Source organism: Cydia fagiglandana, chromosome 2 (assembly GCF_963556715.1).
Source record: "Cydia fagiglandana chromosome 2, ilCydFagi1.1, whole genome shotgun sequence".
NCBI lineage: Eukaryota > Metazoa > Arthropoda > Insecta > Lepidoptera > Tortricidae > Cydia > Cydia fagiglandana.
This window is the reverse complement of record NC_085933.1, coordinates 14108074-14252252: the sequence shown is the minus strand read 5'-3', so window position 1 is coordinate 14252252 and position 144179 is coordinate 14108074. Positions and strand designations below refer to the sequence as shown.

General features: G+C 36.8%; 2 protein-coding genes and 1 long non-coding RNA gene across 3 annotated transcripts in view; all 3 read right to left on the bottom strand.

Moving 5' to 3' along the window:
* LOC134679637 (uncharacterized) overlaps positions 1 to 2720 on the bottom strand; it is a 3621-nt gene extending 901 nt beyond the window's left edge. Inside the window, exons 1-3 of the mRNA XM_063538585.1 lie at positions 2664 to 2720; positions 735 to 892; positions 153 to 281 (exon numbers count right to left, since the gene is read on the bottom strand). Of these exons, the coding sequence (XP_063394655.1) occupies positions 153 to 281; positions 735 to 892; positions 2664 to 2667 (291 nt within the window). The 5' untranslated portion in view covers positions 2668 to 2720. The remainder of the gene's footprint in view (positions 1 to 152; positions 282 to 734; positions 893 to 2663) is intronic.
* Positions 2721 to 10719: 7999 nt separating this feature from the next.
* On the bottom strand, positions 10720 to 45556 carry LOC134672786 (cell adhesion molecule Dscam2-like). Its single transcript, XM_063530734.1, has 33 exons — positions 45500 to 45556; positions 45183 to 45225; positions 42834 to 42914; positions 41803 to 41888; positions 41215 to 41306; positions 40625 to 40779; positions 39209 to 39299; positions 37652 to 37948; positions 36649 to 36817; positions 33777 to 33912; positions 31589 to 31708; positions 30769 to 30945; positions 29817 to 29961; positions 29200 to 29348; positions 28473 to 28638; positions 27676 to 27815; positions 27221 to 27373; positions 26256 to 26346; positions 26073 to 26155; positions 25607 to 25735; positions 24891 to 25043; positions 24553 to 24682; positions 23761 to 23942; positions 22977 to 23156; positions 18962 to 19147; positions 18100 to 18297; positions 15199 to 15359; positions 14564 to 14741; positions 14147 to 14264; positions 12516 to 12670; positions 12256 to 12381; positions 11938 to 12018; positions 10720 to 10841 (listed from the first exon to the last, which is right to left on the bottom strand). The coding sequence occupies exons 1-33, from the start codon at positions 45554 to 45556 to the stop codon at positions 10813 to 10815; spliced, it is 4437 nt and encodes a 1478-aa protein (XP_063386804.1). The 3' UTR covers positions 10720 to 10812.
* A 6828-nt stretch (positions 45557 to 52384) lies between these two features.
* Positions 52385 to 110569, bottom strand: LOC134679636 (uncharacterized). Its single transcript, XR_010100366.1, has 3 exons — positions 110505 to 110569; positions 55390 to 55444; positions 52385 to 52463 (listed from the first exon to the last, which is right to left on the bottom strand). It is a non-coding gene; the product is annotated as an uncharacterized LOC134679636 (long non-coding RNA).
* Positions 110570 to 144179: the final 33610 nt, after the last annotated feature.

The following is a 144179-nucleotide window of genomic DNA, read 5'->3' as shown; positions in this document are numbered from 1 at the left end:
TGGACATAAAGCTTTTTCCTATCGGCTTTTGCCGAATGCGCGTCGATATATCAGGGGAGACCCTTAGTGTGAAATCTGGGTTGACGCTTGCGGTGACAACTGACGACCAACGTAAACTAACTAGTAAAAATTAGGTTTTACTTTTTACTTACAGTAAGATTCGGTTTGGATGTAATTTGCGAAGCGTGAAGTATGGACTTGTTTGGCAGTTTTGGTTTGAGTCCTGGTGAAGTATCGTGGCAGCAGTTGTATGACCCGGAACAGAAAGTGCACCCTTGAAACTGAAAAGGAAAGAAGTTTGTCATAAACTTTTAAAACGTTGCCAGCATCTAAGAGTAGTAAAATATATCATAACATACAACAAATAGGCAGTACAGCAAATATTGTACATACTATAAATAAAAATTGGCCAAGAGCATGTCGGGTCATGCTCAGTGTAGGGTTCCGTAGTTAACATTCTGTTAGAATAGGCTTACCTATATCCCGAGAATTTTGTTTATCTATCTGTTATAATCCAAACTCAAGTTATGACGGTCCAAAAAAACGACGAATCGCTCCCAGAAAAGGTACGTAGTGCCCTTGCACTTCGCAGATACCTAGTAAGTACGAGTTATATATGCCAATAAAAATTTGTAAATTTGTTCTAGCATTCCAACAAAGTTCTATCGAAATAAATACATATTATACACTCATTAATGGATAATATACGCATGGATGTAATATTGTGAATTTACCACAGGCCTTTTTCTTCTTATCATTAAAAATTTCGGCCTCCTGAATTGGCGGCCTCCTTTGCCACACTGACAGTATTTCTTCGCCCGGCGCCGGGTGGCGGCCGCGTGGAGACGCCCTTTCACGCAGCACCAGCTGTGATGCCGCGACAACAATATACCTGACAGATTGTACTCCTCATTTAAAAGTTTAATGTTTTTTTGTATTTGATGAGAAGGCCGAATGGGACCAAAAAAGTGGCGCCGTTTCGTATCGGAGACAGTCTTATTTTGGTTTGCTGCGCCATAGAAATGGCCAATTTTAAGACTAAACAGGAGCTGAGTTTTAAATATTTTAGGTAAACATACCCGTCTCGCTAACGGAAGGGCTCCTAAAACTAGTGCGATAAGGACAAGGCGAAAAATCCTGCGTAAAAATCTCAAAAATCGAGGTTTCGTACTCGACTGTTTCCTCCTCCAAAACTTAACCAATCGTAACCAAATTTGGAATTATAAAATTATCTGTGTCGGACCGTTTTGCATTTTTGGCAAATTGATATCAGTTTTGAATACTACGCCTCCCATTGCGGCATAGTCAATGAAGCCATTTTGGCCATTTTTGAAGGCGCTAGCCTTAAAAAACAAAAATATTAAAAAAAGCAAAACGGTCCGACACAGATATTGACAATATTAATCTGTGTTGAAAAACTTATTGCTCTAGCATCAAAACCCACGGAGGAAACAATCGAGTACGTTTGTATGGAGAAATTACCACTCCTGTTGGCTCTTAATAGCTCTTCTGCACGATGGACCAACGCCGGCCACTCCAAGGGACGCATTTTGCATTAGAGGGAGCAAGTGATATTGCTATCTCATTCTACCGCATGGCTGCGTCCCTTGGAGTGGCCGGCGTTGGCCCATCGTGTAGGAGCCATAACATTTGACACCGATCCCATGTCGAAAGAAGACCGTAGCATGTGTTGAAACTGTTATTATAGAATTAATTCAACTATGTCAAAGACTTGTAAACTAAATCCTATTGAGGCAAAGTTAAATAAGACTAAACCAATGCATAGTAATGCCTCGAAGTTTAAGGTACGACGCTAGCAATCCAAGTTGGAAGATTAGCAAGTTGCGGATGCGGTGTTGGGAATGCGGCCATTTTGTATGCAGTAACAACCGCCGAGGTCGGCCATTACGTGGTCACAATATTGTGACTGGCAAATACTGGCAAAATATGGTATTTGAGTAGTAGTCAAATCAGTTTCTTTTTTTGAACAGTCAAAATGATTTTGCTACTAAGGAATTTATATGAAACACTAGCCTGTGACGTCATAATTAAATTACCTACTCTTTATAGTTTAATAGTAGTCAGAGACGCGTTGGACAGAAACCGGTGGAGACAGATCGTCCGCTCCAGATGCAACCCTGATACTGATCACGATCCTCAGACATGAGGGACCGACCAAAGAGAAATAGTTTTATACGGGTTTAAAAATAGAAATTGTGTCTAAAACTAACTGCTGTCTATGTTTTTCTATTACTTAACCGTCTGGTGGTTTATTTCATGCATGGTATAAAGTAATTTATTTTAAATACATTCAAATACCCTATATTTAATTTCGATACAAGTGCGGAAAAGAGGAAATTCGAAACGAGTGGCGATAAATTAAAACACGACCGAAGAGAATGTTTTAAATCGACAAGAGTTGCGAATTACCTATTCGCACGTGTATAAAATATTCGTGATAAATAAACAAGTAAATGCCCTTACCGGGATTCGAACCCGTGACCTCCAGCTTGTAGACAAGTTCACTTGCGAGTTTAGCGACTGGGCTTAGAGACGGTTAAATATAATTATTTGATAACTGACCGATGTACACAAACGCATTTGATATTATGAAGTACGAAACATTTACATGAAGAAAATAATTAACGAAATATAATAATTACCCATAATTAATTTGGTTATGTATGTCCAATGCTTCTGTTATTGTCACGGCATGGCCATCTAAAACTCATATGACTTTTGCTTATCCACTAGTATTTCACCCCAAACGCGATTCACTAAAAACTATATACCTACCTATAGAGTGGATTCATAGGAATGTTTTCGACGCGATTGAATAAAAAAAGTAGAAATTGAAGATAGCTGCCGTTTTTTACAATTTCGACTACTGATTTAGGTTAAAGGGCCTTTCAGATCTTCAGATATCAATTTTTATTATATGTCATGCAATGAAGAAATTCAAGATGGTGACCAATTTTTGGAACTTAAACTACGAATCAATATTAAGAGCCCTTCTGGTGCTTATATATCATAATTAAAGCAAAATGAAGAAGTTCAAGATGGCATCCATTTTTTACGATTTTGACTTGGGATTCTTGAGATAAGGAGCCGTTCATATTGACATCCCTACCACTAAAAACAATGTGGATATTTATTTCAGAATTTTAAAATACATATTTACATACAAATACAACGTAGTCAAACATCACTATTTCTAGAAGATTACCTGGTATTTCTGATTCGATTGATCGAGCTATTGGAATAATCCCAGGACAAGTCCAATTGTTTCCTGACGCCCAACGCGACGCTCCGACAGAACAACCGAGAACAACCACAACTTTCAAACTACGACAATATAAAGTTGCTTATAGGGATTCAGGCTGGTTCCTACTAATGTTATTCTAAGATCACATGACTATGATTAAAACAAATCGATAGAATCGTGTATACCTATATACAGTATCTACAAAAAAGAGTAGAAATTAAAAAGTGGCAATACGTATTGTTGTCGTCCCGTTTTGTTATATAAATTGGTTTGAAAGGGACGACACGACGACTTTTTTTACTATAAGGTAAAAATGTTCATACCTTTAGGCCTGAGTTACACTTGTAAGTTTTACTTACGTAAGTAGGGACAAAGCTATTTGTTAGAATGAGATAACGATATTCATCTCTCATTCTGTAGTATAGCCGTGTCCCTACTTACGTAAGTAAAACTTACAAGTGTAACTCAGGCCTTATAAATAGAAAAGACAGAGACATTTTGCAACGGCGCTCCTATCTAACCTGTGCTGATTTACTTCAGTTACCCTATTAAATTCGAGACACGATTTTTTAAAACTCAACACCTCTTCTACAATTAAATAACATTTTGGTTATGCTGAACAACTTGTACTATGAGATCAACCAACCTCGAAATCAAAAACGTACAATGTTGTTCAGTGTGATCTAAAGACCCACCTCTTCTTGCACAAAATGGCTAACAGTTGAAAGAACTGCCTGCCATGTTTTGTATCGTCGTAATAATGACAATTTGGTTATAGGTAGGTAAGTCGATGCGAATTGTGATGCTTAGGTAGGTGGTTAAAATCTTATAATTTAAAATCATAAGCATTGCCAAGTAAATATAGGTAATACATGTCGAAGAACCGCATAGTAATTCAGAGCCGAATCTATAACACTTTCGCCGCCATTGACTTGATATAAAGTCAGTACATATCGTACCCCACACGCCACGACTTCATATCAAGTCGTGGTTTTGGTCTGGTTTGTATACGTGCAATTTTTGACGTGGCGTTGATGACACTTTATTACTTCATTGACGTGACGGCGAAAAGGTTAAAAAACGGAAACTTTATTAATATTTGAAATAAAAAAAATCTTTCATATCAAATATTTATAAAGTCTGGTACTTACTAGGTACAGTGTTTTATATTTGTAAGTATAAAATACTGTACCTAGGAAAATTATCTCAAGGAAAAGCAGTGATACCAACACTTCGCGGCACTATCTGATTTAAAGTCGAGAACTCCTAGTTACATAACACCAATCCAGCTCTCAGTTAGTTGGGCAAACAAATAATTAATCTGCGGAGGGTACAGTTTAATTGCTTGTTAAAGTTTGTCTTGTAGTTCTGTTCACAATTCTGTCGCGATGCAAACAAGGAGTTGTCAAACATTTGACAAATTTGTGCGGTACGAAAGCCAATTTGGGACCAAGTGGATAAATAATAAAGCAGTAGGTATATACTCTGGGGGCATATTCGAGAAGGCACATTTGACGTATCACGTGGATATTCAGTTGATGCGGATAAATCGCGACTTGTGGAATTGCGTACAATCGCCACCTGTCAGTGAACTCTATCCACACTAGAGGTGGGGCGTTGTACTGAAAAAAATTTTAGGACAGGTTTTTCTTAATGGACTACTTTTTGTTTGTCGAGTATTTAAAAGCAAGGACTTTAATTTTCGAAAGATAACAAATATGAAGTTGCCAACACCTTGTAACTCCATTCTTACCTTTACTTTAAGTAAAATATTTTTTGTTAACTGAGAGTCGTCTGTGTGTCTGTTGGATCAAAAAATAATGGAAATATTTTTTACATTGTTAATATGTCATTTGATTAATGGCCTTGACTCAAAACGTCACGATTACGTCAGATCCCTACTAATGAAAAGTCGATTTTTGCATAAATAACCCTTATTTTGTAAGACGCTTAAGTACGGTAAACACGTAAATTGCCTATTTGGGGTGGTACACGTAAAAGTGATATTTTCATAGAAACGTACTTTTGATACGCATTTTGGCAACGTGTCCCAGCTCTAGTTAGGATCGCAAGTTGTTGCATTTGACAACGTGCGATCGTAACTGTCTATGAACATGCGATACTAATCAACTGTTGATTTGAAGTGGATGTGAAATGTCAGATTTGCACGAGTGGAATAAGGCCCCTGGTATATAGGATTAAATAGTATTGCAGGTCATCTAAATGCTTGACTTATTAATTGATAGTAACCAAGCAAATCGCCGTGTGCCTGCTAAACTGCCACATCTCAATAAACCGTTTTTTCGAGAAATCGCGTCTCAAAGTTGTGAGAGTATAGTTCAGGGTGTTTAATAGGATCTTACTCCTTTAGTTTCAGGTCTATGAATTTAAAATTTAGCTTTTTTTACTCGGAATGATATAACCCTCCTTATGACCACGCCACTTTTTAAAAGAAATATATATTTTTTAAGACACAAGGCCCTAAAGACAGGTATTTAGAGTTGTGGCCGTATTGCAGAAACGTTTTTTAAAGATTTTGGGATGCGGCCAAATTTAAACACAAAATTATTGGACAAAGGTTACCATGCAAATATAAATAAAAACACCAAAATAGTTAAAATCCCTTTATTTTATCAATTTTGATAGGAACAAGATCACTATACGCGATAATATATGTGTAACTCAACTAATTATTATTTTCTAGGACGCAACTCAAAAGCTTCATTTAAAACGTGTGCTATATAGCCACAACTCAAAAGGGCCGTCTGAGGGCCTACCGCGAACCACGTTCGACGAGTTGCCTCTTTGTCGCACTTGTAAATTCGTAGGTAAGTGTGACAGGAAGGCAACACGTCGAACGTGGTTCGCGGTAGTCCCTCAGTTCATGTGCGAACGCCGCGGGAGCAGGCGGCAGACTGGTAAGTGGCTGTATTGCAGGGAATCGTCTGACAATTTATGGTCAAATGCATAAGGCCACTTGTGAGAAAAAGGCTCTTAAAGACCTTTTTTGCTATGGCTCTCGAAATAAGGTCGTAAATTGAACAATTTTGAATACGAATCTGCAATAATCCAGAAAATTAAAAATTTTGAATTGTGGCCGTATAGCAGGCACACGGCGAAATGGTTCGGGGAAGAAAAAGAAACGTAAGGAATCCGAACTTACATATTTCAACCATAAAGGATGACTCACGTTAGACCGGGCCGTGTCCGGGCTGGAGCTTCCGGCGCTTACTTTTCTATGACATGATAGGCGATCACGTGATGCTTTCCATAGAAAACGATGCGCCGGAAGCTCCGGCCCGGACACGGCCCGGTCTAACGTGTCATCCTTAATAGGCCTTACTTAGTTTCTTCTGTGGGTTGGGTCGTCAGAGATAGCTTAGTCAAATGTGATTTCAAAATAAAATTAGGGTTACGAGTATACTTGCGAAAATTTGAGTTTTGGAGACAACTTCATATCTGCCTCTGATATGATCACATGCCGAGCATTCTTTATTTTAAAATATTCAAGCAACCATATCCTTAAGCTGGAAAATGTAAAAACGGGTGTAATTTACATTTGAGCGGCACGAAGGCGCTAGGGCGGCAAATTGGATTCGGTCCAAACCTACGTCCTTAGAAAATAGGATTTTTAAATCCTTGTCCCTTATACGCATTACATTTAAAAACAATGAAACAAGTGATGGTACTTTAGTTTAAGTTTCAAATTTGCGTATCATTACGAAAATACATTACGAAAACGATATACCCTCCTGAGTCCCAGAGGCCCTTGTAAAGGATTTAATCCAAATCGAATTTTGAATTAAAATGGAATACAAGAAGGTTCCAAATTCAAAACTGCAATAATGACAAGGGGGACTCGGGAGGATACACATACGAGGCTTAGGATCATTATCAGCCTACTATCACACAGTACTGAGCCTCTATTCTACGTCATTCCCTCCAGCTTTGAGCCAACTCACTTCTGACCCAAGCTCTGCAAAACTGTTCAAATCCGTTAACCTTTAGACCTTTTTGCCTTCACTCTGCCTGACAAGATGTCCTAACCAACTTAATTTTAGTTTGGTACAATGACGAAAACTTTGCTAAAGCAATGCTGGTTTCCTTTGCAATTTTAAAAGCTTACAAGTCTTAAAACAAGGTATAAACAATATTTTAAGTCGCCTCCTCATCGGGCCGGGCTAAGTTTTCAGCCAATTTTCCAGATCACTGCCTACCCGAACAAATTGGTAGTTAGGAACTGTTTTATATGGAAACTTTCTGAGATTCTATGGGCGTAATAAACTTCAAACTTTGCTCGATAAAGACATTTTGTTTGGAATTGAACTACTTTTGGGCTATTGAAAATTAATCTAATTCCTAACCGCTAAAAAGCCTTGTTATGCATAAAGGGGACAATACCTCCTAGAATAAAGGGATTTTGAGCGATAAACATAATATACCAACTGAAGTCAATAAAAAAATTATGTAATGGTCATTATGATCGTCATACAGACACACGTACCTAATATAATATAATATACGTATAAAACTCGTGCTGATGATAATATTGATAATGCACTAATAATAGATATACCTTAGACCTTTTACTTATGCGAGCTATTGTTTTAACTTTCACAGACTGTTACTGCGCGATTCGGGAAATGATTTACAGATTCACTAGATATGAAATAGTAAAGATATGTGAGTTTCCACCGCAAAAGGTACCTCATGGCGGCTGGCGCTTACGCTATTATTTACGCCGCTCCAATATTCAGCCGGGGCAATGGTACCTTTTGTCGTGGAACGTCACATATCTTTACTATTTCATATCTAGTGAATCTCTAAATCATTTCCCGAATCGTGCCGTTAAGGTGATGTTCGGGTGGCAAGACTGGCAAGTCTGTATGTAGCAATGGAGCTGCAGTTGCAAACGCCACCATTACTATTACCGCTATAGCAACAAATACCATTTTTCTTGATACAAGAAAAATAATATTTTAATATTTTTTTTGCTTTTCATTTCTTTGCCATTACTTTCCTTTTCTTCAAAGTGTATTATTATGTTAAATAGATTTATTCCAGGAATAAGCATAAGTTAGTTCTGTTTGTTTGTCTTTTGTTATTTGGGTAATTACGATTAATCGAATTAAAAATAAAACTACCATGTATGAATTCTAACATTAATATTTTTATTTTCGAAATTTTATTTCTATACATTAAATATAAGAAAATAATGTTAAACAATCAGTCTTTTTGAAGATAATATTTTCATCGACTACTTAAATAAATACATCAATAGCAACGTATGATTACAATGCATCTCAGTTATATAATAATAATAATATGGCAATTACCCTTTTTCTTACTTTTCTAACAACTTCCTTTTATCCAGGGAAACAATTCATGTCATTCACTCAGTAAATCTAGAAACTACAATTTTAAATAATTGAGCACAAACGTTGATTCCATGAATACAAAAAAAAAATACTGGAATAACAGTTAAGAGTCCGTATACAGTTTAAGTGCGAAAATCGCTAAAAAGAAGAAAAAGAAAAGTATTAAGATAATTTTTAAGTACCTATATAAAAGTGTTGTTTCTTAAAATTTACATTTGAAACAAATTAATAAATGGTGTACGTACATGGTACCTACAGTATTCAGTCGCACAAAACGACATGCAAATTTTACAAAAAAAAAATACTAATAGATTACAGTAATAAATTAATATTGAAATATTAAAATTCATAATAAGTATTAAATTAATTAATAATAATAAAAGTTAAGTTAAATACATTTTTCGACCTGTAATTCTTGCAAATTATATTCTAACAGAAAACTAGTTACTTTAAAAAGTTATCGTTGGCTCATCCTTTACTAAGAAAATATATATAAAAAGTATTTCTTGTACTTCTTAATAGACAATTATTTAATAGTATTTTGAACAAAACTAAATAGAATTTGTTGTAAAATATCTATCAAAAGTTGAGCGCAATCAATAAAAGTGTATACGGACTATTATGATATTATTTTTGGTACGTATGTTACACTATTGTTTACTAACAACTAAGATTAATAGTAAAAATTTACCTAACTAATTATTTTAAATATTTACATTTGATTACCACCTCTTATAATCTTATAAATTACTTTCCAGAAAATCAGTTTGTTACATGGTAGAAACTATAAAATAGTTTTGACTAGATTGTCGCGATTGGTAAGATAAAATGCGGTACATTGTTTGTTACTTTACGCTTCTTAATATTTTTGGTAGTACTTATTACTAGTATTGCGGATTAATATTTCTACTAAACCCGAATGTGAACTCCTATAATTTTACTTTATTCTGTCGCTTGTAAATATGTACCTATATTAAAAAAGTAGTGTTTACGCAGATAGCCCAACTGAGATATTTGTTTCATTGACATTGACAGAACGTGCTGAGAAAATGAATGTTTTTAATTTGGTTGGTTTTTTTTTTGTATCTTTTGGGTTCTGTTTCTTGACGTAATCTGTCTATGAGCGAACGATAGCAAATACAAAGCACAATCTATTGATAGCCAAACTATTGCCTAACTTTTATGACCTGGTCTCCTGTTTACCCAACTATTATGACCTGATCTTAGGTCTGTCAAAGGAACATAAACTCTAATCACCCTCTGTTGTAGGTAGCAATTGGCAGTTTTTAACCGCATAAACATGATAGTACTAAATCCACGATGTTTTAAAACGATTTGAAAAAAAAATAGAAAACAAGGATACAAAAATCGTTACTTATTATACTATGACATTATAAAAAAATACATCAGTGATGTTTGTTAGTAGAAAAGTATGAGTATCTATAACTACATACTTAATTCGAAACTAAATCTTATTGAGATCATTTTTTTTAAATCGAACCTTGTACTTTAACGTAGTGGCACCAGTGACCAACAATAACTTATAAGTATAACCGACCGATCGATTATTTATTACCCAAGAAAATATGGATGGGAAGCCGATTTCATGATATGAAATAATATATGTACCTCTGTATAGAAAACAATAAAGGTGTTGGCTGCTGTCGGTTACTGGTGCCATAACGTTATTTGAAAAAGTAAATAAATTGTCAGAGCAAAGTGATCAATTTATTTACTATTTCAAAAAAACAGCAATTTTTGGGTTATTACTATAGATAGAGTCAGGAGAACTAATAATAATAATAACTTCAGCCTATATACGTCCCACTGCTGGGCACAGGCCTCCTCTCAGGAGAACTATTGATTTAAAAAAGTGTTCGTAATTTTTTGTTACTTTTGTGACGTTTTTTTAGATACCTACATTTTGTTTGGAAAACACACAGTCGGGGATACTTTTTTCTTTATTTTAATCAATAGCCCTCGTGATTCTGATTAAATATAATGCGAAAAATGACAGGTTCCTGGACTCACTGCATTTTAAAATAAAATAAATGTGGTATTTGTTTTATGAACGTACCTAATATTAAAAACTCGTCGTAAGTTTGACAACACAACCTTTGGGATACCTACTTATATATATTTTGATGACTAGTTTCATGCAGGCGTCGGCTACCTATGATGTGGAACTCTGCAGCCTTCTAGAAAAAAAAACATTAATTTAAATGATAGAATTAAAAGAAAACCAATAGAGGTGGATAATAACCTAATAATAACATAGACGACTTGACTTGCTACGTAATGGCTCCTCTACACGATGGACCAACGCCGGCCATTCCAAGGGACGCATTTATGCATCAGAGGGAGCATGTGATATTGCTACCTCATTCTACCGCATGGCTACGTCCCTTCGAGTGGCCGGCGTTGGCCCATCGTGTAGAGGAGCCATAACAGGAGATAGGGATATAGGTGTAGATCAATAGGTACTAAAATCTAGAATGTAAAATCTACGCCAAATATGTCGCAGTCTTTTTTGCTGCCAAGCCGTCTCTATCGGACTCATTCGGCTTGACCCTACGTAGGATTGCGCCCTTATGCTAAGATTGTATGCCTAAAGGCCAGCGCAAACCGGCGGAGCGCAGCGCAGATCACCGAGGAGGATTTACGCCGCGCAGCGCACACTGGCAAGGTAAAATCCCTCGCAATACCGCGAGCGCCCGCCAGCCCGAACGCTGGCGGTCGGCGCACCAGGAAGCACTTCGGCGCAGGCCGGGGGATGCCGAGGCATGCCGCCACGTGTACTCTATCACAAGGGATTAGTGACTAATGTGCACGAGTTCTCCCCCGACACGACGCGCCGTCCTGGCGCTACTCCGGCGCACTCGGGAGGCCTCGGCGCCTACCGCCGCGGTATCCTCTAACATGCTCCTCGATGCCCCGGAGTAACAATCCTCCGTGATGCTCCGAGGTTGGTCTCAAAGCATTTTAATTTATACCTGAAGGTACAACTACCTTCAGGGTTCTTCAACAAACAGGGAAGAAAATACATTGATAATTTTAAAGTGATCCGCGCTGCGCTCCGCCGGTTTGCACAGGCCTTAACGCCGTCCGCGACGGGTGACCTTGGTCCGCCACATGACAAGTGAACATCCGCGTCTGACCGTTGAGCCAGACCACGCACATACATTTTTCGTCGGTCGCAGACGGCCGCCGCCGCGGATAGCGTCTCACCAAGCAGGCCGTAGCCTTACGAATTTATTTCATTTTGTTTATAATATTTATAAAATTTAAACTCACTTCTTGGAACGCTTTTTAATGTAGTTGTCCGTGATACGCAATCACTTTCTTCAGATTCCGACCGCATTTGAAAACTTGTTTCTGTAAAATAAAACATACTTTTAAATAACTTTATGTTGTCAAAGGATGTTCCCAATTCATTGATATCTTTTTTTTAAAGCATGTCCCCCTATTTCTCGAAATCGAACGGGCTGATTTAGAATGTTATATTTATTTATTTGAAAGACGTATGCCTTTACCATCACAGTTGATCTTATTATAATCAAGTCAGGTTCTGACCTCCATCATCAGAACCTGACATGATGATGAACTACTCACCGCTATCATATCGCGATTTGCTGTTGCTCGGTAGATGCACTCTACTTGGGACTTCTTGATTGTCCACATGCCCGAAGGTTCTGAAGCCGATTGCGAACTGCGCGTACGGGCTTATTTCGTACAATTCTAGAAAAAAGTTTAATCATATTTCACCCCCGTTTTATAATTTTAACATACTAATTCAATAACAGCAATTTCATTTTCGTCTTTCCATGGAATATGTAAGTTTAGAAAAAAATATTATTGGAGATGAAACATACCATGCTTGCTATCAGCAGTCAAATGTACTGGAGTACTGTAAACCCTGTTGTTTATTTCAGTGGGGACGCTCTGTGGCGTGTTAACGGTAACGTTGCTGCGCTCAGACTTGCATTCAGCCGTCAAAGAGTTTCGGTACTCGGTCAGGCGCTGGTGGCTGCAGAATAAAATAAAACCATTAAGTATAACAAAAAGAAAACAACATCTATTGTACTGTAGGGATGAATGTATAGTTTATTATAAATCCCAAATATATTTAATCACTCGCGGATACAGCGACCGATTTTATTATTAGATAATATTCAGTTGTATAGCTCTACTGTTCTGTGTAAATAATCCTAGAGCAGCTGTAAGCGCTGCGCGCCGTGCCTAACGATCCGCCCTCGGCTACAGCGCTGACAGCGATGTATTGTGCCCGCCTCCCGCAGGCGCAGTGAGCCCTTAGATACGAACGTTGTTATCGTGGCTGTCATACTAAGTTGCTTTTTCTGTTAAATTTGTATTTCTAAATAATTGTTTGGCTTTCGCTCTCACTCCTTCTATTTTATATAGATGTGTATTGTGTGCCGTTACGGACAATAAATCGGTGTGCGAAAACGAACGCTTGGTGCCTATTATTTGCTCCTGCTTCTGCATCCGCTTACCACGCCTAGCACAAACGGCCAGCTTAAAAAATTTCAACTATACGCAGTTAAGTCAGCCGCGACCACGACCAGTGAAACCTGTGTCGAAACGTCGGTAAATCAAGGTAATTGAATAAAATTCGCGTTAGACCCGTCTATAATGTGAGTTAATATGTGTTCAAAACGCGAAAGTTTAAAATATTATATAGACAGTTAGCACGTTATGTACAGTCAGCAGCAGAAGTTGCTAAGCGGGCGTGGTGTTCAAAATTACCTTGACACAAACTAACATTCTGTTAACAATAAAGTCACGTCAAAATCATTAGTAACTTCTTAGTAACTTCCGGCCGGCTTAGGAACTTCTGCTGCTGACTGTACTAGGTGCTGTAAAATGACTTTAATGTAAATTATTATTATGGAGTAACGGTAAAAGTTACTGAAGTTGTACTTAATAAAGATTTCGTAAAGGTTTTTATGCCTAGAAAGGCAATGCATAGATTGGTATTTTTCTATATTATGAAAGATGCTGCCGTATTCGAACTTCAAGATATTCATAAGAGACGACACGTACTAGATCCATACTAGATACGTTATAGTTTAGATATCAACTAGTTCTCTTTTGCAGCGCAATTCGGGCAACCAATGTCACTTTTACGTTAGATAGAGTAAGATATCTATTAGATGTGAATTGGATCTCTAAGTCATATCCTGTGGAAATCGTTCAAGAGTATCTCCAGAATCGCGCAAATGTCAAATTTGACTTGATCTTAAACATATCGTTATCGTATCTTGGTGATGTCTAAAAGATGTCTAATAGATGTCTATTTCAAAATCCGAATCGGGCCCATGATCAAGTGTGTTTCAAACTAATGTACCTGCATTGGAAGAAACCCACACACTTTAACAAATTCACTTTCACTACTAAGTACTCACTTTCTAACGTGAAATGATTTGTAATGTATTTAAAGGCAGTTATGAACGTAAAGTTTTATCCTTGTGTATCAACTTACTTGTGTCTTTTGACAAGTATGTAGATGCAGGTAAACGTACAAATTGTTAATAAAATAGAGCTACAGATGATGACCAACATATTGAGGTCTAGGAGATCCGTAGGCGGCCCTATAGATTCTGAAACAAATTAATTAATTAATTACCTACTTTATAATGTTATTTTTATGTGCATGAAATGTGTGGGAATACATTTTGTTGTGCTTTTGCTTTTTGTTATAACACTAATACATGTAATACACAATTTTTGTACATTGGTGATAAACATAATTATACATATATATATATATGTACTACTCGTAATACTCAAATAATTTTTTGTACGTACCACAACAAAGAAAGCGTGACTAGTTAAGATGATCAAGCATTGGAGCGGTTATAAGAAATAGTAAAATATAATGTATTATGCAGTGTGTTACCTCCCAATAAAGTAGTGGTAGCAAAAGAATAAACTGAGGTGGTTGCACCGGCGGAATTTTCAGCAGTGATTTTGATCTGGTACCACTGTGCTGGGCTAAGATCGGCTATCACAAAAGAGTTTGGCTGGTTCAGCATTGAAGTAGAGGCATAGTGGTTCCAAACCTGGTCCAATGATGGCTGAAACATAAGAAACATTTATAGTTCGTCCGATTTTCTAAGATCAAGTACGCCATAGTAGGTACATGTATGGCGAACTTGATCTTAGAAATCGAACAGGCTATAAACATATAACAGATATAATTATACAAACAATACATGTTTTCTTTATTTTAAACATTTAATCGGCCCAACTCATAATTCTAAATTAGACGAATAACTACATAACTGGGTGCCTAACCAAGATGCCAATCGTTTGCGCTACTATAACGAAACGCTGTCTCTCTATCAAACTAATCCGAAGAGACAGAAAACGTTTCGTTGTCGTAATGCTATTCGCATCTTGGTTAGGTCCTCTGAGTAGGCATCGGTGTGTATCAATCGGTGTGTGATCAAACAAGTGGTTTGTTCACACTATAATATGTAGATTATATTATTATGTTGCTATACATTGTTTAAAGAGAAAAATGGAACTTACGAGTCGGTTCTCGGTCTTTTTCCAAACTTTACTTGTAAATTCTCTGTATTCCACCTCCCATTTTATGATTTCACAACCATTGTCGTCCCAGCCACTTAACTGTATGAAAATGTGGGAGGAATTACTCCAAAACCATTCTGTGCTGGTTGGTGCAACAGGTACTGAAAAGTAAAAATAAAGAAATACAATACTAATCATCAAGACAAATCAATAAGGCTTGCAGACCTTGAAGTGAGATTGTTGAGAGGAGAAGTGGGGTTCTATAAAAAGGGATTAAAGGGTCAGTAACATGCAGATATGTAATTCTTGATTTTCAGGTGTGCGTGACTTATTCTTGTCTCCGTATATTTAAAAAAAATAACAAATAGTAACTACGGAGTAGGTACACTATTCACATAGACTACAGTCACTACAATGTAGTAGAGAGCCACTTTCAATGGAGGAATTTATTTATAGCCTGTACTTCAGTTGTAATTTAACTAAATTCTTAAACGCAGTATAAAAGAGAAGTTTATCTTTATCAATAATTTCGGGTGATATTGACCCCTTACAAAACATTAATACGACACGGGAATGTAGACGGGAAAGCAGATTCCGCCGCAAACCATCAACATACTCTTCCTCTCTTCTACCATTCTGTGCCTCCAGTGTAAAAGGGTTAAACTCAAAAAATAAAATTTTTCAGTATGGCCGAAAAACGTTTCAAACCGTGTTTTCTCTGCATTGTTTCTAAAAAAATTAGGTTTTTGTTTTTAGTTTAGATAGTTTAAGTCATGAATTATAACTTGTCATTTAAATTAACCTGACTTATGTGAAAGTAACGGAAATATGGGCTTTCAAAAACAACTTATATCCCTTTTCACAAAAATAATGAATGTGTGAAAAGGTTAAACTGCACTTTCTCTAGTTACTGGAGTCAGTTATGTAACGCTGCCATACATGACCCAAAAATTTTTTATTAAGCTATGAGCTTCATCACATCTGATATTTGAGTAATTCTAAGCATTTCTAGCCTGAAGTGGGGGGGAGGGTGGGGTACAAAGACGGCCGCCATCCGTCATCTTTAAAAAAAATCTACTCTGATCCTGGTGGGTACTAGGGCAAGTTTGGTATCATTTTCGTATAAACCAAAGACGTAGAATTCATTGCTGATATTTGTTTTTTCAATTTCGTAATTTTACAAGAAAAACGTAAAAAGGTGAAAAATTTGGTTGGAGATTTTTGCTACGCGGAGCCGAAACTACAAAAGATAGAAAGTTGAAATTTGCACACTAGATTACATTTATAAAGTGTACAAGAGATAAGAAGCGATTTTGAGAAATTCTACCCCTAAGGGGGTTAAAAAGGGGATGAAAGTTTGTATGGGGTTCAAGTTTTATTTTAAGCTAGGAATTTGAAACTTCGTAAAACGATATATTATTAAAATACAAGAAAACTAATTTCAGTGTTTTTGAAAATTCATCCCCTAAGGTGGTGAAAAAGGAGTTGTAAGTTTGTATGGATATCAAAAAAAATTTCGAACGCGGGACTTGAATCTTTGTATTTGGGGATATTATTAAAAGACAGGAAAAGTAATTTCAGCGTTTTGTAAAATTCATCCCCTAACAGGGTTAAAAAGGGGTTGAAAGTTTGAATCCATTACAAATCCGAGTAGACACACATTTCTTATTGGCTCCCAGGCTTGAAATGCTTAGAATTACTCAAGGAACATATGTGATGAAGCTCATAGCTTAATAAAAAATTTTTGGGTCAACTTTATAACTGACTCCGCTAAGTGTTGCTAAAATCTTTTTGAACTTTTGTATTGTGTAAAGAAACCATTTTGGGAACTAAATATTGCATTTTTTTTAGATTGATGGTAAAAAAAAAACAAACTAAAAAGAATAATATCAATGGTTTTAAAGAGTGACTTAATATATTTAATTACTCTGATAATGGTTACTGAACCATTCACAATTTCAACAGAGTAATGTTGTAGTGTAGTAGTGTTGTACTGACACCAGGGCAGTTGTACTTGTTTGTCTTACTTCCCCATCTTTGTTTTTTTTGTTATTGTTGCACAATTATTTCATAATCAGCCTTTTAGATGTCTTTTCTTCTACAGGACTTTCCTTTTGATATTTGACTTCCACCGTTTTGCACAACATTGACCAACTAAAAAATATATGGAAAGGAATCTAAGTGAACATTAACCATAATCATTAACTCAATTTAGCGAAACTAGATGGTGAAAAACGGTCAAAGTAAATTATTTATACCCCTTTACACATCATGACGTCTTAAAAAATGTTTGTGAATAATAAAAAAACTTAAGTTTTACCGTCATTCACGAACTAGACTCCGTAGTTGAAATACATCTAAGTGAATTTTAATTTCTTTACACCAAATGTTTCTTGAAATGTATTTTATTCACTAAGATTAAACTTTACTTTAACCATCGTTCGTAACACGATTCTTAAGTATAACTTTTTTTTAAACGAGATTATATAAAAATAAATCGTTTTGAACATAATGGTTATGATTTTTTGGCAAAGTTTAATCCTTTTGCACAATCGATATCTCAGCAATTAGAAGTCATAGGGCAGTGGGTATCAGCACAAAAGATGTAGTTTCATGAAGTAAACCTTTGACTGGCAAAATTTGTAATTTGGATAAACTCGAGTTTAACCCTTTTACACTGGAGGCACAGCATTAATCTCTTTAGCATAGCTATGTTGGTTTTTTTTAAAGAGTTTCTACGGAAAACCAGCGTCAAGGTATTCATAAGGAGATACTAAGTTGAGTGGAAACCTTTTCAGTGACCGTTATTGTGACATGTTTTTGTAAATTTCTTGTTGTATTAAGCGTCCTGTATAAATTTTATTTTATGACATTATACAATACACGTTTGATTTTTCTTACCTCCTCCTAGGGTAGTGGCATCGATGTAAGCCGGCTGACTGGCACCCACGCTGTTAGCTGCAGTCATCCGCAGCGAATATTTTGTGCCGCACTTCAGACCCTGCAGCGTGTACTCCTGGGCGCCCTGGATGATGGTTCCCTTCTCTGACCACGCGTCCTGCCAGGACCCGCTCGCTTCTTTCCAAGATAAGTTGTAAGCTGTGAATTAGTAAACAAGTAAAATTAAGTAGTCCCACAGTTGTTGAACTAACTGATTCATTAACTACTAAATAGGTAAATTTTAACCATTATTTATTAGGGTTCGGATCAGTATTTAAGGTAAGAAATTAAAGCAAATAAATATATTACAACTTCTTTGATTTAAATAAGTCTCATCCTATCAAGAACGTAATGCTTGAAATTGCGCAAAACAATAGATCTGATCAGCTGAATTATGAATAATAGCTTAGTAGCCAGGCGTTCAAAATTTGTTAAATGATGATAATTATTATACATCATCATCATTCTAGCCTTCAGTCGCCCACTGCTGAGCATAGGCCTCTCTTCGTATGCTCAGCAATTATTATACATAGTACTTATATTTAACTTTTTGGACGCCAATGACCGATATATCCGCACCGCAGTTTCAACGCCATTAATCGGTCACAGACCACAGAGCAACATAGACCTACCTGCATATGCATAAAGTTCAATTTCAGATTGGATACTTCGGTGACTTGAAGCTTTTGTGTTTGACACGGCGTCGAAAGGTTAAAGATAACCAGCCAAATGAACAGCAGATATTTGCTTCAGGGTATGTGAGAGCTGTATTTAAAAAAAATCATAATAGAGAAACCACTTATAGCACTTAATTTTCTCTTACTTATTTTTTGCGGTCTGCCAGCCCTTGGAGCATCCCACACCAGCCGCAGCGCGTGTTTGTGCTGCTCGGCACGTAACGCCGGCGGTTCCGGGGTCGGCAGGACTGCCACGCTGTACGACACCGAATCCGATCCGTACAGGTTCTTCGCTAGGCATGTGTAGTTGCCGCTTAGTGACTGGTCTATGTCTGATAATATAAATAATTTTTAAGAAAAAAAAACCGACTTCCATGGGGGCCGATGAAAGATTACTGTAGATGGTACACTATGTAGAAAAGGAGGTAAAACCACCCACTTTTCTACTAGCATTTCGCTTCTGTATAATGGCTCCTCTACAGGATGGGCCAACGCCGGCCACTCCAAGGGACGCAGCCATGCGGTAGAATGAGATAGCAATGTCACTTGCTCCCTCTAACGCATAAATGCGTCCCTTGGAGTGGCCGGCGTTGGCCCATCGTGAAGAGGAGCCATGAGGGTCGTAGTTCTAGCCTAACCTAACCCACTCCTCAGATAGCAGTTCGGTTCTGTGCGGATCGCAGTTCGAACCTAATCAAACCCACTTTTCAAGTAGAATTTCGTTTCTGTAAGGCTAGCAGTTCTAACCTAACCTAATCCTTGTTCGGTTCTGTGAGGATCGCAGTTCAAACCTAACCTAACCCACTTAATGGCGCATGCCGTGCGGTGTACGGGGGTTTAAGCGGGAGGGGCTAGTAAGATTGGCATCATCGTACTTTATATCTACATTAATTTTATGGTAGGTAATCATAGTTGTTTATTTAGTTAAGGTATCATAGTGGTTTTCTGGATCAAGGTCCGGGTCCGAGTCCGGGTCCGAGTCCGGGTCCGAGTCCGGGTCCGAGTCCGAGTCCGGGTCCGAGTCCGGGTCCGAGTCCGGGTCCGTGTCCGGGTCCGAGACCGGGTCCGAGTCCGGGTCCGAGTCCGGTTCCGAGTCCGAGTCCGAATCCGGGTCCGAGTCCAGGTCCGGGTCCAAACCGGATCCGGGTATGAGTCCGAGTCCGGGTCCCAGTCCAAGTCAAAATCGAAATTCGTAATCACCAAACGTGTACCATGCGTCATTGAAGAGTTCTGTTCTGGTCATCATCAGCAGTTCCACTTCATCAAATGCGACAGTTTTTAATGTAAATGCTTGATTTTATGATGAAAATACAAAAAAATCTATACGTATGCCTTTAATATTTGAGGAGTTCCCTCGATTCCTTATGGATCCCATCATCAGAACTCGAGCTTGACAAAAATGTGGCTTAAAAACTTAACTTGCTTAACGAACATAACGAAAAGGAAAAATCGCCAAACGTGAACTATGCGTCGTTTAAGAGTTCTGTTCTGATCATCATCAGCAGCAGTTCCACTTCATCAAATGCAACAGTTTTTAATGAAAATGCTTGATTTTCTGATGTAAATACAAAAATCTCTATACGCATGCCTTTAAGATTTGAGGAGTTCCCTTGATTCCTCATGGATCCCATCATCAGAACTCGAGCTTGACAAAAATGTGGCTTAAAAACTTAACTTGCTTAACAAACATAACGAAGAGGACAAATCGCCAACCGTGAACTATGCGTCGTTAAAGAGTTCCGTTCTGATCATCATCAGCAGTTCCACTTCATCAAATGTCACTTTTTTGGGTGTATATGCTTGATTTGTTGATAATAACCCAAAAATCACTATATGTATGCCTTTAAGATTTGAGGAGTTCCCTCGATTCCTCATGGATCCCATCATCAGAACTGGGTTTTGACAAAAACGGGACCAATCTGTATGCATATACATTCAATCAAAAAAATTTTCAAAATCGATTTAGTAATGACGGAGATATGGAGTAACAAACATAAAAAAAAATAAAAAAAAAATAAAAAAAATAAAAAAAAACATACAACCGAATTGATAACCTCCTTCTTTGAGATTTGGAAGTCGGTTAAAAAAACAAGAATTAACATTACTGTAAGCAAATATTAGGTTATATTTTATCGGCAAGTGTTATGAGAATTTAAATCAAAACACTATTTTTTGGCTTTGCTTAGTCATAAGGCAACCCCACGTTACAGAAGTACAAGGAAGGAAATGACAAGGAGTGTGTGGAGAGGTAAACCAGGTGATCAAATATTCATCAGAACTTTATGAATATAATCATAACCCACAACAATACCCCCATACTGATTTATGAATACGATTAAGAATCCAACTTTTAAGTCAAAATTTTGGTCTTCGCGTTTGGAGGTAGGGTAAAGGCACCAGTAGTCAGCCTTATAACGACTTTTTTAAGTGTGAACGTTCGGCATTTCTACAGGATTAGTCGGATAATTAAACAAATGACATAGTTAGATCAATTGTTTATCATAATTTTAAAACAAAATATTTAAAAAAATAACAATCCTCTTTATAATATCTCTAATTTAGTTTAAACAAAAAGTGGCACTTTTCTCCAGTAGTCAGCCTCCAAAATCCAGTAAGCAGCCTCTGTGTACCCAGTACTCAGCCTTTATAATATTCATAATAATTTGATCAAAATCACTTATATTTTCATAACCAACAATATGATTATCATTATTTTTTCTTATAAGTACATACAATTCTTATGACACGGTTAGTTAAGTACTACGTACTTAACAAAAAAGTTGTCAAGCGGACCCCAGGCTCCCATGAGCCGTGGCAAAAATGCTGGGATAACGCGAGGAAGAAGAAGGTACCTAATCGGTAAAAAATAATGAAACGATTCTATGCAGATCTAATTATCATTAATAAACAAAGTCATATACCTACCTACCAGGAATAAAAAATAAGTTCAAAAACTAAAACCCGACTACTGCAAATCGCGCTCTAAAAAGTATGAAACAAGATAGAATTCTTATCTAAAAATTATCGAACAGGGAATATTATAAATGTTACCATTTTTTCAATAAAAAAATAAAACTTTAAGGTAAAGTACTTTACCTTAAAGTTTATAATCGTGGCATACGACCACGGCGATCCTCTGAATCTCTGTAAATATATAAAAAAATAGTAAATTATATTACGTTTTTGGCATACGACCACGGCTATCCTCTGAATCTCTGTAAATACATATATAAAAAAAATAGTAAATTATATTACGTTGTATTTTTTTATTGAAAAAGGAGTATTGAGACTGAGTATTGGATCCGCGAAGTGAAGTGAAGAAGTTCCAGTGGTCAGCCGCATTATAACGTAATTTCAAATGCGGCTGACTACTGGATTTTACTTAAAATTGACTAGGGCATGCCTAACTAAATTTGAAAATGTAAATTTAACGGTCCTAACGGTCGCATTGGCTCGAAAATAATAAAATAAACGAATAACCCAAAGGTCAGCCGTGGGGGGCTGAACACTGGATTTTTTGGAAAAAAGTGTTATCCAGTGGCCAGCCCCCTCAATTTATAAGTGAAATATTGATATTTTCGTCAAAACATGATCCAATTTAATAGATAAACTAATAAACAAACCAATTATTAACAAGAATAATAACTTATAACATTAAAACATAGTTTTTCTTGCCTGTTAAGAGAACACCACGTGCAGTAAAAAATATGGCGGACATGTCACTTTTGCACTCTTCGACAAACAGCACCTGTATGAACGAGTATATTTCTTCCCCCCGTTCCCTCACCGCACCTGTCGTGTGATGTATTAACCAATAAGGAATCAAAGCTCCTATTTGAGTACTCGCGATTGGTTTAAACTAATATACCAGATATTTATGACCAATAAACGACTCAAAAGGCTGACCACTGGTCCCTGGCTGGCCACTGGTGCTGTTACCCTAGAGCTCTTTGTAAACAAACCGTATGCATCAAAGTTATGACTTCAAGTACGTACGTTAGTTACTTACCTATGGGTAGTGAAAAATTGTCAAAAACTGTTTAGGTATTGTTTAAGGCATAGTATGTATAAGTTAATCTATGGTTTACAATATATGCCAGTGCTGCACTCTGGCGGCACAACATTGCAGTAATATCCCCAATCAATTGAACAATTTCTTACTATTGATGAGCAGGCTATCGTCATGGTTCCTGGTGAAGCGCGGATGGTGCGTGATGATGTTGTGCTTGTGGTACCACACGGTGCGCGGCGGCGGCACGCCCACGCACTGGCACACCAGCAGCAGCGAACTGCCCACTCCCACTGATATTGGACCTCCGAGAGACGCCACTCCAGCAACAACTAAAAAAATAATATATTAATGAAGCAGGTATCCAAGTCAAAATATCATTCATTGTAGTAAATTTAAGTGTGGACCAGATCCAGAAACTGATGCATATCGACTAACAACTATCGGTAAGCAGAGTTGAAAGCCTTTGGGCGGCTCTTTCCAATTATAATTGAAATTATCTAGTCGCTTCAATAAAATTGCCTCTTTTTCTTTAGCTCCAAAGATCATTATAGTTGCTTTAGAGTAGGTAAGAGTCTTTAGACAGTATAATAATATAATATTATTTAGCCTATATATGTCCCACTGCTGGGCACAGGATTCTTCTCAAGCACGAGAGGGTTTAGGCTATAGTCCCTACGCTGGCCCAATGCGGGTTGGGGACTTCACATGCACCTTTGAATTTCTTCGCTGATGTATACATGTTTTCACTGAGCTAGTGGTAAATATCAAATGATATTCTGTACATAAGTTCCGAAAAACTCATTGGTACGAGCCTGGATTTGAACCCACAACCCCCGGATTGAAAGTCGGACGTCAGATCCACTCGGCCACCACCGCTTCATTTAGACAGTAGACAATCGATTTAAACATCTATTGCATTATATTACTATTTACCTTTAGATGATAATTCCGCGTGCACCCTGTTACTAGCCGCTCCTTCGCCGGCCACAGTATGGGCATTCACAAACACCTCGTACTGTTTCCCGGTGGCTAGTCCTGATATTGGGAATGTCAAGTGTCTTGACAAGTTTGACTCTTGTGTCGCTTCTACTCGATAATTTTGCGGGGAACTCGTACTGAAAACAAAACAATTAGGTTTAGGTACATACATTAGATGGCTTTTGAATGAACACTATTACCTAGTTTTTAACCTATACTATCGGCGCGATTCGGGAAATGAATTAGAGATTGACAAGATATGAAATAGTAACGATATGTGACGTCCCACAGTAAAGGTACCTTACGGCAGTTGGCGCTTGACACTATTATTAACGCCGCTCCAATATTATTTATTGCGGCGCTATGCCACGTAAGGCCAGCCGCCATAAGGTACCTTTGGCCGTGGAACAACACATATGTTTACCATTTAATATCTAGTGAATATCTAATTCATTACCCGAATCGCGCCGTATACCGGAGACGTGAAATCGTGCAGTAGGTATTTAAGGTATTGAATATGAAAGGTTACTCAACTTGTTGTTAAAATGTATTACAATTACTTCTAGATTTATTTTCTGGCTACATAGAGTCGGCCATTGTCGATTTTCATGAAAAATTGCGTTGATGTCACTGCCAGATTGCTGTCGCGATTAGATAGTCCCATTTTGTCACCATTAGATGGACCGTATGGTTGTTTGGTATGACGGCCAAAACTACTTACTTCATTTAATAAATCCGAGTACCTACCTGGAAACTGGTTTCACATGAACAGTGTAATGCGTGATCTCGCCGTTGGGATGTATCGGTCGCTTCCAGCTTACGAGAAGAGACGTCTGCGATGACACCAGTACTTTTATTTCTGGCGGAGGTCCGGGCACTGAAAAAAATCAATAAACTTATATGATACCTTTGAAATGACTCGCATTATCAATCGTATCATATCAATAACTACCTAATCAAGTAAGTATTTTTAACACTGATTGTCTAGGATTTTACGTGCACAGTTAATTATTGCTGCATAGCAGGAGTACCCTGCAATATTGTACGGCTTCACACATGGTAAGAATATTATAATGGAAACTTACCATCCTGCAAGGTGGTGCAAACGACAGGGTATGAAAATGGTCCCATGCCGTAGTTGGAGAAGCCGGCCACTTTGATAGTGTAGTTATTGTACTTCAACAGCGCCTGAAGGTAAACCTCAGTGTGAGGTGAAGTCATGTTTTGCCATGATCCATCTGAAAATTGGTTATAGCCAATTAACTGATGTCAAACGTGCGTCTGTTATAGACCGACTGTTTAAGGGCCAGTTGCACCGACCACATTTGACAGACTGATCAACGCCAGCCGGCGCGCCCCGGCGCTTTACTATGAAACTTTCCATACATAAAAATTTAGCGAACTCTTTAACGATACGAACAGTTTGGTGCAACCGACCCTAAATGAGTCCTCGCCTGCGCGGTACAGCACACACACATAGACACGCGGTACAGGCGTACGGCGCCCGCACCTTCCCCGCCACCCTTAGGGCCAGTTGCACCGACCACATTTGATAGACTGATCAACGTCAGCCGGCGCGCCCCGGAGCTTTACTATGAAACTTTCCATACATAAAAATTTAGCGAAGTCTTTAACGATGCGAACAGTTTGGTGCAACCGACCCTTAGTCGTCCTACCCCGTCGCCCCCGTACCGCGCAGGCGAGGACCCATTCAAGCGGTCGGTCTGTAATATAGCATGTGTAATCCCAAGTCAAAGATATCAAACGAAGCTTTGATGCCCCAAATTAATGTTAGATTAACCTTCAGTGGTATAATAGATGGAATAGCCCAGCAGAGAAGCGCCGTGAGTAGTGATGGGTTGCCACGACACGCGCAGCGACGTGGAAGATGCGCCGCGACACTCTACTCCGGACGGTGGTTGCTCGGGAGCTGGAATTATAGGGCGAGCACTTTACATGATGGGTAAATAGATATAGATAGATAGATAGAATACTCTTTATTGGCACACCTCAGTAAAAAGATACAAAAGAAAAGTACAATTGATATATTACAAAATTGATATATTTTGTAGATATATTAGGTATAGTCGTTTTTGTGACACTGATGTGTTAGAACATTTTTTTCTATCTTCTATTTATAGGTATGCATATTAAAATATTCACTAAAACGGGTACTAATAATACACTAGACTCCAGACAGATTAATTACAGTTAAAAATTAGATATATATTAGGTATAATGCATTAAGACATTAACTCATTACGTACCTCCTTCTCTTGTAGTTTGATAAACGGGCAACGAAAATGGTCCGTTACCGGCAGAATTGAAAGCACTCACGGAAACAGCATATCTGTAAATGATAAAATATAGCAATTATTAACACCAAACGAGATAAAAAATGGTAAGAACTAATATTTTGATGGCATGATTTTTCTTTGACAATTTCTAACCTTGTATTTTTTAACAGCCCACTCAACGTCGTTTCTTGTTTTCCTTTTCTTGACATCACTTTAAGAACTTTTGTCTGAGTATCATCCGTTCCTAAAAAAAAGACAAAACTTTTAATACTGCTTGAAATTAAAATGCTATGTTTACGTTATTTAATCTGCAATTTGACAAACAACGAGGCATTCCTAATACAAGGTGTCCAGAAAGGGTATCGGGTATTTGTTTTAGCGCCATATTCGAAACGGGGCCACGAAAGGGAGCGGGGAGGGGTTCGTGGCGTGCGCCATTTAGTGGAGTTTTAGCCACGATGGAACAGTACTCGGGGACGCATCGCCCATTTTGCTTACGAGCGTATTATCGTAACGGTGATTCAATAGTGACTGCTCAACGTCTGTATCGTGCGGAATATCATACACGCCACGCGCCAAGTGACGATAGCATTAGGAAACGGATCAGGATGTTCGAGAATACAGGTGCGACGATTAAAATTCAAAACTGTATTCTTGAACATCCTGATCCATTTCGTCACTTGGCGCGTGGCGTGTACGATATTCCGCACGATACAGACGTTGAGCAGTCACTATTGAATCACCGTTACGATAATACGCTCGTACGCAAAATGCGCGATGCGTCCCCGAGTACTGTTCCATCGTGGCTAAAACTCCACTAAATGGCGCACGCTACGAACCCCTCCCCGCTCCCTTTCGTGGCCCCGTTTCGAATATGGCGCTAAAACAAATACCCGATACCCTTTCTGGACACCTTGTATAAGAGTCGTAAAAAATATAAACTGAGGTTTACTGGAACTGTGAAAGGGTTACTAATGACGTTCATCAAATTTCACGCATACAATCAACTGCGTTAATTAATATCCAGTTACCTAATTATTAAAAACCTGTACATGCCTTGGTTAAAGTGTAAGCAAAATAGATTTTGATGGAAGCCTATTTATATTTGTTTATACTACCGATATCACCGCCGACCCTTGGCACCGCTTTGACGTGGTATCCTTGCAAGTGCCCGTTATGACTGTCCCTCGGCGGCGGCAGCCAGGACACAGTCAGCTCTCCGGGGTTATCTGTTGCCTGGACTTGGACTCCCAGTGGCGTAGATGATGGAGCTGATGACGATAAATGTAATTATTTTTGCGTATTGTGTGAAGTGTGGACGATTGTTTGGCCACCTAACTATTTTGATAAAATAACTATATGGCCAACTAAGAATTAATCAGATCGCAAATAGAAAATATTTTTGCGGTTGAGCTTATTTTGATTTCTCTATCGATGGTAGGCCGATTCCTACCTTATTTTGATAACATTCAAAACAAACTACAAATTAAATAAAATGAGTTTGAATTGTTGCAATTCTTTTTAACACTTTAAAACTTCCTTGATGATTATAGAAGGGGATGTCTCATGTCACCTTTCTGTTGCGTAGTGAAATGTGCGGGTTGCGTGAAAGGGCTGAGGTCGACCTGGTTACCCGAAGCCACTCGCACTCTGTAGTCTACGGCCGGCATCAAGTCTCGGAGCTCTATGCTCTGACGAATGTCGTTGTCTTGTCTGAAAAAAGTTACCTTATCAGTTAACATAGATACATAGATATCACAGTATTAAAAAAAAAAGTAAGTCATAATATGACTGTAATAATAAGGCACGAACAACCATGGCATTTTACGAAATGGCGCGATACTCATGAACACCCAATAACAGTATAGTTTGATGGCATGCCTTCCTGATTGTAAATTTTCAAAGCTTCAAAAGCAATAAGAACTTTCTATTATTTGTATAAGCCACAAACTAGCTGTTTGCAAATGGCGGACGAATCCTCGTGCGTTTGAAGTGGTAATCTTGCAAGTGTTCGTTATGGCTTTCCCTACGCAGAGCAGCCAGGATACTGCTACCGGGACTACCAGTTGCCTCGTATCCACTCAGACAGCCCCCCTGTTTGCCACCGTGGTAGTAAACCATAGACTAGGAATCCTCTAGATGGAGCTTAGAGCAATTATTTCATGAAACCGATGCTGCCAAAAATACAGGGGTGCGGGGGACGAGGTAAGCGAGTCCCGTGCCGTGATTGGTCCGTTCAAAGACACGGGCGTCACACAAAGACACTTGACTCGAAAATACAGTAAAACTACCGTATATTTGTAGCAGAGGGGGTAGCGCTACTATGCTCAGTCTGGAGGATGTCTTGTCTGTGTAGTAAACATTACAAACCTCGTAATGTTAATGCTCTTAGCGGTATCCCAAAGCATGAAATCGCTGGTGGCGTACTGGACGTTGTAGTACTGGACGTGGGAACTGATGGTGTCGCGCCACGACAACTTGGCCGAGTCACTCGTCACTGAATCCACTTGCAAGTCCAGTGGGGGAGTAGGTGGTTCTGGAATATGTGAAACAAATATATAAGACATATCTTAGCCAGATAGCTAGTGGAAATAAGTCTGTCTATCGCACTGTTACCTCTTCGCGTTCAACTGGCTGAACTAATTGTAGATATTTGGTTCACTTTGGAGATAGTCTGAGGCTCGAAGAAGTTTTTAGATAATTTTCTTACCAAATATCTCACATTTTGTGATTTATAGCAGGTTAACTAGATAATTCAGAAACTTGGCAAGCCTGTTCATTGTTTTATCTTATGAAGCTGGCTAATGTATAGCGCGGGTATTAATATTTTATTAAATTTTTTTTTCAAATCATTATTCCACTAAAAAGATAGACCAGGTGCCTTATAGTCATGTTTTTTTATCATATAGAAAATAAACGAGCAGATCGCCTTATGGTAAGCAACTGCCGTCGCTCATGGATGCTTACCCGCAACACCAGAGGGGGTTTGGAAGTGCGTTGCCGGCCTTTAAGATGGTCGAACGAAGTATTTTGACATTGCAAATTGTGGCAATCTCTTTCAACCAATTCATTAAATTATAATTTTAAAACAACTTACCCAGTATCCTAAGGTGTAGATTGTACGCTGCTACTCCGTAGGGGTTACTGGCTCTGCACTCGTAGGTACCACCGTCTCTGCTCTCCACAAAGTTGATACTGATGATGCTCTTGATACCGTTATGGGTTTTGGTTTCAGATACTGATATTCTGAAAAGAGTAATGAACAAAATAATGTAACACAAAGTATCCGGCTCATCTCATAAAAATATACCATTTTGCCCCAATCACACCTTATATAACCCTCCTTTTGCGTTGCCGTAGTCGAGTAAAAATAAACGCTACTTTAGATCAATATTTTTTTTACCATTTTGTTGAAAAGAGCCATCTATGTTAGTTTATCGTAACTATGATAGGGGTGGATGGAGTAGCGTAAGGTCGCAAGAGGGTTGGTTCGCCTTCGAAAGCAACTTCTTTACAAAGTTTGTTACTTGTAGGATAGATGGCGGTGGAAACGTGTTTTGCGACTATTTAAAATATCTAATTTCCAATGACAATATTTTTTGGAGCAAGAATTTTGATGCCTAAATTTAGTAACTCGTGTTTTGACTTTATTTAATAACCGGGAACGAGAGCGATATTTTATGAATTTTATAAAAAAATAATAATAATAGGTACCTGGAAGATGTGAAATCTACAGGGTTTCCGTTGAGGCTCCATTTGACCCGGATGGGGTTGTCGCCTAGCGGACGACACGTTAGGGTCACCGGCAGGCCCACCTTGGTCGTCACATTCGAACCCATTGACTCGAAGTGCACTGGTTCTGGAAGTTAAGTATTTTATGGAATTAATTATAAATACATATTGTAATGGCGTAACCTTCGCAAGATTAATGTTGTACTGCATTTCATCACAGTATAATTTAAGGTTTTTAAGGTACGTATATAGGTGTGTAAGTACCTTTTTTGGTTCCCTAGCCAAGAAGTGCTCTATTGCTTGTTTTAGGTAGGAATATACAGAATACGTAACCTAGTGTAGGTAAGTACAGTCACCTGCAATAATATGTTACACAACGAAGGCCGCACAAAATATCTGACAAGGTCTTATTTGTAGAGACAAAAGAGCGTGTCACATATTTTTGCGGCCTTCGAAGAGTAACATGTTATTGCAGGTGACTGTACCTAATGTGCCTAATCTTTGGTTTCGCATAAAATAATAAATGTATGTCAATGACTCAATACAATGCATAATTTTTTAACTATAAGTACTTACTATTAGTAAGAAGGTAATGAGAGAGAATTTGCCACTAAAAAGTCGCAGACATAAGAATTCTTTATCCAGTAACTTGCTTGATATTACTAATTGAGTTATGTAGCTGTACAGTTTAAAACAATTAAAAGTGTCATTTATACACAGTGAAGCTTTACAGACCGCTTGCATCTATTCTATGCTATTTTTCCGTGTTCTTATAACCCGGCAACCTTCAAATCAAGAGTGAACAGGCACCTTCTGGGCGAGCTTGCTCCATCGTAGGCCACGTCTACGTCTCGGCTAGTCTGTGGCCATGAGTAAGCCCATTCATAATAAAAAAAAAAACTTGTAACTTTTAAATATTTATCAAGCTACTTACTGTTAACGCTGATCCACAGGTTTTTGTTTAAGCTGTCCCCGACACCGTTTTCTACGTTGCAGGAGTATACGCCCTCGTCAGCCAGAGAGACCACCTCGATGATGAGCGTGCCGTTGGGGTAGCTCATGATGCCGCCGCCAGCCAGGTCGAGGACGGGTCTCCAAATACCAAGAGTAGCTGTAAGTTATAATATTACTAAATACGTTTACACATAATACTCGTAAATATAAATAAAATAAAAATTGTTTATTTCAGACCATGCGATAGCAAGTAGGAAAGCGGACCCTGGCAAAGGCCGGGATAATGCTAGGTAGAAGAAGATTTCAGACCATGCGATCCATATTTTTGTTAGCTAACCACAAAAATAGAGAGGAACACGGGTAAGATGGGTTGTTTAGCCCTGCACATGTGTTTTGTGAGGCGACAGTCCAGACGTTCGGACAACGTCCTCAGGAGGCTGTTTGGAGGGTCAGGAGGTTATTAAAAACATAAGCTTTGACATAACGAAAAACGACGTAACGGTTGTGGCCCGGTTGCGTTATCGGGTAGAGATTTGATTTTTCAGGTTAGTTAACCTAAACCGCCAAAAGACACCCTTTAGTCAGCAATGTGTATAAGTGTGTAAAAAATGTCTCCTAGAGGTATAGTCAACTTGTCATTATTCCGCTTGTATTAAATCGTGTGCGCACGCTGCTTTGCTGTCTTTCACTTGATATTAAAGTTTTTTAGTTCTTCTTGCACTTTGCGATAAACTGGATCGAGGATCGCGCAATGAATACAAAGAGAACGTCTTTGCTCTATTTAAGTTAAATATACTAACCATCTCTTTTCATCCAGTGTATCTGCGGAGTAGGATAGCCGTTGGCGTTGCAGTAGACCACTCCTCTTTGGCCGAGTAGAAGCGAGGTGTTGGTTGGCTCGTCTATCCACTTTGGGGCCACTGTGATGTTTGAAAAGTTAACAATATGTAGGTATATAGTAGTGTACCCTATGATGGGCGTGGAACCAGTAATGGGACAAAAAACCACAAATCCTGTAAAATAAGTGTCTAAAAGTAGTTTATAAACACTGCCTGTATATTATCATAAATAAGAGTCCTAGAGCTGTTTCAGTTTGAATTTTTATTAAATTTGGTTGTTATTTAAGAAATTGGCGTCAACCCAAAAGTTGTCGTGTCACTGAAAAAAAATACCACTACGAATTCTTAACAACTTCGCTAAGAGAGGTGAGTTAATTTATTAAATTTTAATTAATTAATACTTGATGAAAACTAAAATGTGTTTTGTTAATTGCATTTACCATGAGATAAGGTATACAACATACTATGTTGTGAGTCCACAGATGTAAAAAAATAGTGGTATTTGGCCCAATCCCATTATAGGAGCTGTAAAACTGCATACCTCCTATAATGGGAAATTTACATAATGATGCTTGCCATGCCATCATTTCATGTTTAAACAATACAGAAGTAAAATGTAGTTACGAAATATGTCAACCAGGAGGTATGCTCGGACTTCGGATAAATTAATATCGTTTTTTAGTGTGGGTCAAATCTTGGTAGCCGAGTTTGAGCCACTTTCCCGTTTTCCGATTGAGTTGAAATTTTGTATTCGTAATTAAATATGCAAATCGGATGATAATGCAATATTATGATAACATGGACCAGATCTGACGACCTATTTCAATATTTTATACTGATAGAGCAGTGTCCATTACTGGGGGGCCCATTACTGGAGCTTTGGTGTCCATGACTGGAGAAAAATAGCATAGTTTTAATTTGTTAAGTATGTGGAAACTCATTGCAGTATCTTTGATACAACACGCCTGAAACATGAAAGACGGGTAGGACTTTCATCTTTCAATACGCTAAGCGGTAGACCATTCACATGTATTAGGGAAATATCACAAATACTCCAAATTCCCTCTTAAATGTCCCATGACTGGTGCTGTTCCTATAATAGGTACCTATTAGATTAGATTATGTGCTAAAATTCAGAGTAATTATGGCTGAGCTGAGCTAAATAGTAGTTAATTAGCCTACAATGCTTAAAGCGTTAATCCTTCGTTAAGTCTTAAATGCAACGCGTACGATATAAATACCTAAGTAATTTATATAATAACAAATTGTAATCTACAATCTTAACTAAAAACAATCATTAACCTGAAATTGCTGTTCTAATTTAGTAACTTAATGTTTACAAACAAGCTTAATAATGAGCGGGGGCTGTAAGTAGACTAAAATATCTTCCAAAATATCAACGCCTCAATAAAAGCGTTCGTAGACGAGCTGCCTACGAATGTACTGTGACGTCAGAATGATATTTGAATCATGTTATTTATAGATATTTAGAGCGTCTCTATACGGACAAATACGACCGAAATCCACGCTAAACAACATGACTTAAAATTCTGCTGTCATTGTACGTTCAAATAGGGAATATTAGGCAAAGCTCTGCGTAAGTGGCACAACTAGCACATACAGTAAACAAACATCAATGACACATCATGCGTCACTACGTCAATCACATGGCCTACCGTGAAACACGACAGTCGAAAGTTCGGTTTCTGCCTCTCTATCACTCTTGCACTTGCACCTGTGGCCATCACGTATATTTACGTCGGAGGGGTGCTGACCTGCAGCGAATGTGGCCACACATTTGCTGCAGAGATTGGCTACGTCAGTCACCTGAGAGCGCACCAGTGATGCTTTCAGCTGTAGCATAGCAGTCGCTGTAGCCGAAAACGGCTAGGAGGAGATGCTGATGACTCTTGCATAATATTCGAGCGATAACTAAATTTCGATATTCGCGTTTACCGGTAGGCCCTTGTTAACAAACCGCCTTGATGCATCAATGTCATATTTGATTGTCTGTGAAAACTTGCCAAAAAACAGTTAAAGGCTCAGTATGTATAAGTTAGTCTATAAATTTACTAGAGTCGGTAGTGCTGCACTCTGGCGGCAGTACATTGCAGTAATATCCCCTATTGGCTTGGAAGTGGATGCTCACCATTTATGTAAAGGTCAGCCGTCTGATTCACTTTCCCGACGTGGTTGGTAGCGATGCAGGTGTATTTTCCACAGTGCTCCAAAGACACTCTCTTGATGATTAAAACGCTGAATAGTTCTGAGCTTCTCTCGGTTATCTGTAAAACAAAATATTGAGTCTTCAATTATACTATTGTCAAGTTTTTTTTATTAATCTCGTTGGTACCTACTTGTTGAAGAGATTCTTCGTTTATAATAATAAATAGGTACGTAGTTATAAAACTTTTGAATTATTATATTATTTTAATATTAACTAAATACAGTATATGTCTGGCCATGGGGCTTTAATTCCAGGGCTTGATTTTACTCGCTAAGCTGAGTTACTTTTACGATGGGACCAACCCTAAAATCGGGGAATTCTTTTTGGCTTTTACATAGAAAACGTCGACATCTGATCAGCCAAAATGTATGAAAAAGTTTTTTTTTTTCGGGATTTCGGGGTCGGTGCCATAATAAAACTAGCTCAGTTTAGCGAGTAGAATCGAGCCCTGAATTTAAAGCCCCATGGTCAGTAACACCCTGTATATTACCGATAAAAACCGTAATATAAACATCATAATTATATTTGTAAGATTCATACGAACCTATAGATATATTTATCCATCACAAGCTCATTGAAGAAATAGGAAATTCAACCTCGCAAATATTTTGGTTAGACGGTCAACCACAAACTAAATCAAAAACTGACGACATTTAAGTTTTAACCAAATACAATTTTGGGAATCAAATCGATGACGCCGGCTAGCAATCAAAATGCTCAAGTTACGGATATCGTTATAAAACGAATTTCGTTTGAAGTTTCGAAGAGTTGTGTACGTACACGATGTATAGTAAGTACACAATATGTATCTGCATTGTCAAAATCATCGAATTCGACAGGACGACAAACACGGGTTTACCTACTAATCAATCAGTTGTGATTAGCGAGCCGTGTCCAATTACGTATCCGATATCGCATGTCATATTCCGTCCATATCTATTAGGGGCTAGCGTGGGGACTTTGGCCCAAGCCCGCTCGCGCAAGGGAGGAGGCCTGTGCCCAGGAGTGGGACGTATATAGGCTGAAATTATTATTATTATCTATTAGGGATAAGCAGTGACAGGGCCATTTGGGAGCGGCAGCGTCACAAAAACCTGCGAAGGAAACTTTACCGTGACAAAAAGTCGTGGTGTTTCATCAACATCAAACGGCCGTTAACAATCAAGTGTAGATATATCCAACGTTTTACATAGTAATAAAAATTGACTCAAGGATTTATCTTAAAATAATGGTGGTTTCTGACCTGAGACCATTAAATACAAGAACAACGAAATTTAAAGAGTTCATTAAGTTTGGTCTGTAACTGAGAGATGAGATGAGACTGAGAGATGTATGTGAGAAGAGGCTACTAAGCTTGATTCTTATTAATTACTTACTAGTAAACTTCCGCATACCCCAAAAGCAATTACTTAACATACTGCATGGTAACGATTATAGCATGTATTCAACTTTAGTTATTATGCATTATCAGATTCGTAATCCAACTACTCGTAGTCGCGAACCCAATCGAAACAGTACAGAATGGGGCGAAAACAAGATTAGTGGAGTGACCTACATTGTTACCAATTTCATAGAGCCACAAACTAGATGTCCACAGAAAGGTTGCTTCAAAAACCGGTCAAGTGCTAGTCGGACTCGCGTTCCAAGGATTACGTACTCGTACATTACCTATATTATCCAATTTATAATAATGTATTTTTTTAACTGGAACGTGAACGATATTTTTTGTTTTTGAAATGTCTTTAAAAACCCGTAGGTAGGGGTCGGATCAAAAACTAAGTAGTAAGTATTTTTACTAGTTTATGCAACACAAAGTTTGTGTGTACATAATAAAAGGCATCAATAGACTGTAGAGTGTAGGTTTAAGAAACGAACGAAGTGAGTTTCTTAAAAGAACCACCCGAATGTTTTAATGCCTTATTATGTGCTATGCTACGGACGGAACCCTCGGTGCGAGAGTCCAATCAAACTTGATCCGTTTTTACAAATTTTCTAAACAGAATTACGATGCAAAAATGCTCTTCTTACTGTTACGGGTTATTACTATTTAAGTTGGAGTTGATTTTTTGTCTAGATATTCTATTTTAGTTCGCTATTATTTCCACGCCTACGTTCATCCTTTCTAATTTGGTACACTCATACATATCTCCCAATAGAGAATTCAGGAACTAAAGCCATACCTTAGTAACTAAGGGACAATTGTCACGCTGCAATACCAACAGTGTATGAAGAGATAACAGTGTAGAATACATCGCCGGAATTGGCTAGGTCTTAACCCACCTCATATAGGGGGAAGGGGTGGTTCGCCAAATATTGCTAATGTATGTTCCTATTGTTACTTCAGATAGAGAGGTTCTAGAGAACGATAAAATGATTAAATGTACTGACTTAATAGGTTTCAAACTTGTATAAACTCATTAATGTTAAAAAGGGACTTAGACATAATTATAATTAAAAAATATGGTTCCAACTTAAAGTCTTATCTCAATACGTTTGGCTATGATACACCATGACACAATAAGTAACTAATTTTGAAATTTAACGTAGGTAGCAGTGGCGGCGCGTCCATAAAAGCCGATTCCCATCGGCTTGACCGTTTTTGGACGTTTGAGCAGAGTTTTAAAGGAAATATGTAAGCCAAATTAGCCCCGGCTTGCCTATGGATATATTTGACGCGCCGCCACTGGTAGGTAGGTATTGATATCTAGGTGCATTGTGAGTCGACAAGAGAGAGCTCACTACGAAAATTCCGGGCGCAGCTAGAATGTAAAGAAAAAAATGATATGACGCTAACCTTAAGACTGGCTGGCATTTTCTTGCCGTCCTTCAACCACGAGAAGTAGATTGGGGGATCGCCGCTGATGATGTTGCAGGTGATCTGTACTATCTGACCTTCTTTCAGTCCCGAGCCCACTCGCAGCTCGTCTAGCTCTGGGGCTTCGACAACTTGAATTTCAAAAGACCTAAAATATTTCAAAAATCGATTTAAATATAGCTGTTTATAGTACATAAGCAGAAAAAGTGCGCTACTAAGTCGTAGACGTTGTATTTATAACCATATCATAGGGCAATATCCTTATAGAAGAAAGGGGAATTTAAGATCATACCAATTTTATTGTAGATCCTACCAAATTAGACGGACTTGAATGTTTGTGGATTGGCCAACTTAATTCTGCCGACAACTTACCTACTTGACTGTAACACACATACATATTTACAACTGACGATTTAATGAAATAAAAAAAACTAACGTAAAGTCAAACGGAAATTCAAATAAAGTGTTCTTCCCACAACAATTTTTTTTTCATTTGTATCCAAAATTGAAGCCTTACTTTATTACGTTAAAATATAAAATATAATTTTAATACAGGCTTTATTAATAGACTTGTTAACGCTTTGTTCGTGCACATTTTCATTAACTATGCACACTATTTAATAATGAAATAGTAGCTGTTCAAAAAACTATAACGTGAATCATTCTATAGACAACGTTATTATAAAAGTTTCAAAAACGAAATTTAATTTTCTTCCATTATGCACCGTAATGAAACTTAGAGCGTTCGCTCTACTAATCGTTATTTATTGGAAAGCTTTACAAGAATTAATGTACGAAGTGGAAACTAAGAATGTTTTTGACACATCACTTCTAGTTTATTTAACCACGTAAAATTGTTAGCTATAGAGTATTTTATTAACAAGAAAGTGTAATATTAGAAAAAGGTTAGGTTAGGTCAAGGTTAAATAATGTTATAAAACGCCTTAAACATACGAAGAATGCCCATCAAGTATCGACTTACCGTCTTGCCATTTCACCTGAAGGGCTGTGTACAATACATGTATAGGATTCTCCGTTGCTCTCCTTTAATACTCTTGGTATAATTAGAACTCCGTCTTCATTAGGTTCAAATAACTGCCGTTTTTTACGAAAATGTTCATTATGTGTAATTCCTGTATTATTTTGTTCTACAATTAACTTCTGTTCAGGGTGTTCCCGCAAATGCTTGGTTTGTTTTTCGCTTGATCTCTTATATCGTGGATGTTGTGATATCATTGAACTTAATATTCTTTTGCCTTTGTGTTCCCAGTCGAGTTTACTGAAATAATTAAATAATGTTGACAATAATCGAATATTGTTTCGTAACTATTATTATGAACATGAAATATATTTCATTTTAGGTTTCCGTACCCAAAAGGTAAAACCAGGACCCTATTACTAAGACTTCTCTGTCCATCTGTCTTCGTCCGTCTGTCTGTCTGTCCGTCTGTTTGTCTGTCACCAGGCTGTATCTCATGAACCGCTTTAAGTGCTGGTAGCCTAGTAGTGGCTAGTAGTAAGACGTGCTATTTTCAATAGGAAAAACTTTACTACATATTCTCCCTAAATCCCCGGTTCTCAGAATCTAAGAAAGATATCACATATTCGGAAGTATCGATTGAATTACTTTCTATTGTTTTTGTTAGAGCTCCACCTAGCGTCAGAATTTTCTTCAATGACTAATTTCCAAGCTAAAATACGGATTGTTATTTTTTAATTATCTTACCCAATTGGGAACTCGCTTGTGTTATGTGAAATTAAAATTATCTTTCTTCATTTATTTACACAAGTCCTATCCCAGATAGTTGTAGGACCAGCATAATTATTATCCGACGGTGTGTAGTGGATAGGAATATATATAGTTTTTCGGTCGAACTTTGGTGATAATTTTTGACAAATATAAGAAATCGTTCATAATTGTTTGTCCCAATCCGTACTTTTATGTCCAGCTTCACACGTCTTTATCGTTTTCATGGAATAATTAATGTTATTTTATATCTCATTTCTTCACTCAATATAACTGTTGACAGCTGACTTATTATATTATCATGCCGCGATCAGAAAGGGATTAGAAATGACAGATTTCCATACACTTACGTCTAAATCAATATGGATTGACAGCTATCTCAATCCCTTTTTAATTGCGATTCAGTAATATCTATAACCGTTTTATAACAAGAAATAACTGTCTAAATAGGCCTCAATACGTAAATGTCAGAGTATAAAGAGACTATAGGGGTAATCGAATCTAATGGCTCCTCTACACGATGGGCCAACGCCGGCCACTCCAAGGGACGCAGCCATGCGGTAGAATGAGATAGCAATATCACTTGCTCCCTCTAACGCATAAATGCGTCCCTTGGAGTGGCCGGCGATGGCCCATCGTGTAGAGGAGCCATAAAAATTCTCTAATCACCCAGTAGGAGTGTAAAAGATGGCCTAAGTTATTAAATTTGATTACATTAGCTATAATACCTTACTTCTATACAAATAAGTCAAAATTGTTTCTTTTTAATTAAGTTTAACTTATAGAACGTACCTTATTGGGAACCCATAGTAGGGGCATCGTAACTTCAAGGGCTCTCCGCTCTGAATTTTTATTGGCGGTAAAGACCTGATATACGGTGGACCTAAAACGTGAAAGTCGTTAAAGTAAAACTCCTTAATGCTTCGTATGACTTTGCTGTTACGGTACCTATTTTTTTTTTGTTGGAAAACTCATTTATTGTAAAATAAGTGTTATAAAATGAATACAAAACTAAAATTAACTACAACTAAAAACTAAAGCTAAAAATTAAAAATACCTATCAAAATTTTGCGCCCTTGGTAAGGTGCCCATCACGCAGGCAGCGTTCCCGCGCTGGATTACTATGGCCAATCTTTGCGCGAGAAAGCTGTCCGCGCGAGGGTCACCTGTGGCCTGCCTTTGAGCTCCTATTGTTTTGTTTCAGTTACTTCCAAGTAATGTCGGAACATTACTGTAGTAGTTTCAAACGCATACAGATAAATAATAGGTAACATTTAATGACGTCTGTTTTCCCTAGGGGTATACACGGATTACCATTATTTGTGTGTATTAATTTTTCATTGAAATCTTTACACAATCAGTCTTTCATATTTATTTATTTCTTATTATTATTGTTATTCTATTGTGTATAGTATAAAATATTATGTGCAATAATTGTGTATAGTATAAAATAATATAAGTAGCAAGCGCAGCGTAGGTCGTCCACCCACAAGATGGACAGACGACCTTGTTAAGGTCACCGGAAGACGCTGGAAGCGGGTCGCTTCCAACCGGCACGTATGGAGATCCAAGGGGGAGGCCTATGTTCAGCAGTGGACGTCTTATGGCTGAGATGATGATAAAATATTATATATTATAATAACCACGAAGCTTGAAATATCACATATTTTATCCATTTTATTTAACTTAAAAAGGGGACGCGTAAGGCTAGGATGGTCGGCTCTTAATCATTTGTCACCATGCCTTTCACGTTCTGACAAATATGTAAGTGCTAAGGTGACATGTGGCATGACAGGTGATAAAAATGCGATCATGATACCGCTTCTGGACATAAAGCATAATGTGGGTATAGTGTGTAGCTTTCAAATAGAGCCTGACGGCTAATCCTATTGTCTATTGCTACTTACCTGCAAAAAAGGGTCTTCATTATTCTATTTTGGCACCTGAGCGCGGGCTAGCCCAACGCTCAAAAAAACAGTGTAGGTGCGCTCTCCGTTAACGCGCCTTTGTTACGCATCTCGATGACACATTTTAGACTGGTTCTGTAGCGTTCGACTCGCCGGCACTCAGTAACCGAAGTACGTATTTTTTATGCAGGTGGTTGTGGAACGTGGCATGAGCGGTTTTACTTAACAATAGACAATAGGATTAGCCGTCGATCTCTATTTGAAAGCTACACACTATAAGAAAAACAGTCAATACTCTTACCATAAACGTCAATCCTAGCTGAATGACCGACGCTGGAGTCCCCTTCCACTGCTGTGCAGGAGTACAGTCCTCCATCCTCCACTCTAGACCGTGTTATATTCAAGTGTGACACCACGCCGACCCCGTTGGGTGACATCATCTGGCCTATAGTGTATCTGCAATGGCTCAAACGATTTATAATTTATATTTTGCAGAGGTTAATAATTGAGTGTGTAAATATAAAATAAATCCCATGGAAGCAATCAGAATCAATAAGAGACCAATTAATTAATACACACAGTTAATTAATAATACAGTAATACGACATTTAGGAACATCAATATTATATCACTTATTTGCGTTTTGTCTTTGACACTTAATTGTGTTAAAAAATATGTTTTATTATTATCTAATAAGATCGTGGTACAGTCGTCATCAGATATATCAGAGCGGCTAAGGTGTTCACAATATGTGAACACGCACTCTAACGCCCTGACAATAGAGGCTTGTTCAAATATTTGTGATAGATAGAGATAGAGATAGATGTGATATATCTGATAGCGATTGTACATGTACAATAGTTATGTAGCAAAAATTTATTTATAATTTACCTTTGTTCTGTGTTTGGTGATATAACGACTCCGTCTCTGTCCCATACGAACCGAGGAGGCCTCTCAGCCGTTGCTGTACATTGTAAACTGACCTAAAAGTAACATTTTGGAATAAGTACTAAATAAATAAAAAAACAGATTACAAACATAAGATGCCCAAATGGTTTCATACACAGTGCGTATTTCTTGCTCTTTAGTCCTTAAATATGTGCCTCTCGATAAACTCAATTATTGTGTACACATTGATTTATCATGACAAGATATTATATTACACTTACATGTTACACTTAACGATTCACGTTAGACCGGGCCGTCTCCGGGCCGGAGCTTCCGGCGCATCGTTTTCTATGGAAAGCATCACGTGATCACCTGTCATGTCATAGAAAAGTAAGCCCCGGAAGCTCCGGCCCGGACACGGCCTGGTCTAACGTGAGTCGTTCTTTAGGTACATATAAAACGGCTAGTACTAAATTATTTCAGTGTTATAAGAGGACAAATTTCAAGTACTAAAATTTAAACGTTAAACTTTGATTAAACCTGTGTGTACCAAATTACCCAGACGAAATTATTCCAAACGCAATTACTTACGTCGTCCCCGGGTGTCACGATCTTCTCGTTAAAATTGTGTGTTATAATAATATTGCTGGATACTAGATCTCGCTTGAAACGAGAAACTGAAATAAAAGAGAAATGATGTTCTTTTAAAATAGTTTATTAAATTATGATACCTACTGATATTTGGCCGACTATTTTCATAAAATAAATATTTTTGAAGTGAAAACTTCTTTAGCGGGCGCTGAGCACTTTTTGAGGTGGGGAAAAAATGATAAACTCGAGACAGTGTAACGCGTAACGCGCTGACGTCATGGGTGACGGACAATGTTATTCACCAAAAAACTTTAGTCATAACGTATCATAATCAGGTCAATTATTTAAAACTGGACTTTTATATTAAGCAATAAAGCTCAATGTTCTAATCTTGTACGGGCTGAAATACGAGGATCTCACATTACATTCTAACTTTATATCACTCGAATATAATTCAATAAAGCTACATCTTGATGAAATCGCTAATAAAAGTTAACTCTAGTACTGGTGAATAAAACTCAAAATATCATGACCAAATATATTTAGATGCGAGGTCTGCAAGGTAACTTACAATTTCTATTCGAATTTTAAACAATTAAAGCTACAAATTTAAGCTCATTGGCCAGCAATTTCGGAACTAAAGTTTTTCAATAGAAAAGAAGATGTGTCAATAAAATTATACATAGTGCTGCAGACATTTTGGACTAGTCTTTGAGTTTTCACTTCTGTCGGCACTCCCGTAGTGCAACCCGTTGTTTTTTTTTTATGAATTACAAGTCAAACCCAACAACACAAATCAATGTTAAATCATTTAAACTGCAAACCCATTGATGAATAACCAACGTTTATCTTTTAGACGTTTTCTCGGAAAATATTATCCTCCCTTCCCTTTCAGTCAGATGCAGCTTTTGACGAACGACACAGTAATAATTCAATAAATTCGTAAATAATACGGCACAAGTAATAAGTACGAGTAATATAATTTTCTTTCAATAAATATCATATTACTCATTCATGGAAAAGAAGCTTACCATTAATATTCCCTTTTCGTCTAGTTTTTCTGTGTGAAATGATTCTGAAACAAAATAATAGTTGGATAGTGGAAATAGATACTCAGGGATGTACTTATTAGAAACTAAATATTTATGTAAGTACCTATAATAATAATTATATAGGATTTCGTAACATTATTGTCATTTTATTTGGGTATTGTTTACAAATTCATCATACTCGTACTGGTAATCAATCTGGCAATCATAAATGATCAGTACATAATAAATCATAAACGCCGGTATCGTCTTGGGTCGTCCCATTCGTTTTTCGTCAAGTTCTTAAATTACTCCTATTCTGCTTTCGTCACTCATTCTACATTCGTCACAATCGTCGGTGGCTTTCAATGTAGAACGAGTGACGAAAGCAGAATAGGACTAATTTGAGAACTTGACGAAAAACGAATGGGACGGCCCAAAACGACACCTAAACGCCGTATTCAAAAAGTACCTACCATCTACTCGTATACTAATAGGCACTAAACGATACAAATTTGACCAGCTCCAGACACAAACTATCCAGTTATCCGGCCGTGCGTCATACACGTCGTCATAAATTCGCATATGGCATTAATGCCGCGGCACGAGCCCTCTGTTTCGCGGTAATATCATTAATCTATGCTAAATTTATGCGCAGTTAACTGGTGAAATGTTTGCCTGGATAATTAAATTGTTAGTTTTTTGTTTAGTCAAGGAATTTGAATAATATTGTATCAACACCATGTTTGTTTGAGTTATACAGTAGAGCGGCATTGTTTTAAAGCAAAAACAAATTATACGGTTATTTATATACATTTTTTATTTATTTTGTGAAGTTTTAGGACCGCATAAAATAGATATAGGTAATAGTAGTACATAGTAATTTTTTTTTATATTTCCTTATGGGATTTCACATATCTTGTAACAACCGCAAAACAAGTAAATTTCATATTGTCAGAGCGAATCATAAGTACTTACTGTGTTTTTATTACACTAGTATTATAAACCCAAAAAGAGATTTGTGAATAGCTTGTTTATTCTAATGTTACTGATAAAACTTGTTTTCCAGACTAGATCTCATACCCCGCCAATAACAAACAAGTAAGTTAGGATATTGTTTATAACTTTATACGATGGACAAGCATTTACTTAATTCGCCGTTCGCTGCATGCAAAATCACTGTTATTGCTTCAAGCGTGAACTAACGTTGGTCGTGCTTTACATAAGGAAATTTCATAGACGCGTGTTTCCAGCATCCGCCTTAGGGTAAATAGAGTAACATTATCGACAAAGCAGTAAAGAGGAAGTCAAAATCATGCTGCCTTCGGGTAATTCAGCGCACTAGATACTCGTAATATCAGAAGAGTTAATTGCCGAGTACACAATCGACTGAAACCTCCTTGCCATATGTTTTTATGAAATAATATGCAGGTAAGTACTTATATATAACTGTATTTCAAGTAGGTACCGAAGTATCTAAAGCTGAATTTGTAGCTGTTGTACCTTTGGCTTCTGAAGTGAAACACACAATTGACATTTTGACATCTATCCTATTTATTATGTAACAGCCCGCATATGCCCGCAATAGGTATAGGATTTGTAGCTTTATTTTCCGAATAGATAAATAAATTAGCAACATTTATTATATTATGAGTAAATTATTTTTTTGTTACGAAGTTGACATTCTCGCGTAGGTACATAATTTAGCCAATCTTGAGTCAACAGAGAATTTAGTCAACAGAGCATGCTTTTGCATATTAATTATCACAGCCTTCTTGTATACTAGAATTAAGAACTCCAAATTAAGCTAACTTCGTCATCGTTCGCAGAGGTTTATTAATTTTTTGCCTGAGATTCCCAAAGTGTAGTGGAAAAGTTTTTAAAGACTGAAAGTTTGGAGAAGTACTCTAAGTTCAGTCTCGGAGAATCTTATTAAATTTTCTTATATTATTCAATGCAAGTTGGCTTTTAGCGAGGTAAATGCTACAAATTGTTAAGAACAGTTTTCTATGCGGAACATAAGTATGTAAAAATAGAAATTATAATCAGTTTTGTTTCAGGAAAAACTTAGATTTTTTTATGGTGCATAATTCTAATAATTAAATATTATTACTCCAAATGTTTGGTGTGGTTTTAGTAAACATGACCTCAGCACTGGTGAACGAATATTTGGGTCAACGATACTTTACGGAAAAAAAAAAATGTACTTACCTAGTTAATTTGACCATTTGTTTCGTTTCCAATCAATTGTTATTTAATTACGTACTCATAGACAAATGTCAGATAACATGAACATTATTCACATGTTAAATAGTATATAATATCATGACTACATTTAAGTTTGCTACTTACCTAGTCGAATAGTTACGCCGTGCCTCACTATATACCGGTATACCTGAGAAATAAATAATTATACATTTATAACTTCACTATAAAATTTCATACTGGCGTCTCAAGGCAAGGATATAGCTCAACAATATCTAGAATAGTCTAAGTCCAGTTTACAGCAAGTTAGCAATGACAAAGTGTGGTAAAGCTCCACTATACAGGTTCAGATAGACTGTGCAAGAACTTTGTCGCTGCAAACTTAAGCTAATTATCCAATCAATGTTTGAAACTAAGTACTTCGACCCGTCCGATGTCGGAGGAATGATAAGGAAGTCACTCACACTCCTCACTGACGACTCCACGTCCACCGGTTGCATAGCGGCCGTAGCGCGGTGCATTCCTCATATCAATAATCTAAGGATTTCATTGTTTTTTGACGTTATTCTTTATTCGACGTAAAATTAAGTCCCGTCTTAGTACCTAAATAAAAATGCAATTAGGTAGATTATTCAGATGAGGAAGGTGGGCACCGCGATAAAATTTTAGGTCGTTTTTTTATCATTTCCATATATTTATGGAATGTAAACGAGCGACAATGACGACAGATAAAGCGTACGCGGTTTTCGCTCGCTGTTCTCTGATGTTATTTATTTAAGAGATTTTTGGATAAATATATAAAATAATATCCAGATTATGGTGATAAATTGCTCATTTGTTATCTATTTTACTGGATTTTGTGATCAAATTCAACATATGTTATCAACACATCATCCCTTTTACTTATCGCAAACGTTACCGTGTTGTATCAAACTCATAATCATCTAAATTAAGACACAAACAAACCAAAAAAACACTTTTTAAACTTTTTCAAAAACAGAACGCCGGGTAACTTCATTTCCACCCAGTTTAGTTCTAGAGCACCGCCAGAAACTCGACTAGAACGATGCACTCCAAACTTTCCCAACTCTGTGGTTCGCGTGGGCAAAGTTACTCGCTTCCGAACTGCTAATCTATATCGAAACCCACACACCGCTGCTATTCGAACCTACCAATCTCAACTTTACACCCTTTCAGTTAAGGACGCAAGTCACCGCATTAAGTAACGTTGCGTCCGCGAACTGCGCGGAGATTTTGAAAAAAGTTTTCAAGCGGTGGCTGAATGGCTCGAGTCTTTAATAGCAGTGAATTAAAAAAAGTTTTTTTTTTACATTTTACGTAACTGAAAGGGCGCTGTTTTATATTTTATGCTGATGGAATTTAAAGACTCTTTTCTACACATTTCTTAATAATTAACGGTTTTATATTAGGGTTGGTAACAAAGTTTACAATGGCCGATTCAATGGTTTTTTTTTGTTATTAGCACAATCGATCGAGGACTATGGTCGAAATCTCGAGAACAGTCGTATGGTATGTATGTTAAATAAAAGGTACTGAGGCCTTATCACGAAATACGCAATTCAAAATTCCTTTATCTATCTCTATGACTAGAATATTATATTATGCAAGTGACAGAGAGACAACTAACGTTTTAAATTTTTTACGACCGCAACTATTTTTATAAATATGTTTCATCCTTTAGAAATTTGCCTTTTACTCTGAATCTACGCACTTTATGAAATATACTTTTTTGTGTGGAATTTAGCTTTGGTTTCGCAACAATATAACTGTAAGCTTTCAATGAATTCTATACACTAACGAAATTGCGAGCGTAGTAAAGTATAGGTATGTGCTTTCTGAATATAACTTTTGATCATGTGCTTTCGATAAACACAGCATCAGAAACCAACAGCCGAGCCGTGTGGTTGAATTCCCACGAGCGATAAATGGTATGCTAAGCCCTCCTTAGGTCCCTAACCCGAGGACTGGCATGTCTAGAATAAGTGCACTGTGCCGGTTTGAGCATTTGAAAATTTTTATTATGTATGATCCCTTTAATATAAATATTTTCCGTATACGTTTACTTTGAATATAAATGGGAAAAAAAGTCCCGATTAGACGATATTAAGCGTCGATAGATTGAATTCATTGTAATCTGTAGTTAGTAAGTAATGCATCAAATACGGTATGCAAGCTCTTGAACAGTCTAAATGAAAAGAAATAAATTTATGTGAACACATTTATTATTATTATAAATAAATTGAGCACCTTTAGCGAACAAACGTGACAATTTGTACACTTATCAAGGGATAAGCGATATTAAAAATATGCATATACAGGGGTATATGCATATTTTTAATTAATGGCTTACGAACAAACGAATACTATGAATTCAGCAGCACAATAGAGTGCGCTGCGGCTAGATACCTGGCGGGGGCTTTTTTTGACAGAGGTGGCGTAGGTGCAGTCACACTCAAACGACACACTAGCAACCGACTAGGCTTCTTTTTTATTAATAGACAGAGTTCTAGCCCCAGAAAATGGTTCACGATTACCAGGCGTCTGGATTCAGTATAAATTTGATATTTGCTAGGTAGGGAAGTCAAGTGTAATCAACGCTTTTACATCCCCCACCACGCATAAACCGACCAGGACATTATATTTATACCTACCTACCTGCCACAAATACTAAGCAGACGCGTGAATCTGTTAACTTTACGGTACACAGCACACACATTCACCGGTATCGCATACCACAAGCAAACCCGTTGTACCAAAAGTGTGCATGTTATAAATTCGCCAAGTTTCTCCACGCCCGTGGCAAATAATTCACTCGGCTAGCTTTAACAGTGAATAATTCACGAACATATCTTATCCCGGAGATAAACCGCGTTCTTACCCTTAAAAGTATTTTCGGTAGCTTTTTCATTAAGTACCCACACTGTTTACGCATATTATTTGTCGATGGCACTGGGTAGCATAGATGTTGACATATTTATTGTTGTTCTATTTATATTTTAAAGCAGCTTCACTTCAATATTTAATTAATATAATTTGAGACTGATTTACTTCCTATCGAGATAATAACAAAACCGGCTAAGAGCATGTCGGGCCATGCTCAGTGAAGGGTTCCGTAGTTATCACCCGTCGCAATAGGCAGTCTTGAACGTGAACGTGAACGTATTAGTAAACATCATCTTCATCATCAGTCAGCAAAAGGGAGAATCTCATCAACGCTTTGTACTTCTTTGTCCATACTAAGAAGGGATTTTATTTGCTATAACTCAAAAAAATTCGCTATGGTTTTCATTGAATATCCTTACAAAGTTTTACTTTCACAATTTTTTTCATATACTTTTTGGACCGAGGGTTCAAAAGTAAGACAGGTTACCAATTTTTTTCTTTCGGAGCCATTTTTTCTAATAATATTCACGTTATCTAGAAACGATTGCTGGAGATCCGTATTCATTCTGAAAGAGCTATACAACAATATACCACACTATAGGGTTGAAGCGAAAACAAAACCCAATTTACGTGTAGGGATACCTCCCTTCTATTTACAAAAATATTTCTAGTTTGTATTTTACCATTTTGTCTACGTGATTGATGTGTCCATGCCAAATTGCAGCTTTCTAGCACTAAAACAATCAATCAAGAAAAGCCGCGGTCGGATAATTAGATAAAGAGACAGACAGACGAACATGACGAAACTTTAAGATTACTACTAGGTTACTTGACTACGGCCCCATAAAAGGAACAATAAACTACTTACACGACTTTATGAAATAAGCTTACATCATTTGTTTTCATTACGAGTACAGTCAGCAGCAGATATACCTGAGCGGGCAAGGTGTCCAAGAAAACATATACACTTCAATCGTCACAAAAATAAGGACATCTTAGTTGTCATTTTCACTTAGGCTTTCAGTTCGTCACATATACCTTAACTTCTGAGTTTTTCTTTAACACATACACCCTTATTTAATCACAATGACAATAACGGTTAGAATGTCAGTGGTAACTAAGCGCTCAAATTCAAGCTGCTGTCATTAATACCTACACGCACTGCCAATCACGTACGTCAGCAGCCAGGGTGCCACCAGTTGCTAAGCAGTTGTTATTTTAATGGTAACTAAGCATCAACATTTTATCTGTTTAACTTTAAAATAAATACTTTCGCAGCTATGAATTGACACCTCCTTTCTTAAAGAAGTATTTTATCGTTAAGTGTCAAACTTAGACAATAAATAAGTAGGTTCTACGAGAATGATCGGTTTTTTATTTTAACTGTCATATGCGGCTGTTCCTCCAAACCGTTGAGCATATTATATATGTTAATATATTTATTTAGCCCGCTTATTGTACTAAAATATACTATACAGGGTGGCCCATTTAGATCGGCCAGTATGGGAAAATCAGATACTATAAGATATACACCGATCTCTTCTTAGGAACCATGTCATCGATTTTAGTAACACTAAAAACTGCATTCATACATTTAAAATTGTGTACTCAGCTCTGGAATCGAACCCCGAACGTTTTGAAAAATAAAACTAAGACTATTTCTATTTAATATCGATTGTGTAGGTTTATTTAAGCTTAAATGTTACTATGAAATATGATATCTGAAATTAATAAAATGCATTGTTTTCATATCCTTTAATTTAATTTAGTAAGTTTTCGAAGATACCACCATTTTTAGGGTTCCGTAGCCAAATGGCAAAAAAACGGAACCCTTATAGATTCGTCACGTCTGCCTGTCTATCTGTCCGTCCGTATGTCACAGCCACTTTTTTCCGAAACTATAAGAACTATACTGTTGAAACTTGGTAAGTCGATGTATTATGTGATAGGTCTTCAAAAATGATATTGAGGTTTCTAATATATATATTTTTTCTAAACTGAATAGTTTGCGCGAGAGACACTTCCAAAGTGGTAAAATGTGTGTCCTTCCCTGTAATTTCTAAAATAAGAGAATGATAAAACTAAAAAAAATATATGATGTACATTACTATGCAAACTTCCACCGAAAATTGGTTTGAACGAGATCTAGTAATAGTAGTAGTACTAGTAGTTTTTTTTTAATACGTCATAAATCGTAAACCGCAATTTTATTGTTGCTTGCTGCTATGGAACCCTTCATGGGCGAGTCCGACTCGCACTTGGCCGCTTTTTTCCGCACAGGAGTAATCTACGTAACGCCCACTGCGAGTTCAAACCTATTACAACGTTCTGATAGAAAGTCGTACATACGCTACATGTGACATAGCTTCAAAAATTATATACATAGCATAAAACCAAAAGACACATATTATGAAATTAATAATAGATATGAAACCCAAAAAAAATAAAAATCTGTAATCTCTAGGTGCGTACGACTTAGATTTGAACCCGCGGCACCCCGCGGTCTCTGCTTTGAAAAGCAAACGCCTTAGTAACAAGACCACAACGTGCCTTGACAATTGGCTCTAAATTCCGCTTCAGTTAGCTTTCGCTATATGTCATTCGTTTTGACGATTCTGTTAAAAGAAATAGTTTGCAGTAAGTTGACCGAGAGGCTCCTGTCAAATGGTTGAAGGATAAAACGTGAGATGGATGTATGTGATGACAAGACTGTACTGCTTTCGATGATTGTCAAAACGCTTTACCTGAAATTAGCATGGCTATCTTTCATTCAATATTCGACCATACTTGTATGCTTTAAAGTCTATTTTTCCATATTGTTCAGATATATTTGACACGTTGACCGCTTAGATACCATTGGTTTTTTGACAGCTAAGGTATCAATGACTTGTTGTAAGTGTAGAAATTAATGAATAGCGACTGTTAAGATATTTGTGACACGTTAAGCGCTCACAAGTAAATACTACTATGACAGCCAACAACTTTTTGACAGTTTAAACGTTTACCTCTCTTTGAGCACCTGGAGTGTATAGCGACTTCTGCTGCTGACTGTACGTTAAAAGTAGCTCAATATTAAATGATGTTTCCCGCAAAGTCTGGAGCGACGACGAGTCGAAGTTGCGGAGGTATTTTTTGCCAAAAAGATTTGTAAGGCGCTCTTAACTTTAAACGTAGGAAACTTGTTCCTTTCGGAGTTTCACTTTATATCACGAATACATGTTGCTGCTTTAACGTGGCACACGGTGGTCGTAAAATAATACGCCATGTTATTTAATTTTCATTCAGTTCGCATGTATTAATTGAAATAATCTTCAAAGCAAAGTTGCTAAGTGTATACCTTAATCTTTTGTTATTGTAGGTAAATGCCTATTAATATGTAAAATAAACCGTAACTTCATTTAATTTTGTTAAGGTATGTTTTGAGGAAAAAAGTAAAACACACTTTGAATAACTGTGTATTTTACTCAAAGTCCCTAATATGGAGATATGCCCAATTGCCCACTTAGCGTAGCACGGCAAACTTACTTTGATAGTGATACTCATCAGAGTCATCTCGTGCATGTTGAACGTTGCAGTGACCAAACTTCTTTCAGTTTAAAACGTACTAACAACTGTTAAAATTCATTTTAAGTTTGTGATTTAATTTTACAGAAACTCACCTCAGTGTTTTATTTTATTGTCGACTGCTCAATTCAGTCAACAGTATCATATTTAGTAACAGGACAGGTCCTTTAGCAAAAATCACAGTTAAAAAGATTATGATGCAAACATCAAAAGCGGCGGTCGGGTTTCAAATTATCGTGTTATTTATTGACTTGAAATTGATAGTTATAATGTTACTCTCAGTCATTTCGCTGGAAACCATGTGTCTACGACTAATGGCTACTTTAAAAACTAGATAGCTACTTTCGAATTTTGATTTTTTTTACCTAAAGCAGTTTTTGAAAAATATCTTCTACATAAAGTTTATTATGTTTAAAAATCGGCCTCGCGATTTCTAAGAACTAAGTTTTTGATTTTCCCCATATGCATTTAGATTTGACACACATCATTAGTGTGTACTATAAAATTAAAAAAAACTTATCAACTTATCCATAATAAATATAATGTCGTTACCGTATCTACCGACGAGTATCGGTTTGAGGTAGGTATACGGACGGAGTTATAGCCGTTCAAATGTGTGTTTTTTATATTCTTAAATTTAAATATTGCAAGAGAATAGGACATGTTAAATTAAAAGTTTCAAGAATTACACCAATCAAAATAAAATTGTACATGAACGAGGTAGCGGGCAGAACTAGTTCAAATAAACATACACCTACGCATAAATTTAATAGACCAAAAGACTACGAAACTAAGTAAATAAACTAAACAGGGTAATCAGATTCTCCACCGAGTCGGTTAGAACGTTGCTATAAAAAACGGTATAAGTATGTATTATGTAAATTAACTGTCTTACCGTTATTCCGGTACACCAGGATCTTTGCCGCGTCCTTTTCGTCCCCGGGAGACGTTGCTTTAGCACTGAAAAAATATTCATATGAGTAGGGAAAATGTTATTTTATAAAATAAAAATAATAATGCACAGGGTAAAATGGGGCTTTCGAATATGATTTAAGTAATTTATTTTTTCTATCTTAGGTTTAGGTTAGGTTTTTCTAATTCATATTTATTGCTACTAAGTCTTGATCTACCTACTTATTTTTTTCATGATTATTACAAATACGATTATTTTGTAGAGTTTGTATTAAATGTCAAGATCATAAATGACATACGATGAACCTAATGATAACGTTAATGCTATTTGTGACGTTCCACGGCAAAAGGTACCTGATGGCGGCTGGCGCTTACGTCGCATAGCGCCGCAATAGTATTGGAACGGTGTTAATAATAGCGTAAGCTAGCGCCAACCGCCATAAGGTACCTTTACCCGTGGGACGTCACATTTAATGATAATGGCACGAACAGAGTATCTACCTATCGTGATTATAAATAAGTAATTAATAAACGGCTTTCTAGAGTTGGACCAAGCTAAAGCTGCAAAATGTCACCTTTGTTGTCAACAAGATGGAAACAGGACGTTAATGACACTTCCCCACTTTGTTCTGTCAAATTACATCTCACAATAATTCCCGTGACAGACAGTTAGACAACAAGGTGTCTCATAAATTCATTTCTGTACCGATGTCTGTCATAGTCAACACAGAACACTAAAATGATTTTGTGATTAATTTTTCAATAAACGTAAAACCTTTTTTACCAAATGATTATTATCAATGAAAATAAAGACGTATATTTTACGATGCCCCGATAACCGTTTGAAGCTATCAAGAAAGCTTAACGTCGGACGTTGAAATAAAAAAGCTCTTATCAGCTGTTTCAGGAATGGACGCTTTTATTGCTTTTAAACTTTTATGTCAACGATTTTACCTTTTTGGGACAGTTTCAGACTGCAAGTAATACGTAGGTACCAGTTGGAGTATTTTTATTTTGTGAACATGATGACAAAAATTAAGTCCGATTTTATTTAGATAAATGCAAAATAAATTCATACGTCTGACGGGAGCAATTTTGGTATCTATGACGTTAAATTGGACAAGAGCATATGAGGGCAATATGTCCTACCGAATTTAGATATTTAATGAACCCATTTTGTTAGAGTGACCCGAATGAATGTCAGATTATGTTGGCTGTTTATAGTTTTAATAAGATTATCTTTCAATTGCTTCATATAGGTATAGATAACAATTCAGTTGATAATTAATTAATAACTAACACGGGTGCATTTTGCCCTCGTCAAAATGGGGTATAAGAATAATACCAATGAGTTGTTTTTAACGTCGGAGAACTTTGTATTCGAGTAAACTTTTGATGACAACGAAATAAAAAGCCAGTATAATCCCAAATATTTTTGAAATATTTTGAAACAATAATATAATTATGTAATGTTGCCTTTTCAGTGCATATTCAGTAATATGCTAGTGCTGTTTTATAGTGCATAGTCAGATTGGGTTCGGATTAAGTCCAGTTTAATTAATTGTCGCTATACTTAGACCCAGAATGATTTGACACAAAGTAAGCGACATTAAATCCAGCTTTCCGCTAAACTGCGATTTAATTACGTTGCCGAGAAAGCACGCCAGTAAAATAAATTCGAATTAAGAGAGATGGGTACGCACTCTGGGTAAATTTAAAGAGGTAATAAACAACGTTGGAACATAATCGACTAAAATATGTGACACAAACACAGTTTTTTTTAATTAGATAGGTACTGTACGTATATGTACCTACTTTCAAGTAGGTACATTATGAAAATCCAGAAAAGAAACGTGACCTGATTTGGTAGGGATTAGACAAATACTAATACATATATTTGGAGGAATAATTTACATTTCATCGCGCCCTTATTAAAAACTAAGGCCCGATTATATAGGCTGCATTTGAAACAAAGGTGAGCATAATTTAAATTAAGTAGTACATAATTTAGGGCTTGGCATGGCCATACATGTACGCATCACGACTTTATATCTCTGATAGAGTCATAAGGCGGGCACGTATAAGAACAGTCTTCTATTCTTGTACAATTGTACCTACATCCAGGTATCATATAAAAGCTTTGTGTAAAACATTTCAATCTAAATTAAAAGCAAACACTGCACATGGACATCGACATTTTAAATACTTAACCAGTAATTAGGGAAACTTTTATAAATTCTTATCAAATGCCTTATTTTAGCCGTTAATGCATTTCTCTCTCGAAGCTTTGCTTGTTTAATAATCTAGCAAGGATAATCTGAAAAAACTGCAACCACCCACATGACACAAAACATAAACAAACAGGTCAATTCGAACGTGCACCAGACGTCTAACCAATATTTGAATAATATCAGTTAAGTAGCTGTCATTCCCGCGTTTTTTCAGGGACCGTTACCGGTATACTTAACTAAAAATCAAAATATCTCATAGCTTTCACATGATTTCTATAGTGTTTAGATAAAAATAGTGATTGATCAAATTAGCTAGGTACTTAAATTAAGTCCAAAAATATACATAAACAACCGAGATGCCGAAATTACGCGAGGTCAAGCAAGATCAATATTGACTAAATAATAAAAGGGGATTAATTAGAAATGCTAAATTCGTTCCATAAAAGCATGATTATGGAGTAATAAAGGTAAATTCATTTGTTTACATATTTTGCCCTTTCTATTGAATTTCTATTTAGCCTAGATATGCTTACTTATACCACTTCGAGATTGACGTAGGTAGTTAAAAAGTAGCATAATTTATGGTATTTGAAGAGTATTATTTTTCCTTCAAAAGCTAAAAGCACTATAAGAGCAAAAAACAATAAAGTTTAAAGAATTTTTACACTTAAACTTTCCCGACTAGGGACTTGTATTTGTTGGTCTCGAAAGATTTATGTGACGCGGGTAGTGGAAGTTGTTACCTTTTATGCAGTTTTACTCGACCAAGGCGCTCTGCTTTTTTCGTTATCGCAATATCTGTAACAAAGATTAGTTTTTAAAGAATTTATTGTATTCATTGGACACAAAGAAAATTATTCACGAATTTGCGCGAACACAAATAACAAAAATAAAATTGACTACAAAATATTTGACAGAAAATAAGTTTGATACTTGTAGTTTAAAATTTACGAACTAAATGTATCTACTTATGTAAACATATGAGGATATACACATAATTTTAGATTTTAGCCATTGAAACCATAGAATGCATACACATCACAAACTACACCGCAACAACCTTGTTGTATTTACCTATTTACCTAATCTCGGTCTAAATGAGTAAATCTGATAAATTGTACCTACTCTATTTTAAAACCAACATTAAATTATGTATTCCAGTTTCAACTTTCTTATAGCAACATTTAATTGCTTGAAGATAAACAAAATTCGACATTTAATACCGAAATAATGTAAGTAATTAAAGTTTACTGCGCGGAACGACCGCCGGGCGTAAAACGGGTCACCCTTATGTTTGAATGGTTTGCTTTGTAATTCAATTTTAACCAAATTACAACCACAATTTTGGGCTTGTTGCCTGAGACTCGCGTACTCGTAATGTCAAATAAAAATGCGTCTAAGTCGTACAACAATAAATAATGACTCAAATTACCTGTTATACATGTTTGTCTGGAAAAATACAACCATTTTTTATCCACGAAGTCGTTAACTTTAACGTAGGTGTATTTGTACAAATTGACGATGACAGTCACTTAGCCTAGCCTAGTCGGTACTGGCCCCGCTTACTTAACTGAAAGTCCTCGGTTCGAATCCCGGTAAGGGTACATATAGGTTATGATCATCACATATTTATAATTTCCTTCATTTAATTATTCATACATTAAATAGTTAATGTTGTTGATAAATACCTATCCAAATGGTAACGTAAAATAAACTTATATAACTGTGTTGCTTAAATTTTAATCAATTAATTTTCAAAATATTAATTAAATCAGAAAATAACAAATTTCTTAAAGAATTTACTAAGCGCGGTAGTTAAATTCCTATGCAGATAAAATAACATACAGTACCTATAATACCTATATCCAGTTGATAAGTTCAATGAAGGCGTATTACGTATCCATATAATTTATATAACAGAACTGTAACTTCGTCGAAACGATGAAATGGAACAATTTCCCAGCTCACGGCATCACAAATTCTATCACAGGAAACGTGGTTAGGTTACTGTTCCAGAAATTCTGGCATACTAAATTGGCATATCGAAATTTGATCTGGACACAGTTTTTCGAATTCGTAGATTTCGGACAGAAAACTACTAGTACGTCTCTGATTTAGAGATACTTCGCAGAATCAAGCACGAGGTTCTTTATTCGGTAAAAAGTAAATATAGAGTAATAACACGTTACTTTAGTATACAGGAGTTATAAGACCTAAAGTGATAATTACAGAGGTACAGGTCAATTCACAAAAGCTGGCACGAATGGAATGAATGAGTAAATGGAAATATCTGTTATAATGTATGTTTATCCAAGCGCTACACTACTACATGCAAGAGGACTTTACATAACTTTATATCTACACAAACTATACGGGGTGATTCAAAAGACGTGAGCAGAGTCAATCCGACGCACATAGTAAATGTTAATAAATAAATCGTTCACCATCGTATTCAAGTGAAACATTTTCCTTTATTTTTATTTTTTGTTAAGTAAAAATTTAATTCTCTATAATAATAGTCATTCTAAAACACATAGGTAATAAAAATAATAAAACCTCTTTAAATGTTATCACAGCATATTGATTATGAAGAAAGTACTTAAATTATTATACTTGAGTAAGATACGATGTTTTAAAAGTGATTTAACTTGTCACTTATAAGGATCGGTTGCATCAAACTGTTCGTCGTTGTTAAAGAGTGGTTAAGCAGTTACTAAATTTTATTTTATGGAGAATTTCATAGTAAAAAGTAAAATTCCGCGGCGCGCCGGGTGATATTGATCAGTCTGTCAAATGCGAATGGTGTAACTGGCACTAAGGGTACTTCATCGATATTTGACGGAAGGATTCTGTATTTAGAATAACCATGCATATCGTAAATAATTTACACAAAAGAAAATTACGCAAATCTCGCTATTACCGGTATGAAACAGTAGCTTACTTACAAATAATTTACTGTATCTAGAGAATTGATCCTACTCACGACTCCAGAATTACCCTGTATTCGTCTCCACTTTTTTATTGCGGAATACTACAAAAAGGTACATTAGTAAATTATCACTGATGGCTAGATTGAGCAAATGGAGTGTCATTAGCGTAATGCAAACCACACACACGGCTTGAAGCTTTGAAATAAAGCCACTTTTTAGTTCTAAGCACCCTTTGCTGACAAAATTGTAGAAAAAGCCCGGCTGTCCATCGTGGTATTTATATTAGAATGTTTGTATCTTAATTATGCAAAAATGGCTGAATTAGAATCTAAGCAGTTTGCCGCATAGATTAGGTTGTTTTAAACCTAGAATGAAACAAACTTCATGCTTCAGTAAAGGTGACATTTGGATGCCGACTGCATCAGCGTTATTGTTACAGACTTGCTGATGCACTACAACATCTGCCTTTAATCAAAACCTCGATCAGAAGAGCATAAATCCGACAGCTACAGAAAGAACGATTAGCATTCAAAGGCCCACAAAGCATTGATCACCGGATCAGCCTCTCAAAAGGAATCCTTGGAAAGATATTCGCTGTCATACATCCGCTATTCACTCCAAAACGTCGTACGTATCCAATGTTCAGCGATACTTTCCTTCCTTTCGATTACCTTCGTCGATATCAGTCCGGCTGCTACTGTTTCAAAGTGTCGTATAGAATAGAATTTTATTAGTTTTATTAAAACCCGTACAGAATACTATCATTTTTCATCAGATATTAATAAAATGTAATATGTTTCAAAAGCTCATTCTAGGCAACATAAATACGTAATCCCAATTTGGGACAAAAAAGTTTGTAATTTTCGGTTCATTTCCGAAAATACCATACGTTTTCGTGTCTAAGAGCAAGATTGTAGGACTTGCGATGATATTGCGGTTATATTGTACACAATAGGGAACTCTATCTATCCATCAACATTTATCAAAACCTAACGAAAAAATACTACATTAGGTAAATAAAAAAAATCCATAAATGGAAATCAGTATATTTTTATCCAATAAAAATTACCTATACTGGACATCCTAATGATACACACAGACAACGAGCCGTATTATAAAATGTACCAACTAGTAGTGGCATTTATATAGAAAAAAAAATAGGACGGGGCTCCAGCACGCATAGTAGCCAGCCAACAGTTTGTTGCCAACATCTAACAATGTTACTTTTCCTTTTAGAAAGCAAAACTACCAAAACATTGTACTGAAACTGTCGGCAACCAAGCCTCAACTATATTTAGCGGCCCTTAGTTAAAAATGTCGTATGTAAATACGGATTTTTGCATCGTACCCGCTGTTATTCTTCTGTTTTGCTTTTATTCAGTTAGTCACCGTTACAGGTAGTCTGAGCGCAACTTATTTAGCGAACATTGAAATTGCTTTGGCATTCCATGGTGTTGTCTCTGTGACGACGAACGAATCGTGGCGCAGCGGACGCAGCTTGGTAATCAAAAGTAGGTAATCGTCATTCATCACAATCACTCAGCACCGTGTTAAATGTCAAATTCATATTTATTTTACTTTTCTCTTACCTACCTCATTCAATTTGCCTTTCCGTAAAAAAAAAACAGAAATGGTGTTTCCGAAAATTAAGCAGAATTACGAGTACAGGATCGTTTTTTGAAAATATAATTTTAAATCATACATAAATTAGGGAACGAGAGAGCCATTATTACCTACTGTTAGTATTATTTTTCGGACATGTATAATATGAAACACTAGCATTTATTACGCATATACCGATAGTATAATTAGGCTGCCTGTTAATATTTGAGGGCTTGTTAATTTGAATAACAGTATCCTAGTCGTTCGTTAAAAAGTCTCTTTAAAATATTCTCCTATATTAAGTTTTCTAACCAACACTAATTCGGTTACTTATCTGGCCAATTAAATACGGGCCTTACTACTGTAGTTATATTAGTTATGACTTAGTGACAAGCGAAAAAATATGATTGTATTTCGACGTAAACGTTATAAAAATATAATAGTTAAAATATTATTATATACCATCTTACTTGGATAGGATTTTTGGATACAATGAAGCCTCATTTAGAGCGATGCGGTGTCAACTGGAATTTATATTCGACGCAAAAACACAGTAGCGGTAAAAACATTTACATTGACGTATTTCACGATGAAAATTAAGCTGTGTTAATAGTATCCCAAATTAAAGCATTGAGCTTCAGCGAAGTGAAATTTGCATGACCCAAATTGTTACAGTAATAACAGATTATTGACGCTGTAGGTACTTAACTCTTTTGTACGAGGGCGAAAATTTATGTACCTATTCTGAGATCGTCTGAACAATACGTTTTTATCATCATCATCATCATTTTAGCCTCCAGTCGCCCAGTGCTGAGCGTAGGCCTCTTTTCTTGTACAGTCGCCATCAGATATATCGGAGCGGCCAAGGTGTTCACAATATCTGAACGCGCACTCTAACGCCTTGACAATAGAGGCGTGTTCAGATATTTGTGAACACCTTGGCTGCTCCGATATATCTGATGGTGACTGTACCTACCTACACTAGTTATGCCGGTCCTGAGCCAATCTCATCCATACGAGTAAGTACCCCACGATCTTCCGAGTGTCGTCCTCCCAACGAGCTAACAGAGCAACGATCCTGCTGTCCACCAGGTGCTTTTTTCATCTGAACGCGGTTACCAATCCGGTCTACCTCCCATCACTCAACCTTGCCACATGTCCCGCCCAATTCCACTTGATCTTGGTAACGACGCGTCGTCGCACGACGTGATCCAAGTCTTGCGCCTTAATACGGTATCGTATCTCGATATTCTCTACATTAATTACTCGGCCTTCATGTTTAATACCGAACTCTCATGGCTCTCTTACTCCTCGTATTTTATTCAAAGCCTCCTTTCCTTAGTGAGCGTATATCGGCTCGATTCGAAGATAGGTACGTCAAATGTTACGTCTAGATACGATATGGATTAGATATGTCAAAAGTGACGTGTGTGTTTGAAGAAATAATAAATGTTCATTTATGTGGTACTTATACATAGGTAACTTTATCATGGATTAAACAACAATAAAAGAGTAACGGGCTCTAGTTAAATAAGTTTATTTCTCATCCCTAAAGTACCTACAATCTTGACGTTAGTCTAGACTTAAAGTATCAAACATTTTCATTTGAGTGAAAAAACACAAATTAAGTTGCTAAAGCCATAACAAAAATAAATCTACCGCCATCGCTATCAATTCGTCTACGATCGAAATCACCCTACAGCACTTTGGCTCTTAATTATACACTAATAACAAACGCGTCAGTTCATCAGAACTAGCTGACGTCCGCAATAAGACAAATAAACCCTCATTTCGCTAACAAACCAGCAAAATAGGAAAAGTTGGGGCCTCACTGCTAATGGCGTAGTCTTGAGCCTTTCTACATGAAGCGAAGCGACTAACATACAATTATTATTACTGGATGACTTCAAAGCAATTGAATTAATGACATTTCTTGTAAACTAGCTCCATTTGAGTAGATGTCGTTATCTCCCATACTTATCGTTATCTCGCACTCCCATACTGACTTTCTGCCCTCATTTCATCCTGGGAATTAACTATTCGCGCACAAAATTTCAACCAACGTTCAGCCGCTCTTGTGTGATTCAGCAATAAGTACACACATTTAGGTACTCTATTTTATACTTAATGTAAATTAGTAAAATATGTTTTTGTGTCATAAATGAAATTCTTATTCTATCAGGTAAGATTAACCAAGTTCACAAAGTCAATACTACTCGTATAATATCGTCGCCCCCATGCTAAACTAACATAACTGTAAAAAACACATTTTTGAGGAGAGCGATTTGAAGCTCCTAAAAATTCAATTTTGTTTTTTTTGAAGTAGTCGTTGCTGTTGTATTGATATAGTATTCACACAGTGTTTTCAAAATGCATGTATTACATGATCAATTTGTCAAATATGCATTATTTTATTGGAATTGGGAATTACAGCACATTCGCAATTTTGCATCTCCATAGATAGCAAAAAAAAGATAAGATTTTTCACCATAGTGAACTCACGAAAGTACCACTTTCGCAAATTATAAATCCATTTAAAACATTTGGACCGAGGTAAAGTTACGAAAATGACACTTTCGTGTGTTTACTCTTGTGTATGTGAATGCTTCCTATTCATTTGTATAGAAATTGGGTTGCGAATCTGTATTTATTTTTGATTTCAACAAGAATATTTTGCATAATCAAACACTTACAAGCAAAAAAGAGTAGAAATTAAAAAGTGGCAATACTGTAGTGTCGTCCTTTTCAAATCAATCTAAGAAAAACCTGACCTTACTACAGTGTTGCCACTTTTTAATTTCTACTCTTTTTTGTCAGACTTTATAACCATTACCTACTTACTTGACAAGGCCTTATAATAATTATGTCCATCCCAGTCCATCACCACCTAGAATCTGTGCAGCCGACCATCGTGTTTCTTATGGAGACGCAGATATCCTGCCCGGCAGACATTGCATACTTATTCAATATATCCCGGCTGTACACTTGAACACAAGTTCATGAGACACGCCGGGATATGTAGTGTATGTCCGGCAGGATGTCTGCTGTCACCACCTTGATGCCTATGTAGACAGCTATTGACCTGTCAGTTCTGTGGGTGTGCGTGTGCGTAGACTACAGTGGCCACACTCACGTCTACGCGTGCCTGTACAGGTCTTACGGTGATTTTGGGGGATTTCAACGCCTACTACATTGATTGGCTTGGGTCCTGGTCCACCGACCACGCAGGAAGGTCTGCTTACGAATTGTCTCTGGCCTATGAACTCTCGCCACTGGTAATTTCCCCCACGAGAAAACCAATACCATACAAGCTCTCTACTAGACCTTCTGCAGACCACACGTCCGGACGGATATTCCGTCTCAATGAATGCGCTTCTCGGTTCATCCGATTACTGCCTCTGGTTTTTTTTTATAAAATTATGTTCATCCAATCACTGTCTAGTCCGGACACTTGCACCATGCGATCCACCACGGCCAACTAGCTCACGACGCGTACGGTAGTATAAATCAGCAGTTTGGAACGGACTGCGTGAATTCTACGCGTCGTACCCGTGTAGGCAGCTCTGATTCACATCAGAATATCCTGCGCAGCCAATATCCCCGAGACGATATTGGTGGTTTTTTGGGGCATCAACAGCAATACAAAAATGGATTGTTTCATTCCCAATTCGGTAATAGGTGCGGGAGCAAAGAGACGTCCTTGGTTTAACCAGCCCTGTAAAGAAGCTACAGTTTGCAAGCAAGCCGCTTACAGGGCTTGGACAAAGGCCGTAGATAATAAGGATCCGAACGTCTCCGATGTGAAACGCAAATTAAATGCTGCCTCGAGGTCCAGTAAAAAAGCCATTATCAGAGCCAAATACGATTTCTTTGGCAGGATTACTGAAAATCTAGCGGGCTACCCAGTGGGGAGTCGCGCGTTCTAAGCACTTGCCAAAGCTGCCGAAGGAATTTTTCTGTCATTTCACATGTCAATCTTCTTTACCACCACTGCGAAAAGCTGACGGTGCTCTGGCTCACAGTGTAAAAGAGAAAACCGATCTTTGGTACTCTTTTTGCCTCGAATTCTGCCTCGAATGACAACGGTAGCTCCGTGCCGCCCACCATCCCGCGGTACTCATAGAGTCTGACCAGCGAGTCGTGTCACAAAAAAAACGTGGGAATTTCAATAAGAACTGCACCTGGCAATAAAATTACTATGAAAATAAATGACAGTTTGAAACTGACAGCTTATGTGATAGGAAAAAAAGTTGCCATATAAAGAATTAAAAAAAAAATAGCTTGTGTCACGACTCCCTGATCAGACTCTATGCTAGAAATCTCTATCACGCAGAGAGATATTCGGCGGGAGCTGCTATCTTTCAACGTTTATAAGTCGAGCGGGCCAGACAGCATACCAGAAGTTGTGCTTAACACTTCCAGTGCCAAAGCGCCCCCTTCCCAATACAAAATGAACAGTCCCAAACTCACAAGCGGTATTGAGCCTCGTTATTAAGTCTAAGGAGAGACTTTACCTCCTTGTATGTATTCTACCGCTTGTACGATGATCTATGCTCTGAATAATAGTTTGACATGATGCCAACGGCCAGCTTCTATCACCGCACCGCTCGCCGTCGGCAGGGTGTTCATCCTCACACCCTAGACTAGTAGCTAAATGGTCGCGCACTGTGCAGTTCAAGAGATATTTCCTCCCGCGGGTTCCGGCTGTGGAACGAGTCCGAGATCGAGCTTTTCCCGATTCTTAAAAAACCGGGCAAGTGCGAGTTGAACTCGCGCACGAAGGGTTCCATACCATAATAAAAAAAACGAAAAAAAAATGCAAAAAAAAAACGGTCACCCATCCAAGTACTGATCACGCCCGACGTTGCTTAACTTTGGTCAAAAATCACGTTTGTTGTATGGGAGCCCCATTTAAATCTTTATTTTATTCTGTTTTTAGTATTTGTTGTTGTTGTTGTAGCCGCTATCGGCTACAGAAATACATCATCTGCGAAAATTTCAACTGTCTAGCTATCACGGTTCGTGAAATACAGCCTGGTGACAGACGGACGGATGGACGGACGGACGGACGGACGGACGGACAGCGAAGTCTTAGTAATAGGGTCCCGTTTTACCCTTTGGGTACGGAACCCTAAAAAAAGAAGTGTACAGGCTATTAAAGGGTCTAACTCTGAAGCTAGCTACGGACGTGGTATAAAATATAGCAAAAATGCGTTTCAAGTAATCTTGTAAACAGTACAAAAATAATTTTATTATAAACTTACGAAAACGCCTGATTCGCATATTTACTTGTAAGTTACTCTAAAGGTACAAACGAATTATTTACCTTACAAACTCACGGAAATGCAAAATTCGTAAATTTTAACAGGCTAATTTATGTGATGTGGTAATAATGGCCACCGTGGCCACCATAATAAAGTAACGAATATGCCCGATTCGCAAATTTGCTATGGCTTCTTTGTGGTTATATCTATTTGCCACCATAGTAGATTAACGAATGAGCAGTTTCGCAACTATGCTAAAGGTTATGAATGTAGATAAATATTAAATGCCACCATAGTAAACTGACATATGTGCCAGATTCGCAAATTTGCTGTAGTCTACTTATGTGGTTGAGTAATAGTTGCCACCATAGTAAAATAACGAATGTGTAGATTCGCAATTATGCTATAGTTTATTAATATGAATGAGGAATAAATGCCACCATAGTAAACTACCGTATTTGCCAGATTCGCAAGTTTTCTATAGGCTAATCGTACCGGTCAATAATAATTGCCACCATAGAAAGTTAACGGAAATGGCAGATTCGTTAGTTATTTACTGGTATCGACCAAGGAAAAATACCTTATCTACACTTCGCGAGTCTACCATGGGGTAAAAGAACTATTAAGTCAGATTGGTACAATGGTAACTCTGAAAGCTTAAAAGATAGAAATCTGAAAATTGGTCACATTGTGCATTGTCATATTTGGTACAGAATTACATCAATAACTCAATTTTGACAAATTTACACTTATGTTAGTTTAGCATGGGGGCGACGATATAGACAAGAAAATGTATGGAAAAAATAGGAATCCAATAAAAAAAACCGGACAAGTGCGACGGATTCGCGCCATAATGCAAAAAAGGCAAAAAAAAAAACGGTCACCCATCCAAGTACTGACCCCGCCCGACGTTGCTTTACTTCGGTCAAAAATCACGCTTGTTGTATGGGAGCCCCACTTAAATCTTTATTTTATTCTATTTTTAGTATTTGTTGTTATAGCGGCAACAGAAATCATCTGTGAAAATTTCAACTATCAGGCTATCACGGTGCGTGAGATACAGCCTGGTGACAGACGGACGGACGGACGGACGGACGGGCAGCAGAGTCTTAGTAATAGGGTCCCGTTTTACCCTTTGGGTACGGAACCCTAAAAAGACAAACTAGAAATCAAAATAGATAATTTACTATTATTAACGTGTCTTTTTATTTATAGTTTCCGCTGTAACAAAAGCGATGCCCAAAGTCGAACTAACCGGATCCAGCGAGGTTGTGAGTAATGTCGGAGCGCGGCCGCAATCCAGACCTTGAGGTACCTACTTGACCACACTATGGCATGGCATGGATAAGGTATTGAAATAAGAATAATATTTTAAGACAGTATCGTTTCTTAGTATACCTACATTTATTGGGAACTGATATTATACCTACTTAAGTAATCAATATACACATTAAAAAAGAAAGGAAAGGTTGTCTGGAAGAGATCGCTCTTTAGCGATAAGGCCGCCTGTTGTTTACCTCTGTCTTCATGTATTATTTGTGTTCCCATGAACAATTATTCTGAGGTTCTGCAGTAACGAAGATTTGTATCGTACTGTATATTACTCAACAAAAGTAACTTAGTCAGTGACAGATAGAATGTGAAATATATCTGGTTTTACCCGTCGGGTATCCGGGTCCACCCCTCTTTCCCCTACACTTAAGTAATTTTATTTATGTGCTTCTTCATACTTTATCACAATAATAGTATGAAAGCCGCTAGGAATTCGTATTATTATTGTCATTGTGCCAAGGTGTAAAGTGGCACAGAGATCAAATTTCTTAACCGTAGACTGTACAGTCAATAGAACGTCAGCCATTTTATTTAATTTGTTTTTATTTGGGTATTTTTACGTTATTCCTACTCAGAATAGCGAACTGTTTCCATTATAATAGGAGAAAAAAATTGTCACATAATTTCCATATTCGTTCCTTCCACTTTGTTATCGTCATACAAAGTCTATGAAAAATAGTAACAGAACGGTAATTTAAAACTAAGGAATTTATTTAAGCTGTAAATAACATATTCTGAACTAAAATAACACAGGCTATACTGTCATATCCAACCTAAAGAAAATCTTGATACATCTGCTATCCCAAGGGCGGCATCCATTTGTTTTCTTGTTACATTTCAATTATCAGGCCCTACGAGTATTTCACGTGGATGACGCACATATTTTCAGGGCTATGATTTTCTTTTATTGTGAAGAAGGCTTTCACTAATATACTACGCTCCATCGCACGCTGGCAAACCTTGAGTTTAGATTTTAGAGCCTCAGTTAATGACCAAGTTTGTCTACCCCAAATGGTGGGAAAATGCCGATGACAGGGTCGAGTGGAAAAAACGAGGGGAGGCCTTTGCCCTGCAGTGGGACACCAAGTAGGCTAGAAAGAAAAAAAAAAAAAAAAAAAAAGGCTTTCACTCAATTAAACACAATCAAGTAATTGTTTCTGTATGAAAATATAAGTTTTAGCACCGTCTTAAGAAATAATAAATCGGACAAGTGCGAGTCAGACTCTCCCACCGAGGGTTCCGTATAAAGTTAACTTATTTTTTTATTTTTCAAACAAATGAATAGGTTTCAGATTTTTGCCTCAAATTTAACTTATTTTTTCATTTTTTGTTTCGCCTGTACTCGTAGTATACGACAATCACGCGTATTCGGGAAACGAGATAATCACAAGATCTAGAAACGATATAGAGATCAACTAGATTTACATTAGATATCGACTAGATGTGACTTGGATATTTAAGTCATAACTTGTCGAAATCATTCAAGAGGGCCTCCAGAATCGCGGAAACGTCAAATTTGACATATCTATCTTACAAATATCTTTAAATTATCCATATCGTAACTTGTTGAGGTCTAGTAGAGATCTAATACATTTTCAGAATCGAGTCGAATATTACTTGCCAAATTTAATACTTCTAGTTCAAAGGACAATAAATTTTGATTTCCTTGAGTGTGGAAATATACGTTTTTTGCGGCATAAACGGCCATATCCTTCTTACAATAACTTAGAAGTTAGATTTTTCACAGCTTCAAGGAACTGTATACCAAGGACAACAAAGTAATCCTATAAGGGTTCCGTATTTTCCTCTTGAGGTACGAAACCCTGAAAATAGGCATCTTGCTGACGGACAGTGTAAAATATCTGAAATTTGGGTTTGTACTTATTTCGTGATAATGATAATATATAAGCGACACCTCAAGCATAAACCTATGTCTTATTTTTGTAAGTTGTATATGAAACAAACGCCATTATTGAAAAACAAGCAAATAGCATACTAACTTTTATCTCTCCTGGGAAAGTTTTTAAACACAAAAATAACGCTTTCTTCTAACCTATTTTGTTAGGAAAAGTTATATTCCCGGCTTCCAGGTGTGGCAAAACATATTCCGAGGGCCCATTTATTATTTTTCTTTTATGGAACGACACGTTGAAAAGGTTCGTTATTTTCACGAGTTTCAAAAGAAAATAAGTAAAACGGGTAAATTTTTGTAATTAATTTAAATGCAATCAACGTGCATAATTTTCTATCACCGATATATTTAATTTGTATTACTCGTAAACAGTTTCGCATGTTTGTGTAAAAAAAACATAGTGCTTCACTGGTAGCAAACATAATCAAAAGTTCGTATTATTGTCTCTATTCCGCACGGGTAAAATAATCTCATATAAAGTTATTAGGCGTAGATATTACTTGTGCAGCTACTAATATTATATTGTTTTCCTGAAGGCACGGCTTGTAATTAGTGTGTATTGCTGGCGACCATAAGACAGGGGCAGCTAATGGACTGGAGTTACCATTAGGGAGCACAACATTTGGCCTTAGGGCTGGCGGACACTGCAATTTTGTACAAAAGGAGGGGAAAATTTGAGGCACAATAATTTGACAATACTCAAAAGTTTCTTTTGTATTTACTTTCAAACAAAAAAAATATTTCGATCGTAAAAGCGTCACTATTTACGAAAGCGACTAGCATCTATTCTGACCTACCAGCGCACTGAAAAAGTCAGACCTTGTTAGGATTAGTCCGGTTTTCTAACGAAAATTTTCTTCACAGAAGAGCTACTACCGAATCCAGGACCTCCTTTTATAGCGTTCCCGCTCCGTACCCACTCTATGCTCAGCGCCTCCTGCCCTCAAACGGTATGTTTTGAACTTGGCATATCAAAGTCTAGCATATCACGTTTTTATTGGAGTTCTATTAGCATACACCATAGTTCTAGAGTTCCTGATACTTTTTAGCAATAGTTCTGGCATTTTCACCATGAAAACCAATACTGCAGAATTTCGCAGAATGATATGCTAAGTTCACACACTAGCATATCATTTTGTTACAAATGGGATAAAAAAATATGCTATGCTCGACACATGGTAACAAAGAGTTCCTGACACAAAAAAGGCATATTTGAGAACATTTACTACAATTTTTACTAGATTTTAAATTATATGATATGCTAAGTTCACACGTACTATGCTGATGTCATTTAACAACGCACAGACTTACATTTGGCTCCAAACGAAAGCACTTGCTCTATTGTTTACAGAACTTAAGAGTTCTCGGTTCTAAATCGAGCAAGGAAGTCATAAAAATGTAACTTTTATAAACTTCAAATTAAAAAAAATACACGTGTAATATAACAAAATATTTTTTAAAGTTCTAAGCGTGTTTTAAGTCTAAAATGATAGCTGTGCGTTCTATGTATTCAGAACTAGAGACATGGCCCTGGCGTGACCTATAAAGTGTAGAAAACCATTATCTTTGAATTATTCTTTTTTTTTCAATATAGAGACAATTTATATGCTGAAACAATTTCGGGAGATTTAGGCTTCAATTTGGTCTTGTATGATGGCTTTGTATCAGTAGTGTATAAAACAACGGAGTTCCCGGCATTGATTCACTTTAAAAGAAAAATAAATATTAAGTTAGGTTTTTTTGTTTTTTTTCAATTTATAGGTGTGCTATGCTGAAACGTTTTCAGAAGACATAGGCTTGAATTTGATCTTGTATGATAGTTGTGTGTCCGTAGTATATAAAACAGCGGAGTTCCTGACAATAAATCAACTTTATCTACGCACATATCATTACTGCTCTAAAATGCATTCAGAAACCGTAGGAAATGACCAGCATTATCACAACCAATTTTACTATGAGAACTTTCTTATCTGTGGTAGTAGGTAAAAATTGTACTTTAAAGTTATAACTTTACAGATTTTTGTAAGGTTATGAGTTTTAAATTTGGAACAGCTGTCAAAACTCAAGTGGGTGTCTATTCTAGTATCCATAGATATTAAAACAATTATCGATACGAAACGTCAATTCGGTATACTTTTTTAATATAAACCGTACGACATTTGATCTCGAGTGGCATGAGAATAGGGACTTCATTCTTTTGTCTATGAATTAAAAAAAACTACGGATGCGTGACATTTGTGAAAAAAAGTTTTCATTTACCGCCATTTGACTTACAGTTTCATCTTTTAATTAGTTTTAGGTTATAAAATTGATTTGATAGTTGTTTTTAAACAAACTTTAAGCAAAAGTATCGTGTAAAATGAGTGATAAAAAGATATTTAGGAGCCGCCACCTCTCAAATCTGCGAGTTAAGTCAGACAGCAACGATGGATGTCGGTTGAAGTATGAGGTTAGTGAATATATAATAGAAAGTAATAATATGTGTGTAGATAAAGTAGTGTATGTAACTGTACATAATTAGGCATTAAAACACTCGTGTGATCCTTTTAAGAAACTCACTTCGTTCGTTTCTTAAACCCACACTCGTATTTTAATGCCTTTCATTATGTAGCAGTCACATAAACTACTATTGAAAGAGAAATAAAAATTAAGTTTGAAATTTCGATTTAGTCAACTTACAGGTGTGCTATGCTGAAACGTTCTCAGGAGATTTAGGCTTGAATTTGGTGTTGTATGATAGCTGTGTGTCCGTATTATACATATAAAACAGCGCAGTTCCCGGAAATTAATTCATCATCATCATCATAAGATGTCCACTGCTGAACATAGGCCTCCCCCTTGGACCTCCATACGTGCCGGATGGGCGGTGAATGCCATAATCGCCACGCTTGGCAGGCGGGTTGGCGATCGCAGTCGAGTACACCGAATTTGAGGGACGCTGCTGCCCGTCCACCGGTGGTTTTGGACGTAGATACCCGGGTCCAGGACATACCCGCAGTGCAATTAATTCACTTTGAAAGAAAAATAAAAATTAAGTTTGGATTTTCGATTTACCCTTGTTCGCAGTTGCTTATCGCAGTTGTTCAAATTAGATCCAAGACCAGCTATCTAGGATGTAATTTGAACAACTACAATGTGCGTCGTCCCTAAGCGCAACATTTGCCGCTAACGACAGCGCGTGTACATTAGTAATAATTATTGGCCGCACAGCCAACGCAGCCCGCCTAATTACTGACCCTTGCAAACGGTTAATTTATTCTGTATTATCTACCTACATTCTGCGATGGCTACAAGTACCCAAATAAAGGCTGTACGCGGACTTTTCTATTTCAAAGGGTAAGTCATTTATTTTCAAACCATTGCACTTTATTTGACTTGCATAACGAACTGTTAGAACTGAAAAAACTCGGAAACATTAAAATTACAGGAATATATTCCTAAGGCATAATATGCCTAATATGTAAATACATAAAAGTGCATGCATTATATAACATTAGCAATGAGGCTTTATTAATAAATTTATTCTTATTCTCACATACAAAATTAAGCTACCTACACCTATTTTGTTTTCGTTTTCTCATACCCCTATTAGATACTACCCTAGTAGATGAGAACACCCGGACCAAGGCCCCTACGCGTTCTGTTCTCTTTGACGGCGCAGCAACTAGTATAATTTCTCTCTCCTCGCTATTTTAAAAATGCCATTTGTCACAAAAGGACAACCATACTGTTGACAAGGTGAACTTCAAATCAAGTGTTGCCTTTTTTGATGCATCCACGCTGTGTATGTGTGCGTAAAAACGTGTATGTGTGCTCTTTTAGGGATGTGAAAAGTCGATTTTAATCATGTTATATATCGATAAACGATACACAGCGGAACGAAATAGCTATTAATTGAAGCTTCAATATCTTCGTTAAACATATACATGATTGAAATGCTAATGAATAATAAATATATTTGAATATAATAAAATATTTCAATTATTGCGGAACACATATCTTAGTAGGTATTTATGTATTTTAATTAAATATCTGAACTTTCCCTGGGTTCCCTGCTGGGGCGTGACGATAAAATTGTGATCTGATAACCACAATAAAGAATAAAAGCGTTTTTGTTCATTTTAGATATCGTCAAACCTTTGAAATAAAACTAAAATTGTAAGAAATGTCGATAGTTTATCGATATGACTTTATCGACATGGCTACAGCAATGTGGTGTTAAATTGTTAATCGTACACTAAACAAAAGTGGCAACAGTGACAGCTCGCTGAGACACCGTCTCTATATATTATAAGTCTATGACCCGGACATACGAGCGAATTTTATACCAAGCTTACAGCTTCAAAGCCTAGCTTTCGCTCGGTTGGTCGCTTTATTTTATACATACCTACTAATGCATGTTATACTTTCCAATGTATATACAATTGTACAATAATAATACGAGTACATTTATTACTTTTTATTATAAAATCGAACCCATGAAACCTTTTCTAACTTACTGCCGTTAAAGTCATGTTAAATTTACTACTTAGAAACAATCGAGTTAGCGACATAGTTAAGAACGACCGTAAATCAAAGTTTAAGCTCTCGTAAAAACTTATCCGCTACTATGTATGTCGGGAATAATAACGTGTCGCTACCGCATAATAGCAGAACATAGGACTAATTTGATAGTATACTGACATCAGAATGATTTTTTAATCATGTCAGTGTACGTTCGGATTTCCCTCTAACTCATTTATTAGTTCATTACATGTTTTGGTACCTATTACTCATAATTATGTAGTTTGGTTCAGGATAATATTTTCAGTGTATTTTTTTCTTACTCTAAACTAATTTTATATTTAATAGTTAAATAAAAACGGATACGTGTGTGAACATAAGCTGCTGTTAAATGTATTTTTTTTTGTAACTGACTGTTTGTAATTTATGTTTAAACAAAAAAGAAGGTTTACGTCTGGTATTCGGGTATTAGTCGCACATCTTTGGTCGAAACCCGCCCAGCCTAACTGTACTGTAGGCTTTCTCCGCATTATCAGGGAAGCATAAAATTACACGTGGCACTTACGTAAGAAAGGCGTATCCTACTGGAAACGAACTGTACGCCTGACACACTGTCGCGTCGGCTTTCATTAAAACATATTTAATGGTAAATTTTGAATAGTACCTACGGGATGAATGGGAGGGGGGGATACTTTAAGAGCCAACAGGAGTGGTCATTTCTCCATACAAACGTACTCCTCGTTTTCCTCCGTGGTTTTTTAAGCTAGAGCAATGATTTTTTCAACACAGATTAATATTGTCAATATCTGTGTCGAACCGTTTTGCTTTTTTTGGTATTTTTGTTTTTTAAGGCGCTACAGCCCTTCAAAAATGGCCAAAATGGCTTAATTGACTATGCCGCAATGAGAGGCGTGGCATTCAAAACTGATATCAATTAGCCAAAAAAGCAAAACGGTCCAACACAGATAATTTCATAATCATTTAGATTTCCAAATTTGGTTACGATTGGTTAAGTTTTGGAGGAGGAAACAGAGGAGTACGAAACCTCGATTTTTGAGATTTTTACGCAGGATTTTTCGCCTTGTCCTTATTGCACTACTTTTAGGTGCCGCTTCCGTTAGCGAGACGGGTATATTTACCTAAAATATTTAAAACTCAGCTCCTGTTTCGTCTTAAGCAGTACCTACTCGCGGTTCACAGGGTCATTTAGGTTCTCAAAAATGAGTAATGGTTGAAGTCATTCCCATGTATTTTTTTATATGTTAATAGGCTTTTAATAGATTTCATTATTTTTCTAATTCTGTGGTATTTCTTCAGCACCGCCGCATTCAGAACTTCGAAGTTTATTCACTCTCGATTTAACCGTCCAGTAGGTAGTTTAAAAAGTGTATGATAGGTTTTGAGAAACTAGGAGCTTTACCAGTAGATCATTGACTGGTCTCTGACACTTTGATTATCTTCTACATTTTGATAATTGTACTGAATATGCATTTGTTGCGGTCTAAAGCGAATACCTAACCACAATAATAAAAAGTGCGTGTGTGTGTCTGACTTCATCACTCTGTTGTTGTCCCGGATCATGACCCATGATACAGTAAAAGTATCTTGGTCCAAAATATGCCGCGTCACTACGCCTTTGTTGTTTTAACGTATGTACTTACTCCAACGGAGATTGTTCAGAACGGGAAAGGTTTATAAGGACGCGGCCGCATGGAAGAGTTAATCGAGCGTTAGCGCGCTAGATACAAGCTGGGAATTCTGCCCGGTATACGATAAAAAATCTTGTACGAATCCTAGAAACTAACTAGTCCAATCAGTAACAACAAATAATGATACACCATTTTTAGGGTTCCGTACCCAAAGGGTACCCTAAAACACGGGTAAGGGTAAAACGGGACCCTATTACTAAGACTTCGCTGTCCGTCCGTCCGTCCGTCCGTCCGTCCGTCTGTCACCAGGCTGTATCTCACGAACCGTGATAGCTAGACAGTTGAAATTTTCACTGATGATGTATTTCTGTTGCCGCTATGACAACAAATACTAAAAACACAATAAAATAAAGATTTAAATGGGGCTCCCATACAACAAACGTGATTTTTGACCAAAGTTAAGCAACGTCGGGAGTGGTCAGTACTTGGATGGGTGACCGTTTTTTTTTTGCTTTTTTTTTGTTTTTTTTTTTTTTTGCATTATGGTACGGAACCCTTCGTGCGCGAGTCCGACTCGCACTTGCCCGGTTTTTTCAAAGTTAATATGGATTAACTCCGACTCGTGAAGTGTTGAGGTGATGACTGATGAATAAAATTCTAAATATAACTGCAATGTATAAGAGCATAAACATTTATTTTTCTCAGTCTTAAATCGGGCTTAAACTGTTTTAGAAAATATTTATTTATTTCAAATATTTAGAAAACAAATTTGTCATACTGTACACTGACTTTTAAACCGTTTACACTGGCAAGAGGTCTAATTCTCAAGATATTTAAAATGTATTTTTAGTTACTTTATTAAATTAGCTCGGGCCAAAGTGATGCTCATTAAGATAAATTTCTTTTGAGAGATATTTTGGTTTTTGCAATAAAATGAAATGAAATGGGCTATAAAAAAGAAAGGTTTTTATATTTATAAAGCTTATTACAAACAGATAAAACTTGAATGATTGAAGTTTACAGAAAATAAAATATATTATTATTTTGTTTGTATGTAATCAGGCAAATTAAAAATATTTTCTTTGGATATTCATAAAGACAAGAGAAAACAGCTGGAATTTCATGAAAAAAAAATAGTTACAAATACAATTCTAAACTCATTCTAAATGATGTTAACTTGAAAAAAGTGTGCTCTATGGTGTTATAAAACGAGAGCCTTTAATATTATTGTGTTGGTACCTATATTTTAAAATAAATAAATATTTGGAGACAATCTTACACCAATCAGAGTGACCTAACCCCCCAAACTAAGCAAGGCTTGTACTATGGGTTAATTAGTTGACGAACTGACGATACACATACGTATATTTAGAGAAAAATAATTAAATATGTACATAGAAAACAGCTATGAATCAGGAACAAATATCTGTGTTCACCCCTAAAATAAATGCCCTTACCGGGATTCGAACCCGGGGCCATCGGCTTCATAGGCAGGGCTACTGCCCAGTGTCCGCCCACTAGGCCAGACCGGTCGTCAAATTATAGTAATAATTATGAAAAAGGTGAACCTGAATACAAAACATACATTTTCCTTAACCATTTAATGTAGGTATACTACTTAGTATACAACTATTGCAAGATACATTAAACCGAGTGCTAAGTTAGAGTTAGTAGTAGTAGGTAAGTCATTAGTACTAAAACTAAGACCAGCATAAGACCGCGTAATGTGCAATGGTCTCGGGCGCGGATTCGCCCAAAGTGGTCGCAATAAAAAGAACTATTAGTAGACGGTGTAATCGCTGAAAACGCTTTGTTGAAGTTGAAATAAGAATAGATAAATTAGAGACGGTTGGAGGCACTTTTATTCAGGAGGCTGGAATGCTGCCGAGTGGTGATTTTATGATACCTATTTATTTAAATGATGTTTTCTTTGTGCATTGTCATAGAGAATTAAGCTCTCATTTCAACTCGCGAAGATGAAATACTGGCTACGGATTCAGGCATAGCCGTTACTTATGAGCTTAAATAATACTTCTAAGATTTTTGTGTTTAAAAACGGTTAATACACTAATACACTTTGCAAAGCTTTGCACTTGCCTATTATACAAAGCCTAAATACAAGGATTCCAAAACATATTACCTAACAATATATATTCATGATCATATTGAGAGACTAAAATGTCGCATTTTTTTGTTGCTTATACTGTATTTATTATGAAAACAGTAATTTTGTATAGACATATTATGTGTTCGTTATAAGACCACTTCGGTACACAAGAAGTCTAATCTGAGATAAGTTTTGTAATTTGGCAGTCGTTCACAACCTAAGTTCTTATTCTAGACTAATCGATTACCTATGTACGGTCGACGTCAAAGATATGTTTACATTTTTCGCTTTATTGCAAAGGAGTAAGGTGCAAAAGTGTAAACATATTTTTGACTTCGACTGTACCTAAAACTGCTTAAAAATGAGGCATGTATCATTGATGCTGACTTCATTTCCATCTTACTTAAAAATTAGGTCATCGAATAAAACGATTTTATCCGCGTAAAATACGGTCGTAATTAAAATTATTAACAATGTTTCCATTAAGTATGACAAGGGAATAATTTAACTATCCGATACTAATTACGCTCATGTGGTTTCACGGGGCGCTATTTGCAGGCGGATCAACAGACGAAACCAAAATTAATTTCTGTGTTTAGAATAGTTGCTGAATACTGAATACGTTATTTGTTAGGGTAGTGTTCGATTAATGAAATAACGCATTTCTCTAAAATATTGTGTGGCATCCAATGGGTCACCTTTATCATGTGAAGCTTTGATTATGTAAGCTAGTTAACTGCAGAGGTATATGTTATCTAGTGTTGCTAAAACAGTTAACTTTACCATTGTTAGTAAAGGCACCTACAGGTCCTACAGACTTTAGGAGAACAAGGCTAGTTAGGCAACAACTTGCCAATCCCTAGGTTGCTACGGTTATACATATACAACTGCATCCTTGACCCCAGGAGTATAGATATAATATTCAACAATCCAGAGAAAATATCAAAAACTAAATTATCTTGCATTCACTGCAGCCGGAAAGGTGAATTAACTATCACCCAAGAGGTAACTTTAAACTTATTACACAGACTTTCCAACTAGGCATAATTTTGAGATTAAATATTTTGAAACTTGAAACTAAAAAATTACAGCTTTTTGAGTTAGCATACTCATAGATATAAACATGCGAGTTATAGCCTGCAGGTGCAGATCGACTGACTTGCTCGAAAAGACGGTTTTCTCAACTTGACCTTACATAAGATCACACAATCAATCATGAATCATGAATTTTATAAAGCAAGAAGCTTTTGTAGCAAACTTACTAAATACATTAGAACGCCGCAATTACGTTTCCACAATTAAATGGTTAGTTACCCTCAAAACATTAAAATAAGTGGTGGTGTCGTTAGTGTTGCTTTCATAGCATAATCTCTCAAAAGTGTGACCGAAACACTAAATGACACTAATAAACAAAATGAAGCCCTATCCCACCTAAATAAAGATTAGATTAAATGCAAAGCAGCTCTGACTGGGCCATCGAAATCGTCATAACAAATTTGCATTCACAAGCCGTTGGACAAAATTCATCTGTATTCTAAGTACATAAGCTGCAAACCAGGGTGTGTGTTAAATCGGGTACTGTGTTCATAATGACAGGACTTGTGACGTCATTAACGCCTTGCTTGGTGTTAAATTCCCGTTGATTTATGTGTCTGTGTGCAGCTTAAATCGTAAGCAAGCGGTTAGAGAAAAACGAACTTAGTAGCTGTAAAGCTTTAGTATAATATATTTTAGATTGTCCGGTAATTGAAATATTCTATATCATGTTATACACCGTGTTTTTATTGAATTCCGTTAACTTCGGGGTATGGTTAAGTACGTTTAAGAGAACTAAATGGCATAGTTAATTTTCAAAAAAGAATTATTCCTTTTGCGTTTTTTGAAAAAAAAAATTAAGTTTAAAAAGTAATTAAATGTAGCATATAGCGTTGTTGTAACACGGGCATTGCATTTAACTCAACCAAACAATTGAAATTTGTGACATATCAATGTCATTTCGAACATCGAGCGACCGAGATTGTATTTAAGTTTAGTAGCAAATGCATGAACTCATTCTAAACACTAATCATTATGTAAACCGGCCCTAAGGCAAGTGTACACGCTTGTAGAGGCCTTAAAGGAAAAAAATAAATTATCGATTATCTCCGAAATGGAGTTAATTAGAATATCGGTGTCTTTGAGAAAGGTACTAGATTTAAGCTCAGGAAATTTAGGAATGCACCCCTGAAATTAACGGAAATCAAAAAAAACACGGTGTATATTGTTTTGAACTAGCTCTCAACTGTGTAGGTACATAATCAACAGCAAAGAAAGATAATCAAGCTATAAGTTCTCAAATAATCTCAACAGATCTTTACGTATTTTTAAGCAAGAATACGCTTATTATCGCTTCATCTAGAGATCATTTTGAATATCTGGTCGCTATGGGCATACTTATGAAGGAATGCTGGTGCCTGGTGGTTTATAATATAGAGAAAGCTTTATGTTCTCTATAAGTACCCTAATCAATTTTTATTTCGCGATTTCTGGGTTGGTCCCATAGTAAAACTTACTCTGTTTTTAATTTTTAATTAAAATAGGTAATATATTAAGAAACATTAATTGCAAAATGAATACATTAATTATTACTTTTGCACATCCCTTTGTCATGTTCATAGTTCATTAATTTCCGTAGGTACGAGCCCAGTTTGTCAACAAACCGCAAATTGTTCAGAAACTCACTTCAAGTTTTTAATACCCACTCTGTTATTATAATACGCAACAAAGTTTAATTGCCAACTTGAACAGGCGCAGCCTTCTGAGTACAGTCACGACACAAGGGTAGAAGAAAAGCTGTCATCACATTACCATATTATCCTCCTCCTAGTAGGAGTACCAAAAGTACCCACAGTTGCCATTAAAAGGTTAAGATTTTTAAGATTAAACTAAAATTATAAATGGCAATACGTATTCAGAATTCAGATTGTACTTGTATTCATGCCATAGCAAATATTTAGTCATGCCATGATCTTATAGTAAAAAAAAGATTTTGCTTGTAGCAAGTTTATACACAGAACACGCGAAATTAAAGTTTGATCAGTGTACAAGCGATTAGCGAAAAAATGTTTATTTAATTTTATTAAATTTTGCTATATCGCTCAGATATTTTTAGTGTTCCGTACAAAACTTTGTTCACGGAACACTTATTTTATACTAAAATAAAATTTCATTGGTATGCGGGGTATCGATGTAAGTACCAAATTAAAATTAGACATGTTTGTGTGATTTTCTTCTATCAAGCTCACTTTAACCTAAAGCTGACCACTGACTAACATGCCGCCGGACGATATCGGCCTGTCAATTAGAACAAAAATTGGACCGTTCCGAACAACTGACTGGCCGATATCGTCCGGCGGACTGTTAGTCAGTGGTCGGCTTAAGGTTTTGTTTGGAGTCTGCCTTTGCAATTATAATCTCTTCACCGTGGGTTTTTATGGCATTTGCCTTTTGTAGAAACGTATGTTCATATTAGTAATACTATGTACATATATAACACGACTTATTTTTTGTCCTGCCTTATAATAGGTGACAAACACACCGTGTAGGTACAAAACATACCTCAATGTTCATAATAATCTCGTTCCGTTTCACAGAATACAATAGCTTTAATTTCGAACAGTAATTAAATTTGAATATTGAAATAGGCCGCCACACTGCATTGGAGCGACCACGTTACAATATACGTAATTTTAAACTATTTCATAATATATTTGTACATGGTTTTCATTGACCATGGAGAAGGTAATTGATTCGAATTATTTGTAAAGAAGTCGGACCGTCATTCGATTTCTTGTTACCAATTCAGGTATATTTTTTTGTTATTAGACGGTTATGCGTATATAATAGTCTGTCAACTGTCAATAGTAACATTATTATTTCTCTGAACTGTTGACAGCCGACAGATCATATCCATGACCGTTTGATAATGAGAAATTACTCTCTGATTAGGCCTCCATAAGGCACTGGTCCCACCGCGAGCTAGTAAGCTATAAGCTATCGGCTATAAACACGAACAAAAGATAAGCACTCCCGTGTAAATAAAAGAGACACGGCGATATTTATAGCTCACCGCTGGGCGAGTAACTATAAATATCGCCGTGTCTCTTTTATTTACACGGGAGTGCTTATCTTTTGTTCGTGTTTATAGCCGATAGCTCATAGCTTACTAGCTCGCGGTGGGACCAGTGCCTAACAGTGCAATAATAACGATAAATCCACCATCATGGCAAAAGGTAAGTCATATCGTAAGCTGAACATTATAATTAAAAATATTTTTCAAAATAACCCGAGAGGAAAATGGGGACTACGTTTATATGGAGAAGCCGTCCTTTTAATTAAAAGGATACTTTTAATTAAACAGCATAAATCACTGATAAAATTCCAAGACATTGTTAAAAGTCTACATCAACCACCACCTATGTAGTATTTGTGTATGAACTAATAAAGAAAGAGATTTAAATACGAATACCCTTCACATACGTAAATATTTACGTAACATAACGTCTTTCGTTTAGTCTCAAGACCATCCTCGAAAGCTTCTCCTCCAAAATCAAACATATTTTAAACGTCACGATAGCAGACGAAAATGAGTTTTTTGACGCAAATTTATGATTCCGGCTGCAGGCGACGTGCCATGGAAGCTAAGCGGTGTCATTTTTTAACATTCAGATAATATTGCAAGACGTTATTTTTAAGAAACCTTATATCTCGGTAAATAATAAATTTTGGAATAGCTGCCATGAATCTTGCTGATAAAGCTTAAAACCAGACGGCAAACGGAAAGAACGTGTGAGGTTAAACATGTTATTGTAAGACGTTTTATCTTGTTCATCGTTTATTGCGGTGATATGCCGCCGGCTATTTAGAAAAACGAGTAACATTGCTGATGGAAATTTTTGTCTTATAAGTATTGTGACTTGTATTCGTTTTTCTCTCCTCTGTAGAGAGGGACCGTGCACGTTGGAAAGCCTGTCACCTGGTGGCAATAAATGGAAACACATACTTATCAATTAAAACGTCACAAGAATAAAAATAGTGTACTATTTTTACGAGTATTATAATATTGTGACGTGTGTAATAAAAATAGTGTACTATTTATTACGAAAGCGCCTGGTATATATCGAAAAAACATATTGATATAAATATTTTATTTTTATTTTAAATATTAATTTGCGATACCTTAAGGAGTATAGTAGTTTAGTGTGGCAAGATGCCGGGAAACGTTCGTATCATATGCAAGAAAATGATCATTCCAATAACTCAAAGATGATAAATGATACTTGAAGGGGTATAGTAAAAACTTGTTCGCAAGAGTTGCATCTTTGCAAAAGTCATTAAAAACCTACCTCATCCGTTCGGTAGAGCTTCCTCGTTGGCCTCAATTATGTATAAACGCAGCCTCAGTTTTCGTTTCCAAAAATTTTAATTACTCTCGTGCGAACAAAACATTATTTATGCAACAATGCGCAGCGGTTGGCGATTGTTTAATGACGTATAATGTGCATGGTGTTTTTTGTGTTCTGGGTGCTATAAATGTTTAATTTGGATCCGATTTTGCAATTTTAGTTTACCTTTTGAAAAGAAGAACGTGTATAAACATGAATTAGTTTTATAAATTATCTCCATTAATGTAACGCTGAGTTCTAATTAAATAAACAGGTACAAGTATATATGTAACACATAGCAATGGCTTGCTTGAAATTTGAGCTCGTTTACGTTTCTGCAAAATAAAATGATTGGATTAAAAGGTAATTACGTTCCTAAACTAATCTCAATAACCTCAATTAAATAAAAACTTCTACCTAATTATTCATCAGACTATACAACTACAAGTCTTGAAAAGAGCGATTTAAAGAATTGCAGCAGTTGGTAGCGGGAAACAATTAAATTGTGCCATTTACACAGTTAATAAGCATCGTTCAAAACTCATCGGACATTTTTAATCGTCGACAACATCAGTCGGTGTGGTCATTACGCTATCGACGGAAGCGTCGGTCGTTAGAACGCCTCGCTTGTCACTTTTATCTGCACCCCACCCTACTTGTTTAAGTCTGCTTTACATTGTTACATATTATCGACTACTCAGGCGTGGGTTGTAATATTATCTAGAAAGCTTAAATAGTTGATGCCATACAAATTCATATAGTAATTAATTAATATTCGGATTTTCTTGCTACTGATTGTAACAGTATATTTATGTAAAACGTACAGATCGGCTACGCAAGCCCACGCGGGCACACGAACGTCTTCAGCAGTGGAGTTGAAACAGTCGCCGTCGTTGAAATCGGCCGGGAGAGTATATACATATATATACCCACAGACTTTATATATACATATACAACCAGCAAAAGTATTAGTTTAGCACAGATATACATTTTAGCGTACACATATGTATACCGGGGTACTACTCTAATAGTTTTTTCAAAAGTCTGTAGATATGAGAAGTTATTCGAATGTTTAACTCGTTTCTATTGGGACCTTATTAGGAATCTAAAAATCATTAAGAGCCTATCAACGTGCACACTAGCGCCACAGCTAAATAATCGTAATTATTTAAATTGAACGAAAGTTATTGAAACAAAGGGGCGACCGCTACGTAATGTATTGTGTATTTAAGTACCATTTGAGTACATCAAACTCGTTTTATGTTGCTGGTTTCGGCGATCTAGGAACTTAAAACAAAAACGGCCGTTTTAACTTGGGACGCATAGATTGATGAATCCGGCACATAAAAACTAGTTTGATGTAGGTATTCAAAAGGTACCTACTTAAATACACAATACAGTACGTAGCTGCCCCCGTTTTTCTATATCTTTCGTTAAATTTAAATTTTTACGATTATTTAGCTGTGGCGCTAGTGTGCACGTTAATCAAATGGACTCTTAACATATGAAAAAAATATTCCAAATCAAAAAAATATATACCTAGTTAGCTATATTAAGTCGCTCACCACTAGGACCATCACATGCAGGGTGCGAGGCTGAGACCATTACGATCGGGACTAAAATAACCGCCGAGGAGGTCACTAAAACGATAAAGAAAATGTCTGGAGGCAAATCCCCGGGTCACGATGGTCTCAGCATCGAACACCTGCAATGTGCGGGCCCACACCTACCTCGAGTGCTGGCAATGTTATATACATTATGTCTGGGGCATTCGTATTTACCGGCCGAACTAATGAAAACCGTTGTTGTTCCGATTGTTAAAAACAAGACTGGAGATACGTCGGACAAGACCAACTACAGGCCAATTTCACTTGCCACTGTTGTTGCAAAAATACTTGACAGTCTGCTTGATACACAACTAGATAAGTATATACAGCTGCACGACAATCAGTTCGGGTTTAGGCCCGGATTGTCGACTGAAAGTGCTATATTGTGTTTAAAGCAGACTGTTAGGTATTATACTGATAGAGACACACCTGTTTACGCATGCTTTCTCGACCTGTCGAGGGCTTTTGACCTGGTCTGTTATGATATACTATGGAGAAAGCTTGAGGAGATGGAGGTACCTCCAGATCTTATATCCATTTTCAAATTTTGGTACACAAGACAGGTCAATAGCGTTCGATGGGCGGGAGCGTTGTCGGAACCGTATAGTTTGGAGTGCGGGGTAAGGCAGGGAGGGCTAACCTCCCCGAAGCTCTTCAATCTATACGTAAATGGACTTATTGCCGAGCTCAGCAGCACACATGTCGGTTGCCATGTGCAGGGCGTTTGCATAAACAACATTAGCTACGCGGACGACATGGTGCTGTTGAGCGCGTCACCCTGTGGTCTCGCGAGGCTTATAACGGTCTGCGAGCAGTACGCTGCCGCACACGGTCTTAAATACAACTCTGTAAAGAGCGAAATGATGGTGTTTGGAGTCAGAGGTAAATGTCCATCAACAGTCCCAGTATTACAACTAAACAATAACCCGCTTAAGTTGGTAGACAATTTTAAATACCTGGGACATATGATTACCTCTGACCTCAAGGATGGTTCCGACGTCGAAAGGGAGCGCAGGGCACTGGCTGTAAGGGCGAACATGATTGCCCGCAGGTTTGCGTGTAGCTCACCGGCAGTAAAGATTACGTTGTTCCGAGCTTTTTGTACATCTTTTTACACCAGCAGTCTGTGGGTGAACTACACGCAAAAACAGTACAGTGCCCTGCGCGTACAGTATAATAATGCGTTTAGGGTGCTGATGGGGCTCCCTCGCTACTGCAGCGCGTCAACAATGTTTGCGGAGGCGCGCGTGGATAGTTTTGCTGCCATTATGCGCAAAAGAGCCACTTCATTGTTATGCAGAGTGAGGAACAGCACCAACAGCATCCTAGCCATGTATGCAGATAGGTTTGATGGGGCCTACCTGAACCACTGTGGTGCACTCCACATGTGCTTAAATTAAATTAATTAATTTATATTATTATGTAAATATATATGTAATAGATAGTCAATAAGTTGTGTGTGTATACCTACTAACATTAGTTGTAAGATTAAAATGTGTCACTAACGAAATTGATCCTTTGTTGGTCTTAAATAAATCTAATTTAATTTAATTTAATTTAAGAGGAAGAAAGGAAGAGGAGGAAGAAGGAAAAATACTTTTTTTTTTCTTGTTTAAAGCCAAGCACATCCAAAACCTTTCACTAATCTAAGTAATTGATTTGTGCTTATTTATACATACTTTATTCCTACTTATCAAAAGATACTATATCAGCATTTATTTTTTTATTTTTAAGCTTCCCAATTCCATTACTAGCTGCCCGGTTAGATACATATATTTTTAGTTGATTAGTATTTTAACAGTTAATTACAAGACCTATCTCTATGCAATAATTTAGATAACTAAGTAATAAAGCAGAGCAATGAAGCGTTTAAATTCCTAGAAAAGTGGGTTATTAAGTAAGTAAGCCGGTGAGCTGTATCAAGGAAGTTTTCAGAATGCGGGCACAATACATATTGGATATCGCTCGCTTATTGCGCATGCATTTTTTACTCGGATCCGAACCTTTTATTGGATACTGCATATTCCATTATGCTCTGTTAGTGGAATGAAATATTTTCAAGATATTTCATTTATGAAGTTATTTCTAAATCGGTTTAATAGACAATTTGTATGAAAATGAACGGAAATGTAGGTACCTACAGTTTTCAAAAATGGATTAAATTATTTATTTATCTATTTATCGAAACATTGTGATGCATAATGAATGAATGCATCACTAATCTTAATTCCCGGCAATTAAAATTGCTTAGACCCACGTGCACCATCCCACTAACCCGGGCTTAAGCGTTTTAACCGTCAACCCAGTGTCAAATTGTACTGGTAACCATGCTAACTCCAGGTTGAACCGGTTAACCCCGGGTTATTGGAATGGTGCAAGTGGGCCTAAGCAATTTTAAATGCCGGGGGTCAGTTATCGCTGCAGCTTACTGTACATATATTTCATGATTGTCTAAGGCCCACTTGCACCATTCCACTGACCCGGGGTTAACCGGTTAATCCTTGCGTTACCATGGTTACCAGTACAATTTGGCACTGGGTTGACGGTTAAACCGCTTAACCCCGGGTCAGTGGGATGGTGCAAGTGGGCATAATACAGTTAATTCATCATGTATAAAAACCGCTATACTTTTTGCTTATTGATGAAATGGCAACAAATTGTGAAGTCAATTGTGACGGAACAACGTTAAAACATTCGCCATTCATATTGAATGAAACGAAAACGACAATGTCAAAATGAGGCAGTCACAAGTTTGATAAACAAGGGTTCCATTCCAAAATTTAAACGTCGGACGTGTGAATACGTTATTTCTCTAAAGTTGTAACGCCGGTGTCAGTCAGCTATCGTCGCTAAGCCCAGGGCCTTCGGCTGGGCCTGAGATAAAGGCTGACAGGCACACAATAGGACTCTAGGGTGACCAAAATTTGGTAGAGATGTTGGTATGATTGTAACTTATTATACATTATTTCCATTTAGAACTAGTTAAAAGTAAATAAATGTCGGGTAACCCACATAACATAGGTCTCTATCTCTAAATTGAAGGTGCTTTTAAAAAAATAAGCTGGTTCATATTTATAATGAGGCAACTATTAAATATATCATATGCTGATAAAAATATAATGAACTGGATATACCTAATCAAAAGTTTAATGCAAAAATAAAAAGCTATTATATATTTGCATTAAACTTTTCGTCTTTTTGGATTTTCATTTACAAGTTCTTGAAATGTACCTTTTTAGATCCGGTCTATGTCACGGTCTCTCATTCGATCATGTGACAAAAACGCGCTAGCATTGCTCTGGCTAGTAAAAAGTCGCCGTTCATCTTGGTCACCCTACTACTGGCAAAGCGCTGTAAAATGTATGAGTCTACCCTCACTATCGACGTAATAGCGTAAATATCTGTAGGCGTCCGCTTTGTTTCACGAGCCTGCAGGGACCGGCCGCGTTTTTTATTTATCGCTAAGGACCTTTATCTTAGAGCCCAAAACGTTTATCTACTGAGAAGAAAAGAATATGTTAGTTGATGTCAATGTAAAGTATGTAATATATGAATGGTCTATAAAATATGATTACTTATATGTCCTGTCTTGAGCTCAGTGAAATGTCCTGAAGACTATCGTAATATAAATATTTCAACAAATCGAAATCCGATCACACTTTTTGGTATGATCGAGACACTAACATTCAGACATCCAAAAATTAATACATACATACATTTTTAGGGTTCCGTACCCAAAGGGTAAAACGGGACCCTATTACTAAGACTTCGCTGTCCGCCCGTCTGTCCTAGACAGTTGAAATTTTCACAGATGATGTATTTCTGTTGCCGCTATAACAACAAATACTAAAAACAGAATAAAATAAAGATTTAAATGGGGCTCCCATACAACAAACGTGATTTTTGACCAAAGTTAAGCAACGTCGGGAGTGGTCAGTACTTGGATGGGTGACCGTTTTTTTTTTTGTTTTTTTTTTTGCATTATGGTACGGAACCCTTTGTGCGCGAGTCCGACTCGCACTTGCCCGGTTTTTTTTTCATTTACCTATTATATTTTACGTTAATAATGAAACAAAATAAACAGAAAGTAACCTAATTTCGTTTCTTTACTAGGGTAGTTAAACACAGTAGTCGATAATTTCCGCCCAGTAGGTAGAGAATCGCGGGTCAGCTTCCAACAAGTCTATGTATAAGTACTGTGTTACTGGGGCAAATTGTTTTCAGAACGCCAAACACGCCCGAACTAACAATATTGCCCGGAAACAATATTTCATACCTAAATAGAACACAGTTTTTTTAGTTAACAGAATTAATATTTAATGAAATATGGGGAAAATTTTGAGGCAACAGGGTTATACAGTATAACGTATTTCGACGATTGCAGCATAATAATAAATTAAGCACGCACGCCTTGAGCATGTATCAACTTGGAAGATTATTCTGATTGGGATAAGAAGTCATGAATTGTATCTGGATATCTGTCAGTGTCAAAAGTGACGTTTCTGCGGTTGAAGAAATTCAAAGGCAGATCAAATTCATAGCCTGACCAAGCGTGGCTCACTCCGCGATTTCGTCGCTTTGCTACAGGTACATAGCTAAAAGTACAACCGTTCCATACCAATTTTGGGGGTGTGTGTGCCGCGTGTGGCGCAGTCGCCACCTAGCGGTCAAATCTGTCCTGATCATAACAGACGCGCTTTGTTAGAGAGTGAGTCTTCTGTACCTACCTAGTACTATTATTTATTCTGTGGCCTGACTATTAGATTAAGTTTCTTGCTCACCGGTACGCCGCTCGGTGAAACGCAAGACGAATACTTTTTTGTAACTGTATAGTGGTTTTAAAACCATTTCATATACGACTAAAGTAACCGAAGAAACACTGAATAAACGAGCGGGAAGCATGGAAACTACAAAGTGTGTTTACTTTATTTTTATGGGAAAAGCAACTTCATTGTGTACAACCCTTTAAAAAGCTATATAGAGTCTGTAAGGAAAGAGAAGAGTATTGAAATGTAGGGGACCCCATACATTCTACGACCCTTCTCTTTCCGCACAGACCCTAGAAGTGATCTAACGTAAGCTGCAGTTTTTATAAAAATAGTTACATTCAGGATTCAGGGCAAGTTTAGTTCTGTAACCGCTATCCCGTCTTCGTTTTAACTTTAGCTAAAACCCCAATATTAAACTGTTGCAAATAATTTAAATTGCATACAGCTCATTAATATGTATCAGTAAGTCTGCCCAGACGGTCTCGAGTGCGCGCAAACTGCTTCTCATTTCAATATTTTAAAGAAGTCTGTGGTGCCATAAATATTTTAGTTTTGTTTCATTAACGCCTTTTTGCTCTTTGTTTCGGTGTGGCAGCGTTCTTTCTTTACAATATTTCAAGTGAAGTATCTACGAAAACGTAGACACTTTACGTAGGCTAGGTATGTAGGTATCCAAGTCAATGCCAATGTCCTTAAGGAGCAATGGATTCAGCCAGCAGCGATTTTGAAAAAAAGAGTTAATGAAGAGCGTGAACTCACAACGCCTTAATGATAAATTGATAAGATAATTCATTTCATTATAGCAATAGTAATATACTTAATTACTTGTAATAAAATTTATCTGATGATCTCTTACATCACAATAACCTATACTAATAAATTCCCTTGACAGTATGAAAAGTCGGTTACAATCTTAATTGAAACCGTACAAAGTATCGTTTCGCATTATTTGCGGTTCGACGAGTCTAAAGGCAGACATGTACGCACATTATTTAATATTCTCGAATCATTAGGGGCGGGGGAGATGGTAAATGAGGCAATCCATAATCAGGATACCTATTTTTGTAGGGTAGGGTGAGGGTAGGGTTGGTCTCACTACCCTCCCGCCCTGCGATATGGCCTCTTTGCTCGCTGACCTCGGACCTACTCTACGAACCTTGGACCTCAGCAGTTGGACTCCGCCTTTGCTCCGGCGCTGCGGGAAAAGCAGCCCTTCCGCCCGCGAAGGCTGCTCTCCCTCAAAGCCTCCTGATTTGCAATAGCTCTCTAGAGGTAGGACAGACAAGACCACGTGGTTAATCACATACCGGGTGATTCAAGAGACGTGAGCAGGACTGACACTGCGCATTTCGTAAATTATAAGCAACTGTTTCGTACCAGTATTAGTGAGGTTAACGTTAATTTTCTAGTCGTGTTGAAAAAAAAAAGTTATTAATTTATTTACGACATGCATGGTCACCCTACAGTTATAATACTAAACTACCGATATTCTGTGTCAAATTGAATGTCATCACGGTCTGGTTACTTTTGAAAACTCGTATGTCACTCAAGTTTGACAATTTATTTTCTTCGTTATCAATATGCTGTCACTGCGGTTAAAGAGGTTTTATGATTATTAATTAAATCTTGTAGGGTGACCTTGATTGCAGAGAATTAAATTTGCCCTCGCCAAAAATTTAAAAAATAGGAAAAAGTGTGCAAATCAATTATCAGTTACTGAGTGTGCAGAATTAGTCCTGCTCACGTCTCATGAATCACCCTGTATACAATAATACGTGTACAACTACGATTTTTGCATATTCCATCATCGACAAAATTCTTTTTTTATCAAGTCAATGGCGGCGAAAATGATAAAAAACCGTGAAAAAAATTGATCGTGACGTTTTCACATTTAAATCTTAATTGGAGAAAAAAATGTCCCTTCAAGACTTTTATTTCCAACCTATACTATACCATTTCTTCATAGGCTTTGTATGACGGTAAGGTAACGGAATGAAAGGATCGAAAAACTTTGGGTCACTTTTTCACTCTTCTGTTAGGATCGAAAGAGCTTGTGATTTTGAGTAGGAATAACATAAAAATTCTCAAATGTTAATATTAAAGTGAATTGCACTAACTTTCAATAAAATGGCCCGTGTGCTTGTTTGTGCCAACGTGGTGTCAAAAACTAACATTAATCAGTCAGTTTTATGAAACTGACTAAATTTAACATTAATATTAACGAACGGAACATTGCATGGCAGGCCTTACCGAAACGACGAAATCAATAACTAATTAGCACTTTGTTCGGCGTTGAAATTATACTGTCGGGCGCAGCTGATATTACTCGCTATTTCTTCACAGATCACTAAAGATAAGCAAAAAATGTATGAAACTGAAGTTGAACCATGGGGGATGTTATTAATGACAGTTGCATTTAATAGAGTAGGTACTCTAAGCTGACTTTGCACTTTGACGACCGGTCGGTCTGGCCTAGTGGGTGTAGTAGTGACCCTGCCTGCGACGTCCTGGGTTCGAATCCCATCCCAGTAAGGGCATTTATTTGCATGATGATACAGATATTTGTTCCTGAGTCATGAGTGTTTTCTATATATTTAAGTATTTGTATATTATATATATCGTTGTCTGAGTACCCACAACACAAGCCTTTTTGAGCTTACTGTGGGACTTAGTCAATCTGTGTAAGAATGTCGTACAATATTTATTTAATATTTATTTATTTTATTTGACTTAAACAGAATGAATTAAGGGGTGTCATTAGAAACTTCATTTTTTTTTATAGAAATTCGACATCAATGATGACGTTACCATACTTTGTCTTTGCAAATGTCATGGAGAATTAGTTTGGTCCGACTGTATATTAATTTAATTAATTTTAGAGGCTTACGAAATTTTTTACTGATTGTAAATACCTTTAATTTCATTGAAACCCGCTCAATCGGTTTTGCGTGATGGAGTAACAAACATCGAAGGAGACGAACTTTCATATTCAACTCTAATATTAGTGGGATGATAGAAAATAAATATATCTACCCCTTATTTTGCTCCTATTTGAAGCTTGCTTACATTGAAAAATATATTCTTAATATATAAACATGTATGGTAACTAATCCTTTCAAAATAGGGATACATAAAATTCGCAAAATTGACGATAATACGTGACAGCAGCTGCTTTCCGGATAATATCTTTTGTTGCGAGCTTGACAATGGAGCTTCGTAGCTTCGGGAATTGATAGTTGGTGATAAGGGTGCTTTTGAACCGAAAATGTTTTTAGAAGTAGGTACGTAGTTTCAAAGTTTATGGATAGTTAAACTGAATTTTAAGCTTAATTTAGAATGCGCAATATCCTCGTATTGTGTGAGGAAAATTTACTTATAAATATATATTATTTTTCGCTACGCTTCTCTCCTTTTCTCTTACTTCGACTAAATTCAATCAACTCTGATTTGTGAATATACTCATGACTCTCATGAGTGAGATGAGTAAACTGCGGTGCAAATTTGTAGGTAGGTAGGTTTGCGAAAACATCTAATGAATGTAATCTAAAAAATAAATAAAGCGTAATATGTATAGCAAACAAAAGACAGCTGTACATACTACGTATATTGAACTCTATGTTGTAAACCTCAACAAAATAAAACAATACAGGAATCGCAAATGTTAATATTTTACAAGCTTTTTATTAACTTTTACGAGTATGTTTGTACGGGTCAAATCTTGCAAGTTTAATTTGACCCACTTCCCGACCTCCAATGAAGCTGATGCATAAGTACATATGTATTGTAAGTCGGATGACAAAACTAGAAGCAAAGGGACGATGTTATCGCTAAAGATCAATCTTTTCGTCATCGCCAGTGAAATCAAACAATTTGAAAAGGCTGCTATTTAACTGATCACCAGATTTAATAAAATTTAATACCAAAAAAATCTACTTTACCACCCTAAAATAATGAATGATCACCAAAATTATAACACCATTTTAATGTGAAATGATTACCAATTTTATTACATTTTACTATCCTATTAAAGGAAATGACACCAAATTAATCATTATTAACCCAAAAATTGTAAATAATTACCAAATTTCAAACCCCAATTTAATGTCAATTGATAACCAAATTTTTACATCGTGCTATCCTATTAAATAAAATGACACCAAAATAATCATTGTAAACCCAAAAATAGTAAATGACCACCAAAATTAGAACTCCATTTTAATGTAAAATTATAACCAAATTTTTAAATCTTGCTATCCTATTAAAGCAAAGCAAAATTTTCTAGTAGCATTCGTTTCTGTATGGGTTGCAGTTCAAACCTAACCTAACCCACTTTTCTAGTAACATTTCGTTTCTGTAAGGTTCGCAGTTCAAACCTAACCTAACCCACTTTTCTAGTAGCATTTCTTATCTGGAAGGGTCGCAGTTCAAACCTAACCTAACCCACTTTTCTAGTAGAATTTCGTTTCTGTATGGGTCACAGTTCAAACCTAACCTAACCCACTTTTCTAGTAACATTTCGTTTCTGTAAGGTTCGCAGTTCAAACCTAACCTAACCCACTTTTCTAGTAGCATTTCTTTTCTGTAAGGGTCGCAGTTCAAACCTAACCTAACCCACTTTTCTAGTAGAATTTCGTTTCTGTATGGGTCACAGTTCAAACCTAACCTAACCCACTTTTCTAGTAACATTTCGTTTCTGTAAGGTTCGCAGTTCAAACCTAACCTAACCCACTTTTCTAGTAGCATTTCTTATCTGGAAGGGTCGCAGTTCAAACCTAACCTAACCCACTTTTCTAGTAGAATTTCGTTTCTGTATGGGTCACAGTTCAAACCTAACCTAACCCACTTTTCTAGTAACATTTCGTTTCTGTAAGGTTCGCAGTTCAAACCTAACCTAACCCACTTTTCTAGTAGCATTTCTTTTCTGTAAGGGTCGCAGTTCAAACCTAACCTAACCCACTTTTCTAGTAGCAATTCGTTTCTGTAAGGGTCGCAGTGTTAACCTAGCCCACTTAACTGATAGCAGTACAAACCTAACCTAACATACTTTTCTAGTAGCATTTCAGTATGCCTACCTAAGTTATGCGGTGCGGGGTACGGGGGTTGAGCGGGAGGGGCTAGTAATTTTGGCATCATTTTACTTTATTTGGTAATATGTATAAATTTTTTGGTATCACAGTGGTTTATTTAGGTGAAAATATCGCATTTATTTGGTCTTCAAGATTTGGTGATCATTAATGATTTTTGGTAATCATTCAATATATTTGGTATTCGAATACAATTTGAAGTGCAGTCGTAATTAAAATGGTGGTACATTTGTAATTTCAGGCCTTATTTTTTTGGTGTTCAGTAATTTTTTTTGGTAAGCATGATTTTTTTATTAAGGGTACAAAAGTATTTTTTGGTGGTCATTATATTTGTAGCCATTTGAAAATATACTGTAAATATAATGTAGAGCTTCTGTACCCTTTTTAGGGTTTCGTATCCAAAGGGTAAAAACGGGAGCCTATTACTAAGACTCCGCTGTCCGTCTGTCCGTCCGTCCGTCCATATGGCTGTCTGTCACCAGGCTGTATCTCATAAACAGTGATAGACAGTTTAATATTTCACAGGTGACAATATAATTATATTTCTGTTGCCGCTATAAGAACAATTACTAAAAACAGAATAAAATAAATATTTTAGTGGGGCTCCCATACAATAAACGTGATTTTTTTGCCGTTTTCTACGTAACGGTACGGAACCCTTCGTGTGCGAGTCCGACTCGCACTTGGCCGGTTTTTCTCGTAGCCGTGTTGCTGAGGAGACAACCTGGCCGACAATGGGCCTAATGAACGTTGGCGTCGGCGTAACTAGCTGTATTCATGATATACGTGACTGATATAATATTATCAACCGCGTAACTTATTTAACGAAATACGAACATTTGTATCTAATGATGACATATAGTATGCGATACAATGTATTAATGTGTTATTTTTGTTATATTTTATCATGACATGATGAAGTATATAAAAGTGTAGTGTAAGGGACTTCATTTATCTTCGTAGCGCTGGCTACATGAGTCTACAAGCTTTGCAGCGGCGGTAGTGTAGCGCTTGAGCGATTACACCATGCGATAAAAATATTAATGTAGGTATATATTTCGCGCTAAGTCTCTTTAGAAAAGGATAACAAAGATGAGCTAATGTTTTGGTAAGTGTAAGACACGTTTTCATCAGATGGAATGTGTCCACGTTTGAAACCCTACACCTACGCTTAGTGTTCGAGATGTGTAAATGTATTTTTACCTCATTGAATTACTCAAACCGAACCTCAACGTGCTTATACAGGGTGGAAAGATAAGTCTGGCCCTAGAGGGAAACTACCTTAAATCCTTAAGGTCATTTTACTTAAAGGAGACATTCCTTTATTTTGAAAAAGAAACAAAACTGCATTCAAAGTATTTTTCTTTTTTTCTTCAATTCGGTTTGTCTAAAAAAATCTTAAGTACTAAATATTAGATTTTATGGATATTTTGTACAACAGACGAGTGTAAGACCTAATGTTCCTTGGAGAAATGTGATCATTAACATTAACTGTATCGACTAGTATTAGAATAAAATTGCGAGTTTTTATTTTTTGGAATTTTTAGTCGGTTCGAGTCCCGGGCGAGGCAAGCGAGTTTAAGAAAATCTTTGAATGCAGTTTTGTTTCTTTTTAAAAATAAAGGAATGTCTCCCTCCAGGGCCCGACTTATCTTTCCACCCTGAATATAAGTATGGTCAAATTGGTGCACACTGTTATACTCGTAGACGTGGTCGCTCGGTTTGAGCACACACTCGTAAAAGCGTGTTTTAAAACGAGCTAACTACACGCATTCAAACGCCAATATTCCGTTATGCCATCTCAAGTACAGTACCCGTGCCATGAGTCACTGACAGAGTCAACGTATACGTAATAAGCCAGTACGAGCGAGATGCATAGAAAGTAAGTTACGTTCACACTAGCGTTTATGCCAAACAACTGATGATAGCAATACAGGACACAGAAAAAAAATCCGTTCCAAAATTATATTACATTTCTAAGTTTTTTTTAAATTAAAATGTTATAGTCCGACCGCTTAAATGAGTCCTCGCCCGGGCGGTACGGGGCGACGGGGTAGGACGCTCATTTAAGCGGTCGGTCTATAGTAATGTAGTAATACGATAACCGAAAGCTTTTCTTTCAGTGTTATGCTTTACAATTATTTACTTGAAATGTGTTCTCAAAATTCCTGTTCAACTGTTCTTACTCCTCAATATGTTTCATGACGTCTATGTGATCAAAAGGACCTCCTAGTTAGTTTTAGTACTCATATGGCAATTTAACATTATCACACATTGTAGAGTAAGCCATAACATGAATAGAGCAATTTAAACTGAAAACCAAGTTCATGAAAGGGCTGAAAACGGCTGAAATCTAGTCGACAAAAGCGCTAACGAACTACCGGCCGCTCCAGTTTGGGACTTGGGATGTTGTACGTGAAAAGATAGCAGTTGCTTTTAAATTTTTAGTAAAAATGTTAAATATTGAAGAACACGGCAATTAACGCATTCACTGCCAGGGGGCATGGCCTAGAAACAAACTTGTATGGCGGTGAACGCACATGTGCGTTGGGGGCAGTGAATGTGTTAAAAGGTTGCTCTAATAAATCTGAAACCATTCATAATTATGCACTGTTGAAATAAGTTGCTAAGTTACCAATACCGATGGTTTTTTCTCATATTTGACAGTTACATAAGTATATTCTACGATGAACTACCGTTACCTAGTTTGCGTTTGTAACAGCGCCATCTTTGGTGAAATTAGGACAAAAAACTATTATATATCGGCTCGAACATGCACAGCATCACGAATAGGTACAAGACTTCTTTTTCTTTTTAAATTTCGCAACAGGTAATAACAAAGTGTGGCAAAAGATTACGATTATAATGACATTTCCTGACTTTGTTCTGTTCAAGTCGGTGCAGAGTTAGATTAGACGGACTCTAGGATATATTTTACCGCAATTAAATCAGAAAAAACATTACAACCGAAATACGGTTTCACAATTATCTATTCGTCTAAAATCAGTATAGGGTATTTACTGTATTTAAAATAAATTATTATACACCATGCATGAAATAAAGCACCAGAAGATTTATAGAAAAACATGCAGTTATTTTTAGACATAAGTACTATTTTTTCACCACACCAGCTCGGAAAGGCTTACTTTGCACTTCAAGAACTGATAGCAAAGTTGCATTTTTGTTCACATGTGAGGCAAAGTAATCAAATGCAAATTATGAGTTGTTTTCTTATGTTTGCTGGTAGAATTGACTTTTAACTGATGATTTTGGATAGTAACTATTTAATAACATTCATTTGGATTTGATTTGGTTTGATTATGTTTGATATTTTACATGTAATATTTGCTTTGGGTTGGTGTGGTGTAAAATTTTGTGTTTCACTCGGGGGCGAATTTTGTTTAACCCTCGTGCTTTGAAACCCTCGCAACGCTCAAGATTCCAAGAACGCTCGTGGTTCAATCTTGGAATCTTTCGTTTGCTCGCGTATCAATATTAGCACGAGCGGTTAAACAACAACTTTGCCTCCTTCTAAAACAAATAACTATTAAACTCGCATAAAACTAGAGTAGATAATTTGCACGCGGTCGAATGCTGATAGCGACCCTGCGGCACCCTATCTGAGGCGGAGCCGGCACTCGTTGGTGGTTTTAGACGGTAGTCCTTCATTGGTTAGTCTGTCATCCCCCCTGGTTCCCCCGGACCAGGTGGCATGCGTAAACGCATTTCCCCAACGTAAAAAAAAGAGTGGATAATTTGATTGTCACATGCTAGAGTGTTTCACATAAATTCCATAGTAGCAAAATCATTTTGACAGTTCGAAAAAAAAGGAACTGATTTGACTAGTATTTAAATACTCTATTGTTTAAGGAATTGATAGTGAATTGATACCAAAATACATACTAACCCCCTTATTCATAAACGTTTACTAAAGTTGACAAGCCGATAATAATCGTTTATCCCTTTCCATCATACCGATACGTCGGAAAGGGAGAAACGATTATTATCGGCTTGTCAATTACTAAACGTTTCTGAATAAGGGCGTAAAGGTATATTTCAGTAAAAGATGGCAAGGCATAAGATAAGGCTTAAGAGTTAAACCGAGCCACATAAGCGCTCATTAGGCGGCCACCCCCCACCCCGTCAAAGGGGCTCGCTTCCCGGACGCTGTGATGCATCTCCGGCACTTTTAACGTGCGTAAGCTTGCCGTTTACCATCTTCACGAGACGTAGCGTCTGGCAAACGTGTTTATACATGTTTAAATTTAAATATGTCAAGTATAGCTATATTTTGCTTCGATTTTATTAAAGTTTACATGTAAACCAAGCTGGTTTACATGTAAACTTGTATTAAATCAAATATTAATTATTTAAAAAAAATATTTAGTTTCATAAGTCATTCTCATTTGACAATATTTTTTGTTAGAATAAGAATTTTCTATTTTTTTCTAAGGGTACAAGTGTTATATTATGGAGAATATACTTACACTCTTTTACCCGAGCTGCGCGAGACTTGTTCCCCTGTTTAATAGAGCCACAGATTTATACATATTGTACTAAAAAGTTTACAGTAAAATATGGATATAAGGTTCTGAAATATACCTTTACCTTTTAGGTGAAATATCGTTTGTTAATTTTGCCACATACATATCAGATACGAAGCCTTTTACAGTAATGTTGCACATTATTCAGCTTAACATCGCAGGTGGTAACGCTCCAAGGGCTTAATCTCTCCGTGAAGGCTCTCATTAGGGCGCTATAATTGCATGTAAGCACTTAGTTGCGGTGGGATTACTAATATGTTGCATAAAATTTATTGTCATATTTTACTTTCGCATAGCAACCCTTGGCAGAATCATCATTTCGCAGAATTACTTTTTGCATAAGTTTCATGGCATACTGTTGTTTCGCACAATTTTGTAAAGCAGAATAATGCAATGTCATAATCTCAATTTAAAGAATAATACTATAATCGAATAATTGTTTTGACGAAAATTGCGTCGCATAATATGTACTTGGCATACTGTCTTTTCGCACAATTTCCTTAGGCAGAATAATTCATTGGCATACTGTTGACGAGAATAATATTTTGATGGATAGTTAGATATAAAAGCTATTCGATATAACGTTTACTGGATATAATGAATATTTGTTATAAGTATTTATGGTATAATGTATTCAAATGTATAATAATAAGTTGAGGTTATAATAAAAAAAGTCGGTTCTGGCGCTTCGCCGGCCGCTACCGCGGCACGCTCGCTTCGCTCGCTCGGCTCGCGCGCTGTAGGGTCGCAGTTCTACCTAACACTCCTCCTCGCTTCGCTCGTCGTCGTACCTAACTGAGACCTGCCTTAAGTTCGAATACGTAGGTTGTTATAATAGTAGTAAATATTACAAATTATACCAGTACTACATTATGCCAACTGAGCGTTATATCGAACTTAATTATATACGCTGTTAATGTTAGATTAGAAGTTGTTATATTACAAGTTCATTATACTTGACGATAGTTAGACTCTTTAAGAATATACCATGTATTGTTATAGCAAAAGTGCATTATGTCCCTCAATCGTTATATCGACTAAAAATATATCAAAAGTTGTTATATGGACCGTTACGCACCCTCTTTTGAGTAGGGGTCGCAGTTCTAACCTAACCTAACCTACAGTTCTGGCAACAATTTCTTTTGTGTAGGGGTCGCAATTGTAACCTAACCTAACCTATAGTTATGGCAGCAATTCCTTTTATGTAGGGGTCGCAGTTCTAACCTAACTTAACCTGTAGTTCTGGCAGCAATTCCTTTTGTGTAGGTTCAGTCAGCGACATGAGTATTATGCGGTAACAATTTCGGCAGAACTTTTATTCTGCTGCATAACATTCTGCGAAATTCAAGTCTATAATATGAGCAATATGCCATAAGAAATTCGGTGGAATGTAATTTATGCTACATACAATTCTGCGTATGTAAAATCGACGATAGTAGTATTCTGCTATTCAAAATTCTGCCAAATGAATGTTATGCGACATGACAGTTATGCTAATTATACAATTATGCAAAAGTATCATTCGGTTAAAAATGTTTCTGCGAAACCTGCTATGCGAAGTGTATTTCGGACAATCGATATTATGCAAGATAAAGGGAAGCCGTTGCGGTGATATGTATTTACATATAATTTGGAGCATTGCTGAAAAGTAGGCAATTTCTTTCTTTCCATCCAATTTCTTTTATATTCTTCGTCGGTCACAGCTCCTCAAACAATAACTGAAGAAATAGCGGTAAAGGTAATGAAGCCTCGGGAACTTATTTAAGTTATTAATAATTACTACCAAGCTTAGTTTGCCTATCATCATCACTCAGTTGTTTCCTGAGATATGAGCTTTAAAATAACTGAAGAGGTAAATTAATTTATATTACTTAGGCCCACTTGCACCATCCCACTAACCCGGGGTTAACCGGTTAAACCATTAAGCTAGTGTCAAATTGTACTGGTAACCATGGTGACATTCCAGGTTTAACCTGATAACCCCGGGTTAGTGAATGGTGCAAGTGGCCCTTAATGTTAACTGTATAAATCACAAACAGCAGACATAAAATGTAAGCTTATAAGCTTAAGTAAAGTTACCTATCAAGTTATCTTAGTAGTTGTTGCTTCAGTCTTGCTGCATCTACTTAAATATATAAAATATCAATATTATGCTTACATTTTGCCATGCAAATTTAATCCCTCTGAGAATAAACTTTGAGCTGATATTTCCTCAAAGGCAGGAAGGCTTTGCAGAAACATTTTCGTTAAGTGCAATGTTAATCGTCTCCGTGACACCAAACTCAAGTGTGCTTAGGTAAAGGACGTCTCATGTTACACCATGACGAGCTCGAGCAGCTTTTATGAAATAAAACATGGCTAATTAAGGTACCTGTAATATAGACACATACCTAGATTGCAACACACATACCAGAGATATATACTAGTAGTTCGCCCCGAACTGAGAACTCGCGGTTAACCAAAAATTATATACAGGGTGATTCAGGAGACGTGAGCAGGACTAACACTGCGCATTTCGTAAATTATAAGCAACTGTTTCCTATCAGTATTAGTGAGGTTAACGTTAATTTTCTAGTCGTGTTGAAAAAAAAAAGTTATTAATTTATTTACGACAAGGATGGTCACCCTAACATTAGTACTAAACTACCGATATTCTGTGTCAAATTGAATGTCATCAGTGTCATCACTGTCATCACGGTGTGGTTACTTTTCAAAATTCGTATCTCACTCAGGTTTGACATTTTATTTTCTTCGTAAAAGAGGTTTTATGTTTATTAATTAGGTCTTGTAGGGTGACCATGATTGTAGAGAATTAAATTTGCCCTCACCAAAAAGTTGAAAAATAGGAAAAAGTGTGGTTGTTTCACCTAAATACGACGGTGATCGATCAATTATCAGTTACTGAGTGTGCAGGATTAGTCCTGCTCACGTCTCATGAATCACCCTGTATAATATAGCGATTGATTTTGTTGCATATATTTAGGTACCTACTCGTATAGTGCGACATAAAATAATAGAAAATAAATGAGGGCGCCACTTTCTACGTAACATTTTTGACGTAAAATGCTTACACATGGCAACAATTTAGTATGGATATTTTTGAGTTCCATTTTATTTAATTTCTACTATTTTATGTCGCACTATAGGCGGCAATGGATCAAAGATCGCGTGGATTTATTGCAAGGTCTGTGGAGCCCTTAACTGATATATTTAAGCAAAGAGTAGTATTTATAATATAGTTGGTCAAGCGGATCTTGTCAGTAGAAAAAGGCGGGCAAATTTGAAAAATGTAGGCGCGAAGGGATATCGTCTCCCAGAATATTTGAATTTCGCGCCTTTTTCTACTAGAGAAAGAGAGCCCTCTCGTGGAACTTTTTTGCATCAATTTTGAAGCGCCATCTGTAATTATTTGAACATGGTAAATTTAAAAACGATATTATAAAAGTGTAAACCGAGCGCTTTCATTTGATACTAAACTCGACCATGTTTCTTGCAAATAAAATGTCCAGAATAGCAAGACCTCTCACAAACAGCTTTTTGGCCTTCTAAGCTCTTCTAGCTCAATTAACCCCTTGATCGGGCCTGCTCATAATTTAATGACTAAAATATAATGCCCGCGACTACACATTTACCCATTTTTATTTAAATTAGAACAAAGGTCATTGGGCGTTTTGTTCGGACATATGACCCACAGCGTACACAAAAGAAATAGGGCTAGGTATGTAGGTAAATGTATCTACTACTCAGTGGTATGAGTCGCATTCTTGCAAACCATGGGAGAATTGAGAAAAAAATAAAAATCATTTAATATCATTATAGCATTTTTGCAATGAATAAACTCAAAACTATTGGAATTAATTCAAAAATACTCTGAATAGCTGCTGTTATATTGTGTTGCTGTTGTTATATTGTTCAATATCAAGAGGAACAAAAATAAAATCCAGTTCTAAAAAAACAATATTTTAATTCTGCATGATCAAAATCAATTGTTAATTCGTCTAAAAAGGCAGCAGGCGCGAAATAAAGGGGGAGTCACCATACCGCTGGGGGCTGGGATACTCTTCGAGCTCCGCTCCGAGGCGGAGTACCGCAGGGGTCTCCCCTCCTTCACACCGATTGAAGATATCAAGGAACCCCTGGAGAAGCTGGACCACCCCAAACACGCCAAACGGATAGACGCAAGAGGAGGCCGCCCGGGCTGCACATGGGCATCTAATACGGGATGTCGGAGCTTCTCCACATGAGGAGTGTCAAGGTGGAGGCATGGCGCGGAAAGAAGGGGCCCGCGCAATGTCACCGCTGCCAGGGCTTCCGGCACTCATCACATGGATGTCACAGGCAGCTCGCCTGCGTTCGCTGCGCCGAACCACACTGGGCCAGCCAATGCAGGCGACTTCTAGACCAGAAGGCCACCTGCAGAAACTGCAGAGGTGACCACCCCGGCAACAGCTGCAATTGACAACATTTCATATGCCATTATGCTATAAAACGTTTCTCATGCTGCATGAACCACACTTTTGCACAATGCTGAAAGTAAAAACATTAATTATACTATCTCGTACCGTTGAATAACTATTTTCTGCCGGATGATACATAAAAAAAAATTACATATTTAGAAAAGTGAGATTAAATTCTCTATTTATAACTAGTTTGGTCTCTGTACGCGAAAATTCATAAAGCGGGTCAAAAACGCCCAATGACCTTTACTTAAGTTCTTGAGTATCAAACTATCTTCTGACAGTTCAGCTTAAAAACATCGAAATGCCGGGACGTGCCGCTAGCCAGCCGCGCGTTCAAAGTCGAATGTAAAGCGCCCTCCAGACTATGCGCGTGAATCGCGGGCGAAGCCGCGAACGCGAGTGTGGAGTCTAGTTCGCTGATATGCGAAATCGACTCCAGACTCGCGTTCGCGCCTTCGCGCCGCGATTCGCGCACGAGTGTGGAGCGGGCTTAAGAACTTCGCTTCGCTTCGCTCGCTCGTTCGATAACTCCGTATAAGATAAATAAAGTCTAAGAAAAAAACGTGCCTCGGAAATCAACAAAAAGTCATTCTCGAATAGATGGCGCACACACCTTTGGCCTATTCTCGGCTAGATGGCGTTGACGACACCGTTTGATATTTAACAATTTTAACACATATCAGTGAAAGAACATGGGTCAGTATGGAACAATAAAAATTAAAAATCATGTATCCGTAAACATATTTTGATTAATTTATACATTTTCAATTTTATTTTAAGTTTTATTCGTGTGTCGATAGATGGCAGTAAATGTACCGTGGCTACAAAATTTACTTTGGCAATAGCTCTCTATACTATCTATTCTCTTTGCACATACTTAATTAAAAGCGAACCATGCTGTGTTGTCATATCAATCAAAATAAGAGATTATTGTAAACATTATTGATGTGGCAAATGAATTTTCTTTCTAAAAGATATAAGTAAAGCTCAGAAGCTAGAATGAAACGTGTTTTAAAGGCGGTAAGCCAAAATTTCAAGATGACAGACTGATAGGGATGCGGCAAGAAACTGTAGGTACCCATAGAGACTTAAGTAATATAACTCGGAAGGTGTTTAGGTTACGAACTTGTCTGGATCTAGTGCACATTTTTTACTTTAGAAATCAGGTGCAACTATTTCCGTCATTCAGTTGCCATTGCCAACTAGCAGTAACAATATTTGAACTCTCAAAAATATGATTGTTACTTACGTACTAAATTACGACTAAGTATACAAGCACTCCCAAGCACGTTGTAATAAAGTCTGTCAGCGTCTTAATGTGCTGTGCAAACATTTCGGCTGTTCCCTCGGAATCCTCGGTTAGTTAAAGAAAGCCGCACGAAAGTACTTTACATGCGACGGCAGAAGAAAGGAGTTAGAATTTTCTTTACAGCGGGTAAGTTTGAAGCGTACAATGAACATTTTGCAAATTGCTTTGTATATTCGGAGCTTCATGTTTCTCGTCATTAGTTTGGACACTTTGTGCAGAGAAACCGCAGAGCGTAGAGCGTTTTAAATCCGGACATGTATCTCGCCCGGTCTCTGATTGATATCCATGACTATACAGCCAAGATATTTGAACCTCCCCTCGCCTTTATATATTATGTGGTATCTCCCACTTTGAAGTCTTTCCTACGAATTTTCTCGTGTTTTTGTATCTATTCATGTGAAGGTACTCAGTTTTGTTTTAATAATTCGTAGGCCATCCTTCACAGGTTTCTCCTCTAAATTCTGGACTATTCTGCGGACATCCCTTACAAAGCGTCAACGTCAAATTGGTCCATGAGTCCAACTCACGTGTTGACAGTCGTTTTGCCCGTGCTAGTTACGACCCTTATCATCCTCACCAGCTTGTTGGTTATTTTAAATATTCTGAGGATCTTGTATAGCGACTCGCGATCAATGCTATCGAGGCCTTTTTAAAATCGACAAAAAGGAGAAACTCAAACTCAAACATTTATTCAGCAAACACAGGGGCACTTTCACGTGTAAAATTTTTACAATCAATATAAATAACCATAAATTACATAATGCAATTACAAATATGGAATAACAGGAGGCGGATGTGAACTGTTAACTTAAAAGAAGCTTTATTTGAATACAACGTGATCATATCACAACATTTTCTTTATAGACACATTGTATTACTATCGATGGAACCTTTTCAATACTCCCTGTGGTAAAAGTGATCGTACTGTTTAAAATGTATACTATATACATTATACATGTACCTAACGTCTATTAGAAACTGAATCTTGCGAGCCGAGAAACCGCACGAGAACAAACACAGGCTAATGAAGTTCGAAACTTGCTAATTACATCACCGTGGAGTATACAGCGAAATGTATTTTACTGGTGACTTATAAATTTAACATTATGACTTCAGATTCTTAGGTACAGTCGCCATCAGAGACATCAGAGCGGCCAAGGTGTTCATAAATATTTAGGTATTCAGACAAAGCCTCTATTTTCAAACCGTTAGTCTGTTTTAATATTTTCGAGCACCTTGGCCGCTCCAAAGCATCTGATAGCGACTGTACACATAATATACAGGGCGTCCCACAGCTATGCCACATGGAGGGAAAGTACCCTGAATATTGTAGATGGAACATTTTACTGAAAGAAGACTTCATTTTAATTTAAAAAACAATTTAAACTGCATTCATAGATTTTTAAATAATTACATGGTTGAACCGGGAATCGAACCCGCTACACGGAAAAAAAAAACACCCTGTAGCTTTTTCATCCCGATCGAAAGGCTTCATCATAAGGATTATTTTTTGCTAAATAACATAGTGTCAGAAACTAAAGGAAGACCATGAATTTTAACATTTGATGTGAAATTTAGCGAAATAATCAAAAGAGAGCGGCTTTGTATTCAACAGAATGACACTCATTTTGAGCATTTGATAAATTAAATTGGTTAATTTGAATTAAAAATGTTAAAATTCATGGGTTTCTTTTTATTACCGACACTATGTTATTTAGCAAAAAATAATCCTTATGATGAAGCCTTTCGATCGGTATGAAAAAGCTACAGGGTGTTTTTTCTTTCCGTGTAGCGGGTTCGATTCCCGGTTCAACCATGTAATTATTTAAAAATCTATGAATGCAGTTTAAATTGTTTTTTAAATTAAAATGAAGTCTTCTTTCAGCAAAATATGCTATCTGTGATATTTAAGGTACTTTCCCTCCATGTGGCATCGCCGTGGGACGCCCTGTATAAGTATAATAATTTTTAAGAAAAAAAAACCGACTTCTATGGGGCCCGGTGAAAGATTATGGTAGATGGTGCACTATGTAGAAAAGGAGGTAAAACCAGTACCTACTTTCTAGTAGCATTTCGTTTCCGTAAGGGTCGTAGTTATCTAACCTAACCCACTTCTCTGATAGCAGTTCGGTTCTGTGAGGATCGCAGTTCGAACCTAATCAAACCCACTTTTCTAGTAGCATTTCGTTTCTGTAAGACTCGCAGTTCTAACCAAACCTAACCCACTTTTGTTCGGTTCTGTGAGGATCGCAGTTCAAACCTAACCTAACCCACTTAACGGCGCATGAGGTGCGGTGTACGGGAGTTTGAGCGGGAGGGGTATGGCATCATCATACCCACATTTTATGGTAGGTAATCATAGTGGTTTATTTAGTTTAGGTATCATAGTGGTTTTCCGGGTCAAGGTCCGGGTCTCTGAGTCAGAGTCCGGGTCCGAGTCCCGGTCCAAGTCCGGGTCCGGGTTCGAGTCCGGGTCCGAGTCCGGGTCCGAGTCCGGGTCCGAGTCCGAGTCCGAGTCCGAGTCCGGGTCCGAACCGGATCCGGGTATGAGTCCGGGTCCCAGTCCAAGTCAAAATCGAAATTCGAAATCACCAAACATGTACTATGCGTCGTTGAAGAGTTCTGTTCTGATCATCATCAGCAGTTCCACTTCATCAAATGCGACAGTTTTTAATGTAAATGCTTGATTTTATGATGAAAATACAAAAAATTCTATACGTATGCCTTTAAGATTTGAGGAGTTCCCTCGATTCCTTATGGATCCCATCATCAGAACTCGAGCTTGACAGAAATGTGGCTTAAAAACTAAACTTGCTTAACAAACATAACGAAGAGGACAAATCGCCAAACGTGAACTATGCGTCGTTGAAGAGTTCCGTTCTGATCATCATCAGCAGTTCCACTTCATCAAATGCGACAGTTTTTAATGAAAATGCTTGATTTTCTGATGAAAATACAAAAATCTCTATACGCATGCCTTTAAAATTTGAGGAGTTCCCTCGATTTCTCATGGATCCCATCATCAGAACTCAAACTTGATAAAATTGTGGCTTAAAAACTTAACTTGCTTAACAAACATAACGAAGAGGACAAATCGCCAAAGGTGAACTATGCGTCGTTGAAGAGTTCCGTTCTGATCATCATCAGCAGTTCCACTTCATCAAATGTCACGTTTTTGAATGTATATGCTTGATTTGTTGATAAAAACACAAAAATCACCATATGTATGCCTTTAAGATTTGAGGAGTTCCGTCGATTCCTCATGGATCCCATCATCAGAACTGGATTTTGACAAAAACGGGACCAATCTGTATGCATATACATACAATCAAAAAAATAATTTTCAAAATCGGTCCAGTAATGACGGAGATATGGAGTAACAAACATAAAAAATAAAAAAAAAAATAAAAAAAATAAAAAAAATAAAAAAATAAAAAAACATACAACCGAATTGATAACCTCCTCCTTTGGGATTTGGAAGTCGGTTAAAAATATATGCCTAAACTAAACTAAACCAGCATTGAAAGACAATTAACTTTTTTTATAATTAAATAAAAGTAATGTGGGACGAGACGTTCATTACCCGGTACCCACATGTTATCTAAAAGAAATCAGCTTTTAGCAATAAGACCGCCTGTTGTTTTAGCTATAAGATGGCTCAAGAGCAATACCGGTGAGGGTAGAGGTATCACTGGTTTTTTTAAACGTACAGCCAACTCGTTTTTACATCCATATTTACCCTCAAGACCCTTAGCTCTTGCGTCTCCACTCTGGACGCGATGGGATCGTCACATCCCTATTATGAATATCATTATGAGGTGTAAGACGAACACCAGATCAAGAAGAAATCGCCCCATTGCATTAGTTTTAAGAACTAGCTTTAAGAACTATTTTTAAGAATACGTGCTATGCCCTGTCAGGGTCCATGTGACACTTCAATAATCTGTAACAACATATGTACCATGGTTGGCAATAAACGATTATGATTATGATTATGAAGAACACTTTATGGAATCGTCATAGTGTTGTTTTGCCCCGAGCAAGGTAAACTGTGTTCTTCTTACTGGGGTAATGGGTGAGAATAGTCTCACCTTACATATAATTTCAGATTAAGCCCAGTCATTTGTACAGTTAACGGAACTATGTTTACATTTTTCGCCCTATGAAAGGAGTAAGGTGCAAAATTATAAACACAATCTTTAACGTCGATTGTACCTACATTGTTGTATTTAGTGCAAATAAGTTTAATAAAGAAACAATTATTCTCATATATTTAATTATCCAATAAACTGCTTACAAATCAGACTCAACCATTTCACAAACAATATTATCGCTGACATTGAGTTTCCTTCTTGACTACGCCAAGATCTCAATTCAAACACAAATCACTTCGAAAACACTCCCAAGGAGCCGGTATTCATTGATTGCAAATTACTCATTTATTTCATTCGTTCTTTACACGGTCATTCGTTCATTCGATTCAATCGATCCTTGATTGTCTGCAGATTTTATTTGCATTTAATTAAATCTAAATTGATTTGTTTATCGACGCTTATTTACTCAACTTGACTTTCAGTGGAATGGAAATTGAAATTTAGACGGCAATTTTATTATTATTGGGTATCCACCAGAGTGAAGAACTTACCTAATTAAAATTAAAGAAGACTAACCCTGCAGTACTGTTATTTATAATGTCGTAACGTAAAATTGGACTGTAGATAGTAACAAAAGTAGATTTATCTACACACATGTCATTAGTGCTCTATAATACGTTCAGAAACCGTAGGAAATGACAAGCTTTATTACAACCAATTTTACTATGAGAACCTTCGAGCAACACCGGCTTCCGACACGTCGGAAGGGAGGGGCCCAAGCGATATCTCACCGTACAAATCATTCTGCCATTTTTCGCGGGGGGAAGGTGCACACAGTCGCACTTCTCACACACTTACATACAAAATACAATCAAAGGCCCTACCGCGAACCACGTTCGACGTGTTGCCTCTCTATGGCACTTGTAAATTCATACGTAAGTGTGACAGGGAGGCAACACGTCGAACGTGGTTTGCGGTAGGCCCTCTGTAATGACGACACAAATACATAGAAAATGACACACGTCAAAGACAAATCTTGCAAACCTCGATCTCTTTTTGTGTACGGACGAGTGACTAGTGTCACAACACGTACACTAACACATTTTCTTTGAAGTATGTCATTGTATTCTGAGAGATGAGAAGTCGGATTTGTCGCTCGACCGATCCGCAATTTGTACTGAGCGAGTAAAATCGATAAATCCAACAATTACTTGAGACTAAAATATAATAATTGTATTTAAATGTAATTAAACGTATGATATGTAAAAAAAAATATTACATGTGAAATGTAACACTTTCTTTTTGTAAATTTGATGTCCCCGACCTCTTTTTATAACAAAAAACCGAGCAAACAGGCATTTTTGTGCAGCAGTGTTCACGCGCGCGTCTGGACTCAGTCTAGTGAAAAATCCAAGTGCAACTAGTTTTATTACCCGCGCTAGATTTTATTGACGCGCTAATCTTGTACCTCGGCAGAGGGGAAATAGTGCGAATGCCGCCTCCCTTCCGTGTTGCTCGAAGATGAGAACTTTCTTATCATGTGGTAGTATTAGGAAAATTTGTACTTTAATGTACATAACGTTATAGATTTTTGTAGGTTATGAGTTTAAATTTGGAACAGCAGTCAAAACTCAAGTAGGTCTCTATTCTAGTATACATAGATATTAAAACAGTTATCGATACGAAACGTCAATTTAGTATGTTTTTTAAATATAAACCGCACGACATTTGATCTCGAGTGACATGAGAATAGGGACTTCATTCTTTTGTCTAGAATTAAAAAAACTAAGGATGTGTGACATGCGTGAAAAAAGTTTTCATTCACCACCATTTGACGTACAGTTTATCTTTTAGTTAGTTTTAAGTATGTGTTTAGATAAAGTAGTGTATGTAACTGTACATAATTAGGCATTAAAACACTCGTGTGATCCTATTAAGAAACTCACTAACGTTCGTTTCTTAAACCCACACTCGTATTTTAATGCCTCTCATTATGTAGCAGTCACATAAACTACTATTACAGCTTAGGAAAACATTTTAGACATGTATTTTTTTCGCATTTTACTATATTATTTCGTAAATCAATTTATTTCATCGTGAAAAAAAAAATTGTGTTACTAATGATTTGAGCTCTTTCAAATGATATCCCACTCGACCTAGTAACTAGACTTTGAAATTTTGCCCTTTCTTTATATTGGCCAGTTCCCATAAATAATAAAAAAAATACACTTCCAATGTATTTGGGTTAGCGTTGTTCGTAACTATACCTTTCAAATAGTTATCTACTTATGTATGTAGTGCCTATATATTGGTATACGTGAATACCACATCCGTTACACAATTATCGCTTTACCATTACATCACTCACAATCTGACATTTGAATCGATATTCTATTAATTTGGTTTCAGTCGGTAGCATGGCCCAGTTAGGTATCGTTTTAGTATATTTGAAGCGTGCCCTAGCTGTCAGATGCAGGCACCAACCGCCAAATCATTGGATAGGCAAGAATTTTCAACAAAACTTGGTTAACAGATAACGTTTTTGAATTTTCTGCTTTATCTGCTTTTCAAAACGCTCAATATAAAACAATGGAATGGTAAATCATTAAATATTGGGAAACAAATGTATAGGTACGTTTTTCCTGTACTGAAAACGACCTTTTATCACATCCGAGCTTATGGATTGAGCCGAGAATTATCAGTTCAAAAACAAAAATTACAATTGTTTTGAATATTCAAAACTACACCATACAGTCAAGCATTGAAATTTTACTCGCAGCACTTGTCCGCGTGGCGTGGAATAATCGTCACGCTCGGCCACCTCCATTCATTCACCCGTTCATTCATTTGTTCCAAACTTAAACTACAGAGTTGCCCGTACAATTCTCAGTTCTTTTCATTTAAATGTAGTAATGAGGTCTGGATTTCGCTTTAACAATGAGGGCGGTAAAAATGGCAGTCTTTGTGGATTTTTGACCCCTTTGACGAATAAATTCCTTTGAAAGCAAAAACGTGGCTCGACATGTACTGTAATTCGCGGGTATTCGATGACAGATCATTCCACATTCAATACTTCAGATAGAGGTTAGCACACAATACAACTGGATATTGATATTTCTAGAATATGTCCTGTTTTGTCGTTTATTTGTGATAACGGCTACCAAAGATTTGTCAATGCCAATCGCATATAATTTTTACTCAAAATAAATCACCGATAAATGTATTGTGCGAAATTCATAATTCATAATAAAAGGTAGGAAGTTACTTACTTGCACTGATTGTAATAACAGCAAAGATAATCATCCAAACGTTTTTCATTTTGCGGGTAAATCTGAAACAAACGAAACATATTCGATTATAAAATTTAGTTTTTATTTTTTAACCAAAGTTTAATAAATTTATTTTATATTATCCTTGCACATTGGTGTTCATTTTCATTACTTCATCAAATTGAATAGTATTCTACAGTGGAATCAGTTTCTAAGAAATTGTTAGCACCGATCCGCTTTAGTACTTGTTTAAAAAAACTTTTGAAGTAGGTATCCTGCAATTACTATTCGGCAAGGACTATTTCTAACTCAGACATCATCAGTGTATGGTAGTAACGTAATTGATGCATTGTTGCGGTAACGGTTCAGTGCGGTATATACCTAAATAAAACGCAGAATAATTAGACATAATAATTTATAGAGTCACAACATGGGTAAAAGAATGCCATGGAAGATGGGCAGAAGAACTAAAAGCCACCTATGTATTGTAATGTACTTGATTATGCAAATAAATTAAATATGAAAAGTTGGCCAGCGACAACTGGGTAACAAAAGCCCAAGACAGGGAAATGTAGAGTAAAATGGAGGAGGCCTTTGGTTAATGGGCGCCATAGATAAGTAAAACGCTACCTTAAAGCCATCTGGTGCCCATCTTTGCATGATACAACGATGCATCATCCTTGTAGCCAGTTGAATATTTCACTATAATTGTCCGCTGCATCAGCACTCAATTGATCAAATCGAATGTGTGCAGTGCAGGACGCAGGCATAACGTAGAAACTATAATATGTCTAAGGAATACTTCATTAAATGTTAACATTAACGTTCATATTATTTGTGTAATAGTTGCAAAAATTTATGATGAAAACAAGACGCTCACAGCAGCTGTCACTTCGTAGCGGGTACCAAAAAGAGACCAAAAAGGTAAAAACAGGCATTATTTTTTTGCGTCCGTAGCTCACAAGCTAACAAGAACGACTTTGATCTATCTTGAGTGAACGACTGAACGTATCTATGTTTATACGTATCTTTTTGACACTTTTCGCTGCCGAAATAGATAATGAATATAAGATGCCTCAACTATGATGTTATCGTACTTAGCGAAACTATTATGAATTCCTAGTTGATGTCCGAACCCTAAAAAACCAGAAGCTAACAAAATTTCAACAATACAACAACAGTTATTTTTGCGCAAAAACTTTCCATGCGACTGTACACTGGCTGTAAAGTTTTCGTTTTTAATCAAGCGCACGAAAACGCATTGTGTTTGAACAACGGCGCCCTAAATACGTCATCGGCATTGCAACGGCCTTAATCAATCCGAGGGCTTTCGTTTTTAGGACAGTAGGTACTCGTATACCTACTTTATTTATAAGCAAACATTTATACTGGAGAAAGTCACTCAATGGGCAATGAAATGATTGGAGTTTTACTGCGAAATTAAATAAAAAAGCGGTTCGCAGAAGAACTAAGACCATATTATTATATTAATACTACTTTAAGACTATCGACATAAGGTTACAGAGTTGCTAATCTAAAGAGCTAGTGGGAGGGACATATTATTGGTACCTACCTAGATTCGATGACCGCTACGGCAGAAATATTTATTCTGGAATGACAAGCGCGAAACTTATGGTCTTGTACAGATACAGATCTTTTTGTCTTTTGGTTTATTCGAAGATAGATTATAAGATAGAGTTAGACCTAGATTTTGATAGCAATAGCACACGTAGTGCAAGTGTTATTTATACGTCATAGGTTAATTGAAGTTTGACGTTTTGATGAAGTTAAATGTTTTACTGAACTGAAACTTAAGACAAAGTTAAGTACCTACCTATAAGTGCAATATAATGCAAAAAATAATATAAAATGAACGGTAACATATAGCTAAATGAAAGAAAAAAAACAGACAAACGAAAGGTTACAGTAAAAAAATATGATGAAAATGTAAAGGGGACCCTAAATAGCATTTTGTGACATCACCAGCTATTTAGACCTTTCTAGCAAAATATACACCAACCTCGATTTCCATAATCATTTATACGTTTATGAATAACAAAATAACGCTAAAAGGTTGCGTTGCTCCCAAAATCAGCGATACAACAATCCTATAAACTCAAGTGGTTGTGAAAGGCCAATAAAAAGGGATACGATCTCGTTCATGAATATATTACAGACAGTTCGCATATAACTATACGAGTCGAGTCGGCAACGCATACATTATGTACCTACAAATAAGGTTTTGTGTCCAAATATTCAAGCAAAGTTCAAATTATGCACTTTAAATATAATTATCTTATGAATTCTTAAGAAATATAAAACAAATGCAGTTTACTTAATACATTTATCATTATTTTGTCTACCAACCGCACGAAATTATTATACCTACCTAGTAACACTGCCGTGGACTAGACCTGGATGACAAACAATAGATGGCGCTGTTTTTGTTTCACAGTATTCTTTTTAGCCATAGTGTGTGTCGGTCCGCCAACTCGAGTGGCTCCTGTTGCGTCCAGGGGGCCGATTTTTGAGTTTCGATCACTCGATTTCGTCACTCGAAAATCGGTGGAAAACACGAACTGCAAATTTTTGAAATACGAGCGATCGAAATTTGGAATCTAGTAGTATTGACCACTCGATTTCAATTCTATTAGTAGAATTTAAACGCCTAGTAGTGGAGATATCATTTAACGAAATACACGAAATCGAGTGGTCGAATTTCAAAAATCGGCCCCCTGGTGCGTAAGTATTTAATAAAAGCACCAGCAATAAAAGTGTTTTTCTAACAAGAATCTTAATTAGCAATTAAACACAATATATTGTATTAGTAAGTAATTACTTATGATATAAATATAATTAATTTAATAGGTATATCAGGGTCACGGCATCATTATACTATACTATAAGATAAGTATATTCTAAGAAAATTTCATGCCCCTCCCCTACTAATTATAACATTTTTTTACAATAGTTACTTAACTAAAATAATTTAACGGATCATTTTAATAAGTTAATTAAAGATAAATTACAGTTTGGAATAGATATTATTTATTCGGCCTTCGCTAATATGAGTAAATAATGAAAATTACTAACTTAGTAATTATTCAATAATTGCGTTAAGTATCGCCCAAGAGCAAAACCGTTTAATCGGAATTGTCAATTAGTTAGCTTAGGTATCGTAAGCTACGTGACGGGGAATATATTAGCAACCTCTTGCCTTTCGACCGACGCAATGAAAACTGGACCATACTGCATTCAAATAAAAAGTATTTCAGTTTTTAACCACGCGCATGATACGAGGTTTTGAAAATAATCATATGTATTGTAAATTAAGATTATTAGGGTAATCAGGATTACGCCCCGGGCAGGACGTGTATTCTGATTGTGATAACGGATTATAAATTTGATCTGGTTTTGTTATGGGTATGTACAAAATAACATTTTTCTAACCAGAAACTTGACTAATGATACTGAAAGATCAATGAATCCAGATCAAATTCATAAACTTTTATTACAATCGGAATATACGCCTCTATAATACGGTAATTTTATACATTTTGCGTTTGACATCGATTTTTGACAAAGTTGCTAATGTCGCTCGAGGTCACATACTTGGATTATTCATTGGGCCAACATCATGAATAAGTCTGCAAAAAATCAGAACTACCGGATTTGACGCAAAAGAGCCAGGTTACAAAATTCGACAAAGTTACTAGATTACTAGTTCGTTAACAGGTTTCGTTAGATAATCGTACGATATGATGCAATTTTAACTCTTGTTTGATGCTACATAATAGAGTTATCATACAATTTTGGGTATTGGTAATTGAGTCACGACTGTGTGTCCTACAGTGCAAGTGTTATTTTAAACGGCAAACTTCTGAAAAAATGAAATTATGACGTATAAATAATAACTAAAACTCGAATTGGCCTGATAGTTTACATCGACCTAATTTCGCAGTAGCCTGAACATCGCAATTCCTTTGTATCCTGTGTAGTGTGTATTGCCTACTATTTTCATCCATAAATCATACTGCACATATATTTAGCGAGCGACCAGTAATTTCCCTTGGGTGTTTCCATGAAATTGTGTGATCACATCGTCATCCTCTTTGGTTTAAACCTAATTTGGTATTGTTCGGTGAATCAAGCTTTATATGTGACAGTTTTAGCCCAAACTGGCCCAAAGGTCCCTCTTTGTCGATATTTTTTTTTATACCACATCGATGGCAAACTAGCATACGGCCCGCCTGATGGTAAGCAGTCACCGTAGCCTATGGACGCCTGCAAATCCAGAGGTGTTACATGCGCGTTGCCGGCCTTTTAAAAACCTGTACACTCCTTTTTTGAAGAACCCCATACTGTAGAGTGTAGACCCTCGGGAAAACCTTATATGACCTTAAAAAAAGAAAAACTACATCACGTAAGGCTACTATATTGGTTCAAAAATAGAGTCTCTATATGTAACAGGTTTTTTTTTAATCTTTATCGACAACGAAGAAAAGTCGTTTTCTCCATTTTCGCTAAAGATCTAAAACAACCTGGTTAAAGATTGGGAGGGAAAAAACACACTTGTACGTGCTTGTACCTACCTTAAAGTTATGGAGTCGTTGGAGGAGTTATATCAAACTAATAAAGGGGCCCACTGATTACCAGTTCGCCGGATGATATCAGCCTGTCAGTTGGACGCAAAATTTGTCAGCTCGCAAAATCAAGGTGGCCTAAACATAAAAGTGGAACGAAATATTTTATGGTAATTAGGCCGTTTTTTCTGTAATTATTATGTTAAGTTACTGATTTCATTCAAATTATATTTAAATGTATTCCTAAGCCAAAAAAGTAAAAATTTATAGGTATATAAATTATTTTAAAGATTCAATGGGCGCTTTTATATAGAATAAAAATACTTATTCCTGTTGTTATATGTAAAATGGGAAAATACTTAGTAGCAGTAACGAAAAGCTATCAGGAAACCAAACTCGTGGGACCGTTGAAACCGTATTGCAACATGCAAGCGTACGTTTCAGTGATATAAACGTTACTAAAAGTTATGCATTGGGCTGTCCTTCCCAGGATCCTACTCAGGAACTAAAAATATGATACCATTGTTAACAGCGGACAACTTCAGCAGGCGAGGCTCACTCCGCGATTTTGTCGCTTTGCTACAGGTAGCTAAAAGTACATCCGTTCGGCCGCAATTTTGGGGTTTGCCATAAGCCGCGCGTGGCGCTGTCGCCACCTAGCGGCCATATCTGTGCTGATCGTAACAGACGCGTTTTGTTAGAGAGTGAGTCTTCTGTACGTAGTACGATTATTTATTCTGTGGTAATAGTTAGATTAATAGTTATTTGTTTTACGAGTCAATTCTACCAACCAACTTTTCCATAAATTTACTTTTCCACTCTTGTGGTTAAAATGCAACATTCTCTTCAGGCTTTTAAGTATAGAGAGATATAAAGAGAGCCTTCACCAGCTGGTACACATGATAAATAATATAACAATTTGACTGTATTTGTGTGTTTGTGTGTATATCGTGCTTGTAAAAATGGAGGATTAGTTAACAAGGGAAAAAGCATTTGAACTTTAACATTCACAATATTATTTATTCAAGTACTTTTGAATAGTCATATACAAATATAATCACTTAAAGCTAATTATCAGAGCAATTTATTGATGTGATTATTATTATTGTTTAAAAATATTACATTTTCATAGAGATGTCAAATTTAAAAATAAGAATTTCATTAAAGTTAGTCAAACATTAAATAATGATAGTCTAGAATGTGTCTAAAATAAAATCTTAATGTCAATAAAAGACACAAATAAAGAAACTCACATACATACAAACATGAACGCTGAAAACAATACACTCTTTTTGTTTGGGCAGTCGTGTAAAAAGTAATATGTAGGTGCATTGAAATATCAATTTCCTCATTATTAAAATGCAATAAATAATGCCAGTCATCCTTAATCCCATGTTGTTTAATCATAGTTCTGTGACATTTTATATTTTTGCATTAGAAGTTGGTACTTTTTGTATCTAATAAGCACCTACTTGTAGGTATATATTCTTCTTCTTCTTCTTCTTCTTCTTCTTAGTCGGATACTCTTGTCAGAGCAGTCGTGGTCATTGAGGTCGTTGTACGGCCTTTTTTGTTGTTTCCCGCCATGCTTCTCTATTTATTGCATTCCGCACGCACAGATTTAAAGGTAAGGTATATATTAGGTATGTACATTGTACAGTCAGCAAAACTGGCTTAGCACTCCTGCATGCAAATACCTATGTAGGTACTGTATTGTACTGTACGTGTAATCCATTATGTTTATCTAATAGCTACTTTAATTCAAATGCCCGTGAAACAAGAAGCAATTATTTTAATGTTTTCACAGCCCGTGTGTACGAAGACAAATATTGTTCGGAAAGCCGCGGTAACAGCGTTTCTGAAATAATCTGAATGATACGTGGTTCACGCGGAAGTTATATGAATGCAAATTCATTTGAGAATCCAGAATTAGGTATGAACAAGCGAAAACGGCGTTAATATGAGTATTAGCTCTGAAAATACAGTTCATTAAAATACTTGAATATCTGTGCACGGCAATTATAGGTACTTAGGTACAGTTTTAATTAGAATAATAAATTATTCGAAAAATAAAGATGGCCACCCTGTTTTTGTAACTCCTGGTCTAAAATAGGTAAAATGGCGGATCACTCAACCCGGCAACACATCGGCAATGTCGGTATGCCGTTATGTCTGTCCGTCTGCGAACTATGCTTTTATTAGTATAATCTGTGCGGAAAGAGAATAGTGAAAGGTATGGGACCCAATACATTCTACGACTCTTCTCTTTCCGCACTGACTCTAGGAAAAAGTTTGAAATTGCGCTTATCTCAACCTTCTTTGCTTTGTTTTGTTTTTGCAAGGAATATATTGCGAAAGGAATAATATTGTTTGTCGTTAAATGATCTGGAAGGAATCGCGGGTACAGAATTTATTGGGATATCTGAGCTGCGGCATTTCTTTGATGGTTTTCTCTTTATCCTTCATAAAAATTTATATTATATACATAGCATTTTGTAATGATAAAAACATTACGAATATATTTTCAGAATAGCTACATAATGTTTTTTTTTATGTAAGTATTATAATTATCTATTTAGTCAAACCACGACAATTCTTATTGTTTCTTACCTTTTGACAGTGACATATTTTTAAAGTACCGACATAAAAATAATTAAACATAGTAATGAAGTCAATTTCATATGTATACGATACAAAAGAGTGCAATAACATGCATTTGACACCTATGAAGTTGAAAGCGTCTATTCGTTAAATTTTCACTAACTAACTAACTAACTAACTAACTAACTAACTAACTAACATAATTAACATAACATAATTAACTATAAACTATTATATATTATAACTATTAACTAACACTAATTAACATTTTCAACCAGTCAAAATATACATATTATTTAATTAAAAAAGATAAAAATAAACGGGCTTGCCTATTAGCACTAAAATAATAATAACGTTTTCTGTAAAAAAATAATTGTGATATTTTTATATAAGTAATAAAAGGAATTTAAATATATTTTATTAGCACTAAAATAATAATAACGTTTTCTGTAAAAACTTATATATAAGTAATAAAAGGAATTTAAATATATTCTTAATCACAATTATTTTTTTACAGAAAACGTTATTATTATTTTAGTGCTAATATTTACCATAATAAGCCAAAAATACACTACTTGTACGCACTCGTTTAAAAAAGAAACTTACCGTTCGCCAACACAACAACTGTTCGATGCAATCCAAAGCTAATAAGAACAATTTAAAACCAAACGTCACGAAAGATTTTCCCGCCAAGAGTTTGAAAATGGAACACGTCCGCCTTGTGCTGTTGCTAACGCGTCACTGACTAGCAGCGCAACGCTCGAAATGATAGGTTCGAATTTTCAAACCAACCGCGTAACCGCATTTTCACTAGTAACTTTATGAAACTCTCATCATATCTTGTAGCATTTTTGTAAAAAGTACCGTATCCCACAAGGAATAAAATATAAATTCATACACTAGAAACCGATAAGATGTATGCTATCAATATTATTCAGTTGATTTGGCTCTCGCCACAGACAAATAAATTTTGTAAGATCTGCTTTTTGATACTGTCTCTTTTACGGTTAGGGAAGCGCGTTTTGCGTATATATAGAGCCTCGTTTGTCAAAGCAAATTGTCGTGTTTTGCTATATTGATAACATGATAGATGTTTCGTGGGAACTTCCTGTTTTCCATATCGTTGTGTTCGGGGTTTTGATAAAATGTCGCCTTCTTTAGTATCTTAATTCTCTGAGGTTGTCTGTAGTTTACATACATTTTTCTGTCTCATTCTCTTCTTCAAAATGTTACAAAACTTCTTTTACCTTTCAAACTGTTGGACTCTGGAACATCACATTAGATGCGCTCAATTTCTTGCTGTATTTGAAAAAGTGCTTATTTAATGTTGAAATGATATTTGGGAAACCGAGCTTTGCTCGGAAAACACATGAAAACTAAAAAATGCGACCTATCTAGATCGTTTTTTCGCCCCCGAAACCCCATAGCAAACTTCATCGAAATCATTAGAGCCGTTTTCGAGATCACCGAAATATATATATATATATACAAAAATTGCTCGTTTAAATGTATAAGATTATCTATCTCTACCTTAGTATATGTAGGTATATAGTTAGTTTTTATTTATATATTTTTATGTATGTATTTCTGTTTGTAGTTTCTTATTGAGTCTGTGCGGAAAGAGAAGAGTCGTGGAATGTATGGGGCCCAATACATTCCACAACTCTTCTCTTTCCGCACAGACTCTATGTGTGTGTTTACTGTAATTGTGTGTATGAAAGTAGGCTTCATTAGCGTTTTTTGCAACACCTTTTAGATTAAATATGTAGTTTCCGCTATCCAAACATTGTCTAGAAGAGATCACTGCTTAGCGAGAAAAACGCCTGTTGGCTGCCTCTGTCTTTAGTTAATTATTTTTCTGATGTATCCTTTTACTGAGATGTTCCAATAAATCAAATATTTAAATTGATAAACGCTATAATTTAAACTTGTATCAAGTTTCATATAGAACTTTATTTTCACGTTAACTTCTATCAAATATTTAAATCAAATTTACCTCTGTATTAAATTGCAAAAACTTTTAATTGAGTTCAAAACCTCAGAGCGAGATTATAAAATTGGCTAGAAAGGTAGGCACAGTTAATTGGTACCTAAGCATTTTGAGCTTTTAAATATTTCGCGTGGGCCTATTGACTATAATAAAATAACGGTTATTTATTTATTGACTACAAATATAACAAATACAATAATTTCCAACCACTCATCCTGGCCATTGTTTAAATAAATGTTCATTTGAATTTGCACCAACGTCATAAACAAAATATGCTATTTATGAATGTACTAGAAATTTTGCTTAGCATTATTAATTATCATTATGCTATTATATTAAAAACAGAAAATAAAGACGAAATTTTTCTGAATTATTATGACATAAAATTATAAATATCAAATACCGTCCGGAATCATTCATTGAAAGTAAAGGTGGCCACTGACGAGCCTTCCAACGGTCCAAATAGCGTGGCTGCAATCCAAAATCGGTCCGTGAATGTCAAAAACGTACAATGTTTAATATTATGATGCCGTCCATTTGGATGAATCCATTGTAATGGCATCCATTCGGAAGGCTCGTCAGTGGCCTGCTTTACAGTCCTATTCGAACTTAAAGATACATCAAATATTTCGGCTAGATACGATATGGATTAGACATGTCAGTGTCAAATGTGACGTTTCTTCATGGTTTCTTCAACAAAAATGTCACATTTGACACTGACATATCTAATCCATATCGTATCTAGCCGTAATATTTGACATATCTTAAAGTTCGAATCGGGCAGTTAGATGGTAAATTGGTATACGGCTGTTGCTACGCCGTAGACGCTTGTAGCACACACGTGTGTAGCAAGTAACTGAATTCAGTACGAATAAAATCTGAATATCACTTTTTGTTTGTGTATACAATTTGATTTATTACCACACATATCTGTAAGTTATTTATCAAGTAAGTTATTACTTATTTGGATATGCTAAGAGGATAAACAGAAAAACCACGTGACTTAGGGACAGTTGCACCAACCACATTTGACAGACTGATCAACGTCAGCTGGCGCGCCCCGGCACTTTACTATGAAACATTCCATACATGAAAATTTTGCGAACTCTTTAACGATACGAACAGTTTGGTGCAACCGACCCTTAATCGTTTGGCTAATGAGGTACCACTTTTCATAGTTATCTGTGGAATTATGTATTTGGCCTAGCAAATATGTCAGGTGGTTCTATAGTTTTAAAACGTATTTAACTGATTATATATTGGTTCACCCGTGTTCTATATCCGAAGTGGCTTTTTAAATTAACCCGGTGTTAAGGTTTTAAAATCTCTACGTAATTTGTTATTGATATGATACAACTTAACAAGTCCCCGTGTATATCGGCACGGCGATTCTTACCCCCTTATTCATAACCGTTTACTAAAGTTGACAAGCCGATATTAACCGTTTGTCCCTTTCCGACGTATTGGTATGATGGAAAGGGACAAACGATTATTATCGGCTTGTCAACTTTAGTAAACGTTTATGAATAAGGAGGTTAATATTTTACACGCGTTTTCGTGTACAATAGAATCAAGATAATTTCAACTTCAACAATATTTCCAAGTGTCAGTCAATCATCTCAAAGCCTAAGGCTAATTGTTTTACGTCAAATATTACAAATTGGTCCAAAGAATATTTGTTAATGCCACTGAATGTTACATGAATCACAAATTTACTAAATGCGTGTAACAAATTGCGTAGTTAGTCTAAACTGATCCTTGGTACAGTGACATAAGACCGATCGAAAGTTGTATGTTTGCGCACAAAAGAAAACATAACTTTGCGTTATGTACAAGGGAAGTCAATTTAAGTTTGAAGCAAAGTTCTTAATGTTTTCATGAATTAGAAATCAAAAGTTGTGTCGCTCGCGGTTCTGTGACTGGATAACTGTGGGAAAATAAATTACTTCAACTTAAGCTGGGTAGATCAGAGCGGCTACCGCGAAAACCGAAATTCGCAAATTGCGGGGATCCTTCTCTTTTACTCCAATGAAGGCGTAATTAGAGTGGCAGAAAAATCTCCGCAATTTGCGAACTTCGATTTTCGCGGTTATAGCCCTGGGTAGGAGTATAATCAGAAACTGAATGAGCTTACAACCATTTAATGTTTCAAATGTCAAAGTATACCAGCTTGACTTTAATTTTATAACTTAAACGTTATTTATTCGAATGATGTTAGAAATAAATATGTATATAAAGTTTTAATTAAGTAACTAAAGTTTAAAAAACTCAGTGGTCTTAAAGTGGGTTGGATTCTGAGCTATAGTTCTTTTTTTAGCATTAGAAAAAAGGTAATCGATCTTGACGCGTCTTTTTATTGAAAGACACTTTTGAAAAATAAGTCACGGCAAATATGTAACAATTATCAATCATATACGATTATTTACATTATTTTGCCTCATATCGTAAATAATATTTACTGATTTTTAAGGCCGACCACTGACTAACCGGCCGCCGGACGATATCGGCCTGTCAGTTAGAACAAAAATTTGACAGTTTCGAACAACTGACCGGCCGATAGGTATAGTCCGGCGGACTGTTAGTCAGTGGTCGGCTTAAAAAGTGTTTATCAATTAAAAGACACGTCAAGATCGCGTAGTCGATGATGTATACGAAAATAAGCAAATCAGCCCTCGGCTAACTCCATTGCGTTTACATCTGCGATACGGATATATTAATTTAAGACCAGACGGATGGAATCAAACTAAAATTTATCACGTACGTTGGTAATGGGAAATGTAATAATGTTGCGCCTCGACTTGATATAAGGAGGGTTGTTCATGATAAGGAAATATAACGAACATATTTTTATTAATGTATTACGGAGTAATCTAAATACGACTATACAATAACTGTATTTCATTGAAATAAAGAATTGTAAACGAAAATATGTTTTATATAATATTATGTAAAATTTTATGTTTTGATACTTGAAAATCACTTTATTAGGGCAACTCTGATTGTTAGATTCTCTGGTCGGCTATCCTGACCCTACATTAGCTAAACTACATACTTATATTAAAACAGGTCTCACGATCGTCTTGTAGATTTTCCCCTTAAATTTAAGAGGCATACGATCGTAAAATGTTCCAGAGACCTGTCACTATTTCAACCACCCCGCATTTATTCTATTTTTCACGTCACGGTTGATGTTTGCGTCACTTTGGATCTATGACCCAAGGTACCGAAGGGTAACATTCCATTTCTATCCGCAGCTGCATTACTGTCAATTTTACTATGGAAATTGACAATGACAGCGACGCGTTCAGTACCGGTAGTGCAGCTGCGGTTAGAAATGGAATGTTACCATTTAGTCGGGGCATCCTGATAGGGAAAAACTAGTTATGAATCTGAACTGTGATAGCTTATCATGCAGTGGAGCATAAAAAAATTAAGTAATAAATATTCATAAAGGTTTTTACTGATGTGGAAGTATGCAGATGATGAAGAATTAATCTTTAAACTTGTTTAATCATTTTGGAGTCTACACCTGGCAGTCCATGTGGCTTTTCTGAATTACCAACAGTTTAGTATATTGGGTAGTCTCCTTAATCTCCCACTCGTCCGCGACGTTCATAATTCGAGCCCCAGTTAAACGTCATCTCGAGCAAATCAAATATTTAGACGAGACGGTATTGCGATGTTGTTGTTTGCCAACATACGAGTACGTCCATGTCTATATAGTATAGTATACTTTGCTAATTTAGAATGCTAGGTAGATCATTAATAAATTAGAATATATAATCCCGTCAAAAACATTACATGTAAAAAGATGCAAGTCTCGCAGTGTAATTGTTCTACTACAAAAAAGTTTTGAGATGTTATGTGAAACCTAGTCGGTTATTTTAATCAGTGCCAGGGGGTGTTAAACCGTATCAATAAGATATCTTTAATTTTTAATGCGTATAATGACTTGGCCATCGGGTATGCTAGAAGTACCTTAGAATTATGATGATCGTACGTGAGTGAGTGAGTGAGTGAGTGTGTCAGTGTCGAAACTAAGGAACTTTGACGTAGGTACAATAATTCTTAAACTACAAGTTCAAATTGAATATTTTTGAGAATATACCTAAAGCACGTTAAGGCCTATATGTCACTGAAAATTCAGGGTTCTAGCTTCAGCCAGCACAAAATTACAGGACGTCGAAAATCGCCTGAATCGCTTCGGGAAAAGGATGGTACGGCCGTGCGTCTTTGTTTTGCTCGACTTGGCGGGGGCACGGCAGATCTCACTCACCTAACGAACAAAGCCATGTTAAAATTAAAATTAATTGAGATATAAAACGCATGAATGATATGTGGTTTGAAAATTATTCATATATTACGTGATATAAATTAACATTTTTAGGGTAAAAAGATCACACCCGAAGGTTATTCATGAAAAATGATGTGATTTTGACCCATCTTAAGTATTGCCTGAGACCGACACTATTCATAGATATTAATCAAATAATGTATAAGTACTAAAACGTGTTTATATTCCGATGTTTATAAATACATATACAATTTACAAATACCAGTAGAATTTTAGTTTTAATTTTAGTTTTTAATTTTAGATAGTATATACTGTACCCTAATATGTAATTTACAATTTTGTTTAATTAATTGTCTTATAATAAATCACTTTCTTCAGTAAGTCTATAATTACAGAAGTAGGTAATACAAATAGACAAAGGGCGCTGTTTATGTTTTCACGCTATACCGGGTGTGGCCTATAACACGAGCAAATAATTAAAACATAGATTGTACTCTTCAAACGGTGACATTTTTGTTCAACAACTTTTAAAAATTATGAAGTATTTAGACTCCCTACGCCATCGCCACGCCATTATCGTTGTGATTGAACGTCAATCACAACTTGTGATTGACGTTGCTTGTCATACCTTAAACATAACAAAATTCGCAATACATTGCATCTTAGAATAAACTTTAAAGTGTATTAAAAATCAAACCACAAGTTATTTTAAAAAGTCGCCGAACAAATGTTGGTCAGTATGAGGAGTACAGTACAGCCTACAGTTAAATTTTTTGCTCATATTACAGGCCACACCCGGTATTATTACGAGCCCATTGTGTCCCACTGCTGGGCAAAGGCCTCCCCCCTCTTCTTCCATTCTTCCCGATTTTGAGCTGCATCTGGCCAGTCTCTCAAAAAGGAGTCTAAGTTATCCCGCCATCGCCGACGAGGTCTGCCGCATCTCCGGTTCGACTCATGGGGCACCCACTCCGTGGTTATCTTGGCCCATAAGTCATTCGGCATGCGGCAGACATAACCAGCCCAGTCCCACTTTAACTAACACCCGGTATATAAGAAAAAACCCCGCATTTGCACACCTAGAAAAAAACGTGGCACCGTTTTTAAAAGACATCCAGAAGCGTATTTAACATAAATGAGCATGGACGGCGATGGCGGCAACTTTGATTTGTAATTCATGAATATATTATTAAGTTCACCGCCGCCTGTGCAAATCGAATTTTCGTGTCTGCTTATTACGCGGCGTCGTGTTGCATAGTGAACACAATAGCAGCGGAACTCGTAGTATTGGTGATATTTATGTTGAAACTTTGACTTGCAATAATTGTTAAGCTACAAGGCCGAACAAAATGTAAAAAACCGGGCAAGCGGACTCGCGCACGAAGGGTTCCGTACCATAATGCAAAAAAAGGCAAAAAAAAAAACGGTCACCCATCCAAGTACTGACCCCGCCCGACGTTGCTTAACTTCGATCAAAAATCACGTTTGTTGTAGGGGAGCCCCACTTAAATCTTTATTTTATTCTGTTTTTAGTATTTGTTGTTATAGCAGCAACAGAAATACATCATCTGTGAAAATTTCAACTGTCTAGCTATCACGGTTCGTGAGATACAGCCTGGTGACAGACGGACGGACGGACGGACAGACGGTCGGATGGACAGACGGACGGACGGACGGACAGCGGAGTCTTAGTAATAGGGTCCCGTTTTACCCTTTACTTAACAAGAGTATACTTACCTCTGTTTTATTACGCCTTTTCGGTCACGGAAAATCCCGGTTTACTTTTTTTATCCATATCGGGGCACTGCCATGTCCCCAGACCGGTCCATCAACCTATAGGTAGAGAAGCAATTACAGACCGGCTGAACCTGTTTCCACTGCGACGGCAAGGAAGGAAGTCTGCGCTTGCCGGCTATCACTGTTCCGCCCAAGGCTTTTTTCTTAGTCTCCGTTTTTCGCTAATTTAGGGCAAAAAAATAAACGTGCTTGTCTACCAAATTTTAGGTGTAGATTTGAGAAGTATTTTTCAGAGCTCATTTCTAATATTTCTGGAACACTTATTTTTGTAAGTCAAGCATTGTGACCTAGGACTACCAAACATTCCAAACAATGGAGGCTAGAATTTTAATGCTTAAAGTTTTTTCGGTGTGCAAAATAAATTATTACTTTATATAAGGGCATAGAAGCAGGGTTACAGTAGGCATGTTTAGTTTGGTTATTAAGTTAAGTTTATAACTAGGTTTATTACTTATGTTTACCTCTCAAGATAAAAAAACCTACTTTTTAGGGTTCCATATATACCCAAACGGGTAAAAACGGGACCCCATTACTAAGACTCCACTGTCCGTTTGTCTTATTTTAATGGGACTAGTTTTAAATGTAGTGATAACCGGGTAATCTATTAAACGTGATTGGTTTAAGCAAGTTTGACTGTATTTACCTACCTTATTGGTTACATAACGTGATTGGTTGATAGGACTCTCCATACTTAAAACTAATTAGCAACGCCTGATTTAGTTAAGACGTTGACACATGAAAGGAGCAATTTCGCAAGATTTAATCAAAATACAAACAATGGATATGTATATTAATGCAAACAATTACGTTTGCGTAGGTAATTAGATTTAGGAGCATGCAAACATATTTTATTGTACACATCTAGACGGATATTGCTAAGATATAATAATTTAGTGTTAGGTACATGTCAGTATTTGTATCATTATAAGTAAGTATTGCTATAATAGTTAGGTACTTAATTTTATTCCCGGCCTACATCTATCATTGGATTTGATTACTCGATATCATAGACTAGGAATCCTCTAGACGGAGTTTAGAGCAATTATTTCATGCAACCGATGCTGCCAAAAATGCGGGGGTGCGCGGGACGAGGTGAGCCAAGTCCCGTGCCGTGATTGGTCCGTTCAAACGACGAACGAGTTCACGGACGTCACACAAAGACACTTTCGACTCGAACATGGAGTAAAATTACCGTATGCGTGGCAGCGGGGGTAGCGCGACTATGCTCAGTCTAGAGGATGTTTTGTCTGTGCTCGATATTTTACCCTGCACTTCTAGCACAACTGGCCGCGACAGGCGCGAGAAGAGACAGATCGGCGCGACTTGGCGGCTTGTCGCGTGTTGGCAGCACAACTCACGCGCGAGAGCCGCGACAAACTCGCGATCAGGTGTCACTGTCAGAAAATGACAACGATCGCGACTTTGTACTAAAATCCATAGCACAACTGCCTATTTTGAGACAAAATATTCTCTCGTCTTTATGTCAATAATCCGCGAGTCGAAGTCCGCGACTTTAAAACGTGACTCGCTCTCGCGGGTGGTTTGCTTGTACTTTTTTAACTTAACTCATGATAATTATAACTTAAAAACAAGTTTCATATATAAATAAATAAATAAATAATTGGGTTAAGTTTTTATGCTGTAAATATACTAGTTAGGTACTAATTTATTATTAATTTTTAATTCTAAGTTAATTTATAGTATTTTTCTTTATTAATTTCTATTGTTATCGAATCTTACTTATTATTGTAGTACTTACTATTTCTTAAGCTTGTGATTGTGAGCCGGTCATTTGATCAGCAAAGTGATACAAAATGTTTGTATGGTTGGCTGATAGGTATATGTTTTTTCTTTGTACTGATAAATGCTAGAGCCAATGAATGCACCATGAAAGAAAAAGTAATAAATAAATATTATAGGACAATTTTACACATATAATTTATGAAGGTGTCCTTTACACTGTCACCCTCTGTTATGTATCGACGACAGCGGTTACAAGGTCAATAAATAAATTGGAGCAACTTTCGTAGTTTGTCATTTTGACATATCAATTTGACTAAGAACTTGCTGTCATTTAAGCAACTGAATTATATCCTCGATAGGTACAGACACCATCAAAAGTAGCGGAACAAACTATGCGTTAAAACTACCATTCTCTTAAAATAATTTGATTTCTTCGATTTACTATTTATATTTCTCTCAGTTATCGTCTAATCTGAATAAGAACGTTATATAAAACTCATATCTAAATCTCATAACTAGTGGCTCTGTGAGCTGTAGACCTTGCGAGCAGAGCTTAAATAAAATAATAAATTAAATTAAAAAAATAGTAATATAATATAATAAAATTAAATAAAAAACAATTGATATGAAATTTAAGTGTAAAAAAATACAAAAAGTTATATCCCAGCATATAATTACTGGGGATCGAACCCAGACCTTCCGTGCAAACAAAAAAAGTGAACGTTTGCAAAATACACCATGATAGTTCTTACATGAGGTGACGAAATTTAGCTACTCATTCTCAAGTAAAAACTAAATATCTTAATACCTCCAAAACCAGCGAAATAAAATTTCTGAATTTTAGGTCATTTAATCTGTAAACATGTCTTAAAAAGAATACACTCTTATGATACCGATACGACTATTTGTTTAAGCGCGAGCTATCACAACTCTTGCATTTTGAAAAATTTTCAAAAACCGGCTCGATATATTTTTTTAATTGGTTCATAGAATTTGATTACAAAATTTCACGAGAATCGGTTAAGAATTGCGACCTGTAGAGGAGAACATCCGGACATACAAAACTAAATATCTTAATACCTCCAAAACCAGCGAAATAAATTTTCTAAATTTTTTGACATTTAATCTGTAAACATGTCTCAAAAAGAATACTTTCTTATGATACCGATACGACTATTTGTATAAGCGCGAGCTATCACAACTTTTCCATGTTGAAAAATTTTCAAAAAATAGCTCGACAAAAAAAAAATATCGGTTCATAGAATTCGGTTACAAAATTTCACGAGAATCGGTTAAGAATTGCGACCTGTAGAGGAGAACATCCGGACATACAAAAGCATAACGCCCGAGTCAAAACGTAGACCTTCGCTTCGCTTCGGTCAATTAACTCATAACGATCTCATGATAGTTACTCGTACTATTTACTTACTTGTGAGTTTGTTCTTTCAGTTTAACTTAATACAATCTTCCGGTGTCGACTGTATTTCCATGGATCGGTAAAGGATTTACATAATACCATCCACCAACCAATAGAACCAACCAAAATATAGACGCTTCAGTACGAGTATACAGATTTGCTTAATCTTGATTCATTTCGCACAATTAAGTCCCCTTGTTAACGCACCAGCGGTCAAACCAGTCCCCGAGGGGTGAGGGCCAAGGGGCATGATGACGTCACGACCGCGGCGAGCACTAACCGCGCATACCACACACGGCTCTCGACTACCGTCTCATATGTACATACCTACACATACCTAAACCTTTGTAAAAAGAGAATTAAAATAAGTTAACGTGAAGCAGGAGTTTTCTTGAAGAGTCAACCCCTCAGCTGAGCTGTTCGTCAATAACAGCTCCGACAAGTGGCGACCGTGACAGGACCTGGTACCAAAGTCCACATTCCATTCTAACGGGACATCTACGGGCGAGGGGAATATTCCATACGGATTGCAACAATTGCACCTGCATCCAGAGATCGTCATCGCAATTATTCAGGAAAGTAGCCCATCCTATATTTTCCTCAACAACTGTGATCCATCCATTCCCCTTAATTTATGTGAATATAGTGCTCAGCCTCAGCTTTGTCTAGACCTTGAAGTGCTCATAATTCGTGATAAAATATTAATTAATCAGTGCTATAGCTATTAAAATCGCTGCTTATTCGTTCCTGTGCATAAAGTTAAGGATAGCCTACTTGCATTCATGAACTACGTAAATTGCAAACATTAAATAGGTGTATCTACTCAGTGCGATAAGCGGCGTCCATTTTGTGTTGCATCAGCTTTGCATAGCAACAGCATTTATTCGGCTTAATTCTTATAAAATTTAATCTTTCTTCTTCACTTCATATCTTGCTTTAAGCTATTTTTATTTAGTTAATAAATTTATAACAAATTATTGCTTTAATACAATTTCAGTAACCTAAAACCAGAATAACAAGAACTCCGTTAGGAATTTCGATTCAAACCTTAAGATATTCCCTAAATCAGCTGGAAATTAGTGTGTTCTTTAAATTCATACGGTCCTAACCGTGCATTCCAGTGATTACGGGGGTTCTGCCCACATTCCTGTGCCAAGCAGTGCGTGTTGTTGTCACGTCACGTCACCTACTTCGCTGCAAGTCAACGTGCCAGTGGACCAGTTGTCAAGACTTTTAATTGGGTTTGAGTGCACAAATTATTCTATCTAATTGTTTATTTGCCCTTGATTGAATTAGTGTGTTTAGTTTATAAATAAATAACTGAAAATGTCAGAGGAAGCTTTAAAACTAAATCATATCTGTTGCAGTTAGCTGCATTTGTTGACGGTGACAGCGTAATTAGAGTAGGTGGTCGCTTACAAAATGCCGATTGCGATTACGAAAAAAAGCACCCGATCCTATTGGACGGTAAGCATCACTTCACACGGCTCTTGATGGAAGGCGAACACCTACGTCTACTACATGCTGGCCCTCAGTTGCTCCTTAGCTCCATACGCGACGAATTCTGGCCAGTAGGCGGTCGGGCGTTAGCGCGTAGCGTTGTTCATAAATGCGTAACATGCGTACGACTTCGAGGTGAAGCTATGAAGCCACTGATGGGCAATCTACCTGCAGATAGGGTTACTTCGTTTTACCCCTTCCAGGTATGAGGCCTTGATTTTGCGGGACCCTTCACGATTTCCAGCAAAAAGGGAAAGGGTAACCGCATAACAAAATGCTATTTAAACATTTTTGTCTGCTTTGCAACTAAGGCCGTCCACCTGGAAGCAGTCAGCGATCTTAGCACTAATGCCTTCATCCTAAGCTTACGTCGTTTTGTGGCTCGTAGATGTAGACCGCATACAATTTATTGCGACAATGGCACTAACTTTGTTGGGGCAAATAACGAATTGGGTAGAATGCTAAGATCCGCTCAAAATTCAGTTTATGAGTTTGGCAATGAGGAACACATTAAATTCATTTTTTCTCCTCCCTACTCTCCTACTTTCGGTGGAATTTGGGAAGCAGCTGTTAAATCTGCCAAATTCCACCTAAAGCGAATTATGGGTAACGCTAGTCTGACGTTTGAGGAGCTGAGCACGTTATTTTCTCAAATTGAGTCGATCCTGAACAGCAGACCCCTCACTCCTTTCTCGTCAGACCCTACTGATCTTTACCCTCTGACTCCAGGGCACTTTCTGGTGGGGAGACCCATGACTTCACTGCCGTCACCCCCCGTTTGTTTTAAAAACCCTGATAGGTACCAGAGGATCGAGCAGCTGCGCCAGCATTTCTGGCAAAGATGGCGGAACGAATACTTGGCTGAGTTGCAGCAACGTACCAAATGGCGCCAGAGGCAGAAGGAGCTCAAGGTTGGAGACCTGGTGGTGTTCAAGGAGGAGAACACGCCACCACTCAAATGGAGACTCGGGAGAGTCCTACACCTTTATCCAGGAGCTGTCGGAGTCTGCAGGGTTGCAGATTTCACCACGCAGAAGGGCGTGGTCAGAAGAGCACTCAACCAAGTGTGCCCCCTCCCCTGCATGAACGATCTTGAAAGCAGCAGCTTTCAAGGGGGGCAGGTTGTTAACGCACCAGCGGTCAAACCAGTCCCCGAGGGGTGAGGGCCAAGGGGCATGATGACGTCACGACCGCGGCGAGCACTAACCGCGCATACCACACACGGCTCTCGACTACCGTCTCATATGTACATACCTACACATACCTAAACCTTTGTAAAAAGAGAATTAAAATAAGTTAACGTGAAGCAGGAGTTTTCTTGAAGAGTCAACCCCTCAGCTGAGCTGTTCGTCAATAACAGCTCCGACACCCCTAATTTGTTTAAATTTTGTGAACATTTAAAATTACAATGAAGGAATCCAAAAGCCGTCGCTGTTAAATCTATGGTGTATAATATTTATCCCACCAAAAACATTCTGTAAAAAACTAGCCAAGTCTCGATGGACCTGCTTGTTTATCTCTAAAAAGTAATGAAATCTAAACAAAGTCGTGCCAAGTCTAAGGTTCCTTACTGCGATTTCTTAATTATTATAGTTAATGTTGTGTGACTTGGCCGTTGAAGGGTACACAAGGGTACAAAACCAGGTGCTCCATGACACCATTGCACCAATCTGCCATTGCACCAAAAAGAAGTGTTTGTTTCAGGCTCGCCCTGCAATTAGCGCTAGCGTTATGTTCAATTAGAATTATTTTTAATAGGTGACGATGATCCTTTTGTCATTATACGTATTACAAATTAAAGATATCTTATTGATACGGTTTTAACACCCCCTGGCACTGATTAAAATAACCGACTTGGTTTCACATTACATCTCAAAACTTTTGTGTAGTAAAAGCGTTGCGAGACTTGCACCTTTTTACATGTAATGTTTTTGATGGGATCTCATCTCTTTTTGTAGGCAGTCCTTCTTTTCGGGTACTCATACCCATACTATGTATACACATATCATAACTAAACATATCTTCATTCATACTCACATCGTACATCGTAGTGTACCTTTACTTTACTTTACCTACTATTTGTAGGAACTGCAACAGTAACTTTGTAATATCATATATTTATATGGGATTACAAACTTACTTATGCAGTTCTTAGATCTTTAAAACGTGACTGATATTGCAATATTTTTAGGTTTTCCCTTTATGTGGCCATTAAACCCTAACTCTGTACCAAATTTCAGCTCTCTGAGTTTATGGGAAGTACTAGTTCTATTCTGATGATCATGAGTGAGTTTCATAAATGCGAAACTTTGCTTTCGCTTAACTTCGGAACTAAATGACCTACAGACTTGAAATTTTGGATTTTAAGTATGTGATTATAGCTTACTGGATGACCAAAATTTCTGCGTTCTGGTCTTATCCAGAGGTTCTCAAATAGGGGCCTGAAAATGCGGCGAAATGGTTCCAGTAAAGGATGGTACGGCAGTGTTTGCTTCGCGCTCGACTTGGCGGGGGCACTGCCGTGCCCCCCGACATAACTAAACATATCTTCATTCATACTCACATCGTACATCGTAGTGTACCTTTACTTTACTTTACCTACTATTTGTAGGAACTGCAACAGTAACTTTGTAATATCATATATTTATATGGGATTACAAACTTACTTATGCAGTTCTTAGATCTTTAAAACGTGACTGATATTGCAATATTTTTAGGTTTTCCCTTTATGTGGCCATTAAACCCTAACTCTGTACCAAATTTCAGCTCTCTGAGTTTATGGGAAGTACTAGTTCTATTCTGATGATCATGAGTGAGTTTCATAAATGCGAAACGTTGCTTTCGCTTAACTTCGGAACTAAATGACCTACAGACTTGAAATTTTGGATTTTAAGTATGTGATTATAGCTTACTGGATGACCAAAATTTCTGCGTTCTGGTCTTATCCAGAGGTTCTCAAATAGGGGCCTGAAAATGCGGCGAAATGGTTCCAGTAAAGGATGGTACGGCAGTGTTTGCTTCGCGCTCGACTTGGCGGGGGCACTGCCGTGCCCCCCGATATTAAAAAAAAATATTTTTAACTTATATTGAAATTGCTTCTGGAACTCACGAAGCTAGCAAGGAAATATGATGATATTGATGATGGTAATAACGTTACGATAATGTATAAGTAAATACATTTTTGCAAGCCTAAGGCCCACTTGCACCATCCCAATAACCCGGGGTTAAGCGGTTAAACCATTAACCCCGTGTCAAATTTTACTCGTAACCATGGTAACTCCAGGTTTAACCGGTTAACCCCAGGTTAGTGGAATGGTGCAAGTAGGCCTAAGATGGTCTCGTTTTCATCGCCTGCTATCGTCACCGTTACTTTCTAACAAAATTAAGTGAATAAGATAAATAGACCATAAAAGTGCGATCACCATATTCTGTACAATGAGATACTATGAATCTTTGGTAATAACTAGATATACATATAAAGTTTTTTTTTGTTATTAACTATAGTGGCTGTGTGAGCTAGACACCTCGGTGGGGATGTATAAAAACATTTAAAAAATAATTCGATTAAAATAATCTCTATAAATATCAAACATGCTCACATCATTTTAGGAAAATTGGTTGAGGGATGCGACTTTCAGAGGACAATAACATTTAGGCCATCATCTTAATTTACTTATTTATTTCAATACTATAAGTAATCGATTTTATTCTATGCTATTTTTTGTTAGCCTAGTTTATAGTGTCCCTCTGCTGGGCAAAGGGAGGCCTTTGCTCCACTTAACCATATCGTTTGTATTTTTCCGCCAATCCAGATAAAATGCTATGCGATATATTGCTTTTTTATAAAACTGATTTTTTTTAAGGAAACGTACATGCTTGGGTACATAGCACCATTGCTACCTAAAAACACTTGTAAAAATATGTCGAGCTAGTTATTATATACTTAAACAAAAACAATGCTTCAGATTTTTAGGAAAATTTGTCTTAACAAGAAGAAATTCCACCTTGCATTCTCCGCCTAAAACTGATAAAGGATATTTTCTGATAAGCAGGTAAGAGGCTGGTTGAGCCTTACTTCACATTCACAAAGAAGAGATTACGGCTATACGTTTGATCCGAGAGAAATAATATATTTTGACGTATTTTGCTGTCGCTAAAAAATTCAATAGACTTTGTTCTTACAGGAAAAGTTTAGGTATTGCCGTTTTTTCATGCCATATTAATTTTATGTGTTGTCAGGCGTGTCTCACTCCGCGATGTCGTCGCTTTGCTACAGGTAGCTAAAAGTACGTCCGTTCCACACCAATTTAGGTGGCTAGCCATAAGCCGCGCGTGGCGCTGTCGCCACCTAGCGGCCATACAAGTATCTGTCCTGATCGTAACAGACGCGTTTTGTTAGAGAGTGAGTCTTCTGTACCTAGTAATATTATTTATTCTGTGGTGTTATTTACGAAAAGGTGTCACCGTAAAATCGCGAAAGAAATGATCACCGAATTCGTAAGAAATACAGCAAAACAGTGTGTGTAAATAGCGAGGAACCAGCAATCCACCCGCAGAGGCCTCTGCCAGCTGCAGACCACAAGACTAACGGTAAGCGCGCTCACCCTTTTGTACCTCAGTATAGTGTTACGATAGGAACTTACAGAAACTACAGTCCACACCCTTAGCTTTACGCCACATACATTTAACAAACATGTGGATGTTGGTACATGTCTACATTTTACTTACAATTAGCCAGCTGTTATAGCTTTTTGTGTTCTAAAAATCACGCTACAAGTGATTGACGGTGACAGTTCACGATGACGAGACGTGACCGCTTAAGAGTCCCCAGCAAGCTTGGCCGAATTTTGCCTTCCCATAAACGGATTGGATTGTAATCAAACTTTGCACATACAATGACACGGAGCGTAAGCGATAGGCATGTTGGTTGGCTACGCGGCTATCGTCTGCTCGAGTGCTCCACGTGACAGTGGCAGTACCTACTCATCATCATCATCATCTCAGCCATAAGACGTCCACTGCTGAACATAGGCCTCCCCCTTGGACCTCCACTCGTACCGGTTGGAAGCGACCCGCATCCATCGTCTTCCGGCGGCCTTAACCATGATGGGGGGGTTAATGCCATAATCGCCACGCTTGGCAGGCGGGTTGGCGATCGCAGTCGAGTACACCGAATTTGAGGGACGCTGCTGGCCGTCCACCTACTCGATAACATACAATTTCGCTATATTGCACGTCGCGTCGCATTACATAACGAAGATCAAAGCTTGACACAATGACACCTTGTTACATTGTTGACACAATTATAGAGGTTTTCGTTTTTTATAAGGGGACTTAAACGTTACCTGCTGTCGACAATTGGAGAATATTTCTGGATTTTCTTTTTTAACGAAGTTAACAGAGGTTATTTGATACACGAATATCTGGGAGACGAGCTTTGCTCGGAAAACGTATGAAAACTCATAAATGCACATTTTCCCAGAGATAAGACCTAGCTAGATCAATTTATCGCCCCCAAAAACCCCCATAGGTATAGCAAATTTCAATCGAAATCGTAAGAGCCGTTTCCAAGATCCCCGAAATAAGAATTGTTTGTTTAAAGCTATTATTAGATAGATACAATACAATTAGGACATAAAAAAATTTCACAGATAGCTCTTTACCTAACACCGCCTAAGTATATACATAGCTATGGAACATGTATATATATCTGCACAGGCAATATCGGTTCCAAATCACTCGGGACTAGAGACTTGAGCCTTAATCCCCTTCCATCTCGAGTACTCAGGCTCCAATATTTACCTTCTGAAATATTAGACGCAGCGGTTTAAACTTTAATAAGAACACCAACAAAAAAGCGAATCTTTTTAAATATTTGCATATTAGAACGGGTGTTTTCAATTTACAAATTCCTAGCGATTTGGTTTTAGTATAAGTCTTATCGTGTGTAGGTACTGTAGGTAGGTAGGTATCAATGAACAAACTTAGTAATAGGGTCCCGTTTTACCCTTTGGGTACGGAACCCTAAAAACCAACCAAGTGCGAGTCGGACTCGCGTTCCAAGGGTTCCGTATATTATACAATTTTTAACAATGTATTTTTTATGTGAAACGTGAGTGAAATCTCTTTAAAAAATCCGTAGGGGTCGGATCAAAAACTGTAATTAATTCCGACTCACGCTTGACTGTACATTTCTAATAGGTCTTCCTGTCATCTATAGGTATAGATCTATTTTATGTATTTTTTTCAAAATTTTAGACCTAGTAGTTTCGGAGATAAAGGGGGAGGGAATGGTCATTTTTTGCCTATTTTCTTGAATAACTTCTAAACTATTTATTCGAAAATTATAAAAAAAATATATTTCAGATCCTTACAATAAGCTATTTCATTTGATCTGTAACATGATATAGTTTAAAAAAAAATATTTTTAACTTTTTTCATTTACTAAAAGTGGCCCCCATGTTTAAATTCATTTGTTTACGTCACATGTCCGTATTTGGGTCACAAACTTATATATGTGTACCAAATTTCAACTTGATTGGTCCAGTAGTTCCGGAGAAAATCGGCTGTGACAGACGGACAGACAGACAGACAGACGCACGAGTGATCCTATAAGGGTTCCGTTTTTTCCTTTTGAGGTACGGAACCCTAAAAACAACCATATATGTACATATAAAGTGCATATTGAATTTAAGTTACTCAGATTTACACTTGGACTTATATATAAATGTAATTGTCACCAGTTTGTCAATGATGGTTGTTTTCCTTTAATATGCTTTTACATTGCTGAAGCGCCCACAGATTACCAGTTCGCCGGACGATATCAGCCTGTCAGTTGTTCGGAACTGCCACCTTTTGCGTTTAACTGACAGGCTGATATCGTCCGGCGAACCGGTAATCTGCAGGCCCCTTTAGACGACAAATTATTCTGATTCGATGGTGTTAGTCACGCAATATGAACGCTCATAGCACAAGTTACTCTCTTACGCTGTCTATTGTCTGTAACAAGAACTAACTTTACTAACAGAACTAAAGCCGACGCCGGGGAGCTGACTGGCATTAGGTGGGTACTCTGCAATCAAATGGTACATAATACCTACTGCCGTTACCATTTTAGTGACAGCGTTTTAGGTGTCTAGTAATAAACAATTAAGTAAACCTGCATCTATTCTGTCGTACATAGCAATCGCATTTTCGATAAGATACTTATCTCTAAAAAAATAGTACAAAAATTACATAACGCAATAAAGTAAAACTGACAGTTCTTTATTATATTTTCGTAGCAAGACAGGCTAGAATTAGCAAATAAATAAGTAGGTATTTTGTTTTTTCTGTTATCATTTATTTTAACATTAGTTGCCAATCCGACAAAAAGTGCATTTTGCAATGGGGGGGGGGGGGGGGGGCAAGTGAAATATTGGAAACGATGTCTTTAAATTCACAACAGCCACAGGCTGGATGAATTAAAGACTCGAGTTTGCAATATTATTACCCCCGGAGTTACACATCATGTTTTTCATCACACTTGCGAAGAAAAAACAAAAAAGTAAAACAATACTTAAATAGTTTCAACGTTAACGTCATATTATTACGTGTATACATAATTTTGCCTATTGTTGTTGGTAATATCAATAGTTCAATACAGTCGTGTCGTACAAATTTAAATATTATGAATCACATTTTCACAAGAGTACCAAAATGTTACCTAACATTATATCCATCTGAATGTAAATGATCCCGGTTCAATTTAACTCAACCATTATGTTAAAGCTCACTTGGACTAGTTTGACACATTCACAGTTCCCCTGAGATACCCCGGCCGCCGATGAGATCATTTACATGCTCTATCGAAATGTCGATGCCGGTAACTACTTCTATGCCACCTGCGGGTAAGCCTTTGTTGGTCGTGAGACGTTTTAAGATTTGATAGAGGCGGGAGGGGGATAACGGAGCACTTAATTTTTAGTGATATTAAAGCTGATTTAATAATGGTTTAAGATATCTTTTTTTGTTATGTTATTACATATATATATTAAAATGTATTTCCTAAAATTTCTGTAGATCAAAAACAGACAATCCTGACATCACCACACCTTGAGTTATTGAGATGGGATACTCTTAAAAAGCTATTTGTTACTTATAATGGAACAGGATTAATCAAATCTTCTTATCAAAATAAATAATAAGTTACCTCATATTACATATTAAACAATACATGGAACCTCTATCCTAACATTTTACCACTTAATATCGTCTTCGGTTTCCACGATAGTTACTCATGGTATAAAACGATTGGATCGAAATACGAGTACATATTCGTATATCCCGTATAAGAAATGTATAATAATGTACAACCCGACGTTTCGAACCTTTTACAACATTCGTGGTCAACGGGTGATAGAGGAAAAATTACAATTTGATTACAATGTGTGTAGTCGAGGTCAAAGATATGTTTACACTTTTGAACCTTACTCCTTTGTAAGAAGGCGAAAAATGTAAACATATTTTTGACGTCGACTGTACAACTATCCACATATAAAATAAACTACCCATAAGAACTATAAATTTTAAGGCTGATTATACTCGTACATGCAAAACAAGTATTTTCAAGTTGAGATAAAATTGTACCTACACCTGCTTACAAATTTATGGAAATAGAGGTAAGTAGAGTGACAAAATATTCTAGTCCACATAAAAATGAGTAAACACAGAAAACATACAATCTAAAAAAATCGGTAGACTCAATTATTCCGAGTAATCAATAATTGTAATACCTAATTCATGAATCTGAACGTTTCCATCGGACGTCAAACGCGGCCTATTTACTGAAATTTCCATTCGTCGTCCAAATTATGGAGATTACTGTTATTTTGAATGTCCGACGATTTATGAGAGATAGATGGGGCAACGTGTTTAGCATGACGGGCCAAAATTTTAGCAAAAAAGCATCATTAATCTCTTTTGCATTACTTATAATAACTATAGGTATGTATAGTCTTTAAAAATGTAGATGGTTTTTCTAGCGGTTGATCAGTAACTTTTTAAGACCACATAATCCTGTACAGGTTAGAACCTAATTATTTCGACGTACCAAACTTAATGAACGGTAAGAGTTTTGAACTGTTAATTGCCACATTGTAAATTGAAGGTACCGAACTTAAAACCAATGTTCAACTTTGTAAACTTAAAGTTTCTTGGAAGCTGCGGTGTCTTGTTAAGAGAGGAGAAAATTACCATTTTGCGATATATTTTTATAATTAGCTATTAGTTATTTTTATATTAGCTCGGCTAGTCTGTGGCCATGAGTAAGCCCATTCATAAAAAAAAAAAAAAAATTATGTGTCTTTTCTAGCCACGAATTCCTGGCGCCGTCAAGCTTATTATTTAGCAGTCTTAAAATGACTTTCTCTGGGACATCCTAGCTTTATTCGTTTGTCAGTATAGATTAGTTTTAAGAAAGACGGATAGTCATAATAAATCTGGTAATATAATACTTGGTTTGGGGTGGGTCTTGACTTTCTTATGTCGATGTTGTTAATATTTGAATTAGGTACGTTTAAACCCGACTTCTGTTTTCATATAATTTAATTTTACTTAATTATTATACTTTTTATACAGTGTGAAATTGTGTTGATCAGTATAGAACAAGGCAACAAAACTCAAAAACGGTCGGTATTTTGCAACTCCTTTTATATTGAAAAGTTGTGTCCACTCTATATCTCTGGCGTGCTTGTCGAAGTGTGAATTGGAAATTAATGGCGCTCCATTTTATGCGATTTGACGGTCGGCCATCGCTTGCATTTCGCTCACGCCGGCGCCGCCAGGCGCTACAGGCGCGTACGGGCGAGAAAGCACCCGAGCACCAACCTAGTGAATCATTATGGACATAGACAGACATTCGTTTTTGTAATTTATATTTTTGTTATTATTTTTTATTTGACTGTTATTAGAGTAAAGCCAACTGACTGAATGATACAGAAAACTAGACCCGTCAAGTCTTATCTTGTGCCGAACTTATTTATTTTTTACACGGCTCAAAGATGACAGCGTTGTCACGCTGTATTAATTGCATATTTTTGTATTGCCCACCCTTTCCATCTTGCATGCTTTCGTCAAGGTTGCTCTTATCAAAGTTGCCCTTACCAGGATTTGAACCCGGGACTATCGGCTTCATAGGCAGGGTCACTACCCACTAATAGGCCAGGCAATTCGACTAAATAAACAATAAGATAATAGATAACATATAATTTGTGGCAAATGTATTCCGTAGTGGTGTAGTTAATTACACGTCAAAACCCTCTATTATAATAATTCATAAAATTTTGGGAAACATCAGGAATATAATTATTATAGTAAATCTTATCAGACAAGAAATTGAATTGGAAACTTGTGAAAATTAATTAAACAAGACGCCTTCTGGCCTCCTCTGCAGGGAAAAGCAATCAGATTACTGTACTCTTGAATACTTATAATTATTGAAGATTATTTAAATTGATAACATTTCGAAGTGTAATAAATCTCTATACGAAAATAAATCAACTGTAGCCAAAAAAATGGCAATTCGAATTGTATTATTACAAGTAACTTAAAAACCCTTGTTGTCAATTCTGGAATAACGTTCGGCGTATTGGTTTTAATGCACTTTATTATTATTTGATTATGAATTCCTTGTATATAATTTCCAAGGCTTATTATTGTTGTTAAATATAGATAAGGTCGACGCCTCAGTCGCAATCCCCTGTCGTGGTTGACACCCTGCAATACATCTCGACAGCAGCCTGACACAGGCCAACACTTGAGGTAACCAAGCTATGAAAACCATACTATACACCTTATTAATAAGGAGTTAAGTCTTAAACTCTCCTGTCTTAGAACAGTTTAATTAGCTAGGGAATTATTAAATTCTTGGCTTTGAATAGACAAGGGATAGATTTATATTAAATTCAGATGCTGAACATTTGTTTATTGACTGTCATGTTAGCGGAGTCAGTTATGAAGTTGACCCAAAAAAATTTTATTAAGCTATGAGCTTCATCACATATGATCTTTGAGTAATTCTAAGCATTTCAAGCCTGGGAGGCAATAAGGGGAGGGGGGGTACAAAGATGGCCGCCACCCGTCATCATTCAAAAAAATCTGTTCTGGTCCTTGTGGCTACTAGGGCAAGTTTGGTATCATTTTCGTATAAACCGGAGACGTAGAATTCATTGCTGATATTTGTTTTTTTCAGCTTCATAGTAATTTTACAAGAAAAACGTAAAAAGATGAAAATTTAGGATGGAGGTTTTTGCTTTGAGAGCTAATAACTTTTGTATAGTGGCCAAAAATATCATATAAAAAATACTATAATAAAGCGTAATTCATGCAGATTCTAAACATATACACGTTGAGTAATATCCTACTGCAAAAAGATGGTGAAAAAATTATTAAATGACCGCAGCGCGGGTAGTTGGACTTTCGTTTATCTTGCGGACCGTCGTTTATCTTACAAAATGATCGAGTACGAGTATCTACGTAGGTATGCTTACTTTGATAGATTTTATGATGACGAATAAAATACTTTCATCCAGACATAATTCATCATACAGACATAATTTTATGCACTTTAATTTTAATGCACTTGCAACGATTTGAGTGGGGCCTAGTGTTATTTGACCGGTGTTTTCTGTAAGGTGGAGGTAAGTACGTACTTCCCCAGTTGGGCTCTGCTCGGATAGATCTGGAATGACATCCGCTGTGCTGTGCCCTACCACACAAAGCGAGATGACATTCACAGTGCCCATACCTCTCTTTTGAACGTAGTTTAAGGATATACCCGGGTCCAAAATTGGGTCCGAGAAATAACTATTATGAATGAAATTATTCTAATAAAATAGCGCTCTTATTTTTGCTGATAATACTAAAACACTATTTATGAGAAAAATTGTACTACTTAGGAAGAGGCAAAATATTTATTTTCACGATAATTTTCATGCTATAACTCACTTTAAGTAATTTTATAGGTACTTACTTGTTGTTTTTAATAAATAACTTCAACCTGCACATAACATTCATTTGGATTTGATTTGGTTTGATTTTGTTTGATATTTTACATTTAATATTTGCTTCAGGTTGGTGTGATGAAAAATTCTGTGTTTCACTCGGCGGCAAATTTTGTTTAACCCTCGTTCTTTGAAACCCTTACAACGCTCAAGATTCCATTTTTCGAACCACTCACTACGCTCGTGGTACAATTTTGAAATCTTTCGCTTGATCGGGTATCAATATTAGCACGAGCGGTTAAACAACAACTTTGCCCCCTTGTAAAACAAATAACTATTATGCTGAGAGCTTACATTTAGAAATCATAACAGCTATGTATATTTGTCATACTAATATAGGTTATGCAAGTATGACTTGGTGACAAACCAACGAAGCCCCGCCTCGCGGGGCATCTATTTTCTGCTCCGAGGGATAAAAGGTAACTAAGGCACTGGTCCCACCGCGAACTAGTAAGCTATGAGCTATTGGCTATAAACACGAACAAAAGATAAGCACTCCCGTGTAAATAAAAGAGACACGGCGATATAGCTCACCGCTGGGCGAGTAACTATAAATATCGCCGTGTCTCTTTTATTTACACGGGAGTGCTTATCTTTTGTTCGTGTTTATAGCCGATAGTTCATAGCTTACTAGCTCGCGGTGGGACCAGTGCCTATCGAACCTAACTTAACCCAACCTGAAATTGCGGTTGTACATGATCTTATTTGTTAAGCGAGCCGCCCTCCTCTTTAGACATGGGGATACCTGTGTGTATTTTTTTAACCTATACCAGAATTATGTCTGTGTACTGGAAACTGCGGACATTAAATATACAGAAAGCATTTTATTCGTCATCATAAAATCTAGCAAAGTAAGCATAGTTACCTACGTAGATACTCGTACTCGACCATTTTGTAAGATAAACGACGGTCCGCAAGATAAACGAAAGTCCAACTACCCGCGCTGCGATCATTTAATAATTTTTTCACCATCTTTTTGCAGTAGGATATTACTAAACATGTATATGTTTAGAAGCTGCATGAATTGCGCTTTATTATAGTATTTTTTGTATGATACTTTTGGCCACTATACAAAAGTTATTAGCTCTCAAAGCAAAAACCTCCATCCCAAATTTTTATCTTTTTACGTTTTTCTTCCAAAATTACTATGAAACTGAAAAAAACAAATATCAGCAATGAATTCCACGTCTTCGGTTTATACGAAAATGATACCAAACTTGCCCTAGTAGCTACCAAGACCAGAACAGATTTTTTTGAATGATGACGGGTGGCGGCCATCTTTGTACTCCGCCCTCCTCGACTAGACGCACGATTCTTCTCGCCTCCGAGGCTAGAAATGCTTAGAATTACTCAGAGATCATATGTGATGAAGCTCATAGCTTAATAAAAAATTTTTGGGTCATATATGGCAGCGATCCGTAACTGACTCCAGTATGTAGTATAGCTCAGAAGAAGCACTTATTATTTGGAACGCTTTGCCAGTTGATGACCGCTGCTTATTAAAATGTTTTAAGGACTTGACTAAAATGATTAGAATTGATCTTAGACAATATTAATGATAATAGTTTTTTAGATATCCTATATCTTCTATAGATTTGGACTTCTTGATAGAGTTGATAGTAGGTATCCTGATTAAAATAAAGCAATAGTTAGCAATAGAGTTTATATATACACTGTTTATTAAATGTGCCATGTTTCCGCAAAAGCTT

Excerpts from the sequence above, each read along its gene's own strand:
- LOC134672786 (XM_063530734.1), bottom strand. The coding sequence starts at position 45,556 with ATGCACCGCGCTACGGCCGCTATGCAACCGGTGGACGTGGAGTCGTCA. Across the intron at positions 31,709-33,776 it reads GGCTGACCTTTACATAAATG|TGGCCCCAAAGTGGATAGAC; the intron begins GTGAGCATCCAC and ends CAAACATCACAG. Across the intron at positions 15,360-18,099 it reads TGCCACTACCCTAGGAGGAG|TACCTGTTGCACCAACCAGC; the intron begins GTAAGAAAAATC and ends TTTACTTTTCAG.